The sequence below is a fragment of the Mixophyes fleayi genome, chromosome 1, assembly GCF_038048845.1.
Source record: "Mixophyes fleayi isolate aMixFle1 chromosome 1, aMixFle1.hap1, whole genome shotgun sequence".
Lineage (NCBI taxonomy): Eukaryota > Metazoa > Chordata > Amphibia > Anura > Limnodynastidae > Mixophyes > Mixophyes fleayi.
In genome coordinates, this window is record NC_134402.1 from 138,667,933 (window position 1) to 138,789,828 (window position 121,896).

General features: G+C 38.8%; 1 protein-coding gene across 5 annotated transcripts; it reads right to left on the reverse strand.

The window, feature by feature from the left end:
* Positions 1-24,155: 24,155 nt before the first annotated feature.
* NPNT (nephronectin) lies at positions 24,156-116,425 on the reverse strand. Of its 5 annotated transcripts, XM_075200881.1 has the most exons (15): positions 116,120-116,425; positions 97,061-97,161; positions 79,880-79,933; positions 60,067-60,159; positions 57,945-58,037; positions 55,028-55,147; positions 53,644-53,763; positions 52,895-53,029; positions 52,244-52,366; positions 51,221-51,271; positions 50,621-51,091; positions 33,826-33,912; positions 30,464-30,562; positions 29,118-29,374; positions 24,156-27,525 (listed from the first exon to the last, which is right to left on the reverse strand). In XM_075200881.1, exons 1-15 carry the CDS (start codon positions 116,188-116,190, stop codon positions 27,433-27,435), a joined length of 1,968 nt encoding a protein of 655 aa, XP_075056982.1. In that variant the 5' UTR covers positions 116,191-116,425; the 3' UTR covers positions 24,156-27,432. The 5 variants fall into 5 exon arrangements, with proteins under 5 accessions (XP_075056982.1, XP_075056969.1, XP_075056975.1 ...); XM_075200868.1 differs by having other exon boundaries at positions 50,621-51,271; XM_075200874.1 differs by lacking the exon at positions 79,880-79,933 and having other exon boundaries at positions 50,621-51,271.
* Between the last annotated feature and the right edge of the window lie 5,471 nt (positions 116,426-121,896).

Genomic DNA, 121,896 nt, shown 5'->3' on the forward strand with positions numbered 1-121,896 from the left:
CTGACATTTTTGCAGTGGAGCCCACTAGGAGACCAGCACTTTTACAGCCTAGCTGACCATAGCTGTGACAGGACACTGTACGCTTTCTTATATCATTCCAACTGACTGTGCTCTGTATCTGCCCCTTTTTGAACTGTCTGCTAGCTACTAGCCGTATTGTGCAGTGAGGGGAAGGATTTTAACTACTTCATTGGCAACAATATATATTTGTATGTTTGTCTCTCCTCCCCTCCACTTTACCCATTTGCCTATTTTCCCAATGCTGATATAGTCTGAGAACTCAGTGTACTTGCTTTCAGTTTTTCCCTTAGTTCACTTACTTGCGGCGGCTGAAACCCAGTCGTGATGAATAAATCTAACCAAAGTGCTGTCACAGCGGCGTGTGCCTGGAGAGATTTGCAAGATCTTCCACGCCTGCCAATTCAGGAGATATCACCTCTATTTTTTAACAACCGCCTGCTCCTGTTCCTACATCACCGCATGGATCTGGTCCATCCCTTCAGCAAGTGTTACTGGCTGTCTACACTTCCGAAAAGCTTGTGACACAGAGGATTAGGATAGTCCAATTGAATCACTCATTGATGACAGGATCTCCAAAAAATGCGAGAAAAAGTTGGGGAAACTGAACATAGGGTATCTACTCTGGAGGACATTACCAATCCCATGAGAGGTGACATATCCAGCCTTGTCTCTCAATTCAATGTTTTCAAGCAAAAGCACTCCAACTTTTAAATTTTAAATTGGAATAATTTACTCTTTGCTGGCCTTCCGGAGTGTGCTGAAGATTCAATCCCAGAAGCTTTTCTGGAGCAGTGGTTTATACAAACATTTGCCAGACAGGCATTTACACAACAATTCGCAGTGGAAAGGGGCCACTGTATGCAACACAATGTCCACAATCTGACGCTCCACCACCACATTCATAGCAAAGTCTTGCATTAGAAGGACTTGAACAATTTTCTGAAACTTATCAGACAACAAGACCTTTTCAATTTGAAAATCAGAATGTGGCTTTCCGGATTTCACTTTATAGATACATAGGAACTGAGCGTAATTTACTCAAGTCAAGAGACTCCTGCAGGATTTAAAACTTCCATACTCCATGTTGTTTCGTCATGGTTGAGAGTGGTGACAGATGCAAGAACACATTTCTCTCTCAATCCTCGAGTAGCCTCATAGTCGATTGATAACCACCCTCCAGCGGCATCACAGCATGGACAATGATGCACTGTAACTGTGAGATGTAACCTGTGGGATTTAATTTGTTCACCGAAATGCCTTGGGTCTATATAGGTCATAGTTAGATATTAGTGTGTTTATGATACACTGGGTTTTATTATTCTTAGAATGAATATATATAAATATTAAGCAAAAAAGAATAAGGATACCTACCTATTGGATTACAAGTTTTCTAATCGATTACACTGTGTCAATTTGTTTTTTTATTGACAATATACTGTGCTTGACTTGTCTCTGTTGAACATCTATTTACTGTGCTTAGTATGCTAGTATTCCCTTTTTATTTAAGATATGATGGCTGAGAACAGGACTTTAATTGGGGGACTTCGTTTTTCCTTTGTGGAATGTAAGAGGGCTTATCGACAAGATTAAAAAGGTCCCCAGTGATTTGTGTAGGAGATTTTAACAATGTGACGAATGTAGGTCTCAATTGGCGGTGAGAATCCACTTCAGCTTCCTCGTCAGCCCCATCCACATTTGCTAAATTGATACCTGAAATAGTAATAACTGACACATGGAGGTTTAGGTATTTGCGATCCAAACAATTCTCTTGTCAGTCTGCATCTCATCATACCTTGTCTCGGATTGATTTAGGTCTGATATCCCATAATTTACTCCCTTTAGTTAGGAGTGTAGAGTATCTTCCCAGAGGCCTCTCATAAAACTCACATCTCTACTTATTTCTCATTCTTACGCTGCGAAGTGGAGCCAAATTTTGGAAGCTCAACCCCTCTTGGCTTACCCAAATGGGACTGGGATGGGATTTGGTAGCGGACTGACATTTGTATATAGATGTCAATCTACCCACAAGTAAGTATAACATAAATGCAGTTTTCTCATCACTATTTGTCAGTCTCCCATCACCAAGGAATTGTGATGAAGGGGCACATTGTTATATACTGCATATATAGATATATATACACATGTATATATATTCAGAGTATTTTTATATACTTAATTGTATTGAAATTCAGAATTATAATGCTGTGTTTGTTTTATCAGTGTTGATTATTTATTGCATTTGTGTTTTATTCTTATGTTACAATACAATAAATATGCCTTTTTTTCACATGCTCTCTGCCATTCCTATTTTTTCTATTTTTGTTTCTAGTTAGGGAATCTAAGATACATCCATTCTGGGAGCTGCACCTAGCATGTTTTGACCTTTTGGCAGGTCTGTTTTAAGTTATATACATTTATGATTGTTATTCTTATTTATTATATGGTGATAGTCTGTGTGCCCCTGTTTGTGTTTTAAACACAAACAGTTTTTTCTTCTTTACAAGAATCCCCTGGCTCCAAAAGTGCAGTTTCATTAGCAAATAAATGTCACCTAGTTTTACAAGGTACATTTTATCATTCCAGAAACAGACCCTTTTTGCGGAGTAAAAATGTACTGAATTGTTATGTCCTTTCCTTAGTGTTCACTCTCTTTCTTGTAATATGTAGTATTTGAATAATCAGGCCCATTTTGGGGAAGAATAATGCCACCCACGTACATGCATCCAATCAGATTTTCTGATCCTTATTACAGCAATACTTAACTCCTTTTAATAATTATTAATCTCTCAGAACTATCCAAGCATTGCTATATTTTTCATCCATACCATGTGTGTGATTAGAACATTACATTTTTAATTTTCCAAATGGTCATCTGTTTTGGTGCTAAGACAGATCCAATTTCCTATAATTCACAACTGATGGACGCATGTGAATGAATTTCTAGTTGTTTAATGAGGCTTTTAATTAGATCATAACAATGTCTGGTTGTAAAGAAATTTGCATTTAAACAAGAGCTGTGGCTTTGCATGTAATTGAGCTATTAAGCTGTATCATTTGCCTGTGTGAGTCTGTGCAGCTAAGACATTATCACAGCCTATTGCCCCTCTAAACTCTCAGGGTGCACATCAAAGCTGCAAAAGTGTCAACTGACTTTTCTGTTCTTAATTAAAAGAAACGAAACAAACCACAGCCGTTACTTTCAAGACCCGAGAAGTTTGCGGGCTGTGTAAGTTAACTGGCATGAAGATGACTATTCCATGTATCCACTAACTAGCTAGAGAGGGGTTAACAATGAACAATGTAATGCATTGCTTTCAGTGGGATTAATTATAAAATCTCTGCGGTATGCAGATTTCATATTAAACTAATTAGTCTCCTGTATTGAAGCAAGAGGGAATAATGAGCAGCGCTGTTACTTAATAACAGTCTTCTGCTACGATTAACTGTTGTATATTTACATGAACGTTGGAAGTAAGATATTTCATTACCTATTTTAAAGAACATTTTTCGGTGAAATTAAGGACTAAGTGATTTTGATCATGTTTACCATGTCTTTTTTTTCTTCATGTTTTCATGGTTTGTTTTTTTCATGTTAAAATGATATTCACTTAGATATTATACACATATCAGTGTTACAAATTAAATTTGCATTGCATCGGAAGCATGCTTTAAACATTGTGGGCCTGATTCATTAAGGCACGCAAGATGAACATATTGGGCCTGAGTCATTAAGGAGAGCAAAGCATAAAAAAGGAGTAACATTTGCACCTGAGCAAAACCATGTTGCATTGGAGGGGGAGGTAAATTTAAAATGTGGGGACAGATTTATAGTTGGGGTAGGGCATGTCCTAGGATCAACTTTAAATTTCAGTGTAGTAATAAAGCTATTAAGTATTTGTGTGCTAGATGAAAAAGCAGTCAGTATTTAACTTATGTGCAAATAATACACTAATTTGCACCCCTTGCATTGTAGCATGGTTTGTCCCAGAGAACATTTACTCCTTTTTTGTATTTGGGCAGGTGCATGTCCGTATGCAACTACTAGCGGATATGAACAAACGTCTCTCCTTGTATATGGGTCTAGGTACGCTCTGCTCTGACAGGCAATACACTGCAGGATATGTACAACATTTATGTAGAATATAAAGTTCCAGCAGAACACACAGAAAAATAAACTATTCAATTATTGTCATCTATTAATAATATCATCATTCATAAAAAAAAAAAAAATTATTTTATTTACATTTATGAAGATGTTATTAATGTCTACTGTAAATAAAATGCATTTGTTACAGTTGCCCCTGATTGCAAACACATCGGCGGTTATGTGCAAATCTGCACACAGGGCTTAATTCATTGATTACTCATAAGATCATCCTCAAAATTGGAATTTGTATACCCAAAGTAGATCTTTTGTCCCCATATACCACTGAGCTGATTTGCCTGCTAGACTTCTTTCGAAACTGCTGCATAAGGTGGTTTTTATGAGCTCTCTCATGTTTGACTTTTCATACAGGAAGCTCTTGGTTGTATGTGTGGCTAAGGAGATATCATGTCCCCGTACTACCTGACGGTGTAGAACATTTCAGATGTAAACATAGCACTGTGCTACAGTATTATATTTACTAAAACATCAAGAGGTCGGTAAGAGAATTATTGGACACTGTATTTACTAGGATAGAAACAAGTAGACATCTTTAAATTGAATTTCTTCTAAATTATCTAATTGTTAAAGGAGTTAATACTTTAAATTCACTTGATTTAAATCTATTTTACCCATACCATACTTTTAGTACTTTGTTAAGGATCACATCCAGTATATCCAATTTCTTATTAAACTTTTCTTTACATAGAACTGTGTCATCAGCATGGCATTAATGCATTGTACCCACAATCTCTGTATTATTATTATTATTATTATTATCCTTTATTTATAAGGCACCACAAGATTTCCGCAGCGCTGCACAGATTACAGACAATAGAACTTACAAAGTATAACATCACAGAACAATAAACAAGTACTACTAAGGCTCTTTCATTGTTCTGTATGGTTTCACCCTGTATAGTCTACTGTTAGTACTGTGTGCGGCGCTGCGGATACCTTGTGGCGCCTAACAAATAAATGATAATAATAATAATAATAATAATAATAATAAAAGCTCCAAGCAAGACCAGAATCAGTGTGCTAAGTACTGAGACAGGAGGGAAGAGGGCCATTCTCGTAAGAGCTTTCATCCTATAGGGAGGGTAAACAGAAAACAGGCACAAGGGGAGTCAGAGTAGGAGATCTAGGGTAAGAGGTGCACTGCGAGGGAGGGAAGATGAGAGAGGTTGAGGTAAACATAGAAAGACATAAAAAAAATATTATTATTATTATTTTCCCGTTATGTTTAGCTATAAATTAGTCAAATGAAATGTATTCTATCCCTACTATATCCCTATATCTCGTATATCTTTATATGTTGATATCTAGTTTACATATGGGTCTATGGCCTTAGAAGTATTTCTGGAAAAATGTCTATCTTTAGGGGAAGCCATAGTAAGTCCTTTATGTGGAAAGGGGCATTCATATTGTTTCCAGACCAACCCACAGCTTTAGCAGATCAGTTGGATATTCATTTTTCAGTTGGTTTAGTAAACAGGTCAATTAGTAATATTTCAGGTTGGGAATAGCAAGCCCTCCTTTTGCCAAATGCACTTTTTCGTTTTTCCAAATAAATGCGTTCATTAGAGAATAAAACTTATTGACCAATGTAGACAGAAGTAGCTGCGGAATAGTTCTAAACAGATATAATGTTTTAGGTAACAACATCATTTTTGTGGCCGCTATTCAGCCCAGCCACGAGATCTCATAATTCACCCAATCTTTGGTAAATTTATCTTTGGTAAATGTATCTTGTGTACCTGACCTCGGCTATTCCTGACTACATCACCCTCTGCATACCTGTCTTCTGATTCGGCTATCCTGACCATGGAGTGGTTCATAATTATCTCCCGCCCACATCCTTACCTCTAGAAGCAGACCAGTGGACCGCGACCTGCGATTCTCCGCAGCGAAGCCCATCCCGCCTTGCGGAAATTCTTGGTGAACACCAGGGGGTTGGTCTTTTCCTATTTTTTTGATTTTGGAGCAGAACTTTTGAAAAATTTGACTTTTCGGGTGCTTATAGTGATACCAGTGTAACATACCTATTCTTGAGTTTACCAACTAAAATAATGAATCTGTCAATTAAATAATGAATTTGGAAAAGTTCTAAGGCCAAGTCTTCTCTTGTTAGGTGAATTCAGACCTCTTGCATTTATAGACAATACTACCTGTTTCAAATGATAAAATAGTTCATCAGTTCTTTCACCAAGTACAAGCCCATTGATACATGTGTCAAGTGTGGCCTTTGTGTGTAATCAAATGTTTTTTGTAGAATGCTTATTTATACAGAACACAAGTGGGAAAATGCTCCTGCAGTGATCGCTGCCTGTGCTTTTTACTTAGTGACAGCTGGTCTGACAAGAGGTTTATAACTACAGCATCTGAAGTCCAGCATTGCAAGGAACATTGCAGATTACCATTATTGTATATTTATATAGCACAACCATATTATGCAGTGTTGTACAGAGAATATTTAAGCATTCACACCAGATTCTGCCCCCTTGGTACTTTTCTATATTTTGGTGTGCAGCTACTTACCACTTACAGCTGTGTTTCTTCTGTAAGGAATCAGGATGTGGAGGTTCTGAATGGATGACTGCCTCTGAGCCTTAGGGTTTCACTGACAGGTTGTGTTGCAGAATTGTGAGGGTTGATCAGCAAAATAATAGGGGCCAGGGGTGCACGGAGGATTGTCGAAATAAAACAAAAAAACCAACCCGCGCGAGAGCTACTGCACATGCGCAGCAGCTCCGTTTAGGCAGCGCTGTCCTGTACAGCAGCCGCGGCGCTGTCAAAGAAGCGTCCGCTGTCAAAGGACGCTTCTTTGACAGCGCCGCGGCTGCTGTATAGGACAGTGCCGATATAGTACCCATTTAGTTAGCGCAGGGAGACTCAGAAACCCCCCCTGCGTGTGCCACTGGGGGCCCGAATCCTCAGGGTCAGTTTGTGAGGAGGGCTGAAAGACTTCAGGAATTCCATGAGTAGTTTATGTCCTCTCCTTGATGAGAAAATAAAGATGCCATTGATGCTATTGCTTTGGTGTTAAAAAGTTCACAATAGTTAATGGAACTATTTATAATAATTAATAGTTATATATAATAGTTTAGGAGTTTTCCCTTTAGGATAAAGGTGTTAAACTATATTTTCATACATACAGAAAATGTGCGACTGATGTTAATTTTAAAATTATTTTCATATAACATTTAGGGTAAATAAGTTACCTCAGGCAGAATTGAATCCCTTTGTTTCTGAACAGACTGCGAATAACTTCAAATAGCTAAATAAGACTTTATATGAAAAAGGAGACAAGACAGACAAGATTCTGGCCTCAAGACTAAGATCTAAAGCTGAACAGAATAACATCATAGCTACTAAAACAGCAAAAGGTAATTTATCACACGATATAGCCGTAAGACAGGTGTTTCAGTCATATTATTCTAAATCAGTGGTCAGGGAACAGGTTTAAATGACCCCAAATGGGGTAAAAATGAAATTCATGGGGGTAATGCTGTCGATTCACATGCTGTCAGTTGGATTGTAGACCCTTTTAAATGTGAAATTGCTGTTGTACCAGAAGAGCCTCAAGGTCTGTCAGAGGCACTTCTTGAGCTTTGATGTAACAATGAAGCACATATTGCATTTGAAAACAAAGCAGATCTGTCATATTTTTGGATGTCAACAGCTGCAAAGGCAAAATTCAAAATTGCACATGAGGAGGCAGTCAAAAAGTTGCTGCCTTTTGCAACAACCTACCATTGCGAACAAGGATTTTCCACTCTAACGAACATGAAAACAAAGCAGAGCAATCGATTGGATGCTGAAGACTGTATCCAAATTGCTCTGACATCAAAATGCCCCAATATTGATGCTCTCATACCAGAAATGAAGAAACATCATTGCTCCAAAACCTGTAGTTTTGAAGTTGAAGCTTTCAACAAAATTTTGAATAGATTCAAAAAATTCGGAATTCCAATAATTAATAATATATGATTTCCTTCCTTTCAAATCAAGAGGGTAACGTCGGTGTATCTAAATATATTTGGGGGTAAAATGTAAAAAAGTTCTCTAACCCCTGTTCTAAACTGTATAACCTACAACAGGAACATCCATCTAGACCCCCCTTCAGAGGACGCTATCAATAGTTTCCTGTCTAGGTCTAGTCTGTCGAGATTGACTTTCTCAGCAGCTGATCAACTGAACACGAAAATACCTATTGAAGAAATCACACAAGCGATAAAAGAGGAAACTACTAAAGCCCCTCAGTCCAGATAGATTTTTCTGTGACATATTATAAAAGATTGTCTGGTATCCTGGCGCCTCATCTCTGCTTCAAGTTCAATGCTGCTCTTTAGGAGACCCACTACCCGGTAACCATGTTAGAAGCAGGAATAGTAGTAATACATAAAGAAAGGAAGGATACTTAGGCGTGCACTAGCTATAGGCCCATCTCTTTCCTAAATAATGATGTAAAGCTATATGCTAAGATCTTGGCCAATCAGCTCAATAGATTTCTTTCGGATATGTTCAATTTATAATCTTGATTTTTGCCATTGACATTATTCTCTCCCTTGCCAAAACCCAGATTTGTATACCCACCCCATATAGTCTGTTAGGCGAATATAGCATACTTTATGGCTATAAATTTAATTTCTTTTAGTCAAAAGCCATGCTCCTTCTCCTTGCTTCACAAATGAAGGCTGCCATCCAATCATCCATAATCTAAAGTGGCAGAAACAAAAGATACTGATTCCCTGACAGTTATATTTACATCAACCAGGCCTGTCTGTGAGCTTGTCTCCAGGTCCTGTCTGTGAGCCTGTTTCCCGGTCCTGTCTGTGAGCCTTTCTGCTGGTCCTCTCTACCGTCCTCTCTGTCAACCTGTCTCCCGGTCCTCTCTGTGAGCCTGTCTCCCGGTCCTCTGTGTAAGCCTGTCTCCCATTCCTGTCTTTGAGCCTGTCTTCTGGTCCTGTCTGTGAGCCTGTCTCCCGGTCCTGACTGTGAGTCTATCTCCCGTCCTGACTGGGAGCCTATGTCCCGGTCCAGTCTCCGAGCCTGTCTACCGGTCCAGTCTGTGAGCCTGTCTATCGGTCCTATCTGTGAGCTTGTCTCCTGGTCCTGTCTGTGAGCCTGTCTACCAGTCCAGTCTGTGAGCCTGTCTCCCGATCCAGTCTGTGAGCCTGTCTCCTGGTCCTGTCTGTGAGCCTGCCTGCCTCCCGGTCCTGTCTGTGAGCCTGCCTGCCTCCCGGTCCTGTCTGTGAGCCTGCCTGCCTGCCTCCCGGTCCTGTCTGTGAGCCTGCCTCCCAGTCCTGTCTGTGAGCCTGCCTCCCGGTCCTGTCTGTGAGCCTGCCTCCCGGTCCTGTCTGTGAGCCTGCCTCCCGGTCCTGTCTGTGAGCCTGTCTCTCGGTCCTGTCTGTGAGCCTGTCTCCCGGTCCTGTCTGTGAGCCTGTCTCCCGGTCCTGTCTGTGAGCCTTTCTCCCGGTCCTGTCTGTGAGCCTGTCTCCCGGTCCTGTCTGTGAGCCTGCCTCCCGGTCCTGTCTGTGAGCCTGCCTCCCGGTTCTGTCTGTGAGTATGCCTCCCAGTCCTGAAGGTCTCTACAATCCTGTTAATAGCCCCTGCAAATGCTATGATGCTTTTATGATGCAGAGTGGCAGCCCACCACTGAGGATGGGTATATGAGATTTTTTGGTGTTAATTTCGTAACTAATATCAACTGCGATTGGAAATTTGTTGTGTTTACCTGAGGGAGAACATTAAATTTACTTGTTGCATGTTCCTTAATATGTATTTTAATTGGCTAGGGGGCTTACTGTATGTTGGATGTAATTTACAATATGTAGGTAACCCGTAAAGCAACAGCATTTTACTTGAAGTACGACAGCAAGAACTTCTGTTATTCTAGAGTTCTGTTATTATAGAGTTCTTTAGTTTCTATGGTAATGTATCTTCCATAATACTCATACAGAATGTACTTTAACCCACACTATGTAGTGGAAGCAGCTACATTCACCGTAGGTAAAATGATTTTACGTAGTGTGGAAAAGCCTTTATTGTTTATATACAAACTGCACAGTATTGCTACTTTAGTTTAGTAGTTAGTGGAGCTTTATGTCCAGTATTCACAGTATGTGGTCCCCTTCCTTCATATTTGCCCTGTGCATCTAGTTATAAACGAGCAGTGAACTGCTTCTTAGCTACTGCCATCACACTGTTTGCATTATTTCTTTGTGGCCAATTGATTTAAAGTAACCCCTGAAAATCAAAATAAAGTCTTTAAAAGAATATATACTGTTGGTCTCCATCTGGTTATTAGATAACATCTTACACAATGGGAATAAGCAACAATTTTTAACTCAACAGTGCTTGTTAATTACATAAACTGACTACAAGAAAATGTCTGTTGCAGGCTTATTGCATTGTGTTGGTTTGTTCTGAATAAGCTCATGGAAACCCCCCCCCCCCCTCTAAAAATCCGGGGTTAATACCGGAAACTCCAGCATACAAGTATGTTAGAAACAAATTTAATACATGCTTATTTTTCAATACAAAATTGAAAAAACAATAATTTGCAAATTAATTGAGTATTATTTTTATTAAATGTTTGTGTGATTTACTTTTAAATTTAAATGCAGCAGTTGTTCAGAAGACCTTTCTACTAGTTATAATATCAAGCTGGAACTCATGTTATTGCTGGGCCCCATAACATAATTTGTCCAATACTGTTAAGTTCTGACATTCCAGAACCCCCTCTCTGCTCTCAAGAGCTGAGAGGGGAATCTTGGGAACGGCGTATGCTCAGTAGAGGCCTTTGCTCTACTCTTTTGACAGAAGAACTGAGACTTCACAGGGGAGTGGAGGTGGCCTCATTAAGGGGCCCTGTAGCCACCGTACCCCCTGATCCCACTATAGTTCCTTCCCTGCTGCTACTAATAAGTCAGAACCTTTTAGCTTTTCTAGTGTCAAACATGGCTCACATTTAATATCGGGTCACATGACAGATCTCTATGGGAAGCGTGAATCATTAAGAAGATGCTTATTTTGAACAGTGTGTGGAAGGAAAAGCATGATCTGCTAAACAAGAAAAACATTTTTATGTGATAAGTGCCATGAGTTCCATAATTTGGCAGCTTATCCTTAGAAATAAAAAGCTGCAAACGATAAGGAAAACATTTCTGAGAACATCCACATGTCTCAGACTGGTCATAAAATCTAAATTTGCCAGAAACTAAATATTCACAGCAAAAGAATGTTCCTGACAACACCAATCTTGGAGATTTTTCTAGGCAAGTATGTTCTATGGCAGAGGCTCCCAAACTTTTTGGTGTATCAGGTGCTGAAAGTTGACACATATGATTCATTGTTTTGATGATTCAATTTTGTAACACAGCAATGTTAAAAAATGTATTAAAAGCAAATTAAACATTTAAAAGTAGCTTCCAGAGACATTTTGTAGTTGAGTGTGTAAGCATGCTATGCGTAATATTGTCTCAATGGGACCTTGAAGCACTACTTCAACATACTTTAATGTATTCTAAATAATCCTATACAATGAATATAAACTTATACAGCCCAGTGTATAAGAATTTATGGTAAGAATTGCCTATAACATTTAAAAAAAGAAGAATTTCATAGTGCAGTTGTTCAACACTGAAAAGTGGGTACAGAACTTTAAAAGATAGAACTGTACCTCGAAATAGGGATATTTGATAAGCTAGGAATTATAATACATAACTGGGTGGGGTACGGAATAATGATGCTCATTATTCCGACAACACTTACCCCAACGTGAAGACAGCGAACGGCTCCATCCCGACCAGGCTCCTTCCCGACTGATGTGACCAACGACGGGAAGGCATCACGACGAATAAAGACACCGGCTACAGTTGATGACGTCAGCGGCGAGCCCGGTGCTATTAAAGGGGTAATGTAAGTATGTGGCCATGGGCAATGTACTTTGCAAAGCGTTGAAAAGTACTTGGGCGGGAAGGAGCCTGGTCAAGATGGAGCCGTTCGCTGTCCTCACGTCGGTGTAAGTGTTGTCGGGGTAGTCAGCATCGATATGCTGACTACCACTAAACTGTTTTCTGACACTGATTTGGTCTCATTGGATTAGGACTGTTATATTTACAATTAGATTGAAGTACACTGCAAAAAAAGTGTAAATACATATATCTGATATAAGGAAATGGTTGCTAAGCGATGTGAGTTAATGTATCTACTCCTTTATGTTCCCGTGTTATGCGTTCTTGTTTTTCCTCTGCTTGGATGTGTTACAACTCATATTTATCCTGTATACACTAAATCCAGCTGAGTTCTTCTTTGTGTCTTTCAGTCCTCATTTACAAAGAAGCAAGAGAAAAAGACTGCGCTAATAATTGATAATCAGTATAAAAAGTTTTTAAAAACACAAATATTGATATATAGTAAAATAACTAATAACTCTTGCAAAACTTTACATAGTAAAAGACAATTTATTAAATATTAAAAACAATATTGATAATAACATTTGCAAAAGAATAGCCACAATCGCTTAAATTGAATTTGGAAAGAAGTGCATACACACAGTTCTTAGAACAAGTTTACATAGAGAATCAAATGTATTATTATCAGCAGAAATAAAAATACTTTTAATAGCAGCAAAAATACTTTGAATAGCAGCAAAAATAGTTTCACATGGAATCCGGGAGCATAAGGAAAGAAGCAGTCTGAGTAAATGGATTACCAGGGATCATCATCATCACCATCATCAGCAGAGAACTCATTCACATCAGTCCCTGCCCTATTGGAGCTAACAGTCTAAAATCCCTAACACACACACACACAGACAGACAGAGAGAGAGACACACACAGACAGACACAGACTAGGGTCAATTTGTTAGCAGCCAATTAACCTACCAGTATGTTTTTTGGAGTGTGGGAGGAAACTGGAGCACCCGGAGGAAACCTGTGCAAACATGGGTAGAACATACAAACTCCTCACAGATAAGGCCATGGTTGGGAATTGAACTCATGACCCCAGCGCTGTGAGGCAGAAGTGCTAACCACTAAGCCACCGTGCTGTCCCACAGCTGAGTATGAAAGGGAAAAGATCTCACTATGTATTGTAGCTCTACAATCTGTTGTCCCTCCAAAGCAAGCAGTGGGCATCCTCTCGTATTAAATGTTGGAATGAATTGATCTTTATACGATCCACAGTCGTTCTATAGGTATTAACCAAAAGTGTTTCACTGAAAGACCAATGGGTGTTAAGAGGGGATGGTTTTAGGATCTAGGAGTCTGTGATCACTTCCTCTTGGCTTTGTGAATTTCCCACCCACCTTTACCTTTATTGTGTTTTTGATGTTTATGAAATGTTATTTGTTGTGTACAAGCATCTTTATTTTCAGATGGGGCACAGCGAGGCGGGAAACACAGAAGTCAGTGGCCCTGGATTGGCACATGAGTCGGCCGCGGAGCACTCTCCTTCAAAATGCGGGTGTAAGTTTTGATACCACCCTTACATGGGGTCCAGGGCAGTACCCTTACAGGAGGGTCCAGTACTGAACCAGGGAGATTGGGTTCTTCACGCTCTGATAGCACTAGACCTCATGGCTGCCCCCAATGATTTATTTGCTTTTTTGGCTGGAGCTTATGGTTTGTTCATGTTTTCTTGGCTACCATTTCAGATAATTAAAGCTGTGACATCTTTTCGCCAAATATGTTCTCCTGCTCTTCATTTTATTATGTAACACCCATTTTCCTAGTTAGGATGTAAATCATTTTGTGTGTGCGGGCTGCAAATGAATTCAGTATCTGGTATTCTGAGTGGCACGGTGCCTCCACATTGGTCTAGTTCCCAAAGGGTCTTCGTTGGGTAGAATCCTGTTTGTAGAAAGACAAGAGGAAGACCAAGGAACCCTCCGCCCCCCTTCACTGGACCACAAGCACACGCAAATGAGTATTATTACAAGGAGCCGAGCTTTAAAAGCCACACCGGCACATTTATTGGTAAAGCCTAAGTTTCTAAATCAGTGTTTCTTAACTCCAGTCCTCACGCACTCATACCAGCTCATGTTTTGATGATTTCTATCTAAAACAGGTAGGATAATAACTGACCCAGCCAAGCAGACTAAGGGCTAGATTTACTAAGAATTGAGTTTGGTGGTGGTTTTAAACCTCCACACATCACCAGTGATTTAGTGGTCCAAACCGCTGCATTTACTATAGGGCAGTATAAGGCTGCGATTTAAAATGAATGGCGATGTGTGGTGGAATGAAAAAGCTAAACCGCAGTTTTGTCCAAACTGACAGCAGCTTGGTTAAAACCGCCATCCAAAGACAAAGCATTTTTAATAACTGCTTCTGAGTGGCTTGATAGCTCAAACATGCTGTTTGAGCTATTCTGCCATTCAGAACATAAGAGAAAGCACCATTGAACTTTAAATTATTTGGGCAATCATTATTTATTGATTAAGGGGCAACATTAATTTAATATTAACTTATTGGGGAATTTTCCATTATATTAAGGGGACTAAATTATTTAATTACTATATTATTTGGGCACTATGTAATGCCAAATTGTGCAACATAAATAATTATATCCACCATTAACAATCAGTTAATAATATTATATATTCACATTTCCACCATAATATAATGCTATAATAGTGTCCCCTTCAAAAAAATTTAAAAAATGTTCAATTAGGTTGCTGGTGTCCAGGCTGAGAGCCATGATGTCCCGTAGTAATGTTACTTCAATCAAATCACAATTAGGTGTCACCACACAGGACCCCGACCAAGTTACCGATGAATTTCGGAAATTCTATAGTAAACTCTATAACATTTCACCTAAGGGTAGCTCTCCCCTGTGTCTGTGGAATCTGTTCGGGACTTCTTGTCTCAATGCCACATGCCTAGAGGCCATGCGCTTGAGGTGCTGGGTGCAGATTTCACTCCACAAGAAATTTCCAGCGTCATAAAAAGCCTAAAACGAAATAAAGCCCCTGGCCCGGGTGGCTTTACCGCCATGTATTATAAAACTTTTAATGCCTTGCTTTCGCCTTATCTTACCGATGCGTTCAATAGTGTGTTGAAGGGGGATTCTTCTCCAAGGAAGCTCTTGAAGCTAGAATTATTGTTATCCCTAAGGAAGGTAAGGATCCTTTAGATTGTGCCAATTACAGACCCATTTCACTTTTGAACACAGACATTAAAATATAAGCGAAGGCCCTAGTGGAGTGTCTTAATGCAGTGTTGTCTCAGCTAATCCATAAAGATCAGGTCGGTTTCATACCGGGCAGACAGGCACGCGATAATACTAGACGTACCATTAATCTTATACACTGTATTAATACCTCCAAGACCCCGCCCATTGTATTCTCATTGGAAGCAGAAAAGGCCTTTGATTGAATTAGCTGGCCTTTCATGCTAGAAACTCTTAAAAAATTTGGATTTGGTGGTAATTTCCTGCATGGTATCCAGACCCTATACTCTGCTCCCTCGGTGAGGGTCTCAGTAAATGGAGAACTCTCTCCCTCACTTCCGATTTTGAACAGCACCTGACAAGGATGCCCACTATCACCGCTGATTTTTGCTTTGGTGATAGAGCCCTTGGCAGCAAGGATACGTCTCTCCCCTGGGGAGAGGTGTCATAGTTGGATCTGACGAGTATTAAATCAGTTTATTCGCAGATGATATCCTGCTTACATTGACTTCACCACTATCCAAATCTTATTTGAGCTTCTCGCATCCTACGGCTCTCTTTCGGGGTATAAAGTTAACTTTTCCAAGACTGAGGCCCTTGCACTCCATCTTCCAACTCCTACCCTGGATCTCCTTAAAAGTAATTTTAATTTTTCTTGGCAATGCTCCAAATTAAAATACCTGGGAGTCCAACTATGAGACTCTGTACTCAACCAACTTCCCACATGTTATTAATACAATTAAGCTGGACCTGCTCAGATGGCAAAAAAATATTCTTTCCTGGCTGAGTACTAGGATTGTTTCCCTTAAAATGAATATATTTCCTCGTTTACTTTACCTATTCCAAACACTCCCGTTGAAGGTATCCAAATCTACTCTCCTACAAGTACACCGCTGGTTCTCACAATATGTCTGGCGTCACAAACCCCCATACCAGTTTTGTGACTTTTTGTAGAGCTACACACAATGGAGGTAGGGGATTCCCAGACATTAACCTTTATTATACTGCTACCTACCTGGGCGCAAGCCGTGGCATGGTTCTCAGGGGAACTTGGCCCACGGTGGATAGATCTGGAATCCTCCACTTGCAAGCTGTCTTTTTTGGGTTCGGCATTGGGGATGCCAGCAATCAATAGACTTAAAACTATGAAAGAGAGAGATTGGGGTTTGTGAACCTCTATCTCCTCCCTTGTGGAAGAAAACACCTACAAAATTTATTTTAGGTGGTATCTTGTTCCAACTAGGTTGAAAACAATATATGGGACCACATCTGATCTATGCTGACAAGGGTGTGGTGAACAAGAATCGTTCCTACATATCTGCTGGGCCTGCCTAAAGAATGCTCTATTCTGGGATTCTGGGATGATGTGGCTGCTCTAAGAAGTGAAGTTACACAGACCCAAATTACCAAATGTCCCTGGTCCTTTCATTTGGACTCTCCATTAGAGTCTTTTGATAGATATGCAGAGAAACTGTCCATACAAATTCTTAATGCAGCCAGATGCCTAGTGCCTAAGAACTGGCAAGAATCGGATCCCCCATCCAGACAACACCTCATCAATAAAATATGGTTCCTGGCATCGATGGAAATAATTTTGGCATACCTAAATAATAAATCCCACATATTCTCCCAAATCTGGTTTTGATTGGCTTATATATAATAGCCCCTCCAGTTCACATGACACCAGCGTTCATCCTCAGGATACTTCAGCCCTCTTCTTATAGCCTTTCAAATTTGATGTTATATGTGGATTCTGTTTTCCTCAAATAGAGGAATGCTGGCCGTCGGGAGTCCCGTGTCTTGTCTCAGTCTACCCCCCCTCCCCACTCCCGCATCTCTCTCCCTCCCTCCCCCCTCTCCTTGTTATACTACAGAGAATAGACCACAAACCCTCAATGGTTTGGTATTTAATATTTCGATACTGACATATGTCTATCTCGTCTCCGTTCTCCTTCAACTGCCTTCTTCAGCTACTTTCTCCAGCTGCCTCTTCCTTCTTTCTTCCGTGCACAGACTCACCACCACGCTTCCCCTTCCTCTTTCAGTTCCTTGGCCTGCCGGGTGATGTAGTCTCTTGCCGGCAGCTGGAGACACCATTGTGCAAACATGGATCGACATGTCCGCTAGTGCTACAATGATAAGCTTTAAGGTTTGTGGTTTTGAGTCATATGTAGGGGGGAGGGGGGAATATCAACTGCTATGTGGTTTATGCATGACAAGTATTAGATGGGTATACGTATGTAACAGTAGACTCATTAATAATACTTATACTTAAGCTGGGTACACACTACACTGTTTTCGTCCAATAATCGGCTCAAACAGCCGACATACGACCACTCGTTCAAAAGTCGGTTCAGTGTGTACAGTGACACGATGGTCAAAAGTCTGCCCAAATGGACGATTATCGCCTCATTTGGTTGGTCGTACAGTTTAATATTTTCGTTCCAATCTCGTTTCCGCTGTGTAGTGTGTATAAACTTCCGACCGATCCACAACAGTGAGTACGAAATTACAGTCATTGCTCACGACAACATGGCTGTAAAAAGTCGCTAACGGGATATCCGCTCTTCCCTTTCTCGTCCTAAACAAGGCTAGTGTGTATGCAGTCCATGGACTGAGCGATCGGACCATTGGTCGCATGTAAAATCGCTTGACATAAAAAGTTGGTCAAAATTTCTGTAGTGTGTACCCAGCTTTACATACTGTATTTCTAAATGAATTATCGAGTGAAAATTTAATAGTATGTATCTTGGTGTCTGTGTGTGATATATGGATGTAAAGATTATCAGGTCACTACATCTCTGGTGGAAGAAAGACTCTGAAATAACAATGAAATATTTTTAGCCACTTCACATGACCCTGGACATGGAGAATAAGAAAGAAAGTCAGTAAACAGGTTTTTGAAACAATATATTAAATGGGATACTTTGATCTACCCTCATTGACCATCCATGCTAACAGGACTCAACTACCATAAAACATAGCTTTTATTTGTTACTTATAATGTCAGAAAATGCGGCACATGCTTTCATATCTACTTAACTCTGGGGCTATATGGTAGGCATGCGGCGGCACATGCTTTCACTTCTACGTAACTATAGGGGTATATGGTAGGCATGCGGCGGCACATGCTTTCACTTCTACGTAACTATAGGGGTATATGGTAGGCATGCGGCGGCACATGCTTTCACTTCTACGTAACTATAGGGGTATATGGTAGGCTGCAAAAATATAGTGCTATGGATTGTTTCAGGGAGGGGGCCCAAAAACAGTATCCTGCCTAGGGCCCTATGAGGTCTAAATCCGGCTCTGTCCGGAGTGCTTGAATCATCTCTATTCTAGTTTTGTTTTATTTATTTTTCAATTGGTGTATGGTGTATTTAAGCTGCACCAGATTGTAGAGCGCCGGTGGGTTCACAATTCCCTTTTTTTCACTTGCTGTAGATGTGAGCAGGGCTGCCAAGAGGAATTCAGGGCCCCGGTACAACAAATTAATGGGGCCCCCCTTATAGTCGAGTATGGTAAAGAATTTTGGCAGCGCAAACTTTTTGGGATATGTGGTCATGCATTTGGGGGCGTGGCAAATGTGCCATTGGGGCGTGGCTAATACATCAAAATCAATAGGCTCTTTTTTAACCCCTCGATGACAGACCCCCCCCCCTCATTTTTTTAACCCCTCTGTGCCAGGCCCCCCCTCGTTTTTTAACCCCTCTATGACAGGCCCCCCTCGATTTTTTAACCTCTCTATGACAGCCCCCCCCCCTCATTTTTTTAACCCTTCTATGACAGCTCCCCCCTCATTTTTTTAACCCCTCTATGACAGGCCGCCCCTCGCTTTTTTAACCCCTCTATGACAGGCCCTCCCCTCGTTTTTTTAACCCCTCTATGACAGGCCCCCCTCATTTTTTAACCCCTCTATGACAGGCCCCCCCCTCATTTTTTAACCCCTCTGACAGGCCCCCCTCATTTTTAAACCCCCCTATGACAGCACCCCCCCCCCCATTTTCCTCCCTTTACTTACCTTTTCCTTTTCTTCTCTCTTGGTCCTTTCTGCTGCTCTGTGCTTCATTGCTCCAGACTGACTGACTGAATGCTGGGCGTGACATGATGACATCACACCCGGCATTCAGACAGTCTGAATGGAGCACAGAGCAGCAGAGAGGAGGGACGCCGGCGCCACGATCACGTGAGTATGAATATTGTTTTTTGTACTACCCTGCTCCCCCCACCAACGACCGAGGCCCCCCCCCTCCCGCAGAAAAAAAACATTAAAAAAAACAACTAAAAGGATAGTTTTGAAAAAAATTAGATTTTTTTTTTTAAAAAACCCGTCGGCATGCCCGGGCCCGGGTAATTAGTACCCGCTCCCCCCCCCTCTCGGCGACCCTGGATGTGAGGCCTGTCTGTTTTCCGTAAAACGGTTGAACGGTCATAAAGCCATTAAGTTAATTTAATTTTGCACTAGTCCTGAGTAAACCTCATACATAAAAGTACTGTGATATAATTCAGTCCTCTGCAATAACATTAATACTCATAATTCCTTATAAGGCTAATTCTCTTTTCCATGTTTATATGTGCAAGGGAGACTCTTATATAGTGTTACACACTTATATTGTGTTATAGCAGGCTCTACACCTGCAAATAAAGCATACTGCTGCACTGATAGTTTGCACTACTGTTCACCGTCTTTGTGGATAAGATAATAAGACGGTTTCCGAGAATACAGGTATATGTTTTGCACTAAATTCTCTTATTTTCTCGAGTAAGCCTGACCAATTGTAAAATATTGGAGGAAATGATAAAAAGCATACTTGGACTTGGACAGTTAGGAAAAGACAAGTTAGAAGACAGGGGGCTAGATTTACCAAGCTGCGGGTTTGAAAAAGTAGGGATGTTGCCTATAGCAACCAATCAGATGCTAGCTATCATTTTGTAGAAGGTACTAAATAAATGAAAGCTAGAATCTGATTGGTTGCTATAGGCAACATCCCCACTTTTTCAAATCCGCAGCTTAGTAAATCTAGCCCTGGGCCTCTTGGTAGGGAATATCTCATCTTTAGAAGTCTACTGGTTCTGGCAATTATGATGGACGTATCTTAAAGTTTTCAGATTGCTTTATGTTTCTGAATATGCTGAGTGTATAATTAGTTATTGATTTTAGTGATGTAGCTTCGTGTCTGTAATATGGTAGATAGTAAAACTGTAAGTATTGTTTGTATATTTCATTAATGTTTATTGTAATACTTTGATTTTGTAGATATTTTAATTATTACACTATTTGGGTATTTTATTTATTGCAGCTCACTAAAAGAAATGGATCCAAGTAACAGTGTGATTCTTTTAAGAGAGCACAGGGTTGAGCATGTTCTAGTGAGCATGTTCCAGTGAGCATGTTCTAGTGAGCATGTTCTAGTGAGCATGTTCCAGTGAGCATGTTCAGATATACAGTTTAAAACCCATTCTGGTGGCTATTAAATATGGCAAAACTCAGAAAATGATATAATATTATTATTATTATTATTAATAAATATGGCCAAACTTGTCTGGTGGTATACAGTATAGAAAGCACAATCCAATCTAGAAGTAAGAATATAAATCTACAAGCGTGTATCGGTGTAAAGTAATACATTATGGGCCTGATTCATTAAGGAGCGTAAATGGCAATTTGTTGCGTATTTTGCACACAATTACTTGCACATGCCCAGAACAGGACTATACGTTAGCAAACGCAGAAATGTCCAATTTATCGAGCCTACAATTGTAGGCGCAGAACGGGGAGGGAACGGGGCCTATGCATGTAGTCAATGTACAGTAAGCACGTGCCAAGCTCCAACACATGCAGCAGCATCCGATTCAAGCTTTGGAAATCTCTAAGGTACGTGATTTTCAGTCGTAACACTTGCACCAGCTACAGGTAAATGCTGACTACTAGCGATGATGGCTGTGTATGCATGCTAGAATGTGTTCGCAATTAGGAGCAACTGTAAAAACGTATTTTATGTAGACATTAAGAACATCATAATAAATGTATTTTATGGAGAGAAAAACAACAACTTTTTTTCTAATTTTGTAATGTTTTCCTATTAATGACTGTTATTACCAGGTGATACTATCCTTCAGTGTCCTGTCTATTAGAGCAGAGTGGACCGAGACCCATTTTCAGGCAAAATGCATATAACAAAAAAAAGCTTTTTCAGCTTGTTGAAGGAGGAGTATTTTACAATGGGGATCAATAAAAGCATGGCCAACAAATTAATTGGTGTCAATGAGGTTAATAAACATCAGCAAAATAATGCCATGTTCAAAGCAAAAATATTATGTAACAATCTCATATTGAGGAAATTGGAACAGCCACAAAGCTGGATGAGTCTGACACCTCACTTGCAGCGTTTGTAAATATTATTATATTTATTTTTACATGATCTCTTTTCCCATTTGCTTCTCCTTCCTTGTCCGATTGTTTTTAGAAATTGAGGAGTTTTATCCCTAAAGATCTACGGCAAGTAACTTACCCAAAGAGGAAGAAGGAAAGAGGAAAAATGGTCCAAAAAGCACAGCTGGCCTGATGGAATTATTATGAAGTCAGCATACTTTGTACCACTGAGATTCCTTTTTAGTTTCTTTGCACTATGATTATTTAGAATGTCATGCATTGAAATACCAGGATATTTTAACCACTGTCACATAATAGATGCTATTAAAAAGATAAAATATATGAAGGATATATCTCAAGAATTATGGTAAACGGGCAAAACATTTTTTATAGATTGTTCCATCTGATTTCCAAACATTTCAGCAAAATTTTCTTCCTCATTTACAGAATATAATAGTAAACAATGTCAAATTTGACACAATGATAATTTTATTTGGAACCCACATTTTGGACAGACATTATAATAAAGAATGGCCTAAGAACTATATAAATATACAATAATCACCCTATGCAATGTTTTAGCCAAGATGAAAAAGTTTACCAGCACATTCAAAATGTATTCATAAAAAATATTTTAATTGTTTATCATCTTTGGATTTTTACTTTTAATTACCATGAAGTAATGCGGATTCAGGGAAAACATTGCTAGGTGTCTTCTATTAAAGCTTTTAGCATCCATCAATAAGCACATTGTGACGAAAATCCATGTTAATGTTAGATTGACCAGTATCTGGACCTTCCCAAGAGTAGTCTAACAGGTAATTTGCAATTATAGATATTGGAATAATATCAACATTAATGTATAGCCAGAATCTTTAGAGATTTTGTGCAAAGCAATAATCTATGTGCTGAAGGAAGGGTGATAGGAAAGTGCAGCTATTGTATATGAAGGTCTTACCATTAGGAAACTTCTTTTTACAATATATATGACCTGGCACCCACAACTATAAACAAGGCCAGAGGGCATACAATCTGTGCACTGTGCAGACTAGAGCAACAGTATTAAATGTAGCATATTAAATGCTGATTTAATACATTCTGTAACATTGAAATAAGATGCACTATAGGAACTTTGGGAAGATGCAATTGATGTGCCTCCAGCAGAACTCCTGCCATTTGTGTTAGTGTATTCACCATTCCTATGGGGGAGCTCATTGCTTTGTGGGCCAAGATGGTGGTATCTGGCAGAGCTGCAAAATGTAGCATCTTCACATGGAAGTGACCGGGCAGATCAGAGATCTCTGCGTGGAGTGCAGGCTAGGCCAATGACTGCTTCTACGTATGCACTAGCGTGTATAAATGAAATTAAGTTTTGTGGGATCATCATCATCACCATTTATTTATATTGCGCCACTAATTCCGCAGCGCTGTACAGAGAACTCACTCACATCAGTCCCTGCCCCATTGGAGCTTACAGTCTAAATTCCCTAATATATATACATACATACACACACACACACAGACTAGGGTCAATTTGTTAGTAGCCAATTAAACTACCAGTATGCTTTTTGGAGTGGGATGAGGATGAAATTATTTAAATGACATCAAAGGGATGTAGAAGGCACATTTAAGTGGGTGTCCAAACATACAAATCTGACATGTAATAAAGACAGTGATGCTGTCCCTTCGCTGTCATGATTAATGTAATGTGAGAATGAACTGAGCAGTATATTAAGAGAAAATGTTAAATTAAAGAAACAAGTGCTCCTTAAATAGCAGTAGAATTGACTTTGTAGTGACTTTTTCACTTTTTCCCACCACGTGCAATTTCTAGGAATATATCTGTGTATTTTACATTTTAATAAAAAATTACTTTAATCTGCTATAAATTATTTTGGTTATTTTTTTAATCAAAGATATACAGGGGGGTATTCAATTGACGGCGGGATCGCCGAAAATCCCGCGCTCTAAAGATATTACCGTTAATACGGTAATATCTCGCTGAATTTCAGCTCGCGGCTCCCTGAGCTGCGAGCTGAAATCCAGCAAGTAAATTACGTATTAATGGTATTTACCCACAGGATTACCGTATTAACGGTAATATTTTCCGAGCGCGGGATTTTCGGCGATCCTGCCGTCAATTGAATACCCCCCTCAGAGTCTAAACACTGGTAAAGGGACGCCCAATACTAGCTCATCTTTCACAAAGACAATGCCCACTGTAGCCCATGAATGGTCAGAACATGTACAAGTGTAAGGCTGACATTCCTACAAGTACAGTACATTTAGGAAAGGTGCATTGGGGCCCACTAACACCTAGATCCATGGTAAAACAAACATATCTTGTATTTCAGTAGGTAGTGGTATACTTTTCGGCTAATTAATGCCAGTGAAATGAATGGTACATGTATTCGCAATCTCAGATAATCAAAAACTTGTGAAAACAATTACATTTATTAAATATACAGACTTGGGCTATACATATATTATGTTTGTCTTTAACAGTGATAAATTCCAATGGTGCATACTATAACTGTGAGCTGGAATGTCAGATGACTATATAACAAAAATATGCAAAAAAAAAAAAAACAACCAAAAAAACACAGCCATGCCAGTAGCAACTGTCACAATACATGTTAACAATAAATAGTATACAAATACAAACACAATATAGGAACTGAATGTGTGCCATGTGTGACATTGAAACTGGAAATACAATTCTATTTCTTGTGGCTGAATCTCTGGAGGGCTCTGGACTGTATGGCTCTTACTGGACTGACAATTACCTTGTAAATCCTGGTATAACTCCATCTTGTGTAAAAGTGAGGGACATCTTCTATATATCTACCAATCTATTTCACTAACTGCAGCAGGCTTTTAAATGGGTTGTCCGTAAGAGGCAGATTTCTGTACTTCTAAATTCTGTAGGGCATTTTGTTAATATGGATAATCATTCCAATAGTCACAACAGGTTCCCTTATTATCCTGCAGTGTTTATACATATATATATATATAGACTTATAGACACTTACTAATGAGTCACCATCTACCAGTCATCTTTGTTACAGGAGAATATTGTATCTTAAAGCTGTTGACACCTTTTCTGTTGAGAGCACTGATTGGATGAAAGACACACCAGAGATGTGTCAATAGGATTAAGGTTAATAACTCTCCTGACAAACTTTTCACTTCTAAATTGTACGGCATCTACTTTTACAGACCAGGATTTCAAGCTGTTTGTTTATATCAGTGATGGAGAACAGGCTGACCTTCTTTACCTGCAGCGCCCAGCTCCTTCCAGCTTTATCATATTTGCTGTTATAGCTTGTAAAACTTGCTTAAAATGCCTGCTGATATGCTATTATAGATTGGTATCTCTTTCTTTGATTAAATGTATTGTTTTAAGTTATTATTGAGTTTAAAGCCCCTTGAAGTGTATCAGGTTGTCTATCACTGAATATTGTGCTATTGTTTTGTATTTCTATACTATTACCAGGTTAAAGACAATAAAACTTGCTGTACCCTTCTATCACTGGCGGATCCAGGGGATGGCGATCGCCTCAATCGCACACCCTAGCAGGTGCGTGCTAGTGAGCCCCCGCCCCCTTTTTTTGACAGCCACACAATACATTCATGTACCTTTCAGCAGAAACCAGGCAGACTATGCTTCCCGGCCACTCTGATTGTATTTTATACACAATCAGAGCGGCCGGGCAGCATCCTCTAACAAAATATATAGTGTGGCTGTCAAAAAAGGGGATGGGGAACTAAACTGTCCTCCCTAGCAGTTCGTCCCTTCCTTCTGTATGTTATTGTATTTTAAATGTTAGTGTTTGGCATTTGAGTTCACATTTATATTGACCATCTTATTTATTTACTATTACTATAGTAAATTGTGTTCCACCTTTACATATTGCATTTATAAGGAATGCACACAAAATGTTTTCATTATCTGTATGATCTTACAAATATTTAAATTAATGTATTGTCTCATGGTAACCCATTTACTGGCTTTATTTATAAGCTCAGGATGACACATGCAGGATGCATCAATCATGGACAACTTGCAGTTCTTGATCAGGGCTGAGGGTGAGGTGTTAGAGGATATGCAGATGGGGCTTAATAACTACTAGGATAGTAACTACGTAGCCTTTAACTAAAACTTTGAATGGATAAAACTTACCGAGCCCATTCTAATACTTCTATCTTGCATACAATTCTAAGTTGCATACAGAACCATATTCGTTTTACTAAAACAAGTACATATGTTTTTGCATTTTCATGATACACTTCCTAAGTATAATTTTGTAACATGTTCATTTTACAATTTATTATGATGACAGAAATCATTTATGTCATAAACTGCACATTACAGTCCACATTTTATGTATGAAAGACTAAAGCTGCAGTATAGTAGTATACAGATGCCACAAATGCTGTATGTGCTTAATTTACTATCTATTCTTTCTTTAAACATGGTGCTCTATTATGCAAATTAAATCTGCTTAAGATGAAAACATTTCACAGAGAAAGTGTAACTATTGTGGTATCAAGGACTTCATTGGAAATATACTCCTCCTAGTAAATAATACAATTTAATAGTCATGTACTCAAAGAGTTTGTCTTCTGTCTTCCATCTCCATTTGGGTTGATTCCTCCTTTACTACTGCCCATTATTTTACCGTGACTGGTCCACCTACTGTTCACAATGCTGCCCATAAACCAGGCTCTCTGCTCTTCCGTTAGCTCCATCAATAGTCTCTGTCACCCTCAGGAATCTCATGCAAAATCTACTGTGGAAAATGTATGTCTTTAATTGTGTTACAAGTTCCATCTGCATACCTCATTCTGGGATAATCCCTGACATGCTCTACACAAACTACTGTATATGCAGTATATAGGTATGAGTAGGACACGTATTTAAGGGAAATATTCAGAAATGATACAGGTCTTAAAAATAATCTGGATTTCAGAAACTCCTGAAAAAAACCATCCATGTATCTAAACTCATAGAAATAAAACGCATAATTATCTTTAGAAGTGGTACAAAATTAATATCAAATGTAGGCAGTAATGCACAGATGTTCAGGACTGAGATAGCAACATAAAATACATCCTCAACCTTTCTTATGTGGAAAATAAAACCTACTAAGACAGCACCAATTGTCTGTTCTGGATGAGGTCTCGGGAAATCATTGTTTGACCATAGAGTTATTCGACATAATTAAATAACATGCTATACCCATACAAATGGAGTTCAATTCCATTGATAAATACTTAGGTATAGAATATGCATTTACAAAGCCGTTTACTCCGTTACAAGTGGTCTAACTTGGTAAAAGTCACTTAATATTAGTGGTTCTTGTATTCTCAGAAGCTCAAGCACACATATTTCAAGAAATAACTCCACACCAGACCAGACATGTTTCTCCTGATTCTCTACAAGTCAGTTCTTCAGGAAATGTTGCTTGGTAGTGTGTATACAGTATTAGGAAGCAGAGCAAATTGAAATAATCTCTGAAAACAGATTTTCGCTAGAAAGTTCTTGTGCCTGTTGTCATGTTTTAAGGAGAGAATGCAAAGATCCTCAGTTCTCCTTTGTTGTGAGTTTGTTGTCTCGCACTTTCACAACAGATTTGGTAATTTGTGTTCATTTCCCTGCCTCTTTCTTAAGGTGGGTCGTCAAACACAAGCTGCAAAGTGTGCTGAAGGTTATGCTTTAGGGCAGTGCCCTCTCTTCACACTGACATCATCAAGGCCAACTTGTCCTGTTCTATCTCTCCCTCGTTCTGCTTTGAAGATAATCTGTGAAATAAAATAAAAGTAGTTATGTTCCTGAGTACCTTAACCCAGTGGTTCCCAAACTTTTGCAGTTCACGGCACCCTTAGAGCCTCCATAATATTTTCAAGGCATCCCTCCAAAATAATTACAGACCATTTTATAAGTAGTTGCGTCAAAAAAATGTAATAAGTATTTAGGTCAGGACAGAAATACTTATTTAGTTGTATGCAAAAATAATACACATAAATCCAAGGGAAAATAATATTTTTATATATTTTTTTCAATTATATTTCTGTCAAAGAATAATTTACAACTAACTAACTAACTAACATTGTGTCCACACACTGTGCCCCCTTATCCACACACTCTGTGCCCCTTCATCCACACACTCTGTGCCCCTTCATCCACACACTCTCTGCCCCTTCATCCACACACTCTCTGCCCCTGCATCCACACACTCTGTGCCCTCCTTCATCTCCACACACTCTGTGCCCTCCTTCATCTCCAAACACTCTGTGCCCCTGCATCCACTCACTCTCTGCCCCTGCATCCACTCACTCTGTGCCGCTGCATCCACCCACTCTGCCCCGTATGCATCCACTCACTCTGCCCCTTTGTATCCACTCACTCTGCCACTCTGCATCCCCTCATTCTGCCCCCTCTGCATCCCCTCACTCTGCCCCCTGCATCCCCTCACTCTGCCCCCTCTGCATCCTCTCACCCTGCCCCCTCTGCATCCCCTCACTCTGCCCCCCTCTGCATCCCCTCAATCTCCCTCCTCTGCATCCCCTCACTCTGCCCCCTCTGCATCCTCTCACTCTGCATCCTCTCACTCTGCCCCATCTGCATCCCCTCACTCTGCCCCCTCTGAATCCTCTCACTCTGCCCCCTCTGCATCCCCTCACTCTGCCCCCTTTGCATCCCGGGGGCCAGGATGAGAAAAAAACAAAACAAAAAAGAACAACTTATCAATCCGGCGGCGACCGGGACCCAGCATACTCCTCTCTCCTGCTGCTTGTCACTGAATGTCGGGCGTGATGACGTCATGCACGACATTCAGTGAGAAGCGAGGAGCGAGGAGGGAGGATTCCAGGGCCCGGGCGCCGCCGGATTGGTAAGTTTTTTTTGTTTTGTTTTGTTTTGCTCTTCCTTGGCGCAGCACCGCTGTGACAGCGCCGCAGCACCCCTGGGAGCTGTGGCGCACACTTTGGGAACCACTGCAGCTTAACCAGTAATAGAATGTAGGCCTGTGTTATCGTATTACATTGTCTTTGCCCAGCATTCTCTATGAAGTAATTTTGACATATTATTAGTAATTGTGTATATATGAGAAAGTTTATATTTATAAATGTGTGTACTCTTTAGTTGGGGCTTAGCACAATGTCTAATGGTTTAAATAGTGGTGGAGCATAATTGGAGGCAGACTGATGGTGAGCAGTCAGAAAAATAGATTTTCAGCATGTGGGTCTCTGTCAGTGACTTTGGGGGCTACAGCACGCATTAAATGCACATTTTGACAAGACAGGATATTAAACAACCAGACACAGCAGGTAGTCGGATTCAGATAAACAAATTTAGGCAAAAATATCACCTTTTTTTTAATGGTTCCACTTACACTTTTGACCCCTGTCCCGGGAAGGGTTATATATGTCTCTCCCCACCCATTACTTCCGCTTCTTCCCCACAGAGCGGGTCCATGATGACCAGATCTTCGTACAAAGACTTGCAGTTTGCCAGAGTTTTCTCCAGACACAAAGTGTCTAAACGACAGGCACAGGTCTCCAGAGTGCGCCTGGTGTCCAAGCGGGAGCACTAAACGTGCTACTTTTCCAGCATTTCCTTTGGGCTCCATGACTGTTAGATACTGTCCTCCTAAGCATAAACCAGCAATAATGTTTAACATAGGACAATATCACAAATACACAGACAAACATTAGTGTGAACCTACCTATGGGAGCAGTAAATGAAATATATCAAAATGTATTAAATGTAATATAGACACACACACACATATATATGAATTCATACTTCATTTTTGTACATTTTTTACCCTAAGCCAATAATAGGATGTATAGCCACAGGTCCAATGGTGGCCCTGTGGCTATACATCCTACCAACCCCTTGTACCTTACATCCTCAGAATTTCACATATGGTTATATGTGAAAATCTGAGGATGTAAGGTATAAGGGGTTGGTCACCTATGAACACTGGCTCTAACTGGAGACCCGCAGGATTCTGCCTCAATATATTTTCTATGGACCTCAGTCTCTCTAAGAATTTCATGTGTTGGATGTTGGATGTTCCAAATGAGCTGGCTGCTGTAAGATATATCTTGCCCACACCATAAAAAAACTAAAATAGCACTAAACTATCTGAACTGCTGGAATCATCCACCACTTATTTCTATAATTACAAAAATAATAAGAGTATAATTTTATTATTGTTTATTTATTGAATAAATCATTGACATCTTGGCTGGGATACTACAATAATTATATTGCATTTTCATATTATTTGTATTGCTCAGCTGCTCACTGCTTAAGATTCAACTCTATCCATTATATGACTCTTCTGTAGGCTTTCAGTGATGTGATTGTTTCCATTATGATATTTGTTTGTTTTATAATACACCAATTCTGAATTTGCATAGTCTAATATCAGCATCATTGACCATATAATACTTGGTAAAATATTTCATTTTGGATTAGATGTTACACAGTCCATTTAGGTGCATAAAATATGACCTATGTAGCATGGTATAAATATGTGCTTTTATATGTATAACAATATTTTATTGTTGGTGTGTATCAATACAATGAATATATATATACATATAATAATAATAATAATAATATATGTCAGCATGTGTCACACAATAAAACATTTGTGAACCACTGGTGTAGAAGATTTAATGACATTATGGACTTTGTAAATAACTCATAACTCAAAAACAATTTTACCTAAAGCATCTTTGACCAGTTCCCAGTGTAAATCGTTTTCTTTATCTCTAATCCAGCCACACAATCCATGATCGAAGTTACAGCTATGAATCAAAACTCCTGCAAAATAAAACAAATGTGTTATTGTGAGTTGGTAAATTGACTCAGTCACATAACACACGAAATGGACATAAATCAACAAGTAACATTCATTTAATCTGTGTACACAGAACATTTGGCAAAGCTTTAACCTGTACCACAGATGACGTAAGAGGAAGAGAATCCTACCCACAGGCTTATAGTCAAATAGGAATGAGCATAATTGTTACTTGTAAGAATAAACATTACTCAGATCTGTCAAAGGACAGTGGAAGGAGAAGTATATTGTGTGTTTTAAAAAATTCTTTATACATTCTCAGTAGACTATAGGGGAGCTGTAACTTGCTAGGATATGCTGATATCCTGAAGAACTCTACATTCTTAATAATGATTGGGGTTACAGCCCAGGGCCCAAAACTGCCTCAACCAATGATTTGTGGTGCAAGCACTTGTTCCTGAAACAGATGAAATCACTCCAGGGTTTAGAACAGTGTAGTCTGCATGCATGAAATTGGCTTATACCCCATTCATACTGCACCAAAAACCCGGGTTTTTGCAGAGGCACGCTGAAAAACCCGGGTCTTGGTGCAGTATGAATAGTACAACCACAAAATCCCGGGTCTAAAATCCCGGGACTTAGACCCGGGATTTTGCGAGGAGTAATTCCCGGGATGGACCCCGCTCGCCTGCAGTATGAATGGTGCAACCCGGGTAATTCCCGGGTCTCACCATTCATACTGTAAAAAAAAAAAATGGCACAGTAAAAAAAAATGATTTTAATTAATAAAAAATACATAACAAATGTTTCCTTAACTTATTTTCAGCCAGCGGTGTCTCCGGTGCATTGCCGGCTGTCAGGGGGACCTCTGGGTACTAAAATGACGTCATTTCTAATGGACTAGAAATGAAGTCATTTTAGTACCCAGAGGTCCCCCTGACAGCCGGCAACGCACCGGAGACACCGCTGGCTGAAAATAAGTTAAGTAAACATTTGTTATGTATTTTTTTTTAATTAAAACATTTTTTTACACTTTTTTTTTTCTAAAACCCAGGTCGGGCAGGTGCAGTATGAACCCGCCCGACCCGGGAATCTTCTTATCTATACTGCCCTGTGCCCCGGCAATATCCCGGGTTAACAACCCGGGATATTGCCGGGGCGGCAGTATGAAAGTGGTATTAGACTCTATAAGAGCCATAAAAAGTGATCCAGGTATTGCCAGATATGCTGCCTTAGTGAGCACAGCACAAGCTCTGGTGTCTACAGGTGGATACCAGTGGCAAAGGAGCAGATTATTATGAGAATTAGTACTGTGACGGCACTAGGAGCTATGGGTTCATACAGATTATACATACCAGGGAGAGGTGCCAACTTCTTGTTTCCCTACTAGAAGTCATTGATTGCTTCTTTGGGGGGTAATTCATTGAGAATGTTTTTGAATTGAACTCAACCACCAGCTCACAAGCTGTTGTTACCCAGAGCTCGGATGAAGACTGTCCTGACTTGACACCAATCAATTGCCTTATGGCAGACAGGTGAGTACAGGCCCATGGGTCAGGCTGGCTTATATCACATAAAAAGAGAACACCGTACTAATAATACTAGTTATTTGAATAATACTGTGCTTCTGCTTTTCATATTAAACTTGCAAACCCAAACTGCATTTGTCAAGTTACATTAAAAAGAAAAGAATACCTTCTCAGGTGAGAGTAGCCCTCGTTGGCTGTTAGCACAGTGGTTATTTAATCACGTAAAAGAATCAACACTGAGAAAACCTCAGCATCTTTATGACAATTTTGAAGGTTCGGGAGGGTAGTAAATTTGATGTTTGACAATTGCAGGTACATTTTAATTCTAAAGATCAGTAATTTTTGCTACTTGTGTGCCACTAACATTTATTTTTATAGATGCAGCTATTATGGGCAAGTGGGATAATTGATGCCAGGCACAGCAAGCAGAAGAGCAGTTCTGTAATGTAGATCAAAACTTGTTGCTCATCTTCATTATTTCCCATATTATTATTTCCCATACCCACCCTCAGCACTTATGCTTATTTGGAAATATTGCTTATATATTAATATATTTTGACGTTAATTACATACCAGTTTAATTCACTGTACTTTCGTTGCCAGTTGTTTTTTATATTCCTAGCTACCGACGGCATAAAGCCAGTAATGTATGCTGTTCTTGGAATGTATTCTTATTCTGTGTGTATGTGCAAATAAAGAACATTGCTTCTGATCTGTGTAGACAATCTCATTTTCAGTATTTGTTTGCACAGTACCACCTCTGCTGTTCTCTAGTTGGAAGTCTCGCTATCATTACTTTTTCTGTATACACAGACTATATACAGTACATTTTTTCCCTATTATGAGCTGCAAAATGGATTTTTTTCTACAGCTGAGATGGGTGGAATTTGGGAACAATGCAGTAATGGAGGTGCATAAGAAATGTGCTTTATTTTAGCAAGTCCTAAGTATGTATTTATACGGCACATACAATGAAAGAGTATTGTGTCTCCCCTCCAACATAGACTCAATAATATTCCTAAGAGTGGAGTTGTCTTAATGGAGACCACTTATGTCTAATGAGAAGCTTTGACGGCTGAATACACATTTTTGTTTGTTATTGTTAGAGAAACTCAGAATTTAGTTATAATTCAATTTAAAAAATAGTGAAAATGCACAGGCAACTGATGTATTAAGTTATTATATATAAGCAGGATAACTTTTTAGAAGCAGCATTATTACAACATATCACAGTAAAACACTTATTCCATTCATGTTCTGCAGTAATTAAAAAAACAATTTTTTCTTCTGTATGTTTTCTTTTCTTATAGTATAGTGATATAGATAAATAAAAATGCTGCACAGTGAAATACTCACCAACATAAGAAATGAGGTCTAGATGATAAAATAAACTAAATTGTCAGCTTTAAAGTCTACAACTTAATAACTAATGAAAATAATAGAGGTTTATAGCTTTCCAATGGGAAACAAATTAGTGACAAAGACAAGTGAAATACATATACTTGAATCATGCTTAATAAGTTGTAAAACATTGAAAAATATTCATATATTCACTCAGTAATGGTTCATTTGTGATATGCAAAATAATTAGAAATACTAAAAATGACAAAGCACACAAATATACATTAGCCACAATACTGCTATTACTAATACATGGCATGGCGGTACCTAAATAACAGCATCCAATAAAGTAGAGCTGTGCTGAACATATTTAACAATAATGTGAAATAAAGACATTTTGCCATAAAAAGTATCACCTGGATCATCATTTTCTTCATACTCATCTGCACTAAGCCCCTTCTCAACATCAAACTGATAAAATAAGTTGTTTTCATGACGTGGAACTGCAAAACAAAGACATAACATTGTTGAAAGTGTTAACAATTCTAAGTACTATTGGCTTTTTCTTTTAAGACCACTAAGACAGAGTTATCCAGGAAAATAAGTAGGAGTCCATATATGATGCTTTTCAGCTGGAATCTGGATAACATGTTACACAAACCCTTTCTTTCTCGGAAGTAATATTTACTTTATTATTTTCATTCATCTTGGCCACAGCTGGAAAAATCCTCGACAGGGAGATATTTTTGACTTGTGTCTGCTCACAAGTGCTGTCACGAAATGAACTGTGCCTGTTTTTTTTGGCACCGAAAAATTAGCAAATCCTTTGAAGGACGTTGGTGGGCAACATGCATTGAACTATGCCCAAGTTCTGCCCTTCACAAATGATTTTAATGAAAACAAATGTCCTATTTCTATGGGTTGCTGGGTATACTAACCTGTGTGCTTAGTAAGTAAAAGAGGCCCCAGTGGCTATCAAGGGAAATTCATGATTAGCTGTCAAAGGTTGGTTCTAAAAAGCATGGCGAATGTAAGCCACCTGTAAGACCTGGCGACTGCTAAAACATAATTATATGTGTGTGTATATATGTGTAATTTAATCATGTATATATGAGCCACATTGAAACCTTTTAAGCTGTTGAACCTTGCAGTACCATACAGAACCAGTGTATTAACCCTAAGCTTTAATGTGAAGACTGTATAACCTGTGTGTGACCTCTCTCTGTGAAGGCAAAGCACCCATGAGGCCTTAAAAAAAATAAAGTAAAAAAAAAACCCCAATATAAATATATATATATATATATATTAGGGATGAGCGCGCTCGGATTTCTGAAATCCGAGCCCACCCGAACGTTGCGGATCCGAGTCGGATCCGAGACAGATCCGGGTATTGGCGCCAAATTCAAAAGTGAAACTGAGGCTCTGACTCATAATCCCGTTGTCGGATCTCGCGATACTCGGATCCTATAAATTCCCCGCTAGTCGCCGCCATCTTCACTCGGGCATTGATCAGGGTAGAGGGAGGGTGTGTTAGGTGGTCCTCTGTGCTGTTTAGTTCTGTGCTGTTTAGTTCTGTGCTGTTTAGTGCTGTGCTGTTTAGTGCTGTGCTGTGCTGTGCTGTGCTGTGTTCTGCAGTATCAGTCCAGTGGTGCTGTGTGCTGTGCTCTGTCCTTCTGAGGTCAGTGGTGCTGCTGGGTCCTGTGCTGTGTCCTGTTCAGTCCAGTGGTGCTGTGTCCTGTGCTCTGTGCTTCTAAGGGCATAGTTATTTCCCCAATATTCCCCTGTGTTTAAAAAAATAAAAAAAAGTTTTTTTTATAAAATACCAAAAACTACTTTAATATTTTTTAATTACCACAAAATTTTCACAACCAATCCTGCAGTATAAGCCCATTGGTACTGCAATATTACCAAGTTCACACATTCAGCAGTAAAAGTCCAGTGGTACTGCAATATTACAAAGTTTACACATTCTGCAGTATCAGTCCAGTGGTGCTGTGTCCTGTGCTCTGTCCTGCTGAGTTCCGTAGTGCTGCTGGGTCCTGTGCCGTGTCCTGTTCAGTCCAGTGGTGCTGTGTCCTGTGCTCTGTGCTTCTAAGGGCATAGTTATTTCCCCATTATTCCCAAGTTTGTAAAAAATAAAAAAAAAGTAAAAAAAAATAAAAAAATTAAAAAAAAAAAAAAATATATAATAATTATAACCAAATTTGCAAAACCAATCCAGCATTATAAGTCCATTGGTACTGCAATATTACCAAGTTCACACATTCAGCAGTAAAAGTCCAGTGGTACTGCAATATTACAAAGTTTACACATTCTGCAGTATCAGTCCAGTGGTGCTGTGTCCTGTGCTCTGTCCTGCTGAGTTCCGTAGTGCTGCTGGGTCCTGTGCCGTGTCCTGTTCAGTCCAGTGGTGCTGTGTCCTGTGCTCTGTGCTTCTAAGGGCATAGTTATTTCCCCATTATTCCCAAGTTTGTAAAAAATAAAAAAAAAGTAAAAAAAAATAAAAAATTAAAAAAAAAAAAAATATATATAATAATTATAACCAAATTTGCAAAACCAATCCAGCATTATAAGTCCATTGGTACTGCAATATTACCAAGTTCACACATTCAGCAGTAAAAGTCCAGTGGTACTGCAATATTACAAAGTTTACACATTCTGCAGTATCAGTCCAGTGGTGCTGTGTCCTGTGCTCTGTCCTGCTGAGTTCCGTAGTGCTGCTGGGTCCTGTGCCGTGTCCTGTTCAGTCCAGTGGTGCTGTGTCCTGTGCTCTGTGCTTCTAAGGGCATAGTTATTTCCCCATTATTCCCAAGTTTGTAAAAAATAAAAAAAAAGTAAAAAAAAATAAAAAATTTAAAAAAAAAAAAATATATATAATAATTATAACCAAATTTGCAAAACCAATCCAGCATTATAAGTCCATTGGTACTGCAATATTACCAAGTTCACACATTCTGCAGTATCTTGTGCTACATATAATGGAGACCAAAAATTTGGAGGATAAAGTAGGGAAAGATCAAGACCCACTTCCTCCTAATGCTGAAGCTGCTGCCACTAGTCATGACATAGACGATGAAATGCCATCAACGTCGTCTTCCAAGCCCGATGCCCAATCTCGTAGTACCGGGCATGTAAAATCCAAAAAGCCCAAGTTAAGAAAAAGTAGCAAAAAGAGAAACTTAAAATCATCTGAGGAGAAACGTAAAGTTGCCAATATGCCATTTACGACACGGAGTGGCAAGGAACGGCTTAGGCCCTGGCCCGTGTTCATGACTAGTGGTTCAGCTTCACCCACGGATCTTAGCCCTCCTCCTCCTCCCCCCCCCTACAAAAAATTGAAGAGAGTTATGCTGTCAGCAACAAAACAGCAAACAACTCTGCCTTCTAAAGAGAAATTATCACAAATCCCCAAGGCGAGTCCAAGCGTGTTGGTGGTTGTCAAGCCTGACCTTCCCATCACTGTACGGGAAGAGGTGGCTCGGGAGGAGGCTATTGATGATGTAGCTGGCGCTGTGGAGGAACTTGATGATGAGGATGGTGATGTGGTTATTGTAAATGAGGCACCAGGGGGGGAAACAGCTGATGTCCATGGGATGAAAAAGCCCATCGTCATGCCTGGTCAGAAGACCAAAAAATGCACCTCTTCGGTCTGGAGTTATTTTTATCCAAATCCAGACAACCAATGTATGGCAATATGTAGCTTATGTAAAGCTCAAATAAGCAGGGGTAAGGATCTTGCCCACCTAGGAACATCCTCCCTTATACGTCACCTGAATAACCTTCATAGTTCAGTGGTTAGTTCAGGAACTGGGGCTAGGACCCTCATCGGTACAGGGACACCTAAATCCCGTGGTCCAGTTGGATACACACCAGCAACACCCTCCTCGTCAACTTCCTCCACAATCTCCATCAGATTCAGTCCTGCAGCCCAAGTCACCAGCCAGACTGAGTCCTCCTCAATACGGGATTCATCCGAGGAATCCTGCAGCGGTACGCCTACTACTGCCACTGCTGCTGTTGCTGCTGTTAGTCGGTCATCTTCCCAGAGGGGAAGTCGTAAGACCGCTAAGTCTTTCACCAAACAATTGACCGTCCAACAGTCGTTTGCCATGACCACCAAATACGATAGTAGTCACCCTATTGCAAAGCGTATAACTGCGGCTGTAACTGCAATGTTGGTGTTAGACGTGCGCCCGGTGTCCGCCATCAGTGGAGTGGGATTTAGAGGGTTGATGGAGGTATTGTGTCCCCGGTACCAAATCCCCTCGAGATTCCACTTCACTAGGCAGGCGATACCAAAAATGTACAGAGAAGTACGATCAAGTGTCCTCAGTGCTCTTAAAAATGCGGTTGTACCCACTGTCCACTTAACCACGGACATGTGGACAAGTGGTTCTGGGCAAACGAAGGACTATATGACTGTGACAGCCCACTGGGTAGATGCATCCCCTTCCGCAGCAACAGCAACAGCTGCATCAGTAGCAGCATCTACAAAATGGCTGCTCATGCAAAGGCAGGCAACATTGTGCATTACAGGCTTTAATAAGAGGCACAACGCTGCCAACATATTAGAGAAAATGAGGGAAATTATCTCCCAGTGGCTTACCCCACTTAGACTCTCATGGGGATTTGTGGTGTCAGACAATGCCAGTAACATTGTGCGGGCATTAAATATGGGCAATTTCCAGCACGTCCCATGTTTTGCCCACACCATTAATTTGGTGGTGCAGCATTACCTCAAGAGTGACAGGGGTGTGCAGGAGATGCTTGCGGTGGCCCGCAAAATTGCTGGACACTTTCGGCATTCAGCCAGTGCCTACCGCAGACTAGAGGCACATCAGAAAAGCTTGAACCTGCCCTGCCATCACCTCAAACAAGAGGTTGTGACGCGCTGGAACTCCACCCTCTATATGCTGCAGAGGATGGAGGAGCAGCAAAAGGCCATTCAGGCCTACACAGCCACCTACGACATAGGCAAAGGAGTGGGGATGCGCCTGAGTCAAGCGCAGTGGAGACTGATTTCCGTGTTGTGCAAGGTTCTGCAGCCATTTGAACTTGCCACACGAGAAGTCAGTTCCGACACTGCCAGCTTGAGTCAGGTCATTCCCCTGATCAGGCTGTTGCAGAAGCAGCTGGAGAAAGTGAGGGAGGAGCTGGTAAGCCATTGCGATTACAGCAAGCATGTAGCTCTTGTGGATGTAGCCCTTCGTACGCTTTGCCAGGATCCGAGGGTGGTCACTCTTTTAAAGTCAGAGGAATACATTCTGGCCACCGTGCTCGATCCTCGGTTTAAAGCGTATGTTGTGTCTCTGTTTCCGGCGGACACAAATCTACAGCGGTGCAAAGACCTGCTGGTCAGGAGATTGTCCTCTGAAGAGGACCGTGACATGCCAACAGCTCCACCCTCATTTTCTTCCACATCTATGGCTGCGAGGAAAAAGCTCAGTTTTCCCAAAAGAGGCACTGGCGGGGATGCTGATAACATCTGGTCCGGACTGAAGGACCTGCCAACCATTGCAGACATGTCTACTCTCGCTGCATTGGATGCTGTCACAATAGAAAAAATTGTGGATGATTACTTTGCTGACACCATCCAAGTAGACATGTCAGACAGTCCATATTGTTACTGGCAGGAAAAAAAGGCAGTTTGGAAGCCCCTGTACAAACTGGCTCTATTTTACCTGAGTTGTCCCCCCTCCAGTGTGTACTCGGAAAGAGTTTTTAGTGCAGCGGGGAACCTGGTCAGTGAGCGGCGAAGGAGGTTGCTTCCTCACAACGTTGAAAAAATGATGTTTATAAAAATGAATAATCAATTCCTCAATGAAGTACAGCACTGCCCTCCAGATACTACAGAGGGACCTGTGGTTGTGGAGTCCAGCGGGGACGAATTGATAATGTGTGATGAGGAGGAAGTAGACACTGTAGGGGGAGAGGAATCAGAGGTTGAGGATGAGGACGACATCTTGCCTCAGTAGAGCCTGTTTAGTCTGTACAGGGAGAGATGAATAGCTTTTTTGGTGTGGGGGCCCAAACAAACCAATCATTTCAGTCAAAGTTGTTTGGTAGGCCCTGTCGCTGAAATGATTGGTTTGTTAAAGTGTGCATGTCCTATTTCAACAGCAGACCTCTCAACTGCAGCTCATCCCTCCTCTGCGGGGATAATGTCTCCTGTGCTCTGACACGTCACTCTGTGTACTCTCAGCCTCAGGATCTGACACTACAGCTACCATGCCTCTTGTAGCAGCCCTCACTCCAGGGCCTCTTCCATGTGCAGTGTCCCCCTCTCTCTTGGGTTCACTATAGTGGCATGGAGTTCTCCCCCTCATCCAGGGCACACATTCCTTGCCCTGGCTCAGTCACCACGCTCAGACTTCCAGGCAATGCTGGGGGAGCCTGGGAGCTTCCACCCCAGGTCCCCAGCTACAACTCTCCTCTCCTGTGTCTTCTCTCTCTTTCTGACACTTGAAAGATCGTGCCTTTAAATGAAAAAGTCAGTCTTGATTGCACGACTATGTGCAAGTGCAACAGGGACATTTTTTTGGGTTTACAAAGTCAAACAGTAACACTACGACCCTGTCTGTCTGGGGTCTGTCAATGACGAATTGTCTGGAGCATGTTTTGAGGAGGTATTGTGGCCCCGGTATCAAATTGGGTACCGGGGCCACCCCACTATGCAGTCCAGATACTTGTTTGGTGGAATTCCGACACGTGGAGGGTTTTTTAATTATATTGTGGCCTCGGTACCAAATTGTGTACCGGGGCCACCACACTACGCAGTCAAGATAGATAGATGCGTATCATAGATAAAGTACATTCAGTGGTGTGGGGCAAATTGAAAAATATTCAAAATGCACTGACATTATCAAAAACAAGAGGTTGTCACATGCTAAAACTCCAACATGTATATGATGGAGAGGATGGAGGAGCAGCCGTATGTGTAGTGTAATGCAGACCTGTTGAAGGTTTTTTATATATTTTATTGTGGTGCCCAGTGCCCACTCCTCTACGCAGTCCAGGTACATTTATTGGTGCGAATCAAACAAGTTGATGGTTTTCTTATTATATATATTGTGGTGACCCACTCCTCTACGCAGTCCAGGTACATTTATTGGTGCGAATCAAACCAGTTGATGGTTTTCTTATTATATATATTGTGGTGACCCACTCCTCTACGCAGTCCAGGTACATTTATTGGTGCGATTCATAAAAGTTCAGGGTTTTTAATATATTGTGGTGACCCACTCCTCTACGCAGTCCAGGTACATTTATTGGTGCGAATCAAACAAGTTGATGGTTTTCTTATTATATATATTGTGGTGACCCACTCCTCTACGCAGTCCAGGTACATTTATTGGTGCGATTCATAAAAGTTCAGGGTTTTTAAGATATTGTGGTGACCCACTCCTCTACGCAGTCCAGGTACATTTATTGGTGCGAATCAAACAAGTTGATGGTTTTCTTATTATATATATTGTGGTGACCCACTCCTCTACGCAGTCCAGGTACATTTATTGGTGCGATTCATAAAAGTTCAGGGTTTTTAATATATTGTGGTGACCCACTCCTCTACGCAGTCCAGGTACATTTATTGGTGCGAATCAAACCAGTTGATGGTTTTCTTATTATATATATTGTGGTGACCCACTCCTCTACGCAGTCCAGGTACAATTATTGGTGCGATTCATAAAAGTTCAGGGTTTTTAATATATTGTGGTGACCCACTCCTCTACGCAGTCCAGGTACAATTATTGGTGCGAATCATAAAAGTTCAGGGTTTTTAATATATATTGTGGTGACCCACTCCTCTACGCAGTCCAGAAAGATACCTTGTTGCAACGTTTTGGACTAATAACTATATTGTGAGGTGTTCAGAATACACTGTAAATTAGTGGAAATGCTTGTTATTGAATGTTATTGAGGTTAATAATAGCCTAGGAGTGAAAATAAGCCCAAAAACTTGATTTTTAAACTTTTTATGTTTTTTTCAAAAAAAATCCGAATCCAATACCTTAAATCCGAACCGAGACCTTTCGTCAAGTGTTTTGCGAGACAAATCCGAACCTCAAAAATAACGAAAATCCGGATCCAAAACACAAAACACGAGACCTCAAAAGTCGCCGGTGCACATCCCTAATATATATATATATATATATATACATATATATATATATATAATTGCCATGCTTCATCACCCCTTTTAATGACTTACTGCCCTCTGATCTCGCATTTCCATTCTATTGCCTCCTTCTCATGTCTCATTTACATCCAATTGCCCTTTCTCATGCTCCATTGCCATCCTCATACATACTGCTGCAGCTCTTATTTGCACTTTGCTCCTAAGCTGCTCAGAGACGAAGTGTGAACTTGCTTCCTCTAAGCATGTTTGATTGTCCCACCACACATGCACACGGCATTCTGGGGCATCTATCTGATTTAAGTGTCGCAGTCAAACAGCCTGGAGCTTCACCACTCCATCAATGCAAAAATACATGAAGCTAAGGTGGAGTGAAACAGTGGCGTACGGTGTTTTCAGGGCAACAGGAAACCCTCCCTAAGTGTGCGTCTGAGTTACTGTCTGACTAGCAGGTCTCCATTTGAAATTATGCTTATTTTGTTTGCTTATGTATTATTGTCTACGAAGCCTGGTAACACACTATAATTTATTTCTAATTTTAGTAAAGTCTGTAAAAACAACAAAAAGTATTTAGGAAATGTAAAACTCTAGAAATATTCCTATTATTATTATTATTATTCCTAATATTAGGAAGACTACTTCTGACAGTAAGTGCAGATGGTATCTCCAAAACTTCCCTGTATTCTTAAATATATCTCCCTTTAGACTAGAATCTAAATAGTAAGAATTATTAAGAGTTCAGCAATACCTTGATGACAGGACTGCAAAGAGAAATTTCAGCCCTGGTACAGCAACTTCTTGGGGTCCTATTCATAGCCACCAACGAGGGCAGGCTACACCAGGTTGGTGGCTCCTTCCAATACACAGGTAGGCCTGGGCCCCTCTAGTTTGCACGTGCCTCCCCCTCTCGGTGCTCCTGAGTATAAACTCACCATGTAGACACAGGGAACACATAATCCATATTGATGATATTTGTTAGTAGTCTGTGACTTAGAACAGAACGATAAGCCACATACACTAGAATAAGTAGTAGGTACTGGCTTGACCAGATTACGTTCAAGGTATCCAGCAAAGAGAACAGTGGAAAGGAAAATTATGTCTACGAGAGCTTTGCTCAATGAAGAGAATTTTAGATCACAATAGTAATAAATAAAACATTCCTGTAAATCCTCTAACAACAGCTTGGAACTTGAGAAAGCCTTTTAAAGATGATACTAGACTCCTGCAAGGAGGTAAGCTATCTAAACAATTTCTAATGCATTCTGTGACAATAAATCTATGTTACTCAATCTACGCCCTCTTCTTTCACTATACATAGAACTAATCCAGCATGAGAAGACTCCTCATTCCATTGACACTGTATGCTTAAGAAAGAATGTTAGAATTGGACATTCTAGATGTGTACCGCGTAATCCGGGAGGTCTGTGTGTGTACACCATACAGTACATTTCACCTGCAGGTGCATGGGCTGACAGGCTTTCAAGGCCAAAATATGTGGGATTCCCACAATAATCTTCACACACTTCTCTATCACATAGTTTTCTATTAAAAAGAAAAGGCTGCTCTTAATCTTACTAAAGGAATGTTCCCTGTTACATAATGGATGTAAGAATGCCATGGTGACTCTCACCTTCTGTGTGCAGGTGGAAAGGTGACAATTCCCACACTACAACCAAGCAGAAGACTCAGTAACTGAAAGTGCCTTCAAATAATATACTCACAGGAGTACCAGATCTGGTTTCTGTTCCTGCAGTCTAAAATAGAAGACGTGGAAGAAGATAGATGTGACTACTTTATTTTTATAGCTAAATGCTATCATTGCCTTTTTATGGCACGAGCTGAAGCATGGAGCTATCATTTTAACCTGGCAGTGAATCCTCGTGTATTACTCTATTTGAACCTGACAATGTGAGCTGTTATGTCTGCTCCCCACTATGTACCCCCCTCCTCCCCTTTTTCTTTTTTCTATACCCATTACCTTTACTATAAAATGTTCTAGTAGACATTAATAAAGGAAAAATAATCACCTTTCTTAGTTGATTGTGTTATTACTCTAATAGGTATTCATGCATAGTATTCATTAAGGGATTTCACAGTATTTTAAACTAAAATCTCTTCTTGCCAATGTAGTGCTTGTAGTGTCTGAAATAGGTTTTGATGTAACACAGTGTTGTTGAAGACCTTCCAACATGGCCATTCCTACATTATGGCCTTTCCAATATTAATTAACTGAAATGCATTTAGTATCAACTAACTATTTCGGCACAGGTTACTGCGAATGGAATATAAGTAGAAAGAAAGGTGCTGATCGCCCTGTACTGTGTGAAACGTGCCTACGTATGAGAACATTCTATATACATTGTATAACATAAACCAATAAGCTATCTTTTTCATTAAAAAATATTTTTTTCATTGATCCTGAAGTTAATAAAGAAATCAGTCACTGCTATCTAATGTACTACAGTCTATATTTTATTTAATTGGTATATTCATTTACATACTCTTTCTCAAATAATGCTTTGATTTTCTTTTACTACAGAAACCCTACTATACTTTCCTAAAATAAGTATTGATATTTTCCAAACGCACCACTTTTAACCCTGGCGTAAATCCACCAGTGGCTCTTTTCTCCCATGCTCATGCAGGAGGGCTCTAGATCTCACTAGCAGACTGCCACCATCCGTCTGCAATCATGGAGGCTGATGTTACATACTAGCAACATGACAGGATTCTGAGATTGTAGCTTTTTATATCTTATATCTTTTTCCATACAAACTCTAGTACTAGGAACTAGGAGCGCACATCCATTTATTAAAATGACCTTGGGAATGACAATGTGGGAGAGGTGTAAATATACTTCTACATCTCAGAGCGCACACTTTGGATGGTCCACTGCTCTGCCATCTTTACTTGCTTTCGTTTACTAATCACACAATGTTGTTTAACAGAATTACCATAAATTGGATCTTGGGGTACACATAGATGGAGGTTGCAATGAGGTATCTCTCCGATGCAGAAATCTGCTCTATCCTGCCTCATTATTATCTACCAATGGTTTCATTGTTCATGTAATAGGCACAAGTAGACATACTCACATATTGTTAGGCTGACGGTCTGATCACCAACTCACAGAACTAGATGGCTGAGGTCTTCACCTTTAGCAGCCGCCTTTCCCTTAGAGCTTTATATGCTCACTGGTACTCAGATGCCCCCAGGACTTAACTCCAGGCGTAGTGTGAGTTGGTAATACAGGCCCGTAGCGGCAGGCCAGGAGGCTGAATAGAAGGCAGCGGATAGTCAGACAGTAGCAGAGGTCAAGGGTCACAGGCAAGCAGGGTAGTCAGTAAACACGCCAAGGGTCAGGGTCACAGGCAAAGTAGCGGAGTCCAAAGGGTCAGGATCATGGGCAAACAGGCAGAGTCCAAAGTACAGGCAGGGGTCATACACAGAAAATCCGACAGACAGAGTCTCCACAGGACAGAATCCAACAACAGACAGAAGGTCAGCAAATTGGGTCAGAAGAGCTATAACTGGAAGGGAGGCTAAGCCCTCCCTGCCTTCAATACACAGACCAACCAATCAGGGCTCAGCCCTGTAATTTACACACAGGCCAGGTAAAATAGATAATGACCACATTAATCAGCCCACAGGCTGGGGAGGAATCAGTGCCTTCGCCCGGCTGCACTATTGCCGAGCCGCGCTGTACAGAGAACTCGGCGTCTTGGCAACGGTTGGGCCAACTGGAGGAAGTGACGTCCCGGACGTCAAGGAGACGGCCGGGATGCCAGGTGAGGTAAGAGATGAGTCGCGGCGGTGTCTGTGGCCGTCGCGGCTCCTAACACATATGCAACAATTTTATTAATGTGAATTAAAAGAATTATCATAAATTATTATTTTAGTGAATGATCTTTATAAACAAAAAACAATCTGAATCTGATATTGAGCATGTCCAAAAAATTTGTTGCTTAAATCTAACCAATCAATCTGCCCGCACACAGAGTAATACATTTGTTTTCAAGTACTAGATTATTTTGCACAACTATATTTCTGAAAGATCTTTTACATTAAATCAAACATGATGCAATAATGAGAAAATTGTGATTGGCTAACTTAACACAAGAGGAGAAAGTTTTAAAGTGCATGGCATGAATTATCATTGAGTTATCCTTTTATTATAGCGAGTTGTTTGGTGCTTCTTCTCTAAAGTATACGTATGTACATACACACCAGGTACAAAAACGCAGACATCTGAAACCATCCTTCATGTAAACGGAAAATATGGCGACACAACATTAAGAACAATCTTGTGGACAAAGAATCACTCATTCTGCCGGCATGAAATATTACACTCATTGACCAGGAAATCAATTTTCCCAGTCTGTTGTCCAAATACCAAACACATTGATTTAGATCAGCCTTGAACCTTTAGCAATAAAACATGAAGATGTTGATAACTATGCCCTTGAGAGTTCATACAGTCTGTGAGATATTTAAATTGCCCAAACAATTTTTAAAGTTTTATTTAAGCTACAAGAACAGTTTTCAAATATATCCACAAAGCCAAGTCTGGGTAGGTTGGCTACTAGGTAAGAAGAAACCATGGTCTATGAATGAAGTGCCTGTCTGCAAAGGCTATCTGAATGCACCTCACACCAGGAGGAGAAGGGATTGGGTGCACGCAGGGGAATCACTGGAAACAGGGGAGGGCTGGCCAGCCTTGACTCAGTAGCCTATTGGGAACATTTTAAAGAAAAAGAAATGCAGGTGGTCCAGTGACCCAGTCCAAGGTAGCCCACTATGGGACCGGCTTGGGGCGAGATGCCACCCTGCCGCCCAGCCCCAGACTGGAGATGATTGTGCTGCACTGCCTAATTATAAAGCAGCCCCTGCCCCACCAAGCTAATCCCTAGCCCTGTTAAATTGCACATTCAACAGCAGAGATATTCTCAATCCCAAGAAAACTAAATGCAACTCACTAATTAAATCTTATCAATATGAGAACCTTACCTGAACTATATAAACACTACTGTCAGTAGTTTCTGAATCTGATTGTTGGATGAAAAAAACAATAATTAGTGACTGAGTGGCAGGGGGTGGGAGGGGGCTGTCAGACGTCCCATATGCAGCAGGAGCTACAGCAGCTGTATCGGCTTCTATGGCTGTTTTTGTGTTCTTGACCTTAAGTGAACCTTTACCACTTTATACTCTTTTAATATCCTTTTATTATTAGTGATATACAGAAGGTTCTAAAGTTGCAAAAGTTTAAATAATAAAGGGATTTAACACATTCCCACTTGTCCAAGACTAGTGTATCACTATGGTCCTTATATGTGTCCTGCACTCATGTGTACTGGGGCTTTTCTAGTGCAAATGACAGACGTCTCCTGGATGGAAGGCTGTTGCACTCGTCCACTCAGAAGCTGACTGTCATTTCAGCCGTGTCACTTGTATCCAAATCCTCCTCTCCTCCAGCTCTAATACAGCATTCTGAAGTCAATGGTACAAGTGAGCAACATTGATAAAGTATTCCTTGCTAATCCTTCAACACGGTGATGTCATAACACCTTCACCATTTGCTATGAGTCACAGGTGTAGCAGGAAATAATCATTTCCCTCACCCTTGGTATTAAACATATGCCCCTTCTAATGATGATAAATATTCCTCCACATGTTTTCTTTTTCTGAAGCACTGTACATAAATAAAAGGTGAAAGACAGAGGGGTGTGAAATACTATCTATTGTGCACCTTTCTGAGTAAGTCCCAGGTTTGTTTTGCCCATTGAATGACTGTTGCAGGCATGCAGCTACATCAGTGCATGGCAAATGTCATTGATCAAACAGCGATGCAACTCACAGGATGTCAGCATGACCTTATTAAATACTAACCATATAGACACCATGAACACATTGTGGTGCTGCAATGCACATGGTGGTGTTTAATGATGTTTGTCAGTAGTCTAACAACAGACAATAAGACAATTACCCACATACACTATTATATGTAGTAGGTACTGTCTTGACCCAATTATTTCAAGGTATCCAGCAAAGAGAACAGTGGAAAGGAAATGTATTGTCTATGGAAACAGCATTAGTAACAGGTGCCATTCCATTATCAGGCTACAGAAACCACTTTAAGACTACTGTAGGGCTAACACAGTGTAAATGAGAATTTGGAAACCCTGTGTTACCTTCTTATAGGAGATTGCTGTACAAATATCACCTTTTCACACAAGACAAACCTCCATAGAGAACAATTCTCTTTTTTCAAAAGAAAACACAGAGAATATTCTCATTCTAATAAAATAAAACAAACATTGGGAGCTGCAGAGTTGTGAGGGTAGCGGTAGATGAAGTGTGGCCATGCCCTTCGTGTTATTTGCTAGCTTTATATCAGTTGTCAAAGCAGCAGTGTGTGTGACACTCCCATCCATTGCAATTTAATAGCATCTTCCTAAATAAAGCACTGGAGGAATGCAGCAGTGTGTGATACCACCTTACATCTTAGGGTAACCCGTGTTTTGGGACCTGGCCAATACGTTAAAGGACCCTTACCTGAACAGTATAGCAATGTTGTGCCTTTGCTAGCTTTGCATGAAGGTAGATTTTTCTCAAAAAGCTAACAATTATAATAATAATAATAATATTATAATGACAGGCACAGATTTGCAGCAAAATGTAGTATATTAATAACATATACATGTAGTAACACGTAGTATAGTCACATTATACAGACCATGGAGAAGTTGTCAGATGCCATAATATGCAAGTCAAAATAGTTGGCTTTAAATTGTTTAATGCTTGCTGTGTTTTCCCATTTACTACTTTTATAGTATGAATGGTTTCCTGTTTAATTCAAGCCAGCATGCAAAACAGCTGATACCCTCATCTGCTTATCCCCTGCCAGCATTCCTTTCAAAGTCATGGATGTCAGAACTTGAGCCCACCCATCTACTGATCTGACAACAGATAAGTGCTGTCTAGTGTACTTTACTAACAACAATAATCTGAATGGAGCAAACCCAGGTAACATATTTTCTACCATAATGTCCGTACCCTGAATCATATCAATCACTATACATCTTACCCATACCTAATGCATGTCTGCTCGCTTTGATCTGTTTATTTACGGAGCTACGATGGTGTCGACTGATCTTAGTTTTCGATTTTAATACAGATTTGATAGTTATATAATCTAAGTGTGTTCGGAAACAATCACCACACCACAATCACCCATATATATTAAAGATTTGTTACAAAATTGCACAACTAAATGATTGCATGTGTTTCATGTTTTATTGTGTTATTTGGGAAAAACACCTTTATTGCAAATATTTATACCTTTAAAGGTCCCTATATAGGTGGGCCTGTCCTGTTCTCATGGCTTGGAGCGCATGTGGAGATGGCTGGGCACATCTGGACAGGGTTTGGGTTCAACAGGAGTGGAGCTTATTTTATCTCAATTTTACTTTCTAAAACGTTGTGAGGTATGTATTTTTGTTTTAGGTGCTTTACAGTTATTCTAGTGTGATATGTCAGACTATCCTACAGATATATCTTTTAAGTCATTTGCTGAGCTGCAATCCGGGATGAAAAGAGTCACATGGTTTTAACCAAATTTCTTTTGCAAAATTACCAACTAGAAGAGTGTTAAGAATGTTTAAATAGTGCATTTCTCTGTACTAACTTAGCATTATTTTTTCACAATAAAATCTCTACCTTATGTACATGGTAAATAGTTTACAGGTTGCATTTTATGCACACTTGTCCAAGTTTCAAAATGAGTACACATATTAATTTCTATATGTGTTGCTATCATAAAAAAGAAACATGGGATCCAAATGTGGCCAGAGAGCCAATCCCCAAAGTACCCACAAAGACCTGTGTCTACTACCACCTATATTATCTGTAATCCATCACTCATGGTCAGGTGGGCCTAACGTGAACCCATGGATAGTACTGTTCTATACTATTGACGGTCTTTCTCCATCACTAATCTAGGGTCAGATTAGATAGAATTAAGCATAATGTACATGGTAAAGAAAGCCAAATACTGAAGTTTAAATATCCTAGGAAAATATAAGCAATGTTTTCTTTTTCACAGCAAACTTTCAATCCCTAAAAAAATATATTTTTATGATGAATTTCAGGGTATCGATTTATTGATTGCTTTCCAGTATGTATAATCTAAGGTTAGTTGTCGTAGGACAAGAAGCCATAATAGTTAACTCTAGTGTTGAGAACGGAATGTCCTGTACAAAATAATGTGCATATTACACAGTCTAATATAGATTGTAACATTTATATATTATTAGTTGTTTTTAGAACTTTTATTTAAAGCATTTTCTTTTGGTCATAGTCTATCAAGTTTTACCCTGTAATGTTATGCAATTCAGAAATATTCTCTTTACTGCAGCCATCAATATTAATTAAATGAGATTGAATGGTTTGAGAATCAGTGTAGCTCAAGGCTGAATGAGAATGGCATTCCTGGTATGTACCAAGGGAAACTGGCAATCCACCAGATTCTGTTCTATTAACGGTCTATTTAAAAGTGGCTCTTCCCAATGCTCTAAACATCTGTCCTATCAAATTACTTCGCAGAATATTTTTTTGCTCAAACCCTAAGGGTCATTTATATACAAGCTTCCTCTGTTGGCAAGATACAATATCTATTAGAGTGCTTTCAACGGCTCCTCTGAAAATCCATGTAGGGGAGGGATATATGGGGCTATCAGTGAAACTCCAGTGATGTAGCTGGAGGTGGATCCCTTTCCAATGTAAAGCATTTTAAACAGAGAGGGAGAGGTGTTTAGATATACTGTGCAATATTATATAGGATTGTTGAAGAGCAGTTTTTGAAGAAAATGTAATGGGACATCAATTGGCTTGTGTAAAGAAGTGTATTTCAAACACTTGATTGAATCTTTACAAATGGAATGTAAACATTATGTTTTATTATGTAGTAGGAATTTCCATTTGCACTTCTTTTGGATATGCTATTATATGTTTTACAGAATAATATTTTCAGAAACTGCTGCATATAAACTCACCAAAATGGTATTGCTGAGAATACTTACTGAACACATCTCCCCGTTGTTTTCCAAAGTCTTCAATCCTGTTATTGTCTGGTAGTCTAGTTGAAAGCTGTGGGGGTGCTGTTGATATATGTATGACAGCGGTGGTTGGTGGTGGCCTTGTCACTGGTTGGGGTGGCTTTGTAATTGGTTGGGGTGGCCTAGTCACTGGCTGAAGAGGCCTTGTAGTTGGCTGGGGAGGCCTTGTTGCTGGCTGAGGAGGTCTTGTGGCTGGCTGGGGAGGTCTTGTCACTGGCTGGGGAGGTCTTGTTGCTGGCTGGGGAGGTCTTGTTGCTGGTTGAGGAGGTCTTGTTGCTGGCTGGGGAGGCCTTGTCGCTGGCTGAGGAGGCCTTGTTGCTGGCTGAGGAGGCCTGGTAAATGGTGGAGGCCTTGTTGCTCGCTTTGGTGTTATGGTATTGGGTGTTGGCCGTGTCACAGGTTGTGGCCTGGTTGTTGTCCTTGAATAAGGCTTTTCTGTAATAGAGGGTGAAGGAGGCCACTTAGGGTGTCTACCACCAATGTCTGGGATTCTGTTGCTGCTTCCTTCGCTACCCTTGAGTGTGCTGCCATTTCCCTTAATTATGTTTCTCATACTATCTTTACCTGGTAGAAAATTATGTGGACCGGATGGATCAATCATAACTCTGGGGATTACTGCAAGAGAAAACAAAACACAGTATTATACAATGTATATTTTGCTTTCTCTTACCTCACCAGCCCTATTCCCCAGTCTCTAATTATAAAATGTTTATTTATAAATTATTATAATTGTATAATATGTTTGATACATTTGTTTTGCTTTATGTTTCAAACATATGGTGGAATCCAGTTATTGAATTATTGAGTTAGAACAGTATATAACATTATTCTGTTTTTGTGGGTCAGAATTAAGACTAATGGAAGTGGTGGTATGGAAAATGTAAGTTAATGGAATTTATAGTTTTACAATGAAGGCAGTAGGAGAACTGCAGGTATGACATAACATCTTATACCGGCCCAATTTGACCAATATTTACAGCTAAAAATCTAGACAAATAACCTGAAATACTGCATGAACAATTGAAAAATGGACCCCCACTAGGTTCCTATGGAAATGACTCAAAATCATTGCACAGATTCAATAGAATCTGCATGAGCAGAACGTAACATTATTTTTTCAGAATGACCTATTATTAGAATATTGCATGATCATATATTTAAAATAAAATACACTGATAATGCATAAAACTAAGATACCAGTGGTAGTGTCATAAAGAAGGATATTTCTATTTGCCAATAGTTAATCAATTCCATTAATGAATATATTGAGGAATAAATTATACAAATGTCTTGAGCGCTAAAACACCATATGAACCTGATCTCATTTTAAGATATTTATTTTGAGAATTATCAATGATCCACATCAGATATGACTGTCCTCCCATTGAAGAACTACAGGCAGCAGCGTGATAGACATTGTAGTCCTCCCACAGTGAGAGCCACAGGTTACGCACCTTGCTCAGCTCTTATTCTAAACAAAAGTCACTGTCTGTGCCAGCTTACCCCTTAGTTCAGCACTAGCTCATCCATTATAGGGTAAATGGGATAACTTTACTTATAACACCATGAAAAGTACATAGAACATACGTGTGCAGTCTGCTCCGTTGCCCCGGTAGCCTTCATTGCATTTACACTTGTAAGATCCTGGCGTGTTGTAGCATCTTGCATAGTTACTGCACTGATACTGGCCAGTGTAGCATTCATCAATATCTATCAATAGAATGTAACAAGAAATAATACAGATGTATTACATTTGGAAGATAAATAGATAGATAAAAAACTACAAATTATCTATAATCTACAACAACATTGGTACTACCAACATGCTGTGCGCCAAAAGAATATAAATACCTGAATGGTTTCATTCATTTGCTCTAAGTGAATACTCCCTAAATGCATATTGCTGTCTGATACTGGTCTGATTTGTTACTAGGTCTTAGGGTTCCTAAAGCGCTTCCATTAAAACCCCACAAGCACAAGGATGTATAACAGTTAGTTCATGTTTTAATAATATTTAACAAATATTGCAATATAGTAAATATAATAAAAAAATAGAATAAATATAATATAAAAAATATATAACTATAAGATATTATAAATCTAATAAAGAAATGTAATCACTGTTGATATAATTGATTGTATTAAACTATCACCCTGATATATTTTTTTCTTACGTATTAACCTCATTAATACAAACAAAATCCCTATACAATGTAGCTTTACTCAGCCTATACTTACCAAAACACTGGTATTTTCCATGAGCATGCACTAGGTCATATCCAGGATTGCACTTGCAAATATAGCTTCCAAATGTGTTGACACATTTTCTAAACCTAGGACACACAGCTTTCCCTGTTGCACACTCATCAACATCTGGAGAAAAGACTTACACTTTAGTAACATGTCACGATTATCCGATACATACAGGCCTGAAATGTATTGTATGTTACTGTATAATATGTACTGTATACAGTGCCATTTATAAAAACAAAATGTTGTACCCATCCTTGTCATTAAAAACATAACTGGTACACTCTAGCTAGCTGAAAATAGACCTTTTATTTTTATACATATATAGCAACTGTACTATTGTAGGAAGCACCAAGCACTTGCACCATCACACTCTAAAGTTAGGTACTAAGGACTTATCTAAGGTCACAAGCTAGTAGTAGAAAAAGCATTAAGATCTCAGAACATTCCAATCAAGCCTTTAGCACCACAAGTTATAAATCTTATATGCATATGTATACAGTATGTCATTCACATTTTGTTTGACACAATTAAAAATATTTTAATGTGCACACCTGGAGAAAACATATATGATTAGCACTTTGCAACAAATCAGAGCAATGAGATTACTGAAAAGAAAAAGTTCCCCTTGGTTGCTGTGGAGCTACATTACTATCTAATTTCTTCCAGGGTACACAATGTTTTTCGTTTTGTTCTTTTTATCACAGCCTGTTGTATGGTTTGTATGTCTCACTTACCCACACAAGTTCTCCCATCTGGTCCTAGCTGCAAACCAGGAGAAGGACAGCGACACCGGACCTCTCCTTTCACTACATCGCAACCATATTGGCAATTTGCCATAGAGCAAGTATGTGCATCTAGCAGAAGATAGCAAACATATGTATGTTTCATATTATTATTAGTCGTAGCAGTAGTAGTTCAAGTAGTGGTTATAATACAGTAGTCATTGTTTCATATCTTTGCAGTTTTTGACCTTTGTTTCGTTCCACTTAAAGACTGTTATTGACCAGCATGGATCTACTTTATTTAACTTTTGAACCATTCACTTGCTTCACTATAAAGAAAAGTTTGTGTGTATGGAAATTATATGGAAAACATTGAAATCAATATGAAAGTAAAAAATTCATTTTTTGATCACATTAAATTAAAATTGTGAAAAAAAAAATATAAAGTTTAATTAAGCAACCTTGACAAATTAGGATTAATTGGTGGCTTAAAAAAATAATGATTATTGTTGCAGCTAATTAGGAATTCAAATTTGAATTCCAGCTACTTTTTTTTTTTTAAATTCCCCCTAAAAGTAAAGTGTTGTTGCCCCTCTAGAGCCATTTTGAAGGGCACTACATGTAAACAGGGCTTGCTGTGATTGTCTAGAGTAGACGATGCTGGTTGGACAAGCAGCATCTTGACAACCTGTACAAGCGAGTTTTAATGAAAGGACAAATCAACTCACCACTGACTCTTAAATTATAATTTAGAATAAATCTGTACTACAGATCTTGCACATATGCTTTGTTGATCAGCAAAAACATATCCTTAATTGTATGTGGAACATTTTGTTGAGTTACCGAATATTCCATATATTACAAATGGTCAGCATGGTGGCTTAGTGGTTAGCACTTCTGCCTCACAGCACTGGGGTCATGACTTCAATTCCCGATCATGGCCTTATCTGTGTGGAGTTTGTGTGTTCTCCTTGTGTTTGCGTGGGTTTCCTCCCACACTCCAAAAGCATACTGGTAGGTTTACTTTAATCTACTCTAACCCCTTGGAAAATATTTATGTGGACGTTCATGGAAAAAGCTACAAAATACCATACTAGAGAACGAGCAGTATTAATGTGTTAGGCCTGGATAGTGTATTTTCTATTTATAACTTTGCAGAATCCCGATTATTTCATAATCCTATTCTTTCTAAAATAGTTACCTTTTCAAATATACCAGCACAAATTATAGGGAACTGCATATGAGCAGCAGACACAACAAACCTGCTTGTACGATATAGAACATGAGACCAAGAAGAACAGAGGCCTGTGCTAGCACTCATACATTTCATTACATGGTCAGCCAGCAATGAGGGAATAACAATGTGAGATATTAATGTTGGGATGCACTGACATACTTGAACACGATCCATCGGGCATCATCATGTATCCATTCAGACAATAGCACTTGTAGCTTCCATACGTATTCATGCACCGGTATTTGCAAGGTCGAGGCTTCAGTCCACATTCATTCAGATCTACAGTGCATTTAGATGAAAAATAAATTAACCCACACGTTTGCTTTTGTAAATTTCTGAATGATTCTTTACGATTTTTTTTTATTTTTAACGGTTAGCAGCTTGGTTTACTGTGTATTAGTGTATCACCATAGCATAGAAATGTGTATACCCATATACTTATTATTTCTCAAAGTATTGATCACCACTATGTAAATAGCATGGATCCATTATCAAGCCCTCTTGTTTATTATAAAAAAAATAATGTGAATAGATCTTCACAATACATGTATAAGTCTACATACATTCATCAGCATGAATACTAATTATTACAATAGCATTTAGTCACACAATTAGTATGTGCAGCAGCAGTATCATAAAATATTGTGCTAATATGCTGCAATTATACCACACAAATCAGCTTTTGGCTACATAATAAATTCTCCATACCAGACTATTTATACAGGATTAAAGAATTTAAAAAAATTAAGGAAATTATAAACTATTTTCCCTTTCTTTCTTGCCTAGAAGTGTTGTTAGGGATTTATGGGTAAAACACAAGCAATGTAACTGGATTTTCTGCTCACAGCCAAGATCTATTAATGCACCTCAATCATCTATATGTTTGTGCCTCTTACTGTGTTCTGGATGACATAGTGCAGGGACAGATCTGATCCCTCTTACATTGACATGAATGCTCCAGAACACAGGTCACATGAACAAATGATGGGTAAAAATGTGAAAATAAGCCTTCTAGACAGCCATTATTATGCGTTTCCATAATAAATTACAGCTTAAATCATTTATGGCGTAAACAGTGAAGTGACCAGTTTACTATAAACACACTAAATAGTAAGCATATATTTACAGTATCTTCTGTTTTTTTAGCACTGTGAACAACGACACCATATTTCTTAAAAACAACATTTTAAAACTTTAGTGATGACATAACTACTGTAACAATAAATCACTCTGACATTTGCATTTGTAAACACTATACGCACCGTCTACAAGTGAACTAAATGAAAAATACAGTTTGGATATAAATATTGATATGTAAGATAACATACCATTGGCAAATTATTCATATGATACTGTTAAGTCTGGGAGTACCATTGTCTTGGACCTGAAGTACTGTAGATTTACCTAGTGATGACTTAGGCTGACTGTGATTGGTATATTAAACAATTTGGTTGTAAGCAGTTACTGGGTTGATTACCCTGCAAGATCCCCTGAAAATTACCCCTGGACCTAATCAAACCATGTAGAAATGCAGTCAGAAAGTTTTTCAGTCTACAGTCTACTTCATAAATTCGCCATCATGACCAAGAAAAGGTGTGTGTGCATTTATTGATTGAAAAATTCTATTGAGCTACTATGCTTTGTGCATCTTTTGTTTACCAAATGGATAGCGCAGTTGACAGTTCCAAAAGATTAAAATGACCACAGAATATAATGAAATAACATTACGTAATATATTTTCATAAAAATTGTAGTTTCCTTATTTTTTCCCACTTAGTGTGTGTATTTATAAATTCCTGCAAACTATGATGAATTTTAGAAATAAAATGACATATTAGAATGCATACAGAATAGTTTTAATTGCTTTGATTATCAGCATAGCCTGTAACAGTCAGTTGAATGATTTATAACTGTACTGGTACTTTACACTGAACAGTTGTGACTATGCATAGAGTGGTTGTATGATTTCCTAGGAACACCTGTTTATAAGCCAGACAGCAGCAACAATGGTATTTGACAAACAGTCTACCTCAATGACATGAAGATTCATCCAGAACTAAAGGTATTAAGAACTTTCAGGTATGTCGACATACTGTACATTACACATTATACAGATTAGCATGCTGCTTATAGGAAATGCAAAGAAAACAGCACTTAGAGAAGTTACTTTCACAAGGTCTGTTCAGTCGGGAGTCTGACATGTGCTTTATGTGAAGGAAGATGAAAACAAAAGCAGAGGCGCATACAATAAGTACACTGTTCATAAAGAAGAGCAGCTAACAGGAGAGAACATGAAGGGACAACGGCTACGCAATGTATATTACTATAGAAGATGTGGCAAAGTATGGGTTTCACTTTGTGCACTGAAACTTTTGCATTGTGCAAGTTACAGCATAGAAATGCCAATATTTTATTTAAAAAAAACTTATAATGTGTAATTTTTTTTTTCTAGGTCAGCCTCTGCCAGCCTCCTACATATCCAATCAACACCATGTATATGTAATGGTGTGCATGAGGATAAGGTCCTTCCCTGGCTTTAACTCATGAAATAATGTATAGTTGTGTTCAGCCCTGGTGTATAGCACATCGGGATTGATATACAACTCTGTACATTGTAAGTAATATACATTAATTTAGACTGTGTACTATATATGTATATGTAAATATCTTCCTATCTATATATAGATATATGAATATATATATATATATATATATTGATCTATAGAAATTATGACTAATCTATGTATAGTCTATACATATATTTGAATACATTAAAATCCAGCCTTTCACCTAAATGTATCTCTTAAGAAACTTGTCCCCTTATAGAAAATATGTGAAAAAGAATACGTGCTTTAGAAAAAAGGAATATAGAAAAGGCGACATTCTCATACAAAGAAGGTTCATGCCAAAACATGTTTGAATCGCATGCCTTAAGCTTGAGAAGCCTGGTTTCCGTGTCACAGCCATCAAGTCATCCCAACAAGGGGAAGCCTGCTGCAGAAAGGATCTGGTCATTCTTCTACAGCCATGCGCTGACAAGGAGAGCACTGGCGTAGGAGACAGTAGATATTCTCACCCCCTGGAGGGAACCCTGTCGTTGGAGCATCCACAGGATACAAAAGAGGCACTTCATGGTACCAGTCAGGCTGGATGGTCAACAGACTCTCATCTTCACATGTAGGGAGAAGATATGGTCAACAATTCTTTTCTTATAGATTGTGGAGTGTATTAGAATGTGAACACTGTACAACACAGGGGGGCTATTTCACTAACTTAGTAAAACAGCCCTCCTCAAAATAGCTTAAATAGTAAGCAAAACTTTTAGGGCACTGTATTTCTTGCCAGTAGTAAAAACAGTCTGTGTTACAACAGCTTTACCCCCAGAATAATTGTATAAAAAAGTGATAGTATTTCTAAGTTGTGGACATGAAATGATCTGGATAAACAAGGGACACATAAAGAACTTTGTGCTGCCGGTGAGTAAAAAAACAGATCCAAAATTATGTCAACGTGATATCTCAGGAGAAATGATTGTGGTGCATTTTGCTGTAATATTAGAAATCAATCGCTAAATATTCCATAGCATCTGCATGTAAAATTGTATCAACAGTAAACTTCAAGAAGACATCAGCAGCAAAACAAGTCAGAGCACAATAGTACATTGCCCAGCATACGTCTGGAAGTTTTCTCTGAATATACTTGATGCCCTCAATTCTCTAAATGTTTCCTTTTTGTTTTCAACCTGTTGATGACTGATTATTTCCTAGACATGTTCCCTAAGAATTTAACCCTTAGTTTAGCCACTGCAAAAAGCAATCACAGCAGTGACATTTATATGTTTATGGAGATTTTACACTCTAAGAACTGACTTGTTCGCAATATATCCTTAATTTGTATTAAGAAATAAGACTATTATCGGATTTATGATCAATGTGATAGTTTCTTTAATTGTCTCAGTTGCAGTAGAGAAGTTACTTTGGTGAAAATGGATATTGAAATTAACATATGTTGTCTTGTATACAGTCATTTCCTTTCTACCTTTACAAGAGCATAATTTCTGCACTAATAAACTAAAGATCATTGGAAATGTTTTCACAATAAAGAGAAAATAATTAAATGCTTTAGCTGTGTGTAACTAAATTACACTTCTTAAAACATAAAAATATATCTGCTTCCCATGGATTTCAATTCCATCCAAAATAATCTGATAATAGGCAGATCAAATGTCTCAAGTGATATTGTATAGCTGACATCATATTAAAAAGTGATCCCTGCTGTACAATGTACATCACACACTTCAAGGGCCTCCTACAATCTATTTTGCATTCATGTCCCGAGAACATCACACTTACTATAATATCTTGATGTACCATAGTTGGAATTTAAAAGCTGTAAAATCAATTTATAGCAAATGATGTGGGCCATAGCTGCTTACTTATATAGCCTAAAGTTACTTTGATGGAGCTAATGTTATCTTACACTGGTAGAGTTGATCAATCAGTTTACTGATTTTCCAACCAAACTGGCCTTTCTTTGTACTCTATGTGGTCATTCGAGCGATTGTTCTAAAACAGCAAAGTCAGATGGGATTTGATCAGGCATAAAGGAAAGTCAGGCCAATGCCCCAGAAATGGCCAGTGTACATGTGTGTTCAGATGCCTGTACAAGCACATCTGGAAATGTAGTCCTGCTCTTGTGTGGCTCATAGACTCGGTAGTTCACATATTGGGCAGAAGAGATTGGTTATGATGTGCCATACTGTGAAGAGAGTTATCCCCACTGTTGAGCTATTGTTCCTTGGGGAGTTAATTTTATTAGATGAACTCCTGGATGAAATGTATTGTTGGCCATTTTTGATAACCATAGTCCATTTGTATAACCTTGAAAACTGTGTATATCCATAGTGTTTACAATACAAATAATGCTTGTACTTTTTTGAAAGCTCATAGCATTTGGACAGTAAAGATAACAAGTAGCATTCTTTGAAAACAATAAATACTGTACTGTAAATTCCAATACTTTGTATTGGTTCTAGAATGGTTGGCTTAAGTTTTCTTATCATTTCAGTACAAATAAATTGAAAAATTGTACAAATGGTTTTCCTACGGCTCATGTAACAGTAATATGATAGTAATATGACAGACTTATGATAGCATCTAAGTTGACTGAGAATATAAACAGTAAATCAGTACTCATACCTTGATTGCAGGTTTTTCCAGTATATCCAGGGTGACATTTGCACTTGTTGGGACCAATACAATCCCCATGTTTACATCCTGGCTGGCAAATGGCTACAGAGACAGGAAATACAGATTACTTGCATTTATTAAAATGATACATTCTTTAAATCTTACATTGATATGGTCATGTTGATACAAATCAGAAGTTACCACCCAGAATCTGGATCTGTGTTTATATAGCACCCAGATTGTAATCTGTAGATACAGTGCTGGTTATACTTCCACTTCTCTGCAAGTGACCTAGACAGAAGTGATGTAGAAGTAGGTGCACCTCTTACAAAGCAGATACAACTCTGACCAAATTTGGATTGGAAGTGGATGTAGCCTGATTTTTCCAGGACCATACAGGTGTTCTCCACAGGAAATTGGTACTAAATAATGCTTATAAATCCTAGAATTCATATGGACTTGAGAAATGAGTTGTAATGGACACCTATGTTATTACAGTTAGCACCCAGTAAGGAAGCAAGAGATGTCTTTTATAGACTGGTCACCTGTCTGTAGGAAGTACATGTTTATTTATGTATCAGTAATAATGTAGCTTCCATTTGTATGTTTTTAGTTTTATTGGTTTATACATTTAAGATGAGTGAAATGTATCATTTCTGACTTGATACACGATGATTTTAACTTTTGAAACAAAAACTATTTAGATTTGTTCACTGTATATAATCATAAACAAAAACTGAGGCCTCTTTTACCTCTGAGCATTCAAACAATGCAGATAATAATGCAACAACAGGCGGATGTGCAAGACCTCAGTTGTGTACAATGAATGAGAAATTTAAGCCGTAGTCATTTTTGAAACACACATCATAAAAGTATATGTTAGAAATGTGGTAACTAAAATCACCAAAATGGGTTGTTCTGGTATTAGAGCTTAACTAAAAAGTGTTGTCCTTATCTTGATTTAATGAAGTATACCATGCATGTTACATTTTCCTGTCCTGTTATTGCTAGTCAATTGTTTTACTAGACTGCTAATGTATAGCTGATTCTTTATGTTAATTAAACTATTGGTGTACTACAAATTGCAAGACTATGCTTTGTCATGCGTACTATATAATATATGAACAGTGTAAGTATTCATAGCTCAGACGTTTTTCAGCGATAAACATTCCTACATTGTACACTCAATATTTTTATACATTATTTTATGTATAAGTAATGGTGTTTTTATGTATAGGAAAAACACAACTGAGACAGTGTGCGCTTATGTAGAGTGTGTGTATGTCCGTACAGAGTGTGTAGAGTGTGTATGTGTATATAGAGGTTAAGTACAGTGTGTGTGTATATATACATGGGCTGATACAGAGTGGGATGTTAAACAGGAGTACATTTAAAGAGCAGGATAACAAGCGTATGTATGTAATTTGAAATTGTTATAACAGCAACCTTGAGAATGCTATGGAAACATAACTACAGATCTGATAACCTGTCATGCTTAATATCAAACAATGAAAAAATGTGGTGGAGGGGGTGAGTTGATTGCAAATATACTCTACTTAATCTCTTTGTGACAATTTCCCTCCCTGTGTGCAGTTCAGCATGGGAGGCTAGATCCAAGGATTGATACATATTGGTTCATAGTTTGAGGTGTAAAGTTACCATTAAGATGTATATAGCTACAGATGTAACAAAAAGTACACTTATATGAAAGTGAAACTAGGATCACAGGCTAGAATACCCCAGACTCAGCCCACCTAGGGGTGAATGCTGAAACCTATGCAGTGATAAATGCTTATCGTTATACATAACCGTGCCAGAAAATGGCCATACTACCCTATCTAGTCTGCCTATTTAGCAAACTATTGATTTATTTTCAGAACAAGAATATTTTTATTCTAAACTTGTTTATACTGTAGTTCATTACAATATTATTTTCTACACAAAAATGCTTGTATACATGTCAAGAATAAGATACAGTTGTTCCCAAATAAAAGGGCATGACTAAGATTGTTCCCTTATGTGTTCACAGAAATTATTACAGCTTAAAGCAAACATTATCTTACTGTTAATGGAAAAATTGCCCAACACTAGCACTAACAAAGCTCTTTCAAATCTGATGACTTAGAAGGGCTTATTCTGCAACCTTACTGGCACATGGCCTACACAGAAATGAATTTCCTATAGGTAAGTTTAGCAAACAGCTTTACAATGAATATGATACTCCATCCAACAACACATTTACTGTATGTGTTTTATGCAAGCATTTCCTGAGTATAAGTAGCTCACCTGAACAGCTGGAGTGCCCACAATATTACTTGGCTTCTCTTAAGACTGTGTATAGTATTACTTCCCCATCAGTATACAGCTTCTAGTTCATAATGTCAGGTTTTTAGATTAGATGTCACAATGTGTAATGCAAAGATAGCACAACAAGTCTGCAGACATGACGTCTGCTAAGTCTGATATGCCAACTTTCATGTACTATCTGACTTTTTTTCTTTTACTACAAAAATGATTGGGAACATTGTTTATTCTAATGATGAATGCCAGTTAAAATAACTGTAAGATATTATTATCTGCTAATACAATGGTGACATTAATAAGAACAGGTGTGTGTAAATAATGCTCTGATTAAGGCACTGGAGAGCATTGCAGATTCTAAGTTTCCTACAATGCATTAGTATGCCAACATATAACATATATTAATAGTAATAAACATGCAAATTTCAATTATATAGGCCTAGAAGACCATATTTTTCAGGAGTCCCAGGAGTGGCTCTAATTGACAAGAGGGCACACATTACATATGCAGAAGCATCAGATCACCATGTGCTCAAATCATCAGCATAAAGCGTTTACATAGACCAAGTGGTAGTATAACCTTAGTATAACCTGTGATTGATTAGTCAAGCATAAACATTCAATTATGGGCTAATCTGCCACATAGACTGCACTCGCCCATATAAGGGCCACACGTTGCACGTTGCCCACCAGAAATTCTATTGTTTTAATGGTTTGCCTTCCTCCTTTAACACACAACGTTACACAAGAACTGTCTGCCGTATTTTGGCAAATATATTAACAACACGTATCATGAATAAAATATACACATTTTTTTTACTGAAAAGCTATGAACAACTGACACCCTAAAATTTACTTTTAATATGGTATATCCAACTAACTATAATTATAAATTTATAAATAAAAATGCATTTCATAAAAACAAATACACTACATTAATTTATGGTAACTATTAGCAGCTTTTGGCCACAATAGTGACACCTACATGCTATATTAAGGTACTACACAACATAAAATTGAAACTTTACATAGCTTGCAGGGAACAACAGATTTTCCTAAATAAGAACCTCATTGGATTAACAGTGAATTATCTCTCATTGATTGTTCAAAATATACAATATACACCATAGGTGCCAGCTCTTTGGGTGCTTGGGCCCCCTCAGTGTTTTTGCTGCCACTATCCATGTCTATGTATAGAATTTTTATTCATATAGGAAGTATTTCAGCACCCCCAATTATTTTAAAAAGTTGGCTTCTATCATACACACAATATTACAGCTTGAATATAGAAACAAGCTTGTATGTGAGGGAACTCCCTCCTAATTCTTTAAAATTCAATCCTCCCAACTGATAATAAGATGGCTTACAAATAGTTATTATTCATTTTTTACTGCTTTCTTGTGAAAATAAAGCATTTCTTAAACTGGGCAACATACAAAGTTCATTGAGGGGGATTATAGTGGAGTGCCTGTATAAACTAATCCAATTTAAGAATGTGGTATGCTTATTCATATTCATCATTTCATTTAGCACCAAAGAACATCACAGGTTGTAGAACATTCTTCTCCAACAGTATCTAGTTGTCTTTGTTATAATCCAGCTGACCTGAATAAAATTAGTTTGAAGATAGTAGACTATGTTTTCACATTTTCCACTTGGCAGGAAGCCAGCCAGCAATACAAGCTTTTTAAAAATAGTTTAATACATTATAGTCCCAGTTAATAGTTCTTCGGAAGACAGGACAGGAGATGTCTGAAGGTTTGTTAGAATAAAACATAGGTTTATTTCCGTACTATCAGCAGGCAGAACAGGAATGAATAGAACAGCTTAAATTCCATGGCAAGTTACGGTTTCTCTGCAGCATAATGATATTAATAAACATGGATGACTAACAACAATCTGTAGTTTATGACACAGGGGTTGTATGCTCTGTCAGTCTCTCGGGTTTCCAGTACAATGCATTAAATAAGTGGAGCTTTCAGAAGTATTTGTCAAACCTGGGAAGTAACTACAGGCCTGCAACTTGTCCATATAACTGATGCTAACATGCCAGTGGAGCAGAAACTCTTCTGCAACACAGAGTTCAATAAACAGCATTAATCTGTGAAGCAGAAGGGGCTCTGCATCGTTCCTGCTCTGCTGAATGGAAGACAAGGCCGTATCAACCAGACAATTCAATCTCTTGTAATTGAAGCAAAAAAAAAAGTATCTGGAGGGTAACACACCTTGGTAGAAATGCATAGAAAGCATGGGTAATGAATGCCAAAACACAGAAAGAGCCATAGTTTCCAGGCATCTGTAGGCGTGCCTCTTTCAGTCTGTAAGTCCTTCTTGTGGAATTCTTAGGATTGACATGTGGAAGCCTCATCTGTTGAGCAAGGTCATCTTGGGAGAGCACGTATGCGAGAGGAGTACATTTTATTCTCCACATCGAGCTCAGTAGAAATATGGTAATTTTTAAACCCAACAAATATATCTTTTTGGATTCAAATATTGTATGAGGGAGTTGTGTTAAGTGTCAACTGCTTTGGCTTTTACATGCACTCGTTCCTCAGACTTGAAATTTGGAAAGACCGGAATAAGTCAAAATGTCTGATCCTTATCAAATGTTCCAGTAACTTGCTTGTATCTTTTTGGAACAGTTGAGATCCATGTTTCTCATTCACTGTGGACACTACAGAAACTTGTTCTTGTTGTTGTAAACATGTAGGCATTCCAGAATATTCAAGTTTCGTATCTGCTGGGGACAGTAGGTATGGGAGCACATTCAAGTGTCTTACTCACTGTGGACTCTACATCAGTAGATGAAAATTTCTCATCCTCTTCAGATTTTTAAGACATGTGTGTTCCTATGACCTAGAGTTTCCACCTGTGAATGTGACTACAGTGAGACAATGCTCCCAATGAGGCAACTGGATGCCGCACAAGCTAGACTGCAGAGTGGAGTGAGTTTGTAAAGCAACTATGATCATATCTATCCTTTCATCAATTTACCAGACAATACCTCCTGACACTCTTTTGTAATGCCATCATCTTTCAGCTGCAGTGCCCACAATATTACTTGTCTTCTCTTAAGTGTCTTGGTTGGTATGCTTCCATATCCCTCTCTGTAAGATCATTAGCATTGACTGCAGAGTCCCAGCTCACTAGAGACAAGTTCTTCCTGCAACACTAGCAATAGCTGGTGTCTTCGTATGCATCTTGTATGTGGGAAGATGAAATTTGCTCCAGGCTTGAAGACCATCTAATGTTTTCCCAGGCTGTTCATTTGAGTTTAAGGCATTCTTTATATTATGTACGTGGGCTCCCAAACCTTTGCCATCTCGCTCTTACTCCCCCCTTTAACACCTCAGTGGCATTGTTTCAGATGCAATGTGCTTTTCTATTCTACCTATGCTCTGTCAATCTCTCAGGTTGGCAGTGCAATGTCTGTTGAGTAAGGAAACTCTCCTTCATGTCCCTCTTCAGGCCTTTATAAAGGAACATTAAATAATAGTCTCCTAAGGACTCCACCCAGCTCACAAAACAGCTGCAAAACCTGGGAGGCCTACAACTGTCCAAATGGCTGCTTCTTAAATCTGCACAGGATCAACATGTCAGCAGAAAGGAGTCCTTTCATTACACAGAGCTCAAATAACAACCTGAGGATGTACAGCACAGGGCACACTACTACAAACTGCAAGAACAATAATAAGCAAGTGCAATTTCAATTGAAGGATATAAATTACAACAAAAAAGAAGGGAGTTCTGGGTGGTGTTTTCCTTTAACTATATAACTTTGTTCACCTTTTAAAAAGCTATGAAGATTGAAAAGTACAGTGAACCATAATACATATTATAGTCTTATTTCAGTAACTTAATATCAAAAATATAAAAACAAGAGCAAATGTAAGATCACATAGGTATAAAGTGTCTGCATTTCTTGAATGTGTTTTTATACAACAATGTCCCAATATGTAAATATAGATTAACTGCTTAGTACTGTGTAATTTGTTATGTATGTAATCAGCAATTTTTTGTTCTGCATGTGGATTGATATTTTCTTGGATAATATTGAGAGGTGGTCTATGCTCATTCTATATAATTAATTTGGAAGTAACAAAGCACCAAAAAAGCTAACTTGTTATATGTAGGAGACAAATTACCCAGGCCCTGGACTCTCTTGGAGGTCCGAAGCGGAGATTATAGTGAGCGTGGATGGGGTTCAGCCCCAGGTAAGCTGTATTGTGCACAGACCAATAGCTTCTTTTGGTTGATGTGGTTACACCTGTCCATGTTTGTACCAAGAGGAGCCAAGAGATCATACCTGTATTCTATGGATGCACCTCTGGCTTGTGTCAAGATCCCCAATGGGGGCAACCAAGAAGATTCCTTTTAGCAGCGATATAGCACAACTATCATTGCCACAATAATTATGCAGTGACTAGAAAACTACACATGAAGGCCATTAAGTTTACCATTTTGGTTCAATTTTTGCAAAAGATTAAATTCAAACCTAAATTGAAGCAAAAAGACATCCTGCACCCAAAAGTTCAACAGCTGACTGTGTTAGGCCAATTCCAAAATTGTCATTGGATGTCTGCATATCAATAAAATAATTTTATTCCTGCTTCTGCGTGTTACCTTTCTTCTTCATTTTGCTACAAGGTTGTTAACAAGCCTGGAAGTGCCTGTTTGTGTAGGAAACTACCGTCTTGTGGTTAGAATGTTAGTTCTAAATTAAATACATGCTTTAACATAATCAATAGATGTACTTCAACGTAATTGTTTTGCGTTTGAAAATAGTTTGGCTCAATTTACTCTTCCAAGTAAAGCATGGTCATGTGCATACCAATCATTACAGACTTACCAAAATATACAGCATGTACTATGTGTCTACATCAGGAGGCGTTTTTGAAAACTAGTGCAAAGAAAAAAATGTTGCACCTTACAAACCATCAGATTCTAGAGTGCAATTGGGAAAATGAAAGCAAACATTTCAAAGTTGCTATGTCAATGATTATTTTTTGCTGCATCTCTTTTCATAAATGTAGCCCAACTATATGTAATAGCACAATATTATAACTGCATTGCCTGCAAACTCTCAAAACAACTGTATACAGTTCATTTACATCAAATTTCAAATCATACAATGTTCTAAATATAGCTCAGCATGGCTTTACTCCAATTTTCCAAACAACAGACATTTTCTGGCATCTTGCTCTTCCCCACATCAAAGGGCATGTCAGGCATGGATCATTAGCAGAACTAAATTTCCAATGGCGGCAGGTAGCTGAGAAGGCTTTTTGACACTTTCTAATAGTAGACCTTTCTAGTATTTATGATAGGCTCAAAGGAGATGTCAGCTATGGCTACATGAGCTATTTATATAGTACATTGTCCATAGGGGATCAGGAATGTGCACACTGACCAATCACTAACTTAACTCAAATGTTTTCATGGAAAGGTTCCCTTTACCCAAAATAAACAACTTGTACACTTCAATAGTGGCATGGCTTGTACAATGCAATACATTGGGGCTGATGCAGGGTGGGGTGTACAACAGTTTGTGTACACTATCGCCATTCACTTGCTCAGAAAGCGGTGACAGGCATATGCACCTATGCAGACACTGATTCTGGCACTTATACCTGCCTGAGCCTGAACGAAGGGAAAGGGGCATTTTAACGTTGGCCAAGTACAGTAGAGACATGTTAACGCAAATGCAGGACCTACATATATGCCTGTTAGGAGGCTTATCTGTTTGTATAGGGCACCTGCAAACACTGGCTGATGATTATTTATTATAAACCAGGGCATATGTCATTCATGCAGAAGTGGACACAATCCGAGATGTATACAGCTTTGCATACACTATTTATCCTGCTCTTTTTTTTTTCAGTTTAAATGTATTTATATTTTGTGACTAAACCCAATCAACACTAAGCAAGGGTTATTATTACATCAATTATTTAAAGAATAATTGTACCCTAAATTGAAAATTTTATCTTTGGGTAATTTTTTTGACCATGTCCATAACACATCTAAAATCACAGACTGGGATCATTAAACATACAATCGAAGCAAAAATTTCACTTACTATGGAATTTCCTGCGCTCTCAGTACAAAAAGCAGAGTTACACCAAATCACCATGGCAGTCTCAGCAACTAGTCATATTTATGCATAGATAATTCATGCTTAGTTTTAGAACCTGCTAACGTTTTTGTTTAGTCCATTTACAATTCATTTTTGTTGAAAAGGCTGTGTATGACCCTCTTCACTAACCTTTGTCTCCTACCTATTGTTGTCCCCTCAATCTATGTAACAGTGTATTTGGAAATATTATATATACTTTCTGTACTTTATTGTTACAAAAATACTTAGGATTCTTGCATGTGTATTATGTACCCTGATTGTTTTATATTAAATCCGTGTTCAAAAAAGTTGTAAAAAAATGTAATTTGTGTTGTTTGCCACAGTTCGTCAGTGCCGATAATAGTGACTGCGGCTACCTCCGGTGGTAGGTAGGCTTTGCCATAACTCAATCTAACACATTTTAATTCCTTAACTTCACAGTGGTTTAATAACTACACACATCCAATAAGCACACATACACGTGTGTATGTAATGCTGCAATGGAAATGATACTTGTTTTCTAATTAGCTTTGAATTCATAAAACTTACATATGTATCTTGTATGATTTATCAGAAACACCTTTATTTGTATAGCACAGTAACAAATAAGCCAGTAACACACACTAGTACAGTGTCTTACTGTTATTTTTTAAGTCAAAGACTTGTTGGAGTGGGAGTGCGCCGCAGCTTGGTAGGGTATTACGAGTGCCAAACAACCCCAGTTGTGGCCCACTCATAATACCCTATCGAGCTGCGAGCAGTTCCTGCAGCTAGCTAACGCTTGCGCCACCTAATTCCTGCCGCACAGCTTTAGCCCTTTTTGACGTGTTGTGTCTGCGCCTCACTGCGACTAGGATGTATTTACATGGTCACGCCTTAACAATTCCGTGTTCCTCCCATTCTCTCGTAGTGAGTCGCAAGCTGTCGCAAGAGTTAATTGCGTCCAAGATGCAGGCGGATATGGTGCTTTCTGCACATGCGTGATAGTGTTTTTTTGTTGGATGCGCCCAAAACGGACTTTGTGTCCGACTCTAAATGAGGTCCAAAGTGAGCACCTTTACTCAGTATGGCCAATCATACAGAATAATGACAAAAAAAAAAAAGCATTCTTTCACAAGAAAACAGGCGTTATTCATTTATTCGCGTAAAAATTAAGTCTTTGGCATACAATATGACTACAGCAACACAGAGAGCTTGATGTGACATTCTAGGATGTCTGACACAAGTGGTACTGTGTCACTTATTGGCCGCTTGCATTGTGATACTAAAAAGTTGCAGTCAGCTGTCAGCAGTCCGGTTGTGTTGGCGGTATTACAAAGAAGCTGAGACAAAGAGGAATCTGAAAAACTATTTTTGTGTTGGAACAGATGTTTTCTCGCTGATGTCAAATGAGATATGATAAGGTGGATTATGAATATCATAAAACAGGATGATGGACAAGGATTAGCAAGATTGTAGTTTATTTGTCTGTAGAAGTTACATCTTTCATCATGTAGTCACCAAGAGTTAAAATAAAAGCAAATTTCTAAAACCTGTCTTTTGTTTTTCATAAATGATAAACTCACTGATTTGACCTTTAATGTGAAAGGCTTTTACATAGTATCTAACAATATTTTCAAGTGGATTTATAATACTTCAGTTAAAACTATCAAATACTAATTTATTTTAGATCTGTGTACATCAAGATAAGGAGACTAAATACCCCTCACAGCATTGTAGAAAAGTAGTAGATTTTTTGTGAAAAAAATACCATTTGAAGGTAATATATATATATACTTGTCTATGTACAATTATATGTAAACTATGCTTAGCTTGTCTATAAGACAACTCTACTAGAGATGCTCACTGACCCCCATGAAGTGGTTTTAGTTTTGGATCTGGATTAGCTTCGTGTTTTGGTTTTGGTAAAACCACCCTCGTGTGTTTTGGTTTTGGATCTGAATTTTTTTAGAAAATTTGCTAAAATATGCTAAAATCACATAATTTTGCTCTTTTTTTTATCCTACATTATTATTAATCTCAATAACACTAATTTCAAGTCATTTGCAGTCAATTTTGACCACCTCACAGATCACAATATTATTTTCATATACTTTCGGACAAATACTGCAGCGACCTGGCTGGGTGCTAAGCGACAGAGCAATGACTGAAACACACGGCAGTTCCTAGCACATCTAGGACACATTGGCACACAGCAGTGGCAGAAAAGAAAAGTTGTGCAAGATGGAATTGTCCTTGGGCGCTCCCACCCACCCTTATGTTGGATCTTAAAATGGACATGCACACTTTAACAAACCAAGCACTTCAGCCACAAAAGTGCCACTTCTTGTGGCTGTAGTGCTTGGGTTGTTTGGGCCCCCACAAAACAAGGTAACAATGGCCTTAAGCCACCTAAAGTAACAGTTCTGTTAATTAACTCTACTGTGGAAAGATGTTGTTGTCATCATCCTGAGCCTCATCCTCACTCTCCTCAGTGTGTACATCATCCTCACACATTGATCCCAGCTGAAATCCACCGTTACAGAAGTCTCAGTATTATGATGTAATTGGCGGGAAAGGCCTTCCTCATGGAACTTGAAGTTCATTTATATGAACATCATCTTTTCCACATTTTGAGGAAGTAGCCTCCTACGCCGATCGCTGACAAGGTTCCCAGCTGTGCTAAAAACCTCTTTCGTAGTACACACTGGAGGGTGGGCAGCTTAGACAGTGCAAAGCGAGTTGGTGCATGGGTCTCCAATTTCCCTTTTTTTCCTCCCAGTATGTAAAGGGACTGTCTGATGTGTCTATTTCTATGCTGTCGTGAAAATAATCCTCCACCATCCCTTGGATGCTGATAGTAGGATCAGGTGGAGTTATGGCAGAGGTGTCACGGTTTTTGGTCAATTCTTTTAGACCAGATGTGAAAATTTGGTGCTGAGTCATCTGCATCATCCCTGGGTCTCTTGGGAAAGCTAAGTATTTTCCTAGCAGCAGCTGAGTGAGAAACTGAAGGAGGAGACACCGTCCTGTCACGTAACACTTAGTCCTAGGCCTAGTATTTGTATTTCAGCAATGACAATTAGCAATGGAGCAATTCTCTTTGTGTGTAATCTATATAACACCATACAATTTGACAAAAAGTCGGAGGAAAAGCTTGCCAGGCCTAGTATTTGTATTTCAGCAATGACAATTAGCAATGGAGCAATGGAGCTCTTCTCTTTGTATGTTACCTATATAACACAGTAGAATGTGACTGCAGAATTACACCAAGCCTGCCAGCACTAGTATTTGTATTTTTCAGCAATGACAATTAGCAATGGAGCTCTCCTGAATGACACTGTAGACTTTGTTGAACACTGCTACCCCTCCTCTCTGAATTCTATCTACGCTGCTGCCCAACTGCTCTACAGACTGAGCTACCCCTTCTGTGTCCCTATTTCAAATGGTGCTAGATTGCCGTGGAGGGTGGTATTTATAGATTTCAAAACTCACAAGATCCGAGATCCGACAACGTAACAATGATGTTTTGCCTCGTTTTCGATTCCGTAAAAGCGCGAAAGTACAGAGCCGGCTCGGCTTGGTATTTGGATATGCTAAGTTCGGGTGTGTTCGGTTCTCAAGGAACCGAGCCTGAGCATCTGTAATCTCTACAGATGTCTGTATGTTTAAATACACAAGTGGCATACATATATGTGTATCTTCCAGTAAATGATTCCCCTTATACACAGTTCTACCTAATGTCGTAGTGCTTAGTGTTTATCGCCTGGGAAATTTTGCTATGTGGGACAAGATATTCCAGTAAACAGCAAAGGGTGGAGAGAGAGTGCTTTGAGACATGGTATTAGTTTAAGGTGCTCAGAGAGTTGTACAAAATGACCTGAGTTTTGCAAGTCCTCTGAGATAACAGTGATTGACCATCAGCGATTACTTGCAATGGAACTAATTTCATAAGAGAGATCTCATTTATAAGTGTATGTAAATTACTTTAATTAAAACATTAAAATGTACAAATATTGATACATCAAATAGAGACAGTCCCAATATTCCCTTACTCTCATAACTTCATTAAGACATGAAGATTTAGGGCCTGATTCAGAGTGAGATATACGCCTGCTTGGATAACGTATCTTCACGTATTTTTGCATTGCGCATGTTTAGAAAGTGATCATATGCCTCAAAGGCTATTCAGACCTGTGAGTTTTTGGCACTTACAACTCCTTACATCTGAAGAGGCCTGACGGGGAAGGAGGGGGTGTTCTAACATAAGCAATGTACAGTAAAAGCGTGCTCGAGAAATTGCATGCGTTTTCGGACTGGGTCATAGTCATAGATACAACTGAAAAAGTGTTTTTATTTGCAGATGGCCAGGGGCAGTTGTGAGTAGCGGATGATGATGATGATGATGATGATGATGATGATGATGATGATGATGAATACCCGAACCAATAAACCACTTGTAATTAGAAATTTGAAAATGAGTCACAGAAACTTATTGAGACTTTAGTAGTCGCTGGGGCCACAGATTAGGATTTGCAGAGCATGTTGTAGCAAAGATAAAAACTATTTTTGTATGCATGTCGGGAAGTTGCTCCTGACGTATTAGTCTAGTTATTCAAGTTTAAATGATGTTTCATAGCAATTGCGTTCATAACATATAAAAGAAAAGGTTTTTGTACATGTTCACAAGTTGGACATATGTGTCTGAGGGGTGTGTCTGTTGTCAAGCGGACGTATCTGCTAGTCATTCAGACCTGGACACATCTTCAACTCTGAATATGGCGTAAATACACACACACACACACACACACATACACATACACACACACACACACACACACACACACACACACACACACACACACACACACACACACACACATACACACTTGCATTCTGCTTTTTCAATCTCAAATTACACTTGCGCTTTCGTTCCACTCTAAATCTGGCCCTTAAAAAGCAGTAATTTAAGCGAAAAATTAAAAATCCATAACTAATTATGGGGTGGTACAAAGAGATAGGAATGGCTAAGAGATGTTTTCACTTTTGTAAACATGCATTTCTATGACAAATCCCAGTCCTGAAAAATGGGCCACAAATCCTCTCTGCCAGTACAGAAACAGAAAGGATAATCACACTCTCTGCATTAATGGCAGTCACGGATATAAAGACACCAATATCTAAATACTAATTAAATATAAAAATATTTATTCAATGGAAAAAAAAAATATATATTATAAAGTCCCCAAATGTTCCTAAACATAAGATATGTATAAATACAGCGTTTACACAACTGCTAATGAATTAGTATAAATAAATGATAGTTACTAGGCAGCATGCAAATGGTCAAATAAAATTAATTGTATTGTAACATGGTTTTAAAAGATTTCAGAGTGTTACCACTGTTGGTTATTAGCGTTAACAAAACATAATTATAATTATAATAATAGCATAATAATGAATAAAGTAATTGAATTTCTGTATGCCATATGTAAAAATTATCTGACATTTAAACAAAGTATCCAAATATCAAACAGAAACATGTAACTTTTTCTACTCAAGTGATCCATGGTTAACGGACACTAACCTCAACATTTTTCTTTCTTTAGCTATGTTATGTGTAGGAAAGTAAATGTAAAAATATTTAGTTATTATATATAGCAGAGCTCGGTTCAAAAACATGGTAGAGCTGACTGCAGATACGGCTCACAGGGGGTGTATCTGTGGCAGCTGCTTCCCCTGATGCAAGATTCGTGCCGAAAAGGATCATCAGCCCGGACCTTAGCAACGTGTTAAAAAAATGTACGAAAATAAAATAAAACGAGCAGAACTCACTTTAAAAAGTAAAAACAGCTTTAGTGCTGCCCAAATGGGCTAGTATTGGCAAAATGAGGGAACATAAAGTGTGGTGTCAGCCTGCCATAGCACCAACCATCCTCAGCTGGTCAGCACTGGGCTGAATTCCCTAGGTTAATTGGGCCCACAACTAATTGTCTCCGCCAAGGTATAACCAGCCCCATGCTGATGGCCAGGGAATTTCTCACACCCTGACCTCAAAACATGGTAAATTCTCATGTTCTAATTATCCCTGCACTGAGCTCATTTGTGGTGGATCAACACTTGCATCGTCTATGAGGGTCTTTTATTTACCGGGACCTGGATTATCCCTGGATTATTACAGGGGGTGACAGCCTTCAGAAGTAGGTGAGGAAATAAAGAGGGCCAAAGATGGTTGTGTATGGGTGTTATTATTTTAATTAAAATGTATTAAATGCTGGGATTTGTAGTGCACCAACATTTAATTTACATTACCCACCACAAAGGGGAGTGCAATAACCAGCAACCTGGTTACTTTTATGCAGCCAGTTGCATTTATTTTGTGGTCTCAATCCCTCTTTTGGGAGGTCCAGCTCATTTTTCATAAACTATATTTGTCTATTTATCTATTTTCCTATGCTTTTACCTTATGATATGCATTAAGCATATCTTACTGAAGTGTACACATTTTACACACTGCGTAGATTAGCACATATCAGAAGATATGTGCTGCTCTGCATACTAAGTAACTTACGTAGGTTATATGGACTCTAGATAAGACCCTGAATGTAATCAATAGTGTTCAATACTTATTTATATAAATATATTTTTAACGCCATAAGATAAATTATATGAGAAACATATAAAAATAAGTATTAGTTTGTGATTAAATCATAATTTAACACACTAAAAAATCCATTAGTACCTCCAATCTTCAGTTATTTAACAATTATTTATATAGCACCAGCATACTCTACAGTACAATTGGGAACAAAGACAATAACAAACCAGGACTGAGTTGTAAAAGACAGAAAAGAAATGAGGCCCTGCTAGCAAGCTTACAATCTATACGGAAATAGGAGTTTGAGGTTAAATGTCTCAGATTGCATATTAGTACAACCAAATTGCAATGGGTGTAAGTGCTTAGTGGGGATACAGGTTGTAGTAACACATACATATTGGTTTGAAGGTCTGTGGGGTGTTTGCTTTGTGTGAACTGCTTAGAAGGGTGCTTGGGCAGCACGGTGCTTTAGTGGTTAGCACTTCTGCCTCACAGCACTGGGGTCATGAGTTCAATTCCTGACCATGGCCTTATCTGTGAGGAGTTTGTATGTTCTCCCCTTGTTTGCGTGGGTTTCCTCCGGGTGCTCCGGTTTCCTCCCACACTCCAAAAACATACTGGTAGGTTAATTGGCTGATATCAAAATTGACCCTAGTCTCTCCCTCTCTGTCTGTCTGTGTGTGAGTGTGTGTCTATAGTAGGGAATTTAGACTGTAAGCTCCAATGGGGCAGGGACTGATGTGAATGAGTTCTCTGTACAGCGCTGCGGAATTAGTGGCGCTATATAAATAAATGATGATGATGATGATGATGAAGGGTGGCAAACATGTAGACTGTTTTAGGGTGGTTATGAAGTGAATTTTAAGAGCTGTGGCAAAGAAAATTAGTCTGTAGGGATGAAATCCTGCTTATTGGAAGGACAGTAAGCAGGGAATTGCAACAGGCCAATGCGGCAGATCCTGAGTGCATGAATTAAAGTTTCTGAAGTGTCTTTAGTGAAATATGTCTTTATTCTGGAGATGTTTTCTACATATTAGTAATAAGATTTCAAGAGAAGTTAGATGTGGGGAGCAAAAGTCAAGGATGCTACATAGCGAGCTTGATGGTCAAGGTATATTGTTATACTGTCAACAGAAATAAAGATATCAGATAAGTAGCATTTGTGGCTGGTGGTAATATCAATAGGTCAGGGTTTGAAAGACTGAGTTTGTGGTGGCGAAAGGACATAGAAGATGAAATGGCAGAAAGATATTCAGTAACGTGTGGTCAACACAGATGATAAGAGATGATACATATATATGATACTGAAACCCAAATGAGCTTATTTGTTGTGCAGAGCAGTGGTATAAAAGTGGAGGTAGATACAAGGAAACAAACACTAAAAGTGTAGTTTGATTGGTAGGATGAGAACCAGGATAGGATAGTTTCCTGAAGACCCAGAGAATGCAGTTCTTGTATAAGAAGTGAATGGTCGACAGTGTCAAATGCAGGTCAAGGAGAATTAGAAGCAAATAGTGGCCTTTCAATTTAGCAGTGATGAAGTCATAGACATGCAGTTGACAGATGGGGGTGCTCCATTCATTTGATGTCACCTAGTGGTCAAATAGAAAATCTGGAAATAGTGCTATGAAATAGAAATGGAGGTATAGAAAATGTAAGTGAATGGAATTTGCTAGTTTTACAATGAAGGCAGTAGTAGAAGTGGTAGTATAATATACTGGCCTGCTTTGACCACTGAGATCACCCCAGAGCCAATTGTAGTGTTCTGCAGATTTAGTATATGAAGAGGCAATCACAGAGCACATTCAGCATCAACACTATTTGCAGAGTTGTTTAAATTCCTGGGGCAGCACGGTGGCTTAGTGGTTAGCACACAGACCATGACCTTATCTGTGTGGAGTTTGTATGTTCTCACCGTGTTTGCGTGGGTTTCCTCCAGGTGCTCTGGTTTCCTCCCACACTCCAAAACATACTGGTAGGTAAATTGGCTGTTAAATTGCCCTTAGTCTCTCTCGGTCTGTGTGTGTGTATGTTAGGGGATTTAGTTTGTAAGCTCCAATGGGGCAGGGACTGATGTGAGTGAGTTCTCTGTATAGGGCTGCAGAATTAGTGTTGGTATATAAATAAATAGATGATGCTGATGATGATGATTCTGGGGGGAGGGGGGGGGGGCTTGGCACATTAAGGGCTATTCAAAAACCTCCCCAATTATCAATGATCTCTGCAATTAGCGGCTCTTTGCAAGGCTCATTAATATACTAAAGCTGTAACAGGCAGTTCTGAGGTGACTCCAAATGTATGAACTGGACAAGAATAGCATAGGAAGTCCCTTAATGACCAGGGAACTGCTGGATAAGAACATTGTAATAAAGCTTCAGCTCCAATGATTGTAGTGGCGGAGCACTGTAGCACAATAAGATAATGGGGGGAAAAAGTTTTTAATGGGTATGGAGAGGCAGTCAGCTCAACATACAGTGCTGTATATGGAACCGATAGCTTTGGTAGAATTGGAAGTGACAGCGGAGAGAGAGAGGCACCAAGAGCATTGGAGTTGGAAGAGGAAAGACATTGATAGAAGTGAAAAACCTTGATAAAGATTTTTAATTGAAACGCGTTGGCAGGGGCGAGCGGACATCGGGACCAGCTGATACTTACCACACTAATTCTCTGAGACTCTGAAGCCAGCACCCTGAAGCTACCATCTAACAGGGATTTGAGTGTGTTTTTTCAGTTATATGCTGTTAATACCACATATATGGAAAGGATACATCTGCACCCAAGTCCGGGATCTGTTTTTTAAGGAACGTATTTGTTTGTCTGTTTGTTTTTTCCAGTGAACTGACTGGTAATAAAAACCACTTTTAGAGATTTTACATCCTCTGTTTGTTTTTTGGTGATGAAAAATATCCTCCATATAAATATGGTAATTTACTTTTAATTATACTGAAGAGGTTGTTAAATCACAGTACTGCAGGTATGATCCAAAGGATTTTTTAGGAAATACTGCACCATGATCTGTCTCTTCTCTTCTGTTCACATATGATACATCAATTCACACAAGGAGGATTTACATTTTATAAAAGAAGGAATTGTCGTGGAAAGACTACATTAGTGTACAGATTTACATTATATAAAAGAAAGAACTGTCGTGGAAATGCTACACTACAGAACAGATTTACATTCTATAAAAGAAAGAACTGTTGTGGAAATGCTACACTACAGAACAGTGAGAAATTGAAAAGACTAAATTTGTTGTATGTATAGAGACAAATCATTTAAGCGCCATCTTCTATCAATTTTTTTGTGTTTTAAGTGAAGTTTTTTGCGAAACCTGTGGATGAGGTTTTTTTGATCAGAAGGGCTGCTGAATGTTTTATATTGCGCCTATCTATTTCAGTTGTATTTTTTTGTATATTGATAGAAGTGAGGCTAAGAAAGGTTTCAGTATGATGTATGTGTGTCCCTTTGGACCTGTCTAGAGGTGTTACACATGTGATGCAGAGTTCATTTGACATGCTTGTACTCCCTCAATTGGGTCCTGTACACCAGTAGAAAAAAACAGTTTGTACATAGTCATTGTTAACTGATTGTATGTGAAATGTAACAAACTGCCTTGTGTGCATGTCAGGACAATTAAATTAAGTTGTCCTTTAAGTTTACATTATGAACATCAGTGGTACACGCAGGATTTTTAAGGGGGGCGGTGGTGCTGTACAATACAGCACCGCCGCGGAAGCTTCTTTGACAGCGCCACGGCTGCTATATAGTACAGTGCCGCTATGTAGGGGCACTTCTTTAGCAGAGCGGAGGGGTTTCTGGAGACCCAGAAACCCCCCCTGCGTGCGCCCCTGAACATGAAGTGTCAGTGGGACTTGAGGACAGGACACCACTACAGTTCATGCTGTTTAAATGTATGGAATAATACGAAAGGTGTAACACCTTTTACTTAAGCTGGTTGTTGACAGTGGCGGATCCAGGGGGGGGCGATCGGGGCAATCGCCCCCCCCACTAGCAGGGGATTGCTGCCGGCGGCTGCACACTGTGCAGGTCCGCTCGGCAGTGACAATGTGCTGCCCGGCTGCTCTGATTGTGTTTTAAACACAATCAGAGCAGCCAGGCAGCACATTGTCACTGCCGAGCGGACCTGCACATACTGTGCAGCCGCCGGCAGCCTTAAAAGACAGAATGGGGGCGGGGCCTAAATCCCCCCCCCCCCCCCCCCCCCCTAAATCGCCCGGGGTAGAAAATCTTTCTAGATCCGCCCCTGGTTGTTGATATCAGTTCTTGAATCTACACAGGTCACTTTTAGAATGTTCGTTTCACGTATACTGCTTAGGCCAGCTGTATGACGTGACGTGAGAACACAGTAGGCACATGATAGTCTGTGGAATTCCAGCTATTTTGTGTGATAGGTATACTAGTTTCCTCGGGGCACAGTAAAATGCAGCATACCTTCTCTGAGGCACAGGAAATTTAAACACCTGCATGCGTGTGTAAAAGAAAACATGCTAGTATTAACTAAAATGCAAAGAAAATAAAGACTTAGGGCATAAAAAACATGGAAAATACAGTGGCCTATATTCAAGCAAAATTCTCTTGTCTATTTAATTTTTAGATGGACATTTAATCTCTCCTCTGTATTCTCTAAACTTTGTTTTAATGCAATGAATGGTTGTAAGACAGAATATGTGATATACAAGTTTTAATATAATAATTAAAATAGTCAATGAAAATCAATGAATATATTTGGTTTTGTGACTGGAGACTGTTCTCCCCAGACACACATAGTATTCTGCCAAAATGATTTGTAAGAAACATGTTTAGCTAACCTTGTGTACGGCACCTTACGCTGGCTATTCTCTGCCTTAAGACGTAGTAGAAAGCTGCAAAACAAATGTCCAAAAAAGGAATTGTAGATCTTTATTTTTATATTTTTTTTTGTTCCTTTTGGGTAGGCTGGACTTGGGTTTTAATCAACATGCTACATTCCGGCAGCCTTAAACACATTCAACTTTTAGAGAAAGTCTGCAACAAGAAAAAAGATCTGGGACAGGTTTAAAAAAAAAAACACGAAACAGCACAAAACACGTTTTCACAATGCATGCTGAAAGATAAAACAGGTTAGTTATACAGTACATGGTATATGTAATCTTAAAACAAAAAAGAACAAATAAATAAAATAAATAGTGGAAGAGGCTATTCTCAAAGTCCCATGGTTGCAAACACAATGCCATTTATTGATTAAGACATCCTGGGTTCATATGTCTACACTTTCTATATTTCTCTTGATTTTGATAACAGGATGGATGTTTGAAGTTTCTTTCATAGAGAGGTGCATTTACGGATATAAATATCCTGCACTAAATTTAACATTTATATGCTAGAATTTGGCTACATATTAGTCTAGTATCTCACATTTCAAGCTTGCCCACACAGGCACATGCAGGAGTTGGCTGAGCTAAAATACTCAGTGCTGCTGTTAACACTATAATGCTCTGATTGGTTACTCTACAATTCTTGCATCCAGACTTGAAGAATGAATACAATAGGTGTTTTGCCCTAGACAAATGTTATTTCTGTGATGTCATCCAATGTCTGAGTGTGTAATAGACAAAAGAGTCTTATACAAATATAACCTTAGTTTTCAAACACACCTTATTGTGAGGACCACATTTGTTTGTCTGTATCCAGTCATTTTATGTAGCAGAGCTACTCAATATACCTAAGGAAGGCAGCAGGGCAGGAATGAAGAAATGGAACATGTTTGTTCATTCAGTCAATGAGTTGTGAGGGCCTGTCAGTGTTTCATGAAGACTGTATCCAAATTGTTCTGACATCAAAATGCCCCAATATTGATGCTCTTGTATCAAAAATGAAGCAACATCATTTCTCCGAAACCTGAAGTTTTGAAGTTGAAGCTTTCAAAGAAAATTTGAATAGATTCAATAAAATTTTGAATTCCAATAATTAATTATATGATTTCCTTCCTTTCAAATCAAGGGGGTAACGTCGTATATTTGGGGGTAAAAGGTAAAAAAGTTCCCTGACACCTGTTCTAAGGGCATCTGTGGTAGTCTCTCAACTGGTACTAAAATCCCCAAAGTATTGCTACAGAAGATCTTTAGTCTACATTGGTTAGATTGCATGCAGAATACATAATAGGTGCATCATAATGCTAAAATGTAATAAATATCCCCAAAACTGATACTTGTATCTAAGAGTAACCTTATTCTCTACATGAAGGAACTATCTGAACAAAAAACACAAGTGCCTAATTAGACACTATACCCACTGGTGTTTATTTTGTATTAAAAAATAATGCAAGCGTAAACACTAATGAAACTGCATGTCAACTGTTTTACTGATGTTTCATAGAATGCTTGAGGTTGCCTAAGCTCCCCCTATTCATTCACATGTGGTAAATACAAGTTAATGGAGCAGGTAGCATTTGGGTAAAATGCAACATTTACCATGTAACATCGCAAGTGGGTATGGGGTCATTGTAAATGATGATGAATGCTATACAGTTCATGAAATTAATATCAGTGGACATAAAGGCTAAGTGATGTTTTATCTTTTAAAGTGCACTTATCATCCTTATATAAATAACTATAAAATATAAATGTATATATGTCATTGCAAAAAAAAGCCCAGAAATTAACTTTTGAAACCAGATTTTTATTTGTCTCCCTGAAATTACATGAAACAGGAGGGGCCATCATTCTTTCTAAAAAAAATAATAGAATTCCACCTGAATCTGGTCCTCTTTTATTTCCATATTAACCAAGCGTCTATGGAGACGGAGGGGGCAGCTATGAATGTAAATAATAAAAAAAAGTGGTTTAGCAGCAAATAACTACAATAATCTAGAAGCTGTTTTTATGCCATTTTGAATTTACCACTTTGCTAAGGCCCAACACTAACCATAGTACACAGTGGAAGAGCTGCTTGAGGATAATAGATGCCTTACTGAAAAGATGAAAGACTATGAATTATATTTAACCCCAACAGGTTGAGCCCATTCTCACCTCCCGCAGAGCAAGTGTGGGGCAAAAGGACACTGAAAAACAAAAACAGCAGTTTGGCAGTATGTTGCAAAGGAGTCAGAGTGTAAAGACCCGATAACACATCTTATATGGGTTGCGTAGGAAATAGTGAAGAGTTACAGAATGCGTTCTTCATAATTAAAGGGAAGATCAGGCCATCCTAGATTTTTTAAATGTTTTTTTTTTAATGGCATTTTCAACCAGAGACATTAAAAATAACCCCTTCTCCACAATCCCAACACTGTGTTACTGCCAGAGGCTATTAACATACAAACATGCAATTATAGTGTTATGAGAAAACTGCATCAACACAATGAAAGTCATTCATAAATAAAAACAGCACATCAACGTGTAAGCGTTTCACATCTCTCTGGCACTAGGGTGGCTTTAATGAAGGTTTTTATGAGAAAGCATCTTAGACAAAATTAAGAGAGAACATTACATTCAGTTCAAGGTTAAAGGTAACTTTAACCACCATACTTGGGAACTCTTGGAGTGTGACACAAGATTTTATTTTTACACTTGCTATTGAGTTTAAATGACAAGTTCACTATTAAAATATTTTTCAATATAATGCTTCAATACCTTGTACCTGAATAATGGAAGTCTTTTCACGGAGGACCCTTCTTTTATTACATACTGTCATTTCAGTCAGCTGTTGTAATAATTGTTGACAGTCCACGCATAGTAACTGTTAACGTTTAAATATTATTACATCGGCTAACAGATGTAAAGGTATATTGCGGAGTGGGTGGCCAGACCGTTGTGGTAAGCTCTCATCCTTAGTGGAGGCTTGATTTCAGCAGGGTCACCAAAGCACATAAGGAGGGGAGGGGGGAGGGATCCCAACCATTCATTCAGGTACAGGATGATAGTGAAATTGTTTTTTTAAACTACAGTACATAATATTTCCAAATCACATTTGAGATCATGAGAGAACTCTTTACATGTATGCTAATCAGAACTTAAACCGCAAGGTTTGGGGTAATTCCCCATTGTGAATTTGACCTAAGCCAATACCATCTATTATATTTTATAACATTGGGAATGGTTTTCATAACTACAAATCATAGCTTTTAGGGACTAATTTAAGTTACGTTTGACATTTTTTAATATTCAGTTTCAATTTAATCTGTACTTACTAATTATGGTCCACTATACAAAATTGTGCATATAGCAGACAGCCATGTATTTTTCTCAGCCTTAGAAAATAATTTGAGCATTTAAAGCAGCAATCCCACATAATTTTTTTTAAAAATTAGAAGTACCTTTTAAGCATGCATCTGACAGTTCATGTTAGATATCCTCCTACAAATCATTATCTACTGTTCAAAAGCTTTCTGGTTAGCAAATAAAAGTGACTGCCACACAGACACAGACTCACAGCTCTCAGCATGTCATATGATGGCAGAGGAGGAAGAAGGAGGATATCATAGTCCACATCCTCTGTGCTCACTACATCATGTGTCATGTGACTGTGGCTGACATGTTAGTCCAAAATCATAAATCATTAATAGATGCCTGAAGAAAAAGTACAAGGGACAATGGCAAATCACAATTATTTTTTTTTATAGTATGCCAGAATTATTTATGGTTAACAAAACACACACCTTATTTGTTCATGGGATTGCTGCTCTGAACTATCAGTTTAACATAAGATTAGCATATACATAAAGAATTTCTATAAAGAATGCCATTTTTAAACACATCTGTAAATTTTATTGGATATCTTATCTATATGATTAACAAAGAGTGGCTCATAAAAGTCTGTTATATGGGGCAATGCATAGGTTTTCATTGGCATTTTTTGTCAGGACATTTTTAATGTTCCCAGGTATGTCAACCAAATTTATAACACTAGAATGAACAGTAACATGCTACAAGTAAACATTCAAATACTAAGCAACAAAGAGGAACAATTCAACAGTCAATTCACAGAAGCTAAAGCTGTACACTTCAGGCAGATCATTAGATTATACTTGAATATAAATGTAGTGCATGTTATTGGTGCCAAGGAAGCTGAACACATTTGTACTGGCAGTCACGGTTACTAACCAGTGTAACCTAAACAGTCGTAAGATCAGAAATATGTCCTTGCAGGTGCAATTGTTGCATGTTAATAATATAAAATAATCCAACTAGGACTTGATGTAAAAAAAAAGCTAAATAAAATATAAGACTATTGCTTTTGATTACCTGATTTAGACAGACTTTGTACAATATCTCCACCATAACCCTAAGACCATAACAATTGTAGCAATCTATAGTCACACCACTAATTAATAAATAGCCATTGTTACACTTACTAACACCCACTGGTGTTAGAAATCATGTTTTTAGCATCTATTTAACACCTAGCATGTAAATAGGTGTAGAGATGGAACCTATTGGTTCCAAGAACCCCATACCCGCCAGCGTTTGTGGTCAGGAGCGATGTCAGCTGTGTCTTTTGAACACTGCCTCTATTTACTTATGTTCACTGCAATCCCTGCCCACCTGGCTGCAGCTGGAAGCCCTTTCTCATTTGAGATGTTGAGTCAATGGTGTTTCCCAACACCATCGCGTAATACAATCCAATGTCTAACGCTAGATCCTATTTTGATACCAAAAAATAAAATTTTACACCACACTTATCAGTAAAATCCTACACTGGAACTTGTATACTCAGAGATAATTGAACCAGAAACAGGGATCACCAAAATCATACCAAAAATTATATTCAGAATTGTATCTTTATTCGGGTATGTTTATAGGTCAATGAAATGCAGGAAAACAAGAAATCACCTGACCGAATTCACATGTTACCTGTGCATCAGCACCTGGATGGATTATCTTAGCATACAAGTTCCTTTTAACTGGTAAAAGAAGTGTGAATTGTTACTTATTGGCATTAATAAAGCTTTCATTGGTGAATGTCGCTCATGGCAACTGAAGGAGTGTGTTTTGCAATATATGATTGCTGAGGATATTGTCCTGATACCAGGTAACTAACGAACCTAAACACTTACAGCTGATGCTTTATCCATAGTTGTAATAATCATTTCTAGTTATGTGAAAGGATAAATGGATGTCAATGGATCTTCTCTGACTTCTTAAAATATTCTACTCCCTAGGTTTCACTGACTTACTCCTGAATTCTACACTTTTCTGTCCATCCCTGATATAAGGGTCACTTACCAATTATGTAGGATGTTGTAGCACAATGTGTGTAAATGTGCCTTATCCTATCTCTGTGCATGACCATTTGTGGAATTATGGGTCTAATGAAAATGCACATGGTAGAAATGTAAAAAGATTACTACAACTAACAGTGTAGGACCATCCCCTTCATGTATTTCAACTTTTACATTTTTCTACTACAATATTCCTTGTATGACTAAAATTAATCATGAAAGTAAGGGGACTTCTTTATTTCATGTCTCACTATTGTAAATTTTATTGTGCTTATTACATTAGCATACTGCCCAACATTAGGGTATTTGTAATTGGGACACACAGAGCGCCTACATGGCTGGTCTTTGAAAAGGGAGCGTGATCATGAGGTAATGGGGGTGTGGTCACATCACCATGGCCCCAACCATATTCCAAACCACTAACAACAAGCCTGCATTTCTGCATACACCCGGGACAGGTGCATGCAGGTTCTCATATCAAGAGCATCTGGTTGGTGCTAGATATTACATTAAAATAAATGCAGGCTGTTTTGTAGGAAGAAAAAGAGTCTACATCCCACTGTTAAACCGGGAATGCCCCCCTAAAAGCACACTCTCCAACTCCAAGCGTACTGTATCCGAATTTTTACACTTTCACAAACGACATTGTGTACCTTTAAAAATAATACATTTCATAAAAACTTGCCATCACATAGTATAGTTAACAGATCTTCAAGTAAACAGTGGAGCAGAAAAAGTAAGTATATTTTGTTGCTGTCTAATTGACTCAGAAACATAACATTATGCAAGCATGCTATGTCATTGGTTTTAGTAGGGTACCATGGAAAGCGTTACCGTGTCTGTGAATGAAAATGTGCATGGTAACTAATTTGCATTATAAAACAGCAGCACAAGCATTTTTAATATAATACTAAAAAGCAATAGCAACAAGCCAGTAGCCACATGCATCAAAGCTCCGCATGAAAAACCTGCACACCTTCTGTACTTATTGGTTATTATGATGCTCTGGCCCATATGCTGTAACTAGAGATGCTGACTGACCCCTGTAAACTGGTTTTGGATCTGGATTAGCTTCGTGTTTTGGTTTTGGCAAAACCACCTTTGTGTGTTTTGGTTTTGTATTTTTTAGAAAAAATCCTAAAATATGCTAAAATCACATAATTTGCTCTTTCTTTGTTCTTACATTATTATTAACCTCAATAACACTAATTTCAAGTCATTTGCAGTCAATTTTGACCACCTCACAGGTCACAATATTATTTTCATACACTTTCAAACAAAGACTGCAGCGACCTGGCTGGATGGTAATCGACAGAGCAATGACACAAAGACACGGCAGTTCCTAGCACATCTAGGATACATTGGCACACAGAAGTGGCAGAAAAGATAAATGGGGGTCCGCCCTCCCTTCCATCCTCCGTCTTTAAAAGAAATTCAAAACTCGCGAGATCCGAGATCCGAAGACGTCACAATGACGTTTTGCCTCGTTTTCATTTCCGAGGGCGCGCAACAGTACCGAGCGACTCGGCTCAGTACTCGGATCCCCTAAGTTCGGGTGTGTTCGGTTCTCGAGGAACCGAGCCTGAGCATCTCTAGCTGTAACATGTGACTGTGCTTTCCCCAGACATAGCTGTGCTCTTGAAGTACACACAGCATGCTTAGACATGGATAGACGTCACCAACCTAAAGTATCTGTGCTTCTCCATTTTATGTATATATGGTTACAATGCCCAGAAGTACAAGTCAATAGAATATTGAAAGGTTATTTATAACTCGCTATGTTTACTGTAGATCATAAATTACAAAATACATCTCAATTTAGTGTACTAGGAACTAGGGCATCTAGATATAGGCTATACAACAGAGAAATATAACAATGATACTTGTTATGCTAACAATTTAAGGAATGACAATATAATGGGAAAATAATATGCAGACCCTGTTGTATACCAAATGAATCCAGTGTACATCAATAATTCATAATAATCTTCTGTGTATGAGACATAAGAGCATATCTACTATTTTATATTTTATTTACCTCGCCTAACTCCAACCAAAACTACTTGGCTGATTTATCAATGGGTGAAATGGCTTTCTCTCGCTTGGAGTTACCGCCATCAATAACATTGCTATAACCGGTGATAATCGCCACTGGAAGTATGAGGGCTTACGATTGCCATTGCATGGGAAGGCCTATTTAAAAAGTATTGTGGCAGTACTTGTACCGCCGTAATACTTGTTCTGTTATTGCCATCTCTGGATGCCGATAACAGATGAAAATCGTTTTAAAAATGCTTTATTCTTTGAATACATTTTTTTTACATAGGGTTCTATCATGCATAATGATATACTGAGATGGGTTTTCTAGTCACACAATGATAATACTCGCAATGATTCTATAGTGTATAATGAAATACTGTAAGTCAGCGGTTCCCATAGTGTGCGCCACGGCTCCCAGGGAAATAAACTTACCAACCCAACATCCTCTTCCTTCCTTGCTTCTCACTGAATGTCGGGTGTGACATCCTCACGTACGATATATTCAGTGAGGAAAGGCAGGAGAGAGGAGGATGCTGGGTCCCATACGCCACCGGATTGGTAAGAAGACAGAAGAGAAGACAGAAGAAATAGAAGAAAGAAGGCCAATTATGGTAAGTAAAGAAACAGAAGGGAAATGGTAACAGGAAACAGCAATGGAGGGGCAAAAGAATGAAGGAGGGGCGCAGAGTGTGAGGATGAAGGGGCGCAGAGTGTGAGGATGAAGGGGCGCAGAGTGATGATTTTTGTACATGTTGTTGTTTTGTTTGATCTTATTCCTCTTAGTATTAGCTGTAAATTATTATTTGACAGAAATATAATTGAAAATAATATATAAAAATATTCTTTTCCCTTGGATTTATATGTATTATTTTTGCAAACAACTTACTAAGTATTTCTGTCCTGACCTAAGTACTTATTACGTTATTTTGACCCATCTACTGTATATACTCGTGTATAAGCCGAGTTTTTGAGCACATTTTTTAAGCTGAAAAAGCCCCCCCTCGGCTTATACTCGAGTCAATAAGTTTCCCCAGTTTTCTGTGGTGCTCGGCTTATATTCGGGTTGGCTTATACTCGAGTATATACGGTACTTACATAACGGGACTGCTTGGTAATTATTTTTGAGGGGTGCCTCGAAAACATTATCGAGACTCTAAGGGTGCCGCAAACTGAAAAAGTTTGGGAACCACTGCTGTAAGTAATTTACCTGTCCAGTGTCTTCTTAGGCACAATTATATCCTAATAAACTGCACCAATTTATGCGCATATATGATCGCAGGTGTGTGCCCTCAAGCCTTAAAGTGATGTTTACCTGAATTGGTGCCCTCAGCCTATTTAAATCCAGGTCTGGTATGAATTAGGTGCAGGCTGTAGGTATTTGCTTCCTAACATGGGTGCTATTGTCTTGGTTGGATTTACTATTACTGACCTTCTCTTTGTTCCTTGTTGGCTGCCGGAGACCTAAGTGTATGTTTTACTTCAATTTTTGCCTGCTGATTTCATAACATTTTATGCATCGCTTGGACCATCTGACCTGTTTATCCTTTTGTTGGTTGCCAGTTGTAGCCATATTGGATGGCTTATACAGTGAGCAGTAAGATTTTGAGATGGGTCATTAGTCCAGAATGATTGAATATTATAGAGATAGTCTCAGATCTATAAACTATAAAAAGTATCTGACGTGTTCTACAGAACATATTGATATTCTCAGAGGTATTTTCTACCAATATGGATTCAGCTTTCGTACTACCCTAGGCCAGTTTTCAATGTGCTACCCAATACATTAAAAACTTACACTCCCATGTACTGTTTCGGAAAGTGATAATAGTAAATAGTGCACAATGAGATGCACCAAATGGTTCTATAGTGCACAGTCAGATAATGATATGGTTTCTATAGTGTATAGTCAGATACAAAGATGGGTTGTATAGTACACAGTCAGATACTAAGATGGGTTCTATAGTATACAGTCAGATACTAAGATGGGTTGTATAGTACACAGTCAGATACTAAGATGGGTTGTATAGTACACAGTCAGATACTAAGATGGGTTGTATAGTACACAGTCAGATACAAAGATGGGTTGTATAGTACACAGTGAGATACTAAGATGGGTTGTATCGTACACAGTCAGATACTAAGATGGGTTGTATAGTACACAGTCAGATACTAAGATGGGTTGTATAGTACACAGTCAGATACTCAGATGGGTTGTATAGTATACAGTCAGATACTAAGATGGGTTGTAAAGTACACAGTCAGATACAAAGATGGGTTGTATAGTACATAGTCAGATACTCAGATGGGTTCTATAGTATACAGTCAGATACTAAGATGGGTTCTACAGTACACAGTCAGAAACTCAGATGGGTTGTATAGTACACAGTCAGATACTCAGATGGTTTCTATGTTGTACAGTCAGATACTCATATGAGATGCACCAAATGGTTCTATAGTGCACAGTCAGTTAATGATATGGTTTCTATAGTGTATAGTCAGATACAAAGATGGGTTGTATAGTACACAGTCAGATACAAAGATGGGTTGTATAGTACACAGTGAGATACTAAGATGGGTTGTATAGTACACAGTGAGATACTAAGATGGGTTGTATAGTACACAGTCAGATACTCAGATGGGTTGTATAGTATACAGTCAGATACTAAGATGGGTTGTATAGTACACAGTCAGATACTCAGATGGGTTCTATAGTATACAGTCAGATACTAAGATGGGTTGTATAGTACACAGTCAGATACAAAGATGGGTTGTATAGTACACAGTGAGATACTAAGATGGGTTGTATAGTACACAGTCAGATACAAAGATGGGTTGTATAGTACACAGTCAGATACTAAGATGGGTTGTATAGTACACAGTCAGATACTAAGATGGGTTGTATAGTACACAGTCAGATACACAGATGGGTTGTATAGTATACAGTCAGATACTAAGATGGGTTGTATAGTACACAGTCAGATACTCAGATGGGTTCTATAGTATACAGTCAGATACTAAGATGGGTTCTATAGTACACAGTCAGATACTCAGATGGGTTGTATAGTATACAGTCAGATACTAAGATGGGTTGTAAAGTACACAGTCAGATACAAAGATGGGTTGTATAGTACACAGTCAGATACTCAGATGGGTTCTATAGTATACAGTCAGATACTAAGATGGGTTCTATAGTACACAGTCAGATACTCAGATGGGTTGTATAGTACACAGTCAGATACTCAGATGGTTTTAATGTTGTACAGTCAGATACTCATATGAGATGCACCAAATGGTTCTATAGTGCACAGTCAGATAATGATATGGTTTCTATAGTGTATAGTCAGATACAAAGATGGGTTGTATAGTACACAGTCAGATACAAAGATGGGTTGTATAGTACACAGTGAGATACTAAGATGGGTTGTATAGTACACAGTGAGATACTAAGATGGGTTGTATAGTATACAGTCAGATACTAAGATGAGTTGTATAGTACACAGTCAGATACTCAGATGGGTTCTATAGTACACAGTCAGATACTCAGATGGGTTCTATAGTATACAGTCAGATACTAAGATGGGTTCTATAGTACACAGTCAGATACTAAGATGGGTTCTATAGTACACAGTCAGATACTAAGATGGGTTGTATAGTACACAGTCAGATACTAAGATGGGTTGTATAGTACACAGTCAGATACAAAGATGGGTTGTAAAGTACACAGTCAGATACAAAGATGGGTTGTATACTACACAGTGAGATACTAAGATGGGTTGTATAGTACACAGTCAGATACTAAGATGGGTTGTATAGTACACAGTCAGATACTAAGATGGGTTGTATAGTACACAGTCAGATACTAAGATGGGTTGTATAGTACACAGTGAGATACTAAAATGGGTTGTATTGTACACAGTCAGATACTAAGATGGGTTGTATAGTACACAGTCAGATACAAAGATGGGTTGTATAGTACACAGTCAGATACTAAAATGGGTTGTATTGTACACAGTCAGATACTAAGATGGGTTGTATTGTACACAGTCAGATACTAAGATGGGTTGTATAGTACACAGTCAGATACTAAGATGGGTTCTACAGTAGACAGTCAGATATTCAAATGGGTTGTATAGTACACAGTCAGATACTAAAATGGGTTGTATAGTACACAGTCAGATACTCAGATGGGTTCTATAGTATACAGTCAGATACTCAGATGGGTTGTATAGTACACAGTCAGATACTCGGATGAGTTCTATGGTGTAAAGAGACACTCAGATGGGTTGGAATTGCACAATGACATACTCAGATGGATTTTATAGTGTATAGTGAAATACTCAGAATTGTTCCACGGTGCTAAAATTAGCAAATTATATCTCAGAACTGCATGTATGTACAGACACCTAAGACTTTCGGATGCATTGTATAGAATACAGTAATATTATCATATGGATTACACAGCCCACTAAGATATGCTGACATGAAATGTAGAGTGCACACTGTGATTCTAAGTTGACTTATGTAGTTTGGAGCAATGGTCCTGTGTTGCACATGGAAATTCATTGATTGATTGTATATAATGCACTGTAAGGTTCTCAAATTAATTATATATTGTACAGTTAGATTCTTAGATTCTGTAAAGCACAGAGCACAACAGTATACATTGAGATTTTTTTATAATTATTCTGTAGTGCACAACAGGGGTTGACCCAAAAGTAAGTCACCTGCAGTATATTTTACTCTCATTGACAACATAGCTCCTACAATTTATCTTAATTTGTTGCACTGTGAGATTCTTTTATTCTATACTGCCAATATATTAGCTAATACATCCATTAGTGCTATGTTAAATATGCTAGGTGCTATGCGGTTTGAATTTATAGAACACAACTCCCGCACTTCTTCTTTGGAAAACAAGACAGAAAGACAAATTGTTAGGCTACATTTGGCAAAGTAATATCTGCAATCTTAAACAGAACAATTGTTTTCATTTATCTTTTACTCATGATTAGCCCAGTTATGTGCAAGTTGTACACAGCCAGAGGAGGTCTAGCATGCAGCTCTGTCTGTGTTATTTATGCTGCGTCATAGTTCATGTCAGCTGGCTCCATGCTCAGCACACTGTTGTTGGCAAAGAATGTTTCAAATCATCTTTTAAATCTTGAATGCAGCAATGTTTACTGAATCATTCAATTGTAACTGTACTATAGAAAAGCAAGTAAACTGATGGAGTGATAAGAGTAATAAGTTATAATAATTTGTTTTCACGTTTAGCTAAGAATGTCTTTTTTTATTTCTAGGAAGAAAATGTTAAGTTACATATCAGTCCTCAATTAAAATCCCTTCTACAGCGGTCCAGATTAATATGCAAAAAACGCTAACAAAATATTCTTTTGTTAAACTAATGTCATTTTCAATGGATTTCATGATTATAAATTAATTTATTAAATTCCTTTCCGTGCAAAGAATATTTTGCACCTGATAATTCCACTGGCCTATTCATTATAATGGCAAACTAAACCAACTGTTTTGTGTTTGCTCCTCTACTTTACACCCTAAATAAGTAAAAGGGTGATTTAAAAAGGGCAATTAAAGTTAAAAAATAGATTGTGCACAGTGCACACATATATGTACACAACTACACACCTACAATGTGCCTACATTTTTCTGCTGCCAACACTAGCTGTGTGCAGCCCACTCTAGGTGTAATGAATGGTGAAGGTCAGGTCTAAGCACCGTCTCTCTGTATTCCTTTTCCCTGCCCCACATGGCGGCCTTCCCCTCTTTATGCTGTGTTTAGCTCAAAAAATATGCCTACCTAGCAACTTCCAAAAGTTCTCCAAATAGGTCCAACGTGCAATGTACAATGGCATAGGGCGCATCATATGGCAGTAACAGCTTGGCTATTTGACATCTATGCTGTCATTAACAATGTCACTGTGTGCCCATCAATTAGCACATTAATCTGAAACACTTTACTGTTGGCTACAATTTTAATGTAGGACTTGTATTGCTAACTACTAGGGAGTTGTACTCAATTATAATAAAATATGGTTTTATTGTTGGTTGCTAGTAAACATTAGATTTGCAAAAAAGGGGATTACAGCAACCCATTCTAAAGAGCATGACAGCACAAAATTAGGACTAAGCTAAACAACAGATCTGTATTGGAGAGTTCCCTTCATACAACTAACTACAGGGCAGCATGTTCTTTTTTTGTTATCTCAATAGATTTGCATTCACACAGAACATCCACCTGCAGACAGAATCACTCCAGCTTGCTTTGAACTGGTTGGAACAGGGCAGGATGTCCTGGTCCTCACTTGAACTTTGAGCAGCTAAACAGAGACTTTCAGGCAATGCATCCTGGGAAAATATAAAATTAAGCCTCTCCAAAAGTAGAATGAGCTTCTGGAAAATGCCATTTACATGGCAGCAAAGTGAATCAATCCCCCATTAAAGATTTTTACAAGCCATAATAATAAGTGACAAATATAGGAGGCATCAATGTTGGTCATGTTTCCTAGCATTGCAATAATGTTTTCCTTTGACTCGAGGATTTATGAGGTCAAGTCAGCGAAAAAGTATTATATTAACAGATTTCCTTTTGATACTAAGTTCTGTTTACTTCTTTAAATATAACTCGTCTCTAAATGTGATGCCCCAGGATGTCACACCATTCATTTGAGGAGAACTGAAATCATATTGAACTTCAGTGGGCATAAATAGAAGTCAATGGCTGCCACGACTTTATGGTGAAAGGAGAATCCTCAAATGTTTGCAAAAATGACCCTGTTTATGCTCAGGGGCAGAGTACTTGGAACACTCATCTGTTAACCATGTGTTGTCTGTAGGGTATAATGAGACCATGAGTTACCACTACCATAAATGAACTCCGCATTACAAAAGATGCACATTCCAAATACCGAGAAACTATACTTATTATCCCTAAAGAAAATACATTCTTTGTTTAAACTTTATTTTTTATATTTGTTTATTTGTTCCACTGTTCTGTGATTTTAAAATTTAAAATTTTACAGAGTAGCTGTACTACTGTGTAACTTGAATACCCCCTATTTGTTTAATTGTACAGTTTCTGTGGGATAAGGTAATAGAGGGTGAAGGGCCAGATGGTCTGCATTAGGGCTCAGGGCCCCACAGTTACCACTGAAAATGTGTTTGCTTTTATATAAGGATCATCGGACAATACTACTTTTCTTGTTCAGTATGCTGGGTACAATTCCCAGGTATTTAGGCCCTTAATGTGCAAAGTTATATGAAAAAATGGGTGCTAGGGGACAGAGTACTAGTGTCAAAGACAGCTAAGAGACAGAGTGCGGGTATGACTGTGTGTGCTGGTATATTATATAAAAGTAAGAGACAGCTAGGGAACTGGGCGTGCTGGTATATAAGAGTGTACTAGTAAGAGACAGAGCTGGAAACAGAGTGATGGTGTTAGATAGTGTTCTGTGATGTAAGAGGCAGCTAGGGGATTGAGTGTGCTGGTATATAAGAGTGGACTAGTGAGAGACAGAGCTGGAAACAGAGTAATGGTATTAGATAGTGTTCTGTGATGTAAGAGGCAGCTAGGGGATTGAGTGTGCTGGTATATAGAGAGCTGGATATGAGAGAGAGCTGCAGTATACAACTTGCTGGGAGACAAGGGTATTGGTATATGAGGGAGGCCAGAAAGAGCATGTATGTATATGTATGTACTATGTTTGTAAGTTATTTCATTTATATGTCATTTATTTTTATTCTTTTCGCGGGACATTTTTAAAATCATTGAAGTGATACAAGCTGAAGTCATATAAGATTGTATATGAGCATTCACGTGGGTCAGATAAACACACAGGTGGTTTTTGTTATTATATATTTAACGTACCTTGTGCCCCGACATCGAGCAATGTGTTGTAACTGAAGCAACCAATAAGACACATGCTTTCACATGCTTTCAATAAGGCGGCTACACACAAGGTGATCAATGTCCAATTTCTCTATACATGTAGGTGGCCAAATTAGACAAGATACAGGCATTGGGACCTTATGTAGAGCCGCTGGGATGGTATCACTAGGGCCTGTTAACTTGGTCAGAAGGTAACCGCACACATAGGCTGATATCTTTTGACCACATTTACCAACATGTCTGATAATGGTCCGATCAATTTCAATTGGTTTATTTCAGGCATCATGATAGGTGCTGGGTCACTGAAGCTGTGATAATAGGCCAATTGTTAAGGCAAAGGCTGAAACATTGAGCTGTGCCCGCGAGCACAAGAGAGCCACAAAGTGGTTCATTCTGCTCCTTGATTAGAGAGCTGAGCAGGGGGATCCTCATTTCATTTTGCAACACATTTTGGTAGCCAAAGTTGATAAGATGTGGCGTCAACAGTGGTTACCTTCTGACTGGATCTTACCCATGCCTGAAAACAATCTTAATGATTGCATTTAGGGAGCTTATATGGTGAGTTTGTGCTTTTGTGTCACACACACTATGATATCAGGCCAATTGCCTAATATTTCCTGTGATATCACAGCATGTGTGGCCAGCTTTCATCTAACATGCACAAGACCGATCAAAGATAATATCTTGTTTATTACTATGAGCACTAAAGACTAAGGGCTAGATTTGCTAAGCTGCGGGTTTGAAAAAGTGGGGATATTGCCTATAGCAACCAATCAGATTCTAGCTTTCATTTATTTAGTACCTTTCACAAAATGATAGCTAGAATTTGATTGGTTGCTATAGGCAACATCCCCACTTTTTCAAACCCGCAGCTTAGTAAATCTAGCCCTAAGTTTGCAATTCTAACTTTTAACTCAAAATGAACTAAATACACCTTTTAAAATGATTATTTCTAAGTCTTGCTCACTTTAAGTAATGGTTCCTTTCTAGCTCTGCACTAAAGTATTAAGTAAAGTAAGTGATGTGCGTTGTGGTATATAAATAAAGGCATACTGCTATTAGTCAGGTGAGGATGATGTTAAATGATGTCAGCAATGTTCCAAAGCTGCTGCTTAGTAAAATGGCTGGAGATGGACAAGCAATATGGGATGATACCAGTAAAAACATATTAGTTCAACTGCAGGAACATCTTTGCTATGTTGCATTCCCTCCGTCATTTCCTAAACATACATTTCACACATCAGAAAATACAACATGTGAAAATTAGCCTGTTTAAACCAAATCCATTTACAACTGTCCTATATGATTTGTACATATAACAGAAGAATCCATTAAACACTGCATACCCTTCAGCAACAGAAATGTCAAAGTACCACTAAACGTAAAATACATGTTGGCTTATACACACAGGCAACTAATAACATTCACAAATAATACATAAAAGACATAAGTGAAACTGAACATTTTTAAGATATAGTTGTGATAGAGGTTAGTGATATTTTTCTATACATCGCAGACTTCCTGTCATTAAGGATACACAGATATCTCTTGCTCTATTTAGCTGAAAGCGTTGATACCAGAGAAGAACATCTTTTGCTCAGCTGTAGGGCAAATAGTCATGTGTTAACGTTATTAGTGGCTGTTTTATTTAAGGCAACTTGTACTTTAGGACTAGTGGTCACATTAGCATTTAGCATATTTGCTAAATAAACCTAGGTCAGTAAGAGTCATCATATTACATCTGCACATGCAAAAGCCCCATTATTAAATAAGCCCTGCTGTAATGTATGGAAGCCTTTATTAGATCTGTAGAAGCCCCACCTAAGTAGCAATGATTATACTCACGTTGACACTGTCCCCAAGATTGCCGAGCCCACCCCCAGCAGCAATCAATTCTGTTACCATATCGACAAAGTCCTGTAGAGGAAGCAATCTGGGTGGGCCACCTGTGTAAAGAGATGTGTAATTAATGCTTAGTCAACATAGGCAGAATATTTTAGTACACATTGTGAGCATGACCTTGGAATATAATGAATTCAATCTTCACACTCAATGACTTTCACATATTTTAAAAAGTATATATATATATATATATATATATATATATATATATATATATCATCAGCAGCAGAAGCGGCTATTTATATAGCGCCACTAATTCCGCAGCGCTGTACAGAGAACTCATTCACATCAGTCCCTGCTTTATTGGAGCTAACAGTCTAAATTCCCTAACACACACACACACACACACACACACACACATACACACAGATAGACTAGGGTCAATTTGATAGCAGACAATTAACCTACCAGTATGTTTTTGGAGTGTGGGAGGAAACCGGAGCACCCAGAGGAAACCCACGCAAACACGGGGAGAACATACAAACTCCACACAGCTAAGGCCATGGTCGAGAATTGAACTCATGACCCCAGTGCTGTGAGGCAGAAGTGCTAACCACTATTCCACTGTGCCACCCACTGCACGGTGCGCAGCACGGTGTCAATGTACATATACTGTCATCTAGTCATCTCCTCGGCTACAGTAGTCCAAGTACACCTTGACTATATCCAACTAAGTTCAACTTATTGCGATAAACTTTCTTGCACATCTCATCAACTATCACACAAGATATCGTAATCTGTGAACTACATCTGTCTAGGCATGGACAGTACAGACTCGCGGACTTGAAAGCAAAGTCATCGCTGGGATAGCCTCCTATCGGATGCGCTGTCCCAGGATGATTTTTTAACAAATGGCTGTGAAATATCATTCCTTATCATTGAGATAAGGGATGATATATAAAGGGGACATATGTGGACATTAGCAAATAGGCCACCAGGCATCACCTTAATATATAATCTGCAAAGCACTATGGTATTGCAACATAAATTGTTATTCAGCAGTTTCACATCTGTGTAGCTATTGAATTCCATGTATTATTGTATTGTTCCATTTATAGAATCTCAATAAAAAACATTCCGAGGCTATCCCAGATAAAATATCACTATGTCAACTCTTAGCTGTGCATCTTTTCTGTCTCATATAATGATGGAAGGAATGTACTGAGGAGCAGGGACCTGTGTTTACTACGGTTTACTCACTTGGCATATCAGCTTACTAGTGGAACTATAATTCCACCACAGAGCATAGTATGTTACTATTATGATATTAGTAATACTACTTTATATAGGCATTAGAAGAATATGGTAGTATATGTGCTTTGGAGAGGTTATTTTTGTTTCATTTTAGGAACATCAGCAGTGAGAGGAGTCACATTTCTTCATAAAAGTCATTAAGATGTTCCATGCCAGACATAATTGCTCTTGGCAATGTGGTATAATGTATTTTTTTTTTCTTTGGGGAGATATGCAATAATCCGGGTGGCTGACTGAAATGCATTTAACTCTTTGCCAGATAAATTAACATAAGTGGTATCAATAAAAATAAAGACAGTTAAGAAATAAAACAGGCGCCGTGTCATAATAAGCAGTGCACTTCCTAAATATAAATAAGCCTGAAAACTTGCAATTAACCAATAGCTAAGTGGTTAACCTTTGACTAGATGATAGATACATGCAGGATACGGTTAACAGCACCAAATGGAATTCTAATACTTAATTACTGGTTTCTCCCACACAGCCTGAGGATTTGTGGCTTGTGCTAGACAAAATTCACAGGGAACGTACACAGATAACATAATTGCTTGAGAAACTCAGTATAGATGGGTCAATATAAACTAATGCACACATGCTTGTACATGTAGTTATTGAAACAGGAGACACAATTTATATCAGAACCAAAGTTTCAATCTGTTAGTAAGTATGTGCCTCATTTCAATACAGCACCCTACTATAGATTCCTTGGGTACAAAAAAGGTCATCTGGGTAGTGTAAAAAGATATATTTTCCATACTTATTAGAGTGAAATATTCATAATTCTATAAACATTAAGGACCTCATTTAGAGTCGGATGCAAAGTCTGTGTAAGAAGTGTAGGAGTGGGAGTGTGCCGCAGCTTGGTAGGGTATTACGAGTGGCAAGCAACCCCAGTCACGTCCCACTCGTAATACCCTATCAAGCTGCGAGCAGTTCCTGCAGCTAGCTAACCGCTTGCACCACCTAATTCCTGCCGCACAGCTTTAGCCTTGTTTTGACGTGTGTTACGTCTGCGCCTCACTGCGACTAGGATGTATTTACATGGTCACGCCTTCACAATTCCGTGTTCCTCCCATTTTCTCGTATTGAGTCGCAAGCTGTCGTAAGTGTTAATTGCGTCCAAGATGCAGGCGGATTTGGCGCTTTCTGCACATGTGTTTTAGTGTTTTTTTGCTGGATGCACCTAAAACGGACTTTGCGTCCGACTCTAAATGAGGTCCTAAATTGCAAACTTAACTTGTTTAAATAGCTTAGGACATGGGCAGGGACTGATGTAAATGGCAAATATTCTCTCTGTACAGCGCTGCAAATTTGGTGGCGCTATATAAATAAATAAATGATGATGATAATATTTGAACTGATTTTATAAAAAAAAAATCTGTGTGCCATTCACTACAATAGACTCTATCACTTATTAGCGGATTAATAGGTTCCTAACCTATGTTGCAGGACAATACTAGTCTAACAATCACACAAGTAGTCATGAAAACCAAATTATTTAACAGTTCTTTTCTCATCCTTTTAGTGTTATAAGTAGCATTTATGAGTGTACTATAGGTTGCTGGTACATACTTGGGCTTATTATCATACAGCTCTGTTTATCTTTCATATAACCTGTATGCCTACAATGTGATTAAACAAACACTCTCTAAAATGTTATCAGAAAACTCATCATTTAGCCTGAAAGACACCCGAATGAAAATGTAATTTCTAGTGTTGAACATGAATTGCAACTGTTATGATATAGGTTTCATGAGTGGGAAGCAGGTCCCTAAGTCACCAACACAAGTTCAAGCATAAAGGCCATATTCTTGTAAAGTATTCAAAGCCTCTATGTTCTAACACTCAAATGACATCCTACTGTGTATGAATTAACTCAAACCCCATCACAGGGAAGATGTTGCCACTAAACCCATGGCTAGTCTGATGCGACTTTTAAATAAGGCGTTTTACATAGTTTGTCAGCAAAACACCATTGTGCATATTCAGTAGACTGACACATGGTAGATTTATAAGAAGCATACTATTTCAATAAAGCAATCATTCCTCTGGCATTCAATAAAATATTTATTTATAATGGTATTTATAAGACACATGAACTGCAAATATCATAGAGATTTGGGATCAGATGCTTCGTCTCAACAAACATGTTTTGTTTTCAAATGATATCCAGTAGTAACTAGATGCTAGTTGTAAACAATAATAGACTTTGGTGTCCTTTAGAATACATGCTGTATCTTTTTACTCCAAAAATATGTGCACAGGCACCCTGGGATGGGAGGCAGCTGCTGGAACCTAATTTAAAGTGGAAGATTATCTAATTTGAGATCTGGACCAAGCATTGGGTAAGGGTTGGTGACCATTTACTTGGGATGTAGAAGATTAAGATGTCATTCCCACAATAGCCATAATACAGGTATATACAGTACAACCACTCAATAAGGTTTGTAACCAAACCTATTTGAAGTTTCCATCAAATTATCCAGTGACTACCAGTGCATTATTGGGATAAAGATTCTACAGTTATCCCTATTCTCCTGATGTCCAACATGCAACTTTAATTACTATTTTAAATGTATTTATCACGTAGCTTTAAAGAGCTATTGTGTATGTCAGGACTGTGCTGGTGAGGCTTTCTTTGGCCCTTCTGGATTTTTGGACACATTTCATCTTTACTCATTACCTCCATAGCCTAAATTATAGGACAGGAAGGCCTTATGCCTCTGTCATTTCCTTATAACATAACTCACTACCCACCTACTACCTTTAAAAAAAAAAAAATATTCATGGTCCTGCAATGATGCAATTGAGCAAAATTTACCCTTATGAGTGGGAATTCAGGAAGGGTTTATTATTATTATTTATTTATTTATTTATTTATTTATATAACACCAATCACAAATGCATTGCTAACCAAACAAATATGGAATCCTTGAAAGAATGCCTTACAATATATATATATATATATATATTTTTATTGAAATTGAATAAAAGACATTACCAGCATCTGAACTTTTTCACACCTGACTCTGATATCTGATCTTTCCAGAGTGATGCATTATCTTCCTGAAAGGCAGAGATGGATGCCATCCTAGCCGTGCATGCTAAGGTTAATCTGTTGTGAAACTTTGGCCCCCAGCTAAATACACTGAAGTCTTTTTTGCCCAGTACTCACGGACATTAATGATTGACATATTGACCTTAGCATGTTTATATCTATGTGTGTACTAGAAGCAGGAATAGATCATAGCAGTTTTTGTATTATTATTATTAGTATATATAACCTCCTCAGAACTTAAATCAGCATCGGTATTACAGTGAGGAAAAGAATCTAAATATATTGTTTGGCAAAGAGCCATAAAGTCATATTTCTCTAGACGACCAGACCATGAGAATCTAATTGTTGTTCCCTGGCTGCCAGCATAAATATCTTTTTAGGAAACCTGTAGACCCTTCTTGCATCTAAGCCACTGTACCTGTCATCTCATTTTTAAAAATCTAACAATTATAGTACAGCATGAGGGATAATACGTTTAATGCGCAGTTAGTACCAAGCAAATTTATCAATAAATTTACCATTGTGTAGAAAATCAGCTAAAATAAATTTGTCATTGCTTGTCTCATGTGTACATTTGCAACCAATGTACAGAAACCTGTCAAATTCATGATGAATATACAAAGCACTGAGGTGCAAAAACTGTGGGATCTAAAGTGGGGTCCAAGAATGCACTTTTTGTGATTTCTTGATTGTCAGATATGCAATATATTCTATAGCGTACTGATTATTTTGCAGTGTCCTAAATTTGAATGGTCACACACATACTCTAGAGCTCAAGAGCCAACATATTTTAATGCAGCTACTCATCAATTGTCCACAAAAATATTCCACTGCTGGGCCTGCATATTCCCGTCACTTCTAGTGCTCTTTGTTGTACCTGTCTTAACATGATCTGAAGTTCTTATCTTACACAGTCACTTCCATCTCAATGACTCTTAGCTGCAAATAGATTCATTACATGTAGAGTATTCCATACTATTTCCTAGGAAGCTCACACTACAAGTATGTGCAGGTACTTAACCCCACCAAAGGTTTTCTTTTTAGTTAGGTTTTTGTCTTAGGAAAAAAGGAATGAAGCAACAAGAATCTTCATTATCCATAAAATGTCCCTGTTATCTATTTTATTTAAATATTTGCTACATGTTTTATGATTAAGATATGACTATCAAATATTTATTTGCTAAGAAATAAGTCAAAATTATTCCTATATTGGTGTAAAATCCAATGGTCCAATAAAAGAACAAAATTACAGTTGAGGAGAAACCCTGTTTTATTCTTGATTAGTCAGCAGAATAGAAGTGCCAACAGCATTTTGGTGTCTCCTGATATTACTTATCTTTACAGCCAATCACAGTTATAGCCATTGTAATGCCAAGTGGTCATCAATAAGTTAAATTCTGTAGATTAGATGTCGAGATTGCCCAAGAAAGGAGTCTTAGGGTGGGTACACACTGCAGAAAATTTCTCCCAATGCAACGATTTTACCAATGCCATAAAAAAAAAGTCCCGATCAGCATGCTGATTCATGTGTACACACTATATATGTTTTACATGATTTACCTTCAGATCAGTGCTCTTCATCTGTTATAACCATAGGCTGAAATGTTTGTGACTCTACGCACTCCATAGAGATCTATGGACACCGCTGGTCATGAGTGTATACACACTGCAGAATTGGAACTATATCGATCCATCGTTGAACGACATTTTAAGTCCGGTTTAAAAATGAAATGAAATGATATGATGGACTTTGGAATGATGTTCGTTCATCGTTGCAGTGTACACACTAGTGCAATATCGGGTCAAACGGTCATTTATCATTTGATTGTCCCGATAATCAGCTAAAAACACTTTAGTGTGTACTTAGCCTTAGTGGGGAAACTATTTTGGAATAAGAACTGTGTGAAGCTGGTCCCAAGCGGGGCTATCAAACTGCTCCTTGTGAGCACAGAGCAACAGTATTAGGTCACACATGTGATCAAATTGGACAAGTGGTTTGTCTCCTTGGTCTGACTCTAGGGGGTAAAGCTGGGGATATCAAGCTGCGGGTTTGAAAAAGTGGAAATGTTGCCTATAGCAACCAATCAGATTCTAGTTATCATTTATTTAGTAGATTCTACAAAATGACAGTTAGAATCTGATTGGTTGCTATAGGTAACATCTCCACTTTTTCAAACCCACAGCTTGATAAATATATCCCTAGGTCACTTTTGGAATGACTGAAACCTGTTAGATCATATGTGCCAACTTTTCCTCGTTGGCTTCAGGGAGATCCCGGGGGAGGTAGGTGTGCGGGGGGCAGGGCTTCACAAATTGCATCATTTTGTCCCCACCCCCTAAACGATTGCCACAATTTTAGCCAATTACAGCAGGGGGCAGGGCTAAGATGACGCGATATTTGCGACATTAAGCAACACCCCCGCCACTTATCTATTGCGGTCAGGGCCGCTGAGAGGGGGGGGGGAGCGGGTACAGTTTACCCGGGCCCGGCCATGCCAGGGGGCCCGGGCCGGGCCCCCGCTGCTAATTAATTTTTTTTTTTTTAATTTTTCTGTCTTGCGCTTTTTTTTTTTAACTTTTTTTTTTTTTTTTTCCGCGGGGGGGGGGGGGGGGGGGGGGAGGGGGGGGGTCTTGGGAGCTGGGAGGAAGAATAAATTAAAAAAATAAAAAATAAAATAAATACTCACGTGAGCGCGCGGCGCCGTGTCCCTCCTCTCCTCCATTCACACTGACTGCCGGGCGTGACGTCATCAAGTCACGCCTGTCAGTCAGTGAGGAGCGCCGCAGCCAGCAGGAAGAAAGAAGACAGAAGAGGAGACAGAAGAGCAGAAAAGAAAAGAAAGAAGTTGACAAAAGGTAAGTAAAGAAACGGAGAGGCAAGGGGAGGAAAACAGAGAGGGACAGTACTATAAAGAAAGGGGACAGAGAAACAGAGGAGGAAAAAAAGGAGAGAGCCACAGAGGAATAAAAAAAAATTGGGGAAAGAGGAACAGAGGAGGGGAAAAAAAGTGGGAGAGAGGAACAGAGGAGGGAAAAAAAGGAGAGAGCCACAGGGGAATAAAAAAAAAAGTGGGAGAGAGGAACAGAGGAGGAAAAAAAGGAGAGTCACAGAGGAATAAAAAAAAATTGGGGAAAGAGGAACAGAGGAGGGGAAAAAAGTGGGAGAGAGGAACAGAGGAGGGAAAAAAAGGAGAGAGCCACAGGGGAATAAAAAAAAAAGTGGGAGAGAGGAACAGAGGAGGAAAAAAAGGAGAGAGCCACAGAGGAATAAAAAAAAATTGGGGAAAGAGGAACAGAGGAGGGGAAAAAAAGTGGGAGAGAGGAACAGAGGAGGGAAAAAAAGGAGAGAGCCACAGGGGAATAAAAAAAAAAGTGGGAGAGAGGAACAGAGGAGGAAAAAAAGTGGGAGAGAGGCACAAAGTAAAAAAGAAGGGGGAAAAGCAGCATGGAGGTCGCAGTGTGAGCATAAGGGGGTACAGTGTAGTTGTGATGAAGGGGCACAGTATTGTGTGTGTAATGGCACAGGGGGCTTGTTGCAATGTAGTGTGTGTGAGGTAGGTGGCAGCTAATTAATGGGCGCTATTTTGTTTGTAGGGTGATGGTGAGGCAATTTAATAGTAGGGACTATTAATTTAAGATGGGGTGGTTTGGGGGCTATTGAATCTTGGGGTGAGTTTAGGGAGAATGAGGTCTATTTATTAAATGTGACTATGAATTATTTAATGGCAGTGATGGTTGCGGGAAATAGGTATTGCTGGGGCTGTTTGCAGGAAGGGATATAGGTTTATTTATTAAATGTGAATAGTATTATTTTAATGTTGGGGCTGGAGGAAGGCCTAATTATTAATCGTGGGTGCTATTGATTTAACGCTGGGGCTGGCTGTAATTTTCTAAATGTAGCCATTTTTTTTTCAAAATAGGTCCTTCAACATTTCTGGATCCGGACAAGCCACAACTAAAGAAAGCAGCAGCCACAGGTGGAGATAGTGAGAAGAACAGGTAGGAGAGAGCAGCACAGTGTGTGAAATGTTGTGATTCTAGTAGGGACAATACCAATTTTTGGTGAATGTTGTGTCCAATGTAAGGTGTAGGCCAAGACTGAACTGTTTGTGTACACACTGCATTGTTTGTATACTACCCTGTGGTGGTAGATGTCCTGAAAGTCAGGAGTGCTTGAACATATGTGACGCTCCGGCGAATTGAGAGCCTAGTGGTTTTTATGTTAGCCACGCCCCAATGGCACGTTTGCCACGCCCCCAAATGCATGACCACACCTCCCAAAAATTTTGCACTGCCGTTTGGCTAGCCATGCCCCTGAATATATGACCACATACCTAATCTTTTTTGCGCCGCCGTAAGGCGGCGCAAAAAAATTTTGGGGCTTACTTCACTATGAGGGGGGCCCCATGAATTTGTTGTACCCGGGCCCTGAATTCTTCTTGGCAGCCCTGATTGCGGTGTGAGAACCGGGAGGTTGCCCTGCTCTCTCGAGAGTTTGGGAGGTCTCCCAGGAATGCAGGAGTCTCTCAGACATTCCGGGACAGTAGGCAACTAAGCTTTAAAGAAAGCAGCTAAAGAATTTCTAGAGACTGAAGTGTCTTTTACATTTCTGTCTCCATTACTGAAGTCATGTTGTCTTACCTGTCAGTCTTTGATTAAATCTTGGTCTCCATGAAAAAGGCCACCTCCATAGGCATCAATACATGGACATAGGACACAATTTCTGAACTGTGTCATCATGCCATGGGTGGCGAAGCCAACCATGTCTTGTACTGGCTCAGCATCAGGGAGAATGTCAGACTCTTCAGGGAGTGAGGGAGATCACCCCTATTTCAGGGAGTCTCCCTGACATTCAGGGAGAGTATGAGTTATATCAATAGTGATCCAGTTGATTCGGATTGTATTATTAACTAACACTGCCCTTATTTTCAAGTTACAAGCGTTGCATTATTTTGGCCTGATACTCTCTGTGGATAGCATTAGCTGTTAATTGCATGAGAAAGTAAAGTACTGTATTTAGTAGGATACAAATTAAAATAACTCGGTAAAAAATATTTTATACAATTTATATGGAATTATGCAACACTACTATGAAATATAAGAATATTATAAGCCACAGAGGAGTTTTGTGAATATATATAGGTCATGGAAATCCAATGTGACTTCTATTAGCCTTATATTTCACAGTTTGGGATGCATTATTACAGAGGCATTTTAGCGTTTTAATTACCATTGTATTAGATGTTGCTTTGGTATGCTTCTTTATATTTGTTTAATTATGTATTTTCTTTCTGTCACCTGTCACACAGCTGTGTTTTTTGAGAGGTTTCTGTGACAGTTCATTGCATGTAAGATGGGATTGGGACCAGGTACAGAAATCCACTGTGTCTGTTGTGATCAATGTAATGGCTGACTGAACTAAATTTGAAACAGGAATAGAATGAAGCAGAGAAGCTGCGAGTATTGTTCTAACATAGTGTAGTAACAACTGCAAAGTATATTATCTTTGTCGCTCTGACATTAATGAATGAATTATGCCCTAAAATGAACACCATAATAAAAGATATTATCGTTGTTGATTAGTGAAGTCACTAAATGACAAACACAAGGAAATAATTCTTAACCGCTTGTTGAAGTAATCACACAATTTGTATCATACAAACGATTTTGTAATGAAGTTGTATTATATACAATGTTAACAATTTTCTGATGTCTTACTTCTTGAGGGTAAATGTATCAAGCTGTGAGTTTCCGGCGGGTTTGAAAGTGAAGATGTTGCCTATAGAAACCAATCAGATTCTAGATATCATTTTGCAGAATGTACTAAATAAATGATAACTAGAATCTGATTGGTTGCTATAGGCAACATCTCCACATTTCAAACCCACCAGAAACTCTCAGCTTAATGCATTTACCCCCTGGTCTCTTTAGTAATGCTAATTCTTGTTTTAATACTGTGTTTATTCCCAATTATAAAGTATTGTGGAGTATTATTATTATTATTATTAATATTAATTATCATTAATAATAATAATAATAATAATAATAATAATAATAACAATACAGTTACAGAAATAGCAATATAGGTGGCAAATAATTTAATTATTTTATGTAATTTTATTGCGCTACTATACAGTGTACTTGTACACTATGTATATGGCAAAAAACACACTAAGAACTGGGTAGTACATAAGACACTGTAAAACATAGTAAAACAATAAAATGACATCAGAGTATTTGGTGAAAGGTCTTTGACTACAAACTTTAGATGATGTACTGTATTGATAATAAGGTGTTGTGTCAACATGGATGACCCTATTTAGGACATCCAATTCACATATATGGGCATCATTTTTGTAGGATTATATACATGTAATAACCTGTGTTTAATTAACTAATTGATCTTAAAAGTGATTGGTTAACTTATTCACTACAGGTCACTACAGTTTGGAAATAACTAAAAGATGAAAGCAGAACCCCATGTAACTGGGAATAATTAAAGTAGAACTCTGGATCTTTTAGTTTGAACTTCCAATATGATATCACCTGATACAAAAGTAAAAACCATCTCTGTATATTCAAACAATAATACATTTCATTGAAAGATGGCAAGTCAAACTGAATTTCTCAATCACAGTCTGGGAAAAACATTTTAAGGTCATAAGGATTATCTACAAAAGGGCAACAATGTGTTCCCTCCGCCCTCATGTAATGTGCCTATTTTTGTTCAAATACCAAGATGGTAGCATCTACAGAGCTGGGCTGATGAGGGTGTTCTCAGCTAAATGTGGGCCAGGTGCACCTTTGAACCTCATCTTGCCCCCAAATGCAAACAAACATATTTTGGCTTTTATCAGGACATGATAATTAAATGTGATACAAGTGATTAAAGGGAGCATTAATCAGGGGGTCCCCTTGTTAGCCTCTCTCCTCCTACAAAAGGATAAGGATAATAAGCAGGTGCTGATAATAGGGAGTTGTCCTTTCAGTGAGGCAGCACAAATACCTGGAAACTCAAGTCCAGGCTTCCAGTTCCAGTGTATGCACAAGCTGGCTCACGTGTGTGCACAGGGACCCTGCACTGACCTGACGAGACTCCTCTCAGCACTGCCAGCCTGTTTTGGCAGTGCAAATTTTCTGCTGTGATAAGTGGCAATAGAAAGCTTTCATATTGGCAATATTTAATAAATAGACCTGTAATCCTTTATCCTTCCTGCCAGTAGATTGGTTAAATTAATAAATGCAACCAGCATACTGAACAGAAAATGATACCATACAGTTGACCAATTCCAAAAGACAGGGACACTAAGAAGAAACTCCTACAAAGTAAAAACCTGGAACTCTTCCTACAAGTCAGTGACAGTGAAAAATTGGAAAATCCTATTCAGTCATAACACAGAAGTTTTTATTCTCACCTGTTGTTTATATCTCTATGCATTTTCATAGCTGCCCCTTAAATCACTATATCAGCCAGCATTATTATTGCTCATGGTGCCTTCCAAATCTTTTGCTGTCAGCAGTATGTTATATGGTGTGCGGTACTTTCTCTCCGATGACCATACAAAACAGTACAGTTTTCCTTACCAAACAGGGAAAGCTATAGAAAAGGCCTGGCCAACCTGTGGCTCTCCAGATGTTGTGATACTACAAGCCCCAGCATGCTTTATCAGTAGATAGCCAGCCGATAGCTGGCAGGGCATGCTGGGGCTTGTAGTTTCACAACACCTGGAGAGCCACAGGTATCACCCATAGTTGCCTACTCTCGCGGAATGTCCAGGATTCTCCCGAATTTCTGGGAGTTCTCCCTGATTCCCGGGAGAGCAGGGCAACCTCCCGGTATCTGGTCCCCTCATTACTTAATTGGGCGGGGCTTATGACACGAGTTGTGCGACATTGTGGCCCGCCCCCTGCTGTAATAGGCTACAAAAGTGTGATGGTGTCTGGGGGTGGGGCCAAAATGACGCAATTTGTGGAGCTGCGCCCCCACACCCCCACCTCCCCCTGATCTCCGCAGGACAGCTTGCCAGAGTTGGCAAGTATGCTATCACCTCTAGGTTAGTACATTACAAAAACTTTACTAAAGATAGGTAATTGTCTCACATGTTTGCTAAATAAACACCTAATATAGTGAAAGAATTGCTAAGACATTTTAGTAAAGTGGACATGACATTTTAATGCAAAGGGGTATATAGACAGTCTACATAATGAATATTCTATCACTTATATATCTATATTAACTAAATCTAATATTAAAACAATGCATTGTATTGTACCGTCATCCCATTTTTTGACTGTATTTCCTTTTTTCCCTTTTGGTCTAGTTCAAAAGATGTCAGCCAAATTAAACACCCAGCGGAGGGAAGTGTTTATAATGATCTGTGAAACTAGCCTGTGAACTTTTACAGAACCATAATTGATTTTTGTAACCAATTAATAACCAGAACAACCTATGGTTCATCCAAAGTGGAAAATGTATGATGTGTAAGCCAGGTGCAGGAAGGAAGCTGAATGGGCGTGCAGACCTGTGTGTGTCCTCGTTATCAGTCTGAGTGTCCTCAGCATGAACTTGTGTCAGATGACAAATTATTATGGGTTAGTCACCATATTAATGAATATAAAGTAAAGTGTCAGCACTACGTCAGATGGAATAAGATCTCAAATGATTGTGGCCACAGCCAATGTATTTATTATATTTTCTCTTACAGGTCATGTTTACTTATCAGTGAATGTACATCAAAGTAATCACTAATTCTCATTACCTGGCTGGCGGCCTTTCATTCTGGACATGGTGAAAATAATAACTGTCACTCACTGTCACATCATACTTTAAAATGATGTTGCTAATGCTAACATTAGACAGATAATGCCAATGTTACCTTGTTAGCGAATGTTCATTCATTAATCCATTTGGTGAGTGAAGACAAATGCTGGGTACTTATAAGATGATCAAGTTCTATTTGGCAATATCATAAATAAATATTGTAAGTCTTATCACTCCAGATACATTGCGAGAATTGGCTTTAGACTGGGTGATGAGTGGTTTCTATCTTTATGTTGGTTGTGGAAGTAAAATCAAGCCAAGAAGCCATGCTGAACAATGCTGATACAACTATCAACCTTAGTCAAGCCCTTACTTTAACTACACTATATATATTTGTGTGTAGCTACCAGGGGAGGGCTGGCAAATTTTAGCCCGGGGGGTAAGAGTCAATTCAGCAGCCTATTTTAATGAAAAAAAATGCAGGTGGCCCAGTGACCCAGCCCAAGGTAGTGCATATGGGACCGGCCCGGGGGGCAGATCACCCCCTGCCCCCCCAGCCCAGCCTGCCAATAGTAGCTACCTCTATAAATCAGTTACTAATACGTTTCTAGAAAATTTTGCTTTTACTTTACTTTTAACAGTTTAATTTTTTTTGCAAGCAAATGTTTTTTTAACCGGATACAAACATTCATAGTGAAAGCGAATATAACATCGCAATGGATACATTGATGGAAAGGCAGAGGTTAAAAAGTGAATGGAGGGGCTGTAGCGAATATAACATCGCAATGGATACATTGATGGAAAGGCAGAGGTTAAAAAGTGAATGGAGGGGCTGTAGAGCTCTCAATAAGGCGTAACAAAGAATAATTGGCTTCTTATAACTAAGCATAGGCATATCTATCATGGCTACAGGGCCTAGAGGAGGCGGGGTTCTGATAATGCCAGGTCAGCCCCACCTCTGTGGCCCCTGGTCCCCCAAGACCCCACGGAACCCCTGCTCTGAGGCCCCCTACCCAATCTTGCTTTGGGGCCTGGCGATGCATTGGTCCTCCCCATAAATGAGCATTAGTCCAAGGGGTATATTTACTAAACTGCGGGTTTGGAAAAGTGGAGATGTTGCCTATAGCAACCAATCAGATTCTAGCTGTCATTTATTTAGTGCATTCTACAAAATGACAGCTAGAATCTGATTGGTTGCTATAGGCAACATCTCCACTTGTTCAAACCCGCAGTTTAGTAAATTTAGCCCTAAGTCTTTGCAAATCACCAATTTATTTATTTTTCTTCTCAGTTCTTCACGATAAATGCACCATAAATGTACCATATTCAGAATTACAATTAAAGTGGCGTTAAATCACAATATGTAAACTTTCAGATATAACCATGAAGATAAAAAGCATTGTTCAATGTTACACTGACATTCCACATCAGCTCTGTTAAAAAGTAAAATATTACCTTCCCATTCCATTACAGACCACTAAGCTCCTCCCACATCTTCAGGGCAATTTCCCAGGAGGATTTCATACAGGTCAAACTGATATTGCTTGCATTTGAGTTACTGTGACATAACAAACCCTGCCCCTTTGTATGAATCAATCAATCCACACAGTGCATTTCTGCATTTCTGTCAGACTTGCTTTGGCAAGTCTGACAAACTCACTTTTGAGCCTATTTATTAACAAGAGACCATAAAAAAATTCTTATTGCTGCAATTTATCAATAAAATCTCACTGAGGCAGCTGAGTGATACTAATTGATACCTGCCCCAAGTGGAAAGGGTTAGGCAAGGTCAGTGTCTGCCGTCATGTGCATGAGCAAGCCGTATAGCCAGCTTGTGCATGAGCAGTGGAACTAAAAGCCCAGGTCTGGGCATGCAGGTCCGCTTGTGAAAATAAAAGGTTAAAAATACTATATATATATATATATATATATATATATAAAAGCCATACTTGTCAACTCTCCCGGAATGTCCGGGAGATTCCCCGCGAATCGCGTCATTTTGAGGGGCATGTTGCCGGGATATTTGCCTGCTCTCCCGGGAGCCTTGGAGACCTACGCGAATTTCAGGAGTCTCCCGGACATTCCGGGAGAGTTGGCAAGTATGGCTTATATATATATATATATATATATTTTGCCCCCCCCCCCCAATGAGAAAAACGGCATTTTGTCGCGGGGGGTGGAGCCTAAATGACGCTAATTACCACCCCCTGCCCTTCCCGCCCTCCAATCAGGCCCCCCTGTCTGGGATCTCCCGGAATTAGCTTGCCAAAGGTTAGCAAGTATGATATAAGCATCTTCTTCCTAACAAGGCCACCTGCTGCAGAGGCAGAAAATAGAGCAGTGTGAACCTAATTAGTTAGGTATATTAAGCACTTCAGTTATTTCATTCAGCCCATTAACACACAGGACCTATTTAATAAAAATGAAAAAGACTAACACTGTTTTCGCCGGAGATAGTGCTTCTTCTTATCTATCAAAGCAACCGACAACCGTGCTGTCTCTGGCAGCAGCCTCCACCAGCGGATTTTGCTGGCTTTCTCCATGCAACGGGGAAGACTAGTTAACAAGGACTGCAGCAGTACGTGTTCAGCTATAATCCTCCTTTCGCTATCAGCATCTCACCATGGCAATAACAGAAAATGATGAAAAGAAAAAATGCTTTATTATTTAAATAAAGTATTTCCCCAAAGATAAGTATATTAACATAATTATTTGTTAAGATATTTTTAATCATTATCTTTCTATTTGAAAGTCTGAGTTCTGTTCTAATGCGGTCACCAGTAGCAGAACTACCATTGGTGTAGCAGGTACGGTGCACCAGGGCCCATAGAGATAATGGGGCCCGCTGCACGGCAGATGCAGAAGGTCAGAACTAGCGAGCGGTGGGTTCCCTCCTCTCCACTTCCCTTCACTGGGGCCCACAGCTTGCTAGTTCCGCATCTGGCGGTCACTCATGCGCATATGTTTTACTGCTCCAGGCCAGTATCACTGGGCATCTGTATCCAGGCATGTCAGCCGCTACAGCGATATTTTAATAATAAATTGCGTTGATAACAGATTTTTTTAAGGGTACGATAAGTGTTGATAGAAAATCTGTGTTATCACCACAGATTAAGAATCAGGGGCAGAGGCGCACGCAGGATTTTTAAGGGGGGTTTCCCCCCCCATTTCCCTCCCCCCCCCCCGAAAAAAAAATAGAGAGAGCTGCTGCTCATGCGTCCACTCATGTGCAGCAGCTCCATTTCGGCAGCAGAGTATTGTACAGCAGCCGCGGCGCTGCCAAAGTAGCGTCTGTGTCGTTGCTGTACTGTAGCACAATACAGCACCGCCGCGGACGCTTCTTTGACAGCGCCGCGGCTGCTGTACAGTACAGTGCCGCTATGTAGGGGCACTGTTTAGCCCCCGTTCTTCGCGGAGGGGAGGGTTTTTTGGAGAACCAGAAACCCCCTCCGTGCGCCCCTGAGGGGGCCAAATCTTTCCAATTTCCATGTGAAATAGTGGCTTTACAGTACTTTAAATAATCATTTTTATCCTGTAGTAATTTTCATCTCTTGCATATGTGGCAGTGCTGTCTTCAATGACCTGGGGGTAAATGCATTAACTTGCGCTTTTTGAAAGTCACAGATATTCGGCGACTTTGCAAGGAAAATTTAAAGCGGCAATAGCTTTAAAGTCAAGTTTTGCCTTTAAAGCTATTGCAGCTTTGAATTTCCCCTGCAAAGCGCTGAATATCGCCGATTTGCAAAAAGCGCAAGTTAGAACAATTACAGACAGAATATTCGCTACAAAAGCAAAACTTTTCCTGAACTATACTATACCTTTGCTTTGAGTTCCAATATATGGTATGACACTACCTCTCAGCCGATATACTTACAAATTTTTACAATTTAGGACAAACGTCAATTGGATATCCCAAATACATTATATTTTGAACTTTTAACCAGGCATGAAACAAAGAAGTATTACCTACAATTTACCCCCAGCTGTAAACTACTTTGATGCAGTTAAGCTTTGAATGATATTTCCAATGTAGTCAGATACAGCCAGAAGATATAGGAAATATTTGCTACCTTTTGAAGTTCAAATGAAAGGCATCACATAATAAAATTAAGCAGTAACAGAGTACAGTATGCTTGGCACAAAAGAAGAAGACAATAGTCTGATGTGCACACTAACATATGGATACCATAAGATCGCAAACTTTTTGCACTTCAGTAATTATTTAATGGAAGCATATAAAACACCCAGATAACATGAGCCAACATTTGTATGCATTTTTTTTTCCGTTCATCATCATCATCTATTTATACAGCGCCACTAATTCCGCAGCGCTGTACAGAGAACTCACTCACATCAGTCCCTGCCCCATTGGAGCTTACAGTCTAAATCCCCTAACATACAGTCAGTAAAAGAGCACATGTACATTATTATGTGTAGATGCTTTCTACTTATTAGACTACTGCACACTATTCTGTTCCCTGGTAGATTGGCACAGTGGTTAGCATTGCTGTATTATAGAACTGGGGCCACGGGTTCCATTCCAACCAGGGAAATATGTGAGCGGAGATTGTTTTCCCCTCGTTTATGTGGGTTTCCTCCGGCTGCTCCGGTTTCCCACAGTTCAAAACCATACTGGTAGGTTAATTGGCTTCTGACTAAATTATACTTTGTGTTTGTGTGATATAGAATTTACACTGTAAGCTCCAATAGGAAAACTCATGTGACGGATGAAATACTCTCTTCTGGAATAATATGGTGGCACTATATAAAGCATAATACCATAGAAGGGATAGTATGTAACATAGGTGCATAAGCACACTAACCATAGCAACTAGTCAGACTCTTACTTTCATCAGTCTAGCATGCATTGATTGTTATGTTACTACACATTTGCACCTACAGTAAATCCATAACTAACAATGTTTTCTAGCATTAGGATGATGTAACTAACTCAATTACAATCCCCACTAGTGTACCAAAAATAAACAAATATAATTAGTGAAGCGTGAACATGAGAACATTTAAGAGAACCTGTCCTAGAGCTAGCTGTTCCCTAGTGACTACAGCCCCTAGAACTTGCAGGTGTCCTATCTGTCAGCACATCTGCACGCCTCATTCCACACACACATCTGCCAGGCTGACTGACTCAGACACACCTTTCACCCCTCAGCCTTATCTCTCCTCAGCTACAAGCTGGGCAGCTGGAATAGGTGTAATCTTTCCTACAGTAACATTTCACAGTCAGGGAATGCTAAACTATCAGTGTAGTACAGCAAGACCTGACACTGATACAATTAATCTGTCACTGAAGGCCGTGCTATGTCCAGAGGGAATTACTACTATTGTCCTGATTCCTCATGGCTTTATATGACCACACTGGCAGAAGTAGGAGCTGGGTGTTTCATATTGGCACTAACACTGCTGGAGGGAAGTTTGGGGAACTCCTGCGCAGTGAATTGTTGCTTCACCAGCAGTCTGGGAATAAAACCAAACGCATTGCTTTGTACTATGTTGTAGATAGTGATGGTAAGCAACGATAAATGTGTATTTCTTTTTCTCAATGCACATCTGTTTAAATCGTCATAGCTGTAATTAGCATTCACCTAAAGAGAATTAAAGTATATGCTTAGATTAAAGCAAAATAAAGTATGAACTGTACTAAGGTCAGCTGGTGCTGCAGGTGGGTGAAGTGCATTATTTCCTGGCTTAATCTTGACATTTCCAGCAAGGAGATGGCAGATGAAATGTACTAACGTGAGAATCACACTGTGAGCGAGGGTCAGGTATGGTGATGACCTCTTCCTACAGATCCTTACTAGTAGTGCTCTGTCAGACTCTGGTTGTAAGGACATGCTGGGAATTTTAGTTCTACTCTACGTGATGTGAAGCGTTGAGTGAACAAGGTTAAAGTCATGCAAGGTGTGCTTACCTTCCGTCATAGTCCCCAGCAGCATTCATGTACAGGGAACAGGCAATCATTAACCTTAAAATTAATTCCATGGCTATGTGAGGCAGATTAATAAGAAGTTACAATAAAGTCTCCGAGGCAGCCGGGCGAGAGGAGAAATAGAGGACAGGTTTAGTTTCTCTTCCAGTCTCCACTTCCCCCAAAACACTGGTAACAGGTGAGGTTGAGGAGCCCAGTCTTCCCTGTGGAGAACAGTGAAAACAGCAGCACGTCTGTCTGTGTCCTTCTCCCTGCAGGGAGCACTCTGACACATGCCTAGCTCAGCTCCCTCTGTGGGCTGTGAGTAAGGAGGAGCTGTCTCTCCAGCACACACACCCTCACACTCACGTCACCTTCACTTTCTGCTCATCCTCCCCACCTCGTTTCTTCTTTCTCTACCTTTCTGACCTGGCTAGGTTTATTCCTCACACACTGTCACCCTCTCCCGTCTAGAAGAACTGCTGATACAGCATGTGCCAGCTATATATTTGTGCAAGTTTCCATTCACACTATGCTAGCCGCTTGAAATTGTTAAAATGTTTGGGCTTCATCTATCTATCTATCTATCTATCTATCTATCTATCTATCTATCTATCTATCTATCTATCAAAAGTATGTGTTGAAATACTCTAACAGCTTCTTTAGTAGCTTTCTCAGCACATACTTTGATGATAGTAAAGACATTAGTTATCCCCCATAGTCAGAAATCAAGGTATGGAAATAGTGAAATATATGTTTGTGAATGTATTAAATAGCTGTATGGTATAAGACAAGACTACAACAGCAATCTAGCATAGTTGTAAAAATGCTGGGACTAAATTAAGGAGCAGCTCCAATTAGGGATTTAGCACTCTCCAAACAAAAAGCTACAGAGACTAAAGAACATGGAAGTTATCAGAGCGCTGTCTGTTAGTCCATAATAAACATAACCATATTGTTACATAAAAACATCTAGCATTTATTGCTTACACATTATACAATACAATAAAAACAATTATGCTGTACCAGAGAGATATATATATATATATATACATCGTACAAACGATGTAAATGTTCAACGCAATCAGACAGCGGTGTGTGCTATGCTATAAGAACAACCTGAATGTATGCTGCATTTATATGTTTGTATTCAATTAAAGGATTATAAATGTAATATACAATTATATTTTATGGGTACAGCATATTAGGATTTTACTGGAAACCAAATGATGAGCATAGACAGAATATATAGTTGCAATGCAGTTTTCTATTTTTATATCATTGTTAACAAAGGAAAATATCATAATTAGGAAAGCACCAACAACAGGATTAGTAGGCGGTAAAGGAAAATTTACTTGAATTCTAAACATACATTCATATTTCAGCAACTTATGTTTTGTTCTTAGAACTCAATGTACATAGAGTGCCAGTGCTCCATTTTGTAAGCAAAGCCCCATCACATGTAATATTTAGCGATTACGGACAATATTGATCCACTGGAAAACAGCAGAGCTGACGTGATGATTTTGGCGCACAAAGACGGAGAGATTGCAGCACATGCTGCATAGAAATGGTTAATCCCATTACCATGCATGTGTTCCATAGCTGTGCAAGCCTTCGGAGCATGCAAAGCAACCAATAGGTGACATATATGGTGGAAAGAGTGGAAATGCACCGGTCGTACATAGACCCATTATTTTTGTTATGCTACTGTGTTTAAAATGTACATGTTTGGTCCATTCATTTTAGATACAATATAAACACTTTTAGCTGTAATTTAGAGATTGATTAGGCTGCAATTGTCCTTTAGGAGCAATCTGTCTCTAGTTTATCATTGTTTTATCATAAATATTTTTAGTGCCTGTGTGTATATATAGTGAATGACTAGTTTTGGTACACACTGGGCCTTCACTGGTAATCAACTGCTCAAACTGTAACAACATCATATATGCAGAGAATGCTATTTACAGCAGATCAGCTGGTGCCAAAGGATTGTGTGTATGTACAACTCAGAGACAGAATGTGCAAGACAAAAGATTTAAGTGACTATAGTGCAGCTACCTGCATGCACCACATGGTGGACACAACTAGGACACCTGTTAGTATAGATATGATTAATCTGCATTGTAAACATATCAGTGATACCCGCCTGCCCAGAGTTCTTGCCTTGAAAAGTTGTGTGTAGGTTATACTCTCAGTATAGCAACTGGTTGGATGGGGAACACTTTGGTGTGAGTTGACCAACTTTATAACAACAAGAGAGCCTGATTTATGAAGGAAAGCAAAGTGATTTTATTCTTTTCATTTTTAAAACAATAACTTTGCAATGTTATTCAATTTTTCTTACCCTATTTTATACACTATATAATTGGAAACATCTGGGAAAACGAGGGACATTTGGAGCAAGTGTTCCACATAGGCTAGACTTATATTTTAATTACCTGGAAAGCTCCTGACACAACCCTGACTCTCAAGCTCTCAATGATTTGCTGCTGTCTTATTATCCATTGATAGGAAGTCATGGAATTAAACTGCCCAGTGCGAATCCCAAAATAAACGATTCACACCTGAAAAATGATGATTCATTGATAGAATTTTTTAAAAACAGTTTTTGAGCGATCCTCTAATTTTAGTCATCAGAATTGCAGCAAACTGAATCATTGGAGCCATATATACCTTTAAAACTTTCATGTGCAAATCTTAATAACATTATTAATATATAACAACAGCACAATATGAAATTGCCAATTCTGAGTCCCACACATAACTAGTTAGAAGTCTAGAAATTTGACAAGGCTGTTGCCACATACATTGGGAGCTAGTCATGTGATTTTTTTTATTTGCATTTTTAATGTATGCTTTTTAAGGCTCAGAAATGTTAATACCTTAAAAATATTATGCTGACCTACATGATCCCTTACACCTGCATAGGGAAACCGAGGGGGGTTTCCTAGTGCCTAGAAACCCCCTCCAAGCCTGGGACACTCTGTGTAATTGAGGTGGCTGGACCCTGCCCCGGCTTCACACGGCTCTGCTTGAAAAGGGAGAGCTGCGTGCACCTAACAGTAGTCCACGCAGCATTGCCCATGTATATGATGGGGATAGGAAGAGTTGGAGAGCAGCCAAGCACTTTCTAAAATTATAGCCACGCCCCCATGCATGCATGCTGGTCACGCCTACTGGCGGCGTGGTGTGGAAACCCCCTCTACAAATCCTGCGTTTGCCCCTGACCTGGTACATAATGTCCCTGTTTTCTCACTTCTCATTTTTCTATTGCAACAAACTTATTGTCAATTAATTTAGGCTAATTAACTGAAACGGGAAAATAAGTGAGAAATTTAGCATGTAGTAGCAGGTGGAAGTGGTCGTTTTAGAGCGTCTGGTTATGCATCTTTCCTGGAAACTAAATACATTTTGTGAAAATGATCATTGTATTTAGTCTTTACATTTAATCGTTTCCCTATGTTGATTGTTGTCTTTCAGTGTACACATGTTAATTGCATTTATCCCATAAATTTACTGATGGACAATGCAGACTGAGCATACAAGGAGCAAGATTATATATTTTATCCACCATGATCAATAAACACTATAAAGATAGACATATGATAAGGGGGTTTATACATCAACAAACCAGGACTGGTTTGGTCATGTTTCTGCTGATACATTTAATATTCTTTCTTGGATTCTGTACTAGTTTCAGACAAATACCGTCCTTAGTTCCACGTGGATCTCTTAAACAGGTGCAGAACTCCAGAAATAAATGTATTTGGTCAAACAAACCATCTAGGTTGAAGTTCCACTCTTATTAGATAACCTGGGGAGCATGGTAAGGGACTACCAAACATATCTAAGTATTACCATGCAACCCATCTCTGTCATCTAGTATCCTGGTTCTCCGTCTCCACATTCTCTTCCATGTGCCTTCAGATTGAGACTTTTAATACTGGTGTAACTCTTCTGGCTTCAGTCCTGAACACTCCTGGTCAGCTATTGCCCTTGGAGATCCCATCATTAAGTTTTCCAGATCCCGGTGATTATACTTTATCAAGAAATTAAAATTAACTGCAATATCTTCTCCAATTTAACATAATCTACAATTTTTTTAATAAAAAAGATTGGAAATCCTTGGACTCTCTTTCAGAGAGATTTGACATAGCCAAATCTAATATCTTTGAATATTCATAAATATGTTCTTTTCTACAGTCCTTATAGAGAATAAAAATGTTTAGGAACCTAATCCTATTTGAGCGCATATGTTACTACAATCCTACACAATATGATTCCTATCCTTTATAATTTACTTTGTATAGCTATTGCTGAACCTCTGTTGGGTCATGTGCCAGACTGGGAGAAAGATTTAGATGTCCTATACAAAGGCATGTGGAATACAATTAGGAGTAGAGTTTCTAAGGCTTCCATTGCCATTTTAATCAAGGACAGTTCATATAATATTTATACTAGATGGTAACTAATTTACATACAATTTTACCAGATACCTCTCCCTTATGCTGGTGGGGGTGAGCCCAGAGGAGATTTCATCCATATCTGCTGGCACTGCACCAAGATTTCACATGTTTGGAAGCAAATTCATGAAATGCTTGAACAGATATTGGACACTGAATTGTGACTTTATCCTTAGTCTGCTCTCCTATGCCTCCCTATTTCTGGCTTAGGAACACAATCTAGTAAACTTGGTTCACATATCTAAAATGCAGTCAAATCTCATATAAGTAAATATTGGAATGATCCATGTCAGCCTCCCCTCCAGCATGTTAACAACAAAATTTGGTTTACTGCTTCTATGGAAAATTACTTTACAATTATAAGGAAAAGCAGCCTTGGTTTACGTTTGCTTCACTCCTGTTACTCCCATTACTCCATAACTACTGGGTACTCTGTATTCTGTGCACCTTTCACATAATGATGAATATGTTTTATTTGTTTTCATTAGAATAACATACAGGGTACATTGTGCCATTTACTCTTTGTGAAGTTTGAGTTTGATGCTCCTTTTCCTTCCCTCTCCCTTCTCCTTTTGTTTTTACCCTCCTTAAAAATATGGCACAATGACAATATTTTTTCTTTTTTTATAATTATTTTATAGCTGTATAACTGTTAAACCATTAAACAGTTTGTATTACTCATTTATACTGTTTGTACAAGTTGTAATTTAAAAATAGAATGTTTAAAAGAAAAATGAACACTACACCTTCAACTACTTATACTGACATCAAACATAAGCATTATCTTGGTAGGTAGTGACATAAAAGTCATCATGTCAGTAGAAGGGACAGCAGCATCCAATGCATCCACAACGTTTGTTAACCCATACTGGCTTCCTTCAAATAGGTAAACTTCGAGTCCTAGCAAAAACTCCCATTCAGCAGAGCCTGTGGTGGCCAAATTAACATAACAAAGGTTAAATACTTGCTATGTTGTTTGAAATAATAACTGCCACATAAAACATCTAATAAATATGTGAGAGGGCTGATATCATTCAGGAACAAGGGCTCTGCATCACATTGCCTATAGGATTTGGATTCTACTCTGATCATTTCAACATATCTGGCATCTGAATGCTTAATAATGGTTCGGAATTAAAAATGTCTGAGACTGTCCCCAGGAGGACAAAGTGATTTAAATAACAACTGATGCTGGCACAAATGTCACCGTTAGGCATGTATAAAATCATAAGGAATCATAGGAAAACTACACATAATTCTGTAATTCTCTTTTTTTTAACACAATTAGGGTTACCATAAAATAAAATGTAACCC

Coding starts and splice junctions, on each gene's coding strand:
- NPNT (XM_075200868.1), bottom strand. CDS start 116,190: ATGGAATTAATTTTAAGGTTAATGATTGCCTGTTCCCTGTACATGAAT. Junction 53,764..55,027: donor GCCCGATGGATCGTGTTCAA/GTATGTCAGTGC, acceptor ATCTTCTGCTAG/ATGCACATACTTGCTCTATG. Junction 52,367..52,894: donor TGGAAAATACCAGTGTTTTG/GTAAGTATAGGC, acceptor TTCTATTGATAG/ATATTGATGAATGCTACACT.